The 113,968-nt window shown below is 40.1% G+C and overlaps 1 protein-coding gene across 2 annotated transcripts; it reads left to right on the forward strand.

Annotated features, from left to right (window-relative positions):
* The first annotated feature begins 46,492 nt into the window (after positions 1–46,492).
* tmem121ab (transmembrane protein 121Ab) lies at positions 46,493–103,675 on the forward strand. 2 transcript variants are annotated; one of them, XM_035950429.2, is made up of 2 exons: positions 46,493–46,841; positions 101,249–103,675. In XM_035950429.2, the coding sequence occupies exon 2, from the start codon at positions 102,096–102,098 to the stop codon at positions 103,038–103,040; it is 945 nt and encodes a 314-aa protein (XP_035806322.1). In that variant the 5' UTR covers positions 46,493–46,841; positions 101,249–102,095; the 3' UTR covers positions 103,041–103,675. The 2 variants fall into 2 exon arrangements, with proteins under 2 accessions (XP_035806322.1, XP_054871631.1); XM_055015656.1 differs by lacking the exon at positions 46,493–46,841 and adding an exon at positions 46,922–47,058.
* Positions 103,676–113,968: the final 10,293 nt, after the last annotated feature.

A 113,968-nucleotide genomic window follows, 5' to 3' on the forward strand; every position in this document is an offset into this window, starting at 1 on the left:
GATTGCTCCTATTTTTTAGGGCAGGCCTGTAATTTTTTGTCTGTTTCCTTTGTTCCCCTATGATAATATAACATGGTATCTATTTAAATGCATTGCACAAATCTAACAGAATTAATACTGAACATAATTAAGTCATAACTTTTATAAGTGTTCAATAACCAGCAACATTCCAGGTGTAGCATTCAAAGTACCTACTCACTACCTACAATTTAACATAGACCTTCCTTTTCACATACATACTTCCATCTTTTCTTAGATGTCATATTAATTTTGATGAGAATCTGCATTACCTGAATTTGCCATTTGGTGCTCCTACTGAGCCATGGGAAAAATAAGACAAAGAGTCATGGATAAACTGATGGACAGAAGACAGAGAGCAAGGGATAGATGGAATAATGGATTTGTGCACATCACAAGGAGCAGTTTAAATGGATCGAGAAATGTAAAGGGGGGAGAGAGAGACATGCCAGTCTTGGAAATTCTTGCATCACAGCTGGAAGTCCATCAGAGCAAAAGAGATAAGGCAGTTTTGAAATGAACTCAAATGAGACAGAGAGGGGAGCAATCCAAAGGACCAAGATGAGATGCTAGATGAGGTGAGGGCAAGGCGATGAGATTTACACTAACGTTCAAAAGGTTGGGGTCACCCAGACAATTTCATGTTTTCCATGAAAACTCAAACTTTTATTCATGTGCTAACATGGTTGCACAAGGGTTTTCTAATCATCAATTACCCTTTTAACACTAACATGATTGTACAAGGGTTTTCTAATCATCAATTACCCCTTCAACACCATTACCTACCACAATGTAGCATTAGAACACAGGAGTCATGGTTGCTGGAAATTGGCCTCTGTACCCCTATGTAGATATTAGAAATCAGCCGTTTCCAGCTAGAATAGTCATTTACATTAACAATGTCTAGACTGTATTTCTGTTTCATTTAATGTTTTCTTCATTGAATAAAAAAATGCTTTTCTTTCAAAAATAAGGAAATTTCTAAGTGACCCCAAATTAGTGACCCCAAAATAATGTAATTTATTGTGTAACTAAGAAAACTTTGGCATTTTCAAATGTTGTTAACTCAGCTTTATTAAGATGTTTTTATGAATATTGCCATTCAAGAGAAGAAGTATGTTCACAGAAAACTCTCCAAAGAACATGTGAATTTGCAGCGTAAAGCCTTGAAATCCTTTTTCCTCATTACATGAGGACTGAAAATGTGAGTTTATACCATTGAAAAAGAGCCCCAACCATTTTCAGAAAGTGAATAAATAAATAAATAACCCGAGCAGCTCTGCAGTCTTGTCACTACTGAACACCACTTATCCTGACTTAACACCATGTTGAGCCTTGTCAAACACCTCTAGTCCTCATCTGAGTGTCTCTGGGGTTGTGATTGGAGTGTCAGACCAGAGCGCAGTACAGCGCTCTCTAAGTGGCTATCTGGTGCTCCATTTGGGAACACTTAAGACTCTCCCTCTGCTAATTACGTACCTCTAATTAGCTTGTGGGTAGAATCCAGTAAATGCCTAATTGTCTATTGACATTATGCAATGAGCTGCAACAAAGCCCTCTATCTCTGTTACCATATCGCCTCAATGGCAAAAAAAAAAAAGTGTCAGTCTTGGGGTTTGAAGTGCATTTGCAAACACAGGCGCACAATGGAAAGAAAATACGAATATTCTTATTCAGTATTCCAATCATGACTTTTCAAAGTCGGCAGAGATGTGAAAGACTCAAGTCTGTCAGAGTTAGGCAGAAATATTGTCTCTGCCTCTTTTTCCTGGCTCTGTTTGTCTGTCTTCGTTCTTTTATCAAATTCAAATTAGATGAGCTTTACTGGTGTGAACTATGTTTGAGCAATGAAAATAACAATATGAAGTCAGTGAACAATACTGAACGTGAAGACATAATGAGACATAAAAATGATCAGCAATAATAAACCCTCATTCAGTTATTCTGCTGCAGCAGATCCCATGAGTATTTCAGGATCCTCACTAAAATTATCTGTATAGACAGAAAATATATTATAAAAGATTCTTTTTTTTTTAAGCTTTGGGTCCAAGCATACATTCAATACCTGTTAGTGAATTTATTCTCAGTGCTTTGGATATAATGAGAACAAACACACCTCAACAGCAGTAATTTATGCATGTTATTCATGTTTTTAATCCACTCTCTCTGCTTTTGCAGGTAAAATATTTGAAGCATCAGCTGCAGCACAGTGAATTGTCTTCTTTTCAATTTAAAATTCATCAAATGTAATATTAGTCATTATGTGATGTTACGAGTAAACTGAGCAAATAGCAGATTCATCAAGGTAGTTTCATGTTGCACTTGAAGCATGTAATGTGTTCAGGAAAACAACAACTGGCACAGTTAAATACCTTTCCACGCTGTCTTTTTTTTATACTGTATAGAGTGGAAAATTGCTGGTCATTTGAAGTCAATTCAGACTCCATTTTCAGATATCATGCCTTACTGAATAATATTCTACCTTAAGTGTATCTTAAGTGATGTGTACATATAAAGAAAACATGCTCTGCAATGAGAACACATAATGCTTCCTGTCAGCTAAAAGGCTTTGATGATGATGAAATGTTACTGAAATATTTAAGCATATCAACCACTGTGCTAACCAGCTGATGATCGGTCCTGATACAGCTCATTGAGGAAATGAGTGCTTTATGTTGTTGCTGCGGATTGGCCATTGAAGTTGCTGTCTTTGAAAAGTCTCTCTGCTCTCGAATTGTGATCCATCACAATAACATAGAGCAGCTGTTAATCATATTCAATGAGAGGTGCAAAAAGCATATTCCAGGGACAATGTGGCCAGTGTTAGCTGACAGGAGCTAACACCAACTCATAAATGCATTCACACTGTACATTGTGTCAGACACAATGCATTTTGTTACCAACTCCCATGTGCATGTCATCTTGCTTGTAAACCAAAACTCCATTAGCCTCTGCTGTCATTTTCCTGTGAGCCTAGGTTCTACATGTTAGCAAATTAACATGCTAACACGTGCATGGATAATACACTACCTGGCCAAAAAAAGTCACCACCTGCATTTAACTAAACAAATGGGTAAGAGCCTTCCTTTGGATAATTACTGCAGTGATGAATGTGTTTCAGCAGGCAACAACTTATTTAACCCTAGCTGATGCAGTGAGAAGCTTCCTAATTCTTAAACAACCATGTCGGAAGACACATCCTGTGGTCATGGAAAGGATTTTAATCTGTTTCAGAAGGGTCAAATTATTGGCCTGTAATCAAGCAAAGAAAACAACTAAGAACATTGCTGAAACTACTAAAATTGGGTTAAAAACCATGAAAACGCATCATTCAAACCTGAATGGATAGTGTTGAACCATCATCTTTGATGAATAAATGTGGTCGGAACCAGAGGTGGGTAGAAACGAGTTACATTTACTCTGTTACATTTAGGGCTGCCACAAACGACACATCGACGAATCGCCTGAGCACGATACGTCATCAAAAGCGGAAGTGAGCGCGCAATGCAACAGAAATCACCGTCCGAGTGGAGCACGGAACACGCATGGACATCCGCGCTGTATCGTGCATATATAGTATATGCATATATTATATACGCACAATAAAGCGTGGACATCCGCGTTTACGATACAGCGCGGACATCCGCGCCGCATCGTGCATATACTATATATGCACGATACAGCGCGGCTGTCCATGCGTGTTCCGCGCTCCACTCGGACGGTGATTTCTGTTGCATTGCGCGCTCACTTCCGCTTTTGATGACGTATCGTGTTCAGGCGATTCGTCGACGCGTCGTTTGTGGCAGCCCTAGTTACATTTACTTTAGAAACTTTTCGAAAAAAATGTATTTCTTAGAGTAGTTTTACTCTGCCATACTTTTTACTTTTACTTGAGTAGATCTGTGAAGAAGAAACGCTACTCTTACTCTGTTACACTGGGCTACACTCGACTCGTTACTTTTTTATTTACCATATTAGAGCTGCTTTATTTTGCCGGAGATTTGCCCTCAGTGAATCTACCACATGACTGTGTTTCACCAATCAGACGAAGCAACAATAATCACATGACTGTGTTTCACCAGACTTCGCCCTGCAGTCACATGACCTCATACAAACTGTGGCAGCATATCGGCACAAACTCTACATACATAGCAGACAGAGAATGAAAAAAAACGGGGGCATTTTCAAGAAATTTGACCTTGCTTCGGAGTCCGACAACATTAGTATAGCATTAGCATGGATATCTCCATCTTTGGCTTTTGTCTATGGGGCGAAGTGAAGCGTGACGTCAGGCTGGTAGGTCCGCGTGACACAGCGGGGGGCCGGGGGCCAGGGGCGGGGACATAACCACCGAATATTTGGATATTCGGGTCCAACCTGAGTTGTATTGTTTTTTCTATCTACTGAGCCTGTGCAATTTGGAGGGAAGTGAAATGCAGTATATCTTGTCACTTGAAGTATTTTGCACTGTTCAAACATAAAAACGTTACCTTACTACAGGTATTTGTTTCTAAAGCTTTACGTTGTGAAACACTGAGATTTGGAAATTTGCGTTTCTTGTGCCTTAACTTGTCATTTTGTAAAGATGGTATTTATTTTTGCAATTTTTTTATTTTATCATTTGAAATTACCAAAATGTGCACAGTATTATACATTTTTGTCTCTCTGATCACATCAATTAAAAAAAAATGAGACATTACAATCAAACAGTTACTCAGTACTTGAGTAGTCTTTTCACCAAATACTTTTGTATTCTTACTTGAGTGATTTTTTGGATGACAACTTTTTACTTCTACTTGAGTGATATTATTTTGAAGTAACGTTACTCTTACTTGAGTACAATTTTTGGATACTCTACCCACCTCTGGTCAGAACCTACTCTTAGGCCTTGTCCACACGTAGCAGGGTTTTTGTAAAACCGAATATCCTGTCCCCTCCATCTAGAAAAAAACTTACGTACACACCACCTCGTTTTTAGATAAAAACTTCATCCACACCTAACCGTATAAGTGCGTTTTTAAGCACATTCATAAGCATGCTGGACCTTTAGGTGGCAGTAGTTCCCCAAATCCTAGCAAGGTGGTGAAGAATAACCGTCCTTAACGTCGTCCTTCGCCTGTGTTGTTGAATGTGGAGCAGTATCTGGGCTTGTAAAAACAAGCAAGTGAAAAGCGCCTGTACAAGAAACAGCGCCCAAAACCTTGTGAGAGCATTCATACTGTTACTGAATGTAAACACAGGTCGCATATGTGACGTAAGAACATATTTTGTCGCAGGAGGTGACGTTTCGAAACGCAAAACCCCGGTTACTGATGTCCACATGCAGACGCATAAAACGGAGAATTCGCAAATCTTCACTTTGGTCGGAGTTTTTAAAAAGAATCATTTTTGATGACATAAATCTGCGTTTTCGTGTGGATGATAGGCCGAATCGTAGAAAAATATCTTCGTTTTGTGAGATACCCGGCTACGTGTGGACAAGGCCTTAGATAATCAGAGGAAATCAACAGGTGACTTCACGGCTATGTTTAATATGTATGTAAGAGCATTTCCACACACACACAAAGTGAAGGAACCTCAGGGGATTGAGACTAAACAGCTGTGTAGCTCTAAGAAAATCACTCATCAGCGAGGCTAATCAGAAAAAAAGGCTTCAGTTTGCTACAGTAGGTAGCATAAAGATTGGGCTCTGGAGCAATAAAAGAAGGTCATGTGGTCCGATGAGTCCAGATTTACCCTGTTCCAAAGTGATGGGCACATCACAGCAAGAAGAGAGGTGGATGAAGTGATTCACACATCATGCCTAGTGCCTATAAGCCTGTGGGGGTTAGGTTTATGATCTGGGATGGGTCAGGTTCAACATTATGTTCCCAAAGAATAAGGTCAGCTGACTACCTAAATATACTGAATGACACAAGTCTTTCCATCAATGGAGTTTTTCGTCCCTGATGGCATGTTCCAAGATGACGATGCCAGGATTCATGGGGCTCACATTGTGAATGAGTGGTTCAGGGAGCATGAGACATCATTTTCACATGGACTAGCCTCCATTGAGTCCGGACCTCAGCCCCACTGAGAACCTTTGGGATGTGCTGGAGAAGACTTTGCGCAGCGCTTCGACTCGCCCATCATCAATGTAAGATCTTGGTTGAAAATTAATGCTCTGGACAGAAATAAATGCTGTGACATTGCAGAAGCTTATCAAAATGATGCCATGGCGAATGTGTGTCGTTCTCAGAGCTAAAGGCGGTCCAATGAAATATTAAAGTGTGCGACTTTTGTTGGATGGGCAGTGTATAAGATAAGGCCATGGAAACCAGTAACATACAATTTGTTAAGTAGTTTGTCGTTAAATGTTTACAAATTATAAAAACTGCATTTGCTATATTTCTTTGGCTCATTTACATGTCTGTTAACATCAAGTTAACTATCATTTAAATTAAATACCATGCCTTGTCGAATACAATTCTAATTGGAGACATTTCTGTTTAAAATTATTCTTATATATTTCCAAGTGCCAGACACGTTTTGTACAGATATTTGTTTAATATAGCCACTTGAGTGATTGTAGACTCTTTCATTAGAATGTCAAAGATTTGGACTATTAAACTGATTAGCTGTCATATGCTGAGTTTTTACAGTGTTGTGGTTCATATTTTGGTTTTTAGTTTTCGTTGCTCCTCTCACCTTCTTCCCTCTTCTTGCTCTCGTTATTCCCTTTCAGTGTGTGGCTGAGATGGTAACTTGACTCGCTGCAGCTTGCTAAATACACCTGCAAATCGTCTCACATCAGCAAGACCTCCATTAGACCATTAGACTGCAGCTTCTTGTGCTCTAGAATGCCAGGTTGTTCCACAACTACGATACAGCCACAGTGACTCCGCCAGTTAAACAAGCTAAGTATTCTTCTCTACTGCTTCTTGTCAGCAACTCCACTGATCTCTTGTGTTCTTACACGTAGATGCTCCCATTTGCTTCATCACCAGCAGCTAATTCCACTCACCTGCACTCTAGCCTTTCTTCGCGTTCATCTTCCGACACAGCTGATCACTTCCAGCCAGCCCTCAGCCACTACTGCTCCCCCTTAAAGATTGTTTGTTTCATAAATTCAATTTTTTTCCACAACTCTGTGTTCCGCTTTTGGGTAAAATCAAATATGAAAACTACGCACACCATTTATACCTGGGTGTTCACCTCAATAATAAACTGGACTGGACACACAATACAGAGGTCCTGTACAAGAAGGGCCAAAGTCGTCTCCACCTGCTGAGGAGACTGAGGTCCTTTGGAGTGTGCAGGACTCTGCTTAGGACATTCTATGACTCTGTGGTAGCGTCTGCTATTTTCTATGCAGTGGTCTGCTGGGGAGCAGGGAGCACTGAAAGGGACAGAAAGAGACTAAACAGACTGGTCAGGAGGGCTGGTTCTGTCCTGGACTGTTCCCTGGACTCCATAGAGGAGGTGGGTGAGAGGAGGATGTTGTCAAAGCTCACATCCATCATGGACAATCCCTCTCACCCACTGCATGACACTGTGGGGTCTTTAAGCAGCTCCTTCAGCAGCAGACTGAGACATCCACCCTGCAAGAAAGAGCGCTATCGCAGGTCCTTCATCCCATCTGCTATAAGACTTTACAACATCAGCATCACTGGCTGATGTTAACATAAACTGGACTATATCATTACCACCCCAAACCATAAAATTTGCACTGACATTCTTGCACTGCACATCTCTGCACTTTTAAACTTTATTTTTATTTTTATTTTTTCTGTTAAAAAATTTTGCCACCCTTGTATATATTGTAAATAAAGCTGCTGTAACAATGTAAATTTCCCCTGGAGTGGGGAGAAATAAAGAACTTTATCTTTATTATCTTTATCTTTAAAACATAAATCTTCACAAGCACTAACAAGGCTGTTTATATAGTAATTATTGTGACAAAGCATTATTCATATTGTAGCAAGCATGTAGCTACCCTTCCTGGCTAATCTCGAAAGAGAATCATGTTCTACAAATGGCAAGTACAAACAAACATTTCACTTTTTTTTTTTTACTCTATTTTTCAGTATGGCAATAAAATTAAATCAGAGTAATGCCTCAAGAAGTATAATGAAAGATGTTGACACTTCCATTGAATTCACCCGGTTTGCCTATGGGAAGTGGAAATATAGAAGTGTTACTTGTTGCTCTGAAAGACTATCTGTGTCTCAGTCCCTGTGTGAAGAGAGTGAATGATAAGAAGGTGTCATACAAGGAGAGTTTGGCCCAGATACTGTGATGTGAGCAGAGAGCTGCTTTTGGCAGCACTATTATTAATTCATTGGTGTGTTTATATCATTTTATTGCAGCTTTTTTCAAAGCTCAAAAGCATCTTTCTTGGTTGGAATGTGAGTGTGCTGGCTCACATGTCTGTGTGCATCTGTGAATGATCATGTATCCATATGTGTGTATGTACTGGCTTGATGGTATCTCTTGGGGTTAAAACAACACTTCGGCTAAAATACAAACACAGCAGCTCTTCAGAACCCAGAGGAGAATTACATTGCTACAGGTGTTGTTCAGTGTGTTGAGGGTCCAGTCAGAGTACTCCTGTCTGTCAGCAGCCATGTATGATATTTGTCAATGCTTAAGCAGATGTGTGCATGTAATTGTCACCTACTGTGTGCACACATATGACACGCATGCACGCACGCACACACATAAATATAAGACTGCACAGTGGCGTAGTGGTTGTCACCTTTGCCTTGCAGCGAGAAGATCCCTGGTTCATGTCCCGGCCTTCCCGGGATCTTTCTGCATGGAGTTGGCATGTTCTCCCTGTGCATGCGTGGGTTTTCTCCAGGTACTCTGGAGATTAACTGATGATTCTAAATTGCCAGTAGGTGTAAATGCGAGTGTGATTGTCTGTATATGTGGCCCTGCGACAGACTGACGAGCTGTCCAGGGTGTCCCCTGCCCTCGCCCCAAGTCAGCTGGGATAGGCTCCAGCTGCCCCGTGACTCTAATGAGGATCAAGCAGTGTGTATATATATATATATATATATATATATATATATATATATATACATATAAAACACAGTGAAGTCATCAAGGGCGATCATTTTTCTAGAGTGCATGGTGACTTTTGGGAACCACGGGTGCTTTGTCACAGTTTGTCAGGCTGTAAAAATGTCCCAAAGCCTGAGGCAGTATCCACTGGTCATTCTGCACAACTCAGAGCTGACAGCCCCTCTTTGATCACAAGCACCAACTCCTCGGCAAAGAGCACCACCACACAGAGGGAATTTCTGCAGATGGAAGCTGTGTTAAGTTCAGAAATCTTCCTTGAAGCTTTACCTTTTCATAGGAGAACGAATACCTCAAAACACTCACAGAAACATACATATATGCATACACCAGGGTCCTTCAGTTAAAAGAGTGATAATTCAAAGAAATTACTAGGGAGGTGTGTCAGAAAACTCCCTTTAAAGCAGCTTTTTCTGCCAAACACCAGCTCTCAGACATAATTATTAAACCACTCAAGATATTTTAGTACTTAAGGTTAACTGAAAGGATGCACACATACACTACAGTATATAATGAATATATATATTGTATGTTAAATGTTAAAATGCAATAGTGTGTATAGCTCTTTCATAGAAAGAGAAAGTAAATGGTTCAGTACAGCTTCGATACCGATAGGAGGTATGGCAGCTGCATGTCAAAGGGGTTGCCATGGTGACTAGGCACAGTCAGCTCAGCCATTCTCTCCCTCCCTCTGGTGTCTCTCTCTCTCACTTCATCTCTTTCACTTGCTTTTTTGCTCCTAGTTATTTTGTCTCATTTCAGTGGACAGCATTATCTTATTGTAGTGGCCATGTTGACATAACAGCTGAACATATTCAGACCTTCAGAGAGCATCATGATGATGCTAATCATTAGTTGGCAGAAACAGACTATCTCCATGTGATTTCCGGTGAGAGGACATGCAGAAAAAAAATGCAGGAAAGTGACCCTGGCTTTGGTGTAATGCTGTTGGGCAGGGGTTGCGTGTGTGTGCGTGTGTGTGTGTGTGTGTGTGTGTGTAGGTGTGTGTGTGTGTGTGTGTGTGTGTGTGTGTGTGTGTGTGTGTGTGTGTGTGTGTGTGTGTGTGTGTGTGTGTGTGTGTGTGTGTGGCGGTGTGTGTGTGTGTTATTTCTCCTATCACATCCTTGCCTCTTGTCACATCCTGACAAGTGAAATTATCATGTTCAGAAGCAGAGCAGGGCAGTTGTTGATGTCATACTGCTTTATGGTCCTCTGCTGGAGCAGCTCTGCTTCACATGCTGAGGTCATCAAGTGTCTCTGGGTTAATTGCTCTGCCATGGACTTTGTGAATCTCAGAGATTGCAGCACCCCTTGAAAGCCATCTGAGATCACAGCCAGCACAGTCCTATGTAGTCTCAGACTTTACAAACCCCCAAGCTTCCTGGCTTGACCCACTCCCGGATTCTGAGCTGGGTATACTTCCAGTTCTAAAAAGGATTTCTTACTTTAACTGTATTCACTGGTTAGTCATTAAGGCAGTCTACCACCGTCTGTAACTCACGCATTAACATAGTCAATTAATGCATAGGAGCAAGGACAGGATAGGATAGTGGGACTGCACAATGGTTTAATGTCACCAATATTCTGTCTGCAAGGTGAGCCCATAATGAAGGAGCTCTGAAAATACAAGCTATGACAGAAGAATCATGAAATGACTCAGTGGGTTTTTTGCCCATCTGTGCTCGCATATAGGAGCGTGGTCCCGTGTAATGGTGATATTTAATAGATAAGACACATATACACACCTGGTAACATGCGAAGCTTTCATTTCCACACTTACTTGAAATGATGGGATAAACACACAATAACTCAGAATGACACACATAAAAAGAAAATGGCATACATTTTTAAGTAGGAGCACACTCACTCACACACGTAGGAATATGCAACACAATACACCTACACATGGGAGAACATGAATGGTAATATGCACAGCTTCTTCACAACATCAAATTAACGTAGCTTGCATAATCTCTCCCATTTCTTTCCTTTCATACAGAAGGGCACAGCTTGCTAAGAGAGGTCTTTCTTCTTTTACAAATGAGGCTGTGGCTTACAGAGGACAGTGGGGGGAAAACTGAAAGGTACAGAGAACTGCCACAGAGCCTATTTGAACAGGATTTGCTGTACAGACATTCAGCATTTGCCGTCATTCCCATGTTGCTAGTGTTTACAGACAGCACAGTGTGTGTCAAAGCAGCCCTCTGTGCTCAGAGACACCATTTGTGCCTTGAGGATCCACTACAAAAAATGTTTAGAAATGTGATATGATGTTTCAGAGCACCAACAAAATCAGTGCTTTGAAAATCTGCCCACAGGATTAACATCAGGTCTACAATAAGAGCATGGCCACATGGTGGGTGACAATGTCAATAACACCCTACAGTATTTTTAGTATGATGACTCAGACCCCATATCCAAAGTGGACTACTGACACTGTATCCTACTAATAGTTTTGATCACACAACTCATCTTAAATGTTTTCATTTTGGACTGAGAACATTTTCTTTACTTTCGGACTGCCCTGCTGTTGTGCAGATAAACAATGGGATATTGTACTATGTAATTATTCCACCAAGGAATGTGGTGAAATTACGTGACGATCAGCATTGGTTTGTCTGTCTGTGTGTCTGTTTGTCTGTCTGTTAGCAACATTACTCAAAAACGGACTAACAGATTTGGATGACATTTTCAGAAATGACACAAGGACCAAGTTATTAGATTTTGGCAGTGATGGGGCTTATAGTCTGGATCCACAGATTTGTTAAATATTTCTGGATCATTGCACGATAGTGGCACGGCGTCACTGTAACTATGACTACAAGTGAATACTACGTCAGTTGCCTTCTGATGATCACATGATTGCGATCCTATTACAAATTGACCGCTGTGGACTTATCGGGACTTATCCATCAGAAATGATACAAGGAATACTTGATTAAATTTTGGGGGTGTTTCTGAGTCTCATCAATTATCTTGGCCCATTATGTATTTAGGTCACATGATTCGGTATCCGTACATAATGTACATGTGCATAGCACACGCTGGCACTCAGCGCACGGTCATTTTGTTTGCGGGTACATCTACATGAAATGGCCACATTCTATGAAATTTAGCATTACAAATGCTGAATTTCTGACAGTGCCATATGGGGAAAAGCACTGAGTGCTTTTCTACTTAATTGTTACATTAGTTCTCTGTGATAATTGAAAGGGGGTAATTGTTGAACTCAGACTTGCAAAATTAGGATTTTCCATTGGTGGGTTTGCATATGTCTCTCAGTCAAAAGGGACATTTAAGGTCTTCAGACTTACATAGGACTATCCTGACAAAATAATTCAGTCTTTCACTTTGAGCAACATCATGTGTGGCTTCTCCTCAACTCTTTCTTTGTGATGGGCTGAGAAAAGCTTGATAGTCATTTTACTGATTACGTTATTCGTATGATAACCAAAGCAACTGTTTCTTTCTGGCTAAAGTCTTTGACTTATTTCTGGGGAACAAAGCATTTGGAGACACTTTGTTGTTTCTGTCTTCAGTGTGCCCAGTTCCAGCCTTGCAGAACTTGTTACCAGTGAAACCTGATCACTAACAGAATGTATGAATATATATATATATATATATATATATATATATATATATATATATATATATATATATATATATATATGCCACCCCCTAAAATGTATCTGCCACCCCTTTGCCACCCTATTAATTTTTGTCTAAATCCGCCCCTGACTTTGGGTATAGGCTTGCTATTTCCTCAGAGCAATTCAAGTACCTTTCTTCTCTTCCTCCACTTTCTGCATGTTGCTGTTTTCAAAATTTCTTTTGTTACAAATATTCCACCAAAACAATTCCCTTGTCACTGTTGAAGAAATGTCACTCTTGGTCCTTCAAAGTTTGCTGTAATGGTGTGTTTTATTAGTATTTCCGGTAATACGGTGGATTTACCGACACAGAGTATGGGTCTGCAAAGGTAAGTCGACCCAGAGCATTTTCAGGGCACACATTTTATAGGAATGTCAGAGGTTGGATCAAAGGGTAAGGAGGGGCTGCATGCAAATACAGAGGGTAAGACAAAGGGAACATCTAAGAGGATGGATCAAAAGGGTTGTGAGGGGGTTATAAGTAAATACCAAGGTAGACAGTGGGTAATTTACGTAAAGTTGCTAATCAGTAACCGAAGGGAAGACAACAGAACAAAAGGGTAATTGGATCAAAGAGTCTGGAAAACACTTGCAAATAGCAAAGGTGTGATAACCAAAGATAAGACGGGGGTATGGCAGACGGTAACACAGGATGTAAGAATTGTGGATAACCATGGGAAATGGAATGAAGTGGTAACATGTAGTAGCAATATGTGGGCTATTTCTTCATCAACCCACACTTTTGTGTGTGTGTGTGTGTGTGTGTGTGTGTGTGTGTGTGTGTGTGTGTGTGTGTGTGTGTGTGTGTGTGTGTGTTTGCTTGTGTGCATTTAATCAATTTCTATGTTAAACAAGTAATCAGGGTTCTCTTCTTGTACTGTTGAAATAGGCTGAATTTCTGTGGTAGTGGTAGGTCTGGTGGTGAGTGATTTACAGAGACATTTAAAACAAAAGATCACAAGACTAATAGTAATCAAAATAATCAAACCAAGAAATATAAATTCAAAAATTATGTAAGCCAATAGTCCTATTTCATTCTTAATCCAGTCAATTAATCCAGTAGAAACAGGTTGTTGCAATGTCTTTGCAATGTTGCTCAGGTGATGACTTATTTCCTGTATGGTGGCATTGTGATCAGGAACGAAAGTGCAACATTCGGCTCCAATGATGGCACATGTTCCTCCTTGTGATGCCAATATGAAATCTAGTGCAGCCCGATTTTGTAATGTCATCATTCTTACAGCAGTCATTTCTTGCGAAAACATGGCCATACTAGATGCAGTGGAGTTTGCAAGATCTTCTATAGCATGAGAAAGATCTCGTATTTGGTCAAGAGATGACAACACTCCATAGGTTGGAATGAGTGCACCAAAGAATCTGGTCCATTGTGTTTGTGTGTGTGTATGTAGATCTCTCTTGATGATGATGACCTCATCTGGCAAAGTAAGGACTCTCATGGCTGGTATCACATGACCCAGACCACATATACCAGACCATGACTTTGGCAAAAATTCATAGGCCTTCATGCCACAAATCCAGTATTATCCCTTTGACAAAGGGAATGAGCAACTATTGGTTATTTTAGCAAGGTGGTTATATTGGTCAGTGGAATTAGTATGGTCAATGATACGCTGGTCTGATTGCACACCACCTTTAGATGTTACCGTGGGTTTTCCTGACAATGGGTAAAGAGAGTCACATTTGGATGAGCCTACATGGATGGTCCCAGTGCCTTTGATGCACCACTGAAATGTCTTGGGAACCTTTGTAAGGGTGAGGGGCTCAGGAGAGTTGTCACAGGAATAACAAGTTGTGTCTTGTTGTTCGCAGAATAGCTGTCTATTTTGTGTTGCACCGGGACAGGTACAGTATCCATGTGCTGAGCTGAGGAACTGTAATAAATGGCATGTGCCACAAAGGGTTGCAGGTAAAGCCATCAGTGGCAGCCCTTCTGTTGTGCTGTGTGGAATGAAGCCACAGACATAGCAGTTTTTAGGGGTTGGGCTGTTTGCAGCTACCAAATTGGCTAGCTGGACGTACATGTTACCTGATGTCTGTAGTGTATTCCTCTCAGTGTGTACTGCAGCCTCGCGTTTGTGGTGTCTGCGATGTACTTTGTGTGGGATATCTGAAATTGGACCTCCAGTATGCACATTGCTGCTGTGCTCTGGATGTCCTGCGTCTGCTTCTGGGACTCCAATGTCTGCGCTGATCTCCTGTTGTCCTGTCAGCTGTAGGTGTCCTGCGTCTGCTTCTGGGACTCCGGTGTCCACACTGCTCCCCTGTTATGGGTGTCTCCAGCATTCTATAACTTCGAAGGCAACAAGGACAAGAGTCCATGTGTTGAAGAGGCCTGCAGCTGATCTCTGGTGCATGGTGGAGGAGGTGTTTTCTTGCAGTGTGAGGCGTGTACCCACGTGACACGACCTTCACACTTGACTGCTGCGTTGGTGGTGAGCAAAACGTGCTGGGGTTTGGACCAGCAGGGCTTCAGGACATGTTTCCTCTGGAACTCTCTGACGCAGACCCAGTCTCCTGGCTGGATATTGTGGCACAGCTGGTCACTAGGAGAGGACTGGACAGCTTTTACCCGGCTGTGAATTATTTGAACAGCAGAGTTTAGACCAGAACAGAATGACAGCATTGATTCATCCATGGCATGGATGTCCATCGTTTTCATACACAGTACGGAATTACTAGGTATAGTCATTGGTCTACCAGTAATAATCTCATGAGGTGTGAGTTTGTGTTTTCTGATTAGTGTAGACTATAGTTCAGTACACATTTAAATCTAATTTTTGTAGCCGTTTGCATAACAAGCAAATTTACCTTTCCTAAGTTGAGAGAAAAGCAACATGACACATCCAAACCTTTTTTAAAACTTGAAATCACCCAAATGGTCGAATGCAGACAAGTACATGTGGAGATTTGAAACACTCTGCAGGCAAAGTGGAGTATGCTAGCTAGCTAGCTAACAGTGTGGAAAACGTTAGCATTCATGCTAGCGACTCATGGCTAACACCAAGCAGTAACTAACTTGGCTATGTTTATGTTACTGTCGAAGAATAAAACATAAAATAGACTGACAGAATTAAAAGTAAGGCTGACTTTTAAAAAAATCACAGTTGCCTTGTTCAGTGACCCACAGGAGCATGATGGATCAGCGCAGGTGGTTCGTGCAGGTCAGAGCCTGGCCGAAAATTGTCGTCCTCAATTCTTCCTTTTCTCCTAAGGCCTTGTCCACACGTAGCCGGGTATCTCACAAAATGAAGATATTTTTCTATGATTCGGCCTATCATCTACACGAAAATGCAGATTTACGTCATCAAAAATGATTCTTTTTAAAAACTCCGACCAAAGTGAAGATTTGCGAATTCTCCATTTTATGCGTCTGCATGTGGACATCAGTAACCGGGGTTTTGCGTTTAGAAATGTCACCGCCTGCGACAAAATATGTTCTTACGTCACATATGCGACCTGTGTTTACATTCAGTAACAGTATGCTCTCACAAGGTTTTGGGTGCTGTTTCTTGTACAGGCGCTTTTTACTGTCTTGTTGACTTTATATTCCAAAACTACGTTTAAGAGCAATTCTGCCTCCTTATCGGTCCACACAAACGAGCCTGGTGCCATGTTTCATATTTCGTGGAAGTGACGTTAGAGACGGAAGCTTACTCTGATTGGATAGGATTTGGGGAACTACTGCCACCTAAAGGTCCGGCATGCTTATGAATGTGCTTAAAAACGCACTTATACGGTTAGGTGTGGATGAAGTTTTTTTCTAAAAACGAGGTGGTGTGTACGTAAGTTTTTTCTAGACGGAGGGGGCAGGATATTCGGTTTTACAAAAACCCTGCTACGTGTGGACAATTCATCCCTCAGTAACGAGTAAAATCACTGATACTATTTTAAACCTATTTCGCCTTTTCTTTGCGTTGACCATTTGCTAAACGCGGTGATATGCAGGAAGATTTGCCGAGACAAGTTACGGTCAGACTGCAGCAACAGTCACACTCAAATCAACCCAAACCAGAAAAATACTGTAATCTGCTGTAAGATTGTACAGTAGCTTGCTGTTATTATTTTGTTCTTTAAAAACACATGAATTTACAGTATTCAGCTGTATTTACAAAGAATGGTATACTACTGTACAAAATATGCTGTATTTTTACAGCAATTTGTTACAGTGTGGCCCTTAGCAGGCAGACTGAGTCACAGCATAATGAGGTGCAACCATACAGTTTTCCCGGCCTGACACAGTTCTGTGTCGATATGTCCGGCTATGTGAGACTACTCACAAACTGGAAAAGTTACACACCCATGTCATGTGACACACAGTTAGTCCTGTTGAAACTCCCAGCCTTTGTGGACAGCTCCATACCCTCCTACCACCATCTGGACAATGATCAGCCCTGCATGCTTGTCAAGCCATTCACACAACAGGACAAGCTTGCCAAATTCCCTGCTCAGTCATGGGCAACAATGGCAGGTAAGGCAGACAGTGAATAAATGGAAAGACAAAGGACAAGAAAGAAGGGGTTGCATGCAGGTTTAGCGTCAAAAGATCCATTTTGCAAGGAATTTATGGAGGTGATTTCCAAGGAGGAAACCAAAATTCTTTGCCACTACCCCCTGCTCGGGCCCCTTTATACTCAGTGGGGCATATTTTCAAGATTCTGGCAACCCACTTGCTTGGACAGATGCCATGCTGGGAGAACAAGAAGCAGTGAAACTCTCTTGATGGTCTCCCACATCAGTCAATTACCCATACTGAGACACCATGGGTTGTCTATGATCTTCCATCTCTGATCATTTGGTTATGATTCACCCAACACTGGATCTATCAAGTAGTAAGCATGTAATATAGAGGTATTTGTAAGGCTTTCTGGGTTAAAAAAAAATGTTCAAAATAAATCATTAAATCTCATTACATCTGTTCCTCCCAACTTTTGCATCTAGTTCCTGTACTGCTACTTTAAGTTGGCTTTGATTGTCAGATTGGCTGATAACCCTGCTGCCTCCCTTCCCCAGCAGCTGTCAATCACCACTGAGCCTGAGAACCACAAGGCGCATAAGAGGGTGCAACGCAGAAGGGAAGAGAGTGACATATGCAAAAAATTAGAGACAGGAAAACAGACAGAACGAAAGCGTAAGAGACAGAAACCTGCACTGCAGCCATTATCAGTCCAGCAAGCAATGCCTTGGCTAAACTCATCTAAGCCTGTTTCAGCAGTTGTGATCACCAAACTAATGCCCAGGATGGACTCAGTCCTCCGTTGTCTCCAGTAATCTATAAGCCTTCATTGACTGTCTAGTTTCTACCGAGGAGATAATCATGTTTCTATAGCACATCCCATTTACTCTACTTCCTTTGCTGATTTGACAGAGTTGCCACGGCTGTGTCCGCTTCCCATCGTCCTCCTAATACTGCTGATGATTGTGTATTTAGGCCTGTCTGTGGCTGCTTAGCAAAGATGATTTAACTAGTTCAATGGCTTATAATGAGAAAGGATCAATAGCTTAAGATTGGATTAAACAAAACAGACAATCTCTGTCTTTTGCATTTCTTTACACTTTATTTCAATGACCCATCTTATTTGAAATTTTAATTGTTTTATTTGTCATATTTATATGCTTTAAAATTTGGAACTAACATATTAGCCTGTAATGTAATTTACTTCCACTTATAGTAATTCGACAGAGTTTTGCTTAAATTTCAGTAAATGGAAAGTAAACGAGTTTTAAAATGCACATACACTCTAAAGGCACAGTCACACTAGCATTCAGAAAAGTCAGATAAAAAAGGTAAGCAGAGTTAAAAGGAGGCTGAATATTTGTTCTACATTTATCTTATAGCCAGAATCATGACTCCAAATGAATACTAATATTGCCATGTTGGACACACACATTCAATTTAATCTAATTCAATTTATTTCAATGTTTAGTTTAATTCAGCTCAATTCAGTTCAGTTCAATTTAATTCCATTCAATTAAACTGAATTCAATTCAATTCAATTCAGTTCAACTGTGTTGATATACTGGTAATTCAAATGTCATCTAAAGACACAAAAATTACATACAGAAATCAAACAAATCCAAAGTTTCCCCTGAATTCCCTTGACCAGACCCAGGCTCAGCTCAGGGAGACTGGCTATCTACCCCAACCGGTTGTAATTAGGGTATAGGGGAAAGAGAGTACAGGTTAGCAGATAGATAACAAACAATGCATAAGAGAACAATACGCTCAACGCTCTGAATTTCAGTGAGGCCAGTGAGTGGACATCAGAAGTGTGTAGGAAATTTCCCCATAAATTTACAGTAAAGAGCTGGCAGCTAAAGTTGCCACCATGATTGTTACAGCAGGTGTAGAGGCTCAGGAGCAGGAAATGAAAAAGCAGACTGTAGAACGGTTTACAATGTTTTATTTTAAACTAGGGCAGGGACTTTAACGCGTTAATTTCGATTAATTAATTACAGCCAAAAAATAACGCGTTAAAATAACGCAATTAATTGCACTCTCCTCACTTCCCTCATTTCTGGCATACTGGTAACTCTGATGAACACTCCAGCCCAGTAGGTGGCGGTAATGACCCTAAAGTCTGTTTGTAGCCGTGAAGAAGAAGCACAGGAAGCACTGAGTGACGTCAGGCACTGGTGAACAGTGAAGGAAGATGAGATTGAGGTTGTTGGGCAGAAAGTTTGTTAAGGAAATTCAATTCCAGGCTTCGTTTTGGAACGGGTAGAACTGCCCCATCTTTATTAGCAGCAACGTAAACAACAGACCGCCAAAAGAACAGCGACAATTTCCGGCACTCACCGAATACCTCACTTCCGGCGCACACATCGTCCACAATAAAAGCATGGCTCAAAACTATGAGTGAAGGCGTACAAATTCCATGTTGCTTAACACCCCCACTCGCCTACAACTCATTGGGTTACCTGGGAACACAACATTGTCATACAGTTTTATGTGCCAAACATGTCTTTCACAAACCTTTTCAGTTTCACCTTAGTGGCCGGTTTTGTCATCACATCAGCAACCATTTGCTCAGTAGGACAATATTCCAGATGCACTTTTCCACTGTTTACAACTTCCCTTATGAAGTGATACTTGATGTCTATGTGTTTAGACCTCTGCCTGTTTACAGGATTTTTGACAAGTGCAATAGTCCCTGGATTGTCTTCGTACACTTTTGTTTGTGCATACTGGTATTTGTCCATTCCTTTCAGTAGCTGTTCCAAATACATACATTCCTGTATAGCTGATGCTAAGGCAATGTATTCTGCTTCACAGGTAGAAAGTGCTACTGTTGGTTGTTTTCTTGACTTCCATGAAATCAGAGCGCTTTCTTCACTTAAGCTAACACAATAACCTGAGATGCTGCGCCTGTCAGCTCTCGCTGATGCCCAGTCTGCATCGCTGTACACTTTCAAACCTAGTTTACTTGTGTCATTTCTTTTGAAGTATAAACTCTGTTCTGCTGTACCTTTAAGGTACCTGAACACATGTTTTACAGTGCTCCAGTGTTCTTCATTTGGATTTTCAAAATTCTGTGAGAGTTTACTGACCACAAAACTTATGTCTGGTCTAGTACATGTGGACAAATATATTAAACTTCCCACTGCCTCTCTATACCTTCTTGGATTTGTCATTTTTTCAGCATTGTCTGTGTAGTCAAGTTTTGGTTCACATGGGGTCTCTCTGGACCTACAATCCTGCATTTCAAATCTTTTCAATAATTTGTTCACATATGTCTTCTGAGACATAACAACTTCACCGTCTGTTTGCTTAAAGTCTATTCCAAGAAAATGTTTAAGTCTTCCCAGATCTTTCATTTTGAACCTTTCAGTTAACATTGCTCTGACATTTGTCAATACACTTTCATTGCTAGCAGCTATGATCAGATCATCAACCCATATAATGAGGATTACTTTTTCATCATGTTTTTCCTTTGTGTACACACAGTGATCAGCTGGATTCTGTATGAAACCATCTTCAATCAAACATGCATGCAACGTAACATTCCAGTTTCTGCCAGACTGCTTGAGACCATAGAGAGACTTATGCAACTTATACACTAGCTTTGTACCTGTCTCTGACCTCGTCTCATAACCTTCTGGTTGTTCAATGTAAAGTTCACAGTCGATAGGTGCGTGTAAATATGCTGTCTTGACGTCCATCTGATGCAGAATAAGATTCTCCTGCGCTGCCTTCTGCATGATCACCCTCACACTGGTCATGTCAGCAGTAGGTGAGAATGTCTCATCATAGTCGGTTCCTGGTTTTTGACTGTAGCCTTTTGCTACGTATCTTGCCTTGTATTTGTCTGATCCATCAGTGTCTCTCTTTAGGGCATACACCCACTTACCCCCCACTGCTTGTTTGCCTGGTGGAAGTTGGGTGAGACTGAAGGTCTCATTTTCCTCCAGTGATTGCATCTCCTCATTCATTGCTTTTATCCACTTCCTTGAGTTGGTTGAAGCAATGGCATCTTTGTAGGTCTGAGGAATGTCACATACAGCTCTGTAACAGAAGTCTATACATGTTTGTAGTCTGTCCATTTTTTCTTCTGTTTCAAAGTCCTGGAGATAAGTTGGTTTCTTCCTTGCTCTCTGTGGCCTCATTCTCTCAGCTTCGTCCGCTGGCTGAGGCACTTCAGTCTGTTTTGGAACAATCTCAGAAACACCACTTTCATTACTGTGATTTGTTGCATTTTCCTTCTTTTCATCAACTTTTTCTCCGTTGTCATGGCTTATTTGCTGTACCTCTCTCTCACAGTACTCAATGTGTGATTCAGAAGTTTGTGTCTCTTTTTCATGAGCAGTTTTGGTTGCGAATTTCACTAACCTGTGCTTTTGGACTTTCTCTCTGTCTGGATAATATACCAGATAAGCTGGACTGTTTTTGTCATAGCCAATGAAAATGCCTTGTTCGCATCTGGGATCTAATTTCCCTTTCTCTTGTTTGTAGGCAAAACAGATCGATCCAAATTTCTGCAACTTGGAAACATCTGGTTTCACTCCTGTAAACATCTCATATGGAGTTTTTCCTGTTCGTCTACTGTAGCATCTGTTTCTCACATAAGCAGCTGTCTGTACAGCATAGCTCCATAGTTTATCTGGTAATTTACTCTCTAACAGTAAACACCTGCCCATTTCGTAGAGGGTTCGCCATCCTCTCTCTGCTGTGCCATTTTGGTGGGGTGAATAGGGTGCAGATTTTTCATGCCTTATCCTATTCTTAGTTAACAGCTCTTGGAACTCTCTTGTTGTGAACTCAGTGCCGTTGTCTGAACGAATGCACTTCACCTCACCATAAGGTGCTATGTCTGCCAAGAATTTTTCTGTGGCATTAACTGCATCACTTTTGGCTTTCAGGAAGTATACAAACATTGTACCTGAATAGTCATCTGTGAAAGATTGAGTGTACCTGTGTCTCTCTGTGCTTGGGGTTCTCATTGGACCTGCTAGATCAGTGTGGACCAGCTGTAAGGGTTTTAGAGCCTTTCTATCTGGTTCTCTATTTCTACTCTGTGTGAACTTGCCTTGCGTACACACTTCACATATTTTAGCCCGCCTGACCACACTCCCCTTTATCCTCATACCTTTTACAACACCTTGCAACTTCTGCACATCCTCATAATTGCAATGTCCCATAATCTCATGCCAAGTCTGGATGTCATGGCACACTTTACACTCATCCACATTTTGCTCAACAGTCGATAAATAATACAGATTGCCACTTTCATAAATGTCAAACCTGTTATCATCCTTTGTGATCATGTGACTGTTGTCTTTCTTGAAGATGACTGTTGCTCCTCCATTCGTTGCTCTCGCCACCGAGAAGATGTCTTGAGGATACGATGGCATGTACAGCGCTTGACGAAGTTGTGCTCTGTGCTGTCGCCCGGTGCTGTCCAGGAGATAAATAACTGCTGTACCTCTGCGCTTGGCTATGCCACTGCACTTGGTCCCATCTGCTAACTCGACTGAGTGGGTCTCTGGCTGAAATGTTTCGTCAAAACTCTTAAACTTGTTGATGTCATTCACAATGTGGGATGTTGCTCCTCCATCCACCATGATGCCTTTCTTTTTCACGTTGCCTGCTGGACTCTCATTTTTTGCATGTCTCATCTTGAAGAGGTGATCATCATCACTGCCTTCCTGCTTTTCCTCTACAACTTTTCTGGCGTCATCTTGTTCCCCCTTTTTCTTGCACAGGGATTCTTTATGTGTGTTGCTTCTACAGTGACTGCACCACACTTTTCGAGTACACTGTCTTGCTATGTGTCCTTTAATTCCACATCTGTAGCATGTCATGCTGACATCTTCATGGCATTTGTTATTTAAGTGTTTTCTCAGATGTTGTTTGCTGTATTTCATGTGAGTTTTCATCACATTGTCCACTGGTTCAACTGTTTTCATTTTCTCAGCTTCTTCGTAGATTCTCAGTCTCCTTTTAAAGTCTGTGAATGTGACTTCATCTTCGTTTTGAGTCACATGGACAGCAAGTGGCTTGAAAAAGTCTGGTAGTCCGCCAAGAACCATGGCCACAGTTAATCCATCGCTCATGGTTTCACCTGCATCTCTCAAGGATGTAATAAGATTTTCTGCTCTTATGATGTAGTCTGTAACACTTTCGCCGTCTGTCATCCGTAGCTTGGTCAACGATGTGTACAGACTTATTAATCTTGGCTTGCTTTTCCCTGAGTAATGCTCTTTCAATATCTCCAGGGCTTTCCTTCCATCATCGGCAGCATCGTGCCTAATTAACGAGAGGCTTTTATCGTCTATCAGTCTTATTAGTTCAGCATAGCAGTCAGCATTCTTCTTGCTATCTTGAGCTAGCTGCTCCTTACTAGCCTCAGCGGGCGGTTTACGTAAAATAGTCTCTTTTAAATTTAATATGTGCAAGTGACCAAGGAACCTTGTCTCCCAAAGGTCATACTTTTCTTCTGTTCCATCAAAAATGAGTTGCTGCGATATAACTCCTGTCGCTCCTCTGTTAGCCATCTTCGTACGAGTTTCTCGTCGATAGTCTTTTTGCCAACTATTAGCTCTGGTGCTCGCGTAATGCTTCGCGGAACTGCTCTTTATAACTTTACCATTTACTCTTATTCTTTGAAGAAGCTCCGTATCTTACTTCGGCAAACTTCTCTCAGTCGTTGGCGGTGGCCTGGGCCCATAACCTGTTAAGGAAATTCAATTCCAGGCTTCGTTTTGGAACGGGTAGAACTGCCCCATCTTTATTAGCAGCAACGTAAACAACAGACCGCCAAAAGAACAGCGACAATTTCCGGCACTCACCGAATACCTCACTTCCGGCGCACACATCGTCCACAATAAAAGCATGGCTCAAAACTATGAGTGAAGGCGTACAAATTCCATGTTGCTTAACGAAGTTTTCTTTTAAAAATCTTCCTGATGGCAGCTTGGATAAAAGCCTGGTTTTGTGCAAATTGTACAACAAAAAGTTTTCTGATCACTTCAAGCCGATGGTATCACCTCAATGCTAAACATGTAGCTGTTAGCACCAGAGCTAATGTTAGCCACGACAGTCCTGCTAACGGCTAACGGTGTAGCCATCCCATAATAGACCACTTTTCTAGACAGTGCTTGAGCAGTTTACAAAAAGTCTTAAAATGTTGAATATAATCGCTACAATTGCATTTTGATTTTGCAGTAATCTGTGAATGTAGCAGACAAATGAAAAATGCAGATAAATAGAAATGAAACAAACAATTTTGTGGTTTAAGTTTTTACTCAGTTGAGGCTCCGCCTCCTTGGAGGAAGAATAACCTAAACAACAAAAATATCTGTCTTTTAATAGCTTAATTATAGACTTTATGTTTATAAAAAAAATTGTAAAAAATTATAAAAAATGACACCATTTATCAGACCCAGAAACTATGAAAACAGAATGAATCTGTGGATTTTCTACTTTCTGAAGGTCCTTGAACTGCTTGTGCTGATGTTATGTGCCATACAGTGGGGAAAAAAAACTACAAAATCCAGGCTTTAAATCAACATCACTTTTTTTCTATATGTCCCATTTTCCGTTTTTTTAAAAATAAATTTTAAACTCTAAACACGTATATGTCTATTCATTGATTCAACTGTCAACCACAGTTTTATTTGAATTGAAAAACCACTTGTGTCAAATATTGCTATTTGACAAAACTGCAACTAATTGAGATTAACTAATTACAACGCCTTTAATTAATTAGTTTTTTTTTTTTAAATCGCGTCCACCACTAATATATATAGATTTTTACCAGCAGAGACAGCAGCAGAAGGTGTTTTCAGCAAATTAACGGTTGCCGGTTGCACACTGCTTTCATGACGCCTGCCCCGTCATTAAACTCCAATGACATGATTGTGCAAAACTGCAACAGGATTATACAAACAAAGAGTGGAGGTGTGATGAGGTGTCAGAACAAAAAGAAATAACTGTCAACATGTGTCCAACGCCACCAGTAATTATGCTACAGTATCTATGTGTTCAAATGAAATGTAAATTAGATTCTCGCATATGTTTGCTTTTGCATGCATTTGTATTTTATTGATGTTTATGTCTGTTTTTGGGAGCATTTGAGAGCATCCATGCATATAACGGAATGTGTAAGCATCTGAGCCTGTGTCTCTGTGCAACAGTAATAAATGTAGTGACAGGGAGGTGGCAGAGGAAAGTGATGGATCATCTGTGTGCTGCAGGTCTCCTGGGAGGGATACTGCCACATCCTACCAAGGAGGGACAACTTAGAATAATTGGGTCACTGGTATTTGGAGGAGAGTTTCCACACAGCCATGCTTTTAAGAGAGAGAGTGGCACAGAAGGTAAAGAGAAAGGAGAAGAGAGCAAGGATAAGCAACGAGATAGAGCGATAAATAATGAGGATGTGGTCTGTGTGAAAGGGGCAGGCAGAGACAGGGGAAAGCAGAAAAAAATTGCTAAAAAACACGGGAGCAATAAAAAAAAAAAAAAAAAAAAAAAGCAAGGAGCCAAGACACAGTTGGCAAGAAATAAGCTGCCATTTTGTTTTGATACCTCACAGAATGACTGAAGTGATTACAGGGAATCATGAATTCATTTTTTTTTCCTTCAGCACAGACTGAAGTGTGCAAAGTATGTAATATGCAAAAAACTGGCTGAGCTAACTTATATGTACATCCTCTTCTTCTATCCTACTTTCAGTGGAGTTCAGCGGTTAAATCAGATCAACTCTTCTTTAATAAACACAAAGAGGTGCACAAGACCCATCTGGGAGTCTTCAGGTCTCTTATGGGTTCTGAAAGAAAGACTGAAGAGGATGAGAACAGGCAGAAATGGAAGGAAGGAGACAGAGATTGAGATGTGGGCGTCCTCTGCTTCTTTGGCAAGAATGAAAGGTCAGAGATTGAGTATTGTGTAAATCTATCACTACAAAGCTAGAAGGCTAATATACCAAAGCTGGCTGAATTTGTGCCTTTTGGGTTTTCATGTTTTATGTTCAGCTGCTTCAGCTTCCTCCCATAGTCTCAAAGCATGCAGGTCAGGTGAATCTGAAACTCTGCAAACTGCCTATAGGCCAGATGTGCTCACTGATCCTGTATTGCAGCTGCTCTGCTATTTGCAGCCTTACCTGCACTACAGATCAGTGCTGGGTTGAACAAGCTACAGCCCACTATGGCGCAGAATAATAGTTATTAAACATTATATTAGATCTATTGCCCAACATGTGAAGTATAGCCAAAAAAATTGACCACAACATGAACTCAGTGTAAGACTTTACACCTGAATTAAAAATTAATTTGTTAAGGCTCTGTAATAGAATTACAACACCATTTCCAAATTACCTTAACTATATTTAATAATCGCAGTCTGATCATTAATCATATTTGATGACTGTTTACCTTCTGTCTACTGTTTCTGCCCTTTTTGCACTTTTTGCTGATTACCTGCATTAATGTACTCATCTGATTAATTCCTTTTATGAAATTATTGATCATTGCCACTTTAAGTGCTGACATCATTCATAGTGTTTACATTCAATAAATTGCAGCAAAGTGATCATTAAGCTCTGAGTTATAATTAATGTTCTGCGTTATCTTCACACTCAGAAGAAAATGAACAAAATAATTATGCTGATAATAACAATTTTAAAAAATATTCAAATAATCTTTAGACATTTAATGAAAGATGAATGGTTATTTAAAAAAAACGTGTCTGGTAGCCATTTTCTGATGCACAAAAAGTGAATCATTTCACATTTCCTGCAGGGACATCATGTAACAGTAATATCCACCTTGGATAAACAAACCAACAACACAGCACCGCCTACAGAAACTCCAACATCATCAACAGAAAAAGAAAAAAGACACCTGTGACCTCAATGACAAGTGGAAAAATACCAGTGTAGCAAAGATGGGACAAAACAATCATGATAACTCATTTTATACATCATCACTTTGTATACATGATACATAATTTTTTTACACAAATTTTCATTTCGATTTCAATTTGAAAATTGAACAAATAACAAACACTGGAATGTAGGATGTTTAAATCAGACTCAAGCACAAACAAATGATAAAACTGGAAAATATAATGTTCAGTTCAGTTTATTTGCCATTTGCAGTATAAAACCACATTGGAAAGAGGTGCAAGAAGCTCAAGTGCATTGTCAACATCTAAAAACAACAAATACAGGAAAAAAATAGGACAATAAAAAGAACAGGGAACAAATGCCACATAAAATACTTAAGAAATAAGGTACTAAGATCCAATAAATAGTTCATAAAAAAAACATGTTAGAATCAAGGTGCATTATTTAAAGTCATCACAGCTTCTGGGAAGGAGCTCTTAAAATGACGAGACGTGGTGCATTTAATTGACCGATATCTTTTCCCTGAGAGAAGAACTTCAAACATGGCCCTGGCAGGATGGCCTGAAGAATCATTTACTATCTGTAAAGCCCGGTGTAAAAGTCTCGCTTTATATGTGGCCTCCATGAGCAGCAAAGTGCAGCCGATGGTCCTTCTGGCTGAGTGAACCTCTTTGTCCAGAACCTACTTTTCTTTCAGAGTGAGATTACCAAACCACACAATAAAAGAGCTGGTTAGCACACTTTCAATTACACAATAATAAAAGTTTAAAAGAATCTTTGTATTTTGGGTAAATTTTCTAAGTTTACGCAAGAAGAAGAGGCGTTGTCTTGCCTTATTAGCAATGCTGGTAGTATTTAGGTTCCAGCTCAGGTCATTTGAAAGAGTGACACCCAAGAATTTACAATTTTCAACAATCTGCACCTGAGTGTCCTGAATTGTGATGGGCAGATGGGTTCTCTTGTAACAAAAATCAATGACCAGCTCAGAAGTTTTTGAAGTGTTTAAGCAAGTTCCCCTCCCTGGGCTGCGACCTTATCGTGGTGGAGGGGTTTGCGTGTCCCAATGATCCCAGGAGCTATGTTGTCGGGGGCTCTATGCCCCTGGTAGGGTTTCCCATGACAAACAGGTCCTGGGTGAGGGACCAGACAAACAGCAGCCCAGAAGACCCCAATGATGAGCAATAACGTTGGAACCACGAGTCCCTTGCCCGGACGCGGGTCACCGGGGTCCCCCCCTGGAGCCAGGCTCAGCGGTGGGGCTCGATGGCGAGCGTCTAGTGGCCGGGCTTTTTCCCACGGGGCCCAGCCGGGCACAGCCCGAAAAAGTGACGTGGGACCCCCCTCCAGCAGGCTCACTACCCGCAGGAGGGACCATAGGGGTCTGGTGCCATGTGTGTTGGGCGGCGGCCAGGGGCGGGGAGCCTGGCGTGCTACACAAGCTGGCTCTAGGGACGTGGAACGTCACCTCTCTGGCGGGGAAGGAGCCTGAGCTGGTGTGCGAGGTTGAGAAGTTCCGACTTGATATAGTCGGCCTCACCTCGACACACAGCAGGGGCTCTGGAACCAGCTTTCTCGAGAGGGGTTGGACTCTCTTCCACTCTGGAGTTGCCAATGGTGAGAGGCGCCGAGCAGGGGTGTCAATACTCATTGCGCCTCGGTTCGGTGACTGTGTGTTGAAGTTTACCCCGGTGGACGAGAGGGTGGCCTCCCTTCGCCTTCGGGTGGGGGGATGGTTCCTTACTGTTGTTTGTGCCTACGGGCCGAACAGCAGTTTGGAGTATCCGCCCTTTCTGGAAGCCTTGGAGGGGGTGCTGGAGAGCGCCCCTTCTGGGGATTCCATAGTTCTGCTGGGGGACTGCTCATGTTGGCAATGACAGTGAGACCTGGAAAGGCATGATTGGGAGGAACGGCCCCCCCGATCTGAACCCGAGCGGTGTTCTGTTATTGGACTTCTGTGCTCGTCACAGATTGTCCATAACGAACACCATGTTCAGGCATAAGGGTGTCCATATGTGCACTTGGCACCAGGACACCCTAGGCCGCAGTTCGATGATCGACTTTGTTGTCGTATCGTCGGACTTGTGGCCGCATGTCCTGGACACTCGGGTGAAGAGAGGGGCGGAGCCGTCAACCGATCACCACCTGGTGGTGAGTTGTCTCCGATGGTGGGGGAGGATGCCAGTTAGACCTGACAAACCCAAACGGATCGTGAGGGTGTGCTGGGAACGTCTGGCGGAGTTTCCTGTCAGAAGGAGTTTCAACTCCCACCTCTGGTCAAACTTCAACCATGTCCCGAGGGAGGTGGGGGACATTGAGTCCGAGTGGACCATGTTCCGTGCCTCCATTGCTGAGGCGGCCGATCGTTGCTGTGGCCGTAAGGTGGTCGGTGCCTGTCGCAGCGGCAATCCCCGAACCCGTTGGTGGACACCGGCGGTAAGGGATGCCGTCAAGCTGAAGAAGGAGTCCTACCGGGCCTTTTTGGCCTGTGGGACTCCGGAGGCAGCTGACAGGTATCGGCTGGCCAAGCGGGCTGCGGCTGTCGCCGATGCAAAAACTCGGGTATGGGAGGAGTTTGGCGAGGCCATGGAAAACGACTTCCGGACGGCTTCGAAGAGATTCTGGTCCACCATCCGGCATCTCAGGGGGGGAAAGCGGTGCACTGTCAACACTGTGTATAGTGGGGATGGTGCACTACCGACCTCAACTCGGGACGTTGTGAATCGGTGGAAGGAATACTTCGAAGACCTCCTCAATCCCACCGACACGTCTTCTGATTCAGAAGTGGGGCCTGGGGTCTCAGGCATAGATTCTCCCATCTCTGGGGGTCGAAGTCGCCAAGGTAGTTAAAAAGCTCCTCGGTGGCAAAGGCCCTGGGGGTGGATGAGATCCGCCCGGAGTTCCTCAAGGCCCTAGATGTTGTGGGGCTGTCCTGGTTGACACGTCTCTGCAACATCGCGTGGACATCGGGGGCAGTGCCTCTGGATTGGCAGACCGGGGTGGTGGTCCCTCTTTTCAAAAAGGGGGACCGGAGGGTGTGTTCCAACTATAGGGGGATCACACTCCTCAGCCTCCCCGGGAAGGTCTATTCAGGGGTACTGGAGAGGAGGGTCCACCGGATAGTCGAACCTCGGATTCAGGAGGAGCAATGTGGTTTTCGTCCCGGCCGTGGAACTGTGGACCAGCTCTACACCCTCAGCAGGGTCCTTGAGGGTGCATGGGAGTTTGCCCTACCAGTCCGCATGTGTTTTGTGGATCTGGAGAAGGCTTTCGATTGTGTCCCTCGGGGAATCCTCTGGGGAGTGCTCCGGGAGTCCGGGGTAACGGACCACCTAATACAGGCTGTCCGTTCCCTGTATGACCGGTGCCAGAGCTTGGTCCGCATCTCCGGCAACAAGTCAAACTCGTTTCCAGTGAGAGTTGGACTCCGCCAGGGCTGCCCTTTGTCACCGATTCTGTTCATAATTTTTATGGACAGAATATCTAGGCGCAGCCAGGGTGTTGAGGGAGTCCGGTTTGGTGACCTCAGGATTCCATCACTGCTTTTCGCGGATGATGTGGTCCTGTTGGCTTCATCATGCCAGGACCTCCAACTCTCACTGGATCGGTTCACAGCCGAGTGTGAAGCGGTTGGGATGAGGATCAGCACCTCCAAATCCGAGTCCATGGTCCTCAGCCGGAAAAGGGTGGAGTGCACTCTCCGGGTCAGGGATGAAGTCCTGCCCCAAGTGGAGGAGTTTAAGTACCTTGGGGTCTTGTTCATGAGTGAGGGAAGGATGGAGCGAGAGATCAACCGGCGGATTGCTGCGGCGTCCGCAGTAATGCGGGCGCTGTACGGGTCCGTCGTGGTAAAGTCAATTTACCGGTCGATCTACGTTCTTACCCTCACCTATGGTCACAAGCTTTGGGTAGTGACCGAAAGAACAAGATTGCGGGTACAAGCGGCTGAAATGAGGTTCCTCTGCAGGGTGGCTGGGCTCTTCGTTAGAAATAGGGTGAGAAGCTTGGCCATCCGGGAGGATTTCAGAGTAGAGCGGCTGCTCCTCCGCGTAGAGAGGAGCCAGATGAGGTGGCTCGGGCATCTAATTAGGATGCCCCCCGGACGCCTCCCCGGTGAGGTGTTTAGGGCACGTCCCACCGGGAGGAGACCCCGGGGAAGACCCAGGAGAGACTATGTCTCTAAGCTGGCCTGGGAACGCCTTGGGGTCCCCCAGGAGGAGCGAGATGATATGGCCAGGGAGAGGGAGGTCTGGGCTTCCCTCCTAAAGCTGCTGCCCCCGCGACCCGACCCGGACCAGCGGTAGAAGATGGATGGATGGATGGATAAAAGCAAGTTGTTTTCTTTACTCCAGTGAACAACTTTCCATACCTCTTCTCGGTAATGTGATTCATCGTTTGAACTGATAAGTCCAATGATGGTTGTATCATCTGCATATTTGATTATCACATTATTCTCGTGAGATGTTACACAGTCATGTGTATACAAAGTAAACAACAATGGGCTTAAGATACATCCCTGCAGAGAACCAGTACTGACACATAGCTCATCAGAAATGCAACCATTGATTTTGACCTTTTGTGGTCTACAAGTTAAAAAATTTAAGAGACACTTGCAAATGCTATCATCTAGTTCAAGAGATTTCAGCTTGTGAACGAGCTTTAATGGGACCATCGAGTTAAAAGCTGAACTATAATCTATAAAAAGCATTCTCGCATATGATTTCCCTTTGTCAAGATGCTTATAGACAGAGTTCAAAGCAAAGGAAATAGCATCCACAACACTTCTGTTTTGTCTGTATGCAAACTGCATCGGATCCACAGACAAAGGTATCTGATCTTTGATATATTCTAGCACCAACCGCTCGAAGGTTTTCATGAGAACAGATGTGAGGGCTACTGGCCGATAGTCGTTCAGACATGTCACAGGTGTCTTCTTGGGCACTGGAATTATGACTGACCTCTTGAAACTGAGTGGAACAGTACAGTGCCTAAGTGACATATTGAAAAGATCTGTCAAAACAGGAGCAAGTTGCTCAGAGCACAGTTTAAGAACTTGTGGAGGAATGTGATCTGGACCAGGGGCCTTCCTAACCTTAGTCCTAGCCAGAACCCTTTGGACGTCCTCCTGGAGGACAGTAAAGCCTGGACCACTCTGCAGATTGCAAGCAGGAAAAACAGCAGGTTCAATGTCCTCATTTTCAAAGCGGCAATAAAACTGATTAAGTTTGTTAGGCAAAGTGGGGTCAAAGATCACAGCGGATCTCATGTAATCTAATCCCATCCCATCTAATGTGGAAACTAAATTAATGTATACACTTAACAATCCTGTGTAAACTGCAACCCAGTGAAAAAGCCTATAGAATACAGCCATTGAAATAAAGTCTTGCCTGAAGCACAAGTTCTTTCTCTCTGCATTTGTGTATGAGTTGAGATCAGGGTCATCATGTCCTCGCAAGCATGAGAGATAGTGCCGGAGAGAGTTCCGGGATGAGGAGGAACAGTTGCAAGGGTAGAAGAGGAAAACCCTGGGTTTGGTTTTATTTCTTTTGAAAAAAGAGACAGTTGAACACTTCCCACAATTAGATCAAACCCCCAGATATGAATGAATTCAGACATAATGGTGACAGACCTGATGGATTTTTAAAAAGAACAAGTTGTCATTTTCCAGGAGGAGCATAATTTGAAAGAAGTTTGCATAAGTATGTAAGGTGTATCACATTATGTAGTTAATTAAAATCTGGAGATTTTGCTTATGTTTGTTCTTACAGCCTCTGAATTGAAGAAACATTGTTCACATCAGACTTTGAAAGCTGTTTGAATACTTTTTTCTTGAAGACCTCTGATGACACCAATTGCTGATCCGGAATTGATTTCTTGACTACATGTTTGTCAAAGGCTGCACAGTGACTTAGTGGTTAGCAATGTCGCCTTGCAGCAAGAAGACCCCTGGTTTGTGTTCCGGCCTTCCCGGGATCTTTCTATATGGAGTTTACATGTTGTCCCTGTGCATTCATGGGTTTTCTCTGGGTACTCCCAGAGAAAACTCCCTGGCTTCCTCCCACAGTCCATAAACATGCTGAAGTTAATTGATTACTCTAAATTGTCTGTAGGTATGAATGTGAGTGTGATTGTTCATCTCTATGTGTAGTCCTGTGATGGACTGGTGACCTGTCCATGGTGTCCCCCGCCTTCACCCTGAGTCAGCTGGGATAGACTCCAGCCCCCCCATGATCCTCATGAGGATTAAGCTTTGTATAGATAATGGATGAATGGATGGATCTTTCCAATATGGCCAACATTGCTTCATTAAATTTTTTCCCCTAAAAACTTAACAAAATGTAAGAAAAAAAACCTACAGGTTATGTGAAAGAACAGCCTACTATGTCTGCATCAGAGCCTCCTACAGCAACATCTGAGAGGTGCTGTTTCTATATTTTGGTTTAATAGGGTTAAACAGGGCATCAAAAACTATTTAGGACTCATGGGGCACCTGTAGTGCACCGCTAATCTGTGGTATAGAACTGTCCTCACAAGCCCTTTAGCAGTCATAGAGATACACTAATTACATCCAGACCTAAGCTGTTAGTCAGCCTTTCTACCCCCAGGAAAACTGGCTACCCGAGAGGGTCAACCTATGGAAAGTGTATCAATCCAAGTGGAAGGAAAGCCTGCAGGAAAAGCTAATTAGTAAGGCTTAAGGAACTGTGTTTGACTCTTCTTACACAAAATTTCATGATCAGACAGGTAGTCTGCTGCTACGTGTAAAGCAGGCCTACTAGACAGCCTGAGAGACCAAAACATCTTGACAGTTTTCAGTGTGTAGCTTGCACTAATATGCTGTTTTGTTTCTTATGCAAATTTTTCCTGATACAAATTGTGTTTAATATGACTCTTTGAAATACCCTCATCAGGTGTAAATATATATTTAAAGCCACTTATACAGTAGAATTAATTCAGTGCTCGCTCCAGCATTTACATTTGGTACGTCTGTATTGGCTTCAATTTTTTTTAAAGACCCCTTACTAGTATAGACACAAAGAGAAAATTTTTCTTACTCAAACTTACAAAATGCAAATAAAACTCTGGGCATATTGACACTTAGTTGTAGCTGAATTCACCAAAAAGAGCTACAAGAAGCTAAGTGATCTGCCAAATTGTAAGTGCATTGCTAAATAACAAAACCGATCAAATATTTATCCATTGATCTCATTATTTATTCTCCAGCTCAAATGTCTAATGGCCCATCATTGACCCACCAGATTACACCAGAGAACTAAAACAATTCATAAACGGAGAACTGTACTGGGAGGTAACAAAACTAAACCAAACCACTACTATGAAAAACGGAAAATCACTAAACTAGAACTACGCAGAGGAGGGGTACTTACAAGATGGGGGGAGCTAACAACAGAAGGGGATGGGAAGCAGGCTCAGGGAATCCAGGGGGAGAGGAGCAGAGTCCATGGGGGCTGAGGCAGTCGAGAGGTCGCAGGGTTCGGTGGAGAGAACAGGATCCAAAAAGGGGAGCAAAATCTCTGGAGGGATGTGATTCTATGATCCGGCAGGGAGTGAATGAAAGGACAGAGCTTAAATGGGTGGAGAACAAGTGAATGGTGTGAACTAATTACTGCAGGTGACACTCATTGCAGTAATCAGCAAAACAGAGTGCAGGCAGGTGAAGCAGGGAGAGCAAGGAGGCGAGTGAATGGAGAGAGACAGGAGGGAGAGGTGACAGACAGAGGGAGCCAGAGAGAGACAGGTCAAAACAAACAGATGAGGAACAATGGGAGAAAGAAGGAAAAAGAGAAAAAGAGGAAGAAGGGCAGAGGCTGGAGCCGGATCATAACAGTTTGGAAGTCAGTCCTCTTCATAGATGCAACTAATGTAAGTGTGGGTTGTCTCAAAAATGTTTGGAGGGGATCTTTAAAGATTTACTACTTCAGGAGGAATCAATAGACTTTTGGATGCACATTAAGAGATGAGCAGATGCATTTAGTTCTTCCACTGAATTTGTTTACACTGAGAAAATACAGAATATTGCTATCCTTGCCACTGTCACTTTACGGCTTGCTGTGGGGGTTTGGGCCATATGGGTTCTGTAAATCTGAATAGTAATTGGGACTATATGAATAAAACTGAATTGAATCCTTGCAATCCCTTTTTATGTAACACTACTATATTATAAGATATTAAATTTGCTTAATTATATATTAGAGGCTATGCAAACAGAAAATGAAGGAGGGGATTGTGAGACTAGTTAGTATTAATCACAGAGCCAGTCAGTGCTCCCTTCAACTTGAACATTTTTTGTAACCCTAGATTTTCTGACTGGAATATTTCCGAACCTCCATCTTTTGTGTTTGAACAGCTACAAAAGATTATCCTGAGACCAACCATTCTCTTTCATGTACTGTCCTCTCAATCAGTCCTGGTCCTAGCTCTTCCATCAGCATCTATCAACATCCCTTCATTAGCTGCTGCTCTCACCCCTGCAAGTTGTTTCAGAACATGCTGATCCAGGAACAGGTAATGAGGCAAAAATGAGCAACAGGTCACTATGGTGATCGAGCTGAAAGTCTCTCGTTTTCATCATGTCCCCCTGATTGAACCATGCTCGTTCTGTTATAATCTCTGAAAGCTTTGGCTCACCTCATGGCTCACCTGGCAGAGCAATATGCTTTTTCTTTCACTCCCTCCTCTACTAATCCCTGTCTCTTTCCCCCTGTATTCACTTGCTCTAATCTCACTTCCTCGTAGCCTCCCCCTTTACTCATTTTCACCCTACACATCCATTCAATTCACAACCCTGAAATTTCATTTAATTTGCTATATTAGCACAGGACAAGAAATGCCTTTCTTGCCGAAACATGTGTATAAGAAATCAATGGAAAACATAAAGCAACAGGCCATAAATATGAATAAGGATTAAAGTTGGTAAGCCATCAAATTCACTTGCAGCCAAAGTTAGTTTTGCAACAAAGGATTCATATTCATGAAGCAATGTGTGCCAAATTCTAGTCCCTTGACTGTAATAAACAACGTTACTTCTAATATTGAGCTTTATCAGACACACAATCAATATGCAAATGATTTTTAGGGAGCTAATTCTGTCAACATGCTGATGTAAATCTAGTTTTATCTTGGAACAGGCCCCCTGTCTCTCCACAGAGACTGCCAGGCAGGCTTTTAATGCACTTCAGCACCTCCACTCACATATCAGGGTGCATGCACACGCACACAGAGAAGGATGCACACAATATGCTTCAAAGCCCCCTAGCTGGCTTCCAAATGCCAAATGCCCGGTTAATAAATACAAACACAAATGCATTAACACACACATAATGACATGCAGCCACTTCCTTTTGTATCTCACTGAAATTCTTGCAAGTCTGCACATACTTATTGACTATAAACAAGCAAAGCATACATGTCTCAGACTGTGCATTTGTGCAAATCCACCTCACTGTTAACCTGCTGTGCTGTGTGGAGTATAATGCTTTCTACTCCACACATAACATGTCTTACTTTGACTGTCTCTGGGCTTTACTCTGGCTCTCTATCATCTCTCTCACACACTCTTTACCCATGGCCAAACTGCACCACCTGTGCACTCAGGTCTGGTCCTGCTGCTGCACATGTAGTGTGTGCCCTTGTCCCTCCCAGACATGCTTAGCTCAAAGCCACTCAAGATGGGAGGCAACAGAGAGGGGACATTACAAGTGTGGGCTTTGAAATGGTAAGAAGATCTGTTTATAATGCTGTATGGAAGAAAGTGAGCCACGAGGAGATGCAGAAGGCCAAGGGGGTAGGTGGGGGAGGAAGGATGAGATATACTGTATATGGAAGGAGAAGGTAGAATAAGGGGGGCTTGTTTTGGCAGCACATACCTCGACTAACCTTCTGCCAGTGGTAGCTGAAAGGATTTCCTCCCCCTCTCTTTGTCTCCTTCTTCTTATCTATTGTCCTTGATCACTCCTTTGATACTGCAAAGAATGAAAAATAGGTAGAGGGTAAATGAGATGTAAAAAATGCATCGACATCCAAACTGGAATCTGTAAATGCCTACGTTCAACAAAAACAAAACAAACCAAAACAAAACAGATTTTCTATATGTTATGCCTACAGTATATCAGCATGAGTGTCCATGTGCATTATGTATCCATGAGAAGCAAAAAAATAAATAAATAAATAACCAACTGTAGCACCCTCCTCTTTACTTACACTGCATTGCTGCATTTTGTTACACTGCACTGCTCAGTCTCCCCATGGGGATCATTAAAGTTTCATCTTATGGAACCTTATTAGGTATCCTCAATCATATGGACTCTATTGGGAGATCATTCCACAGTGATGTTTGGTGCACATATTGATTTTAATGAGCCAAAAGTATGAGTACACTTTAAAGGGTTTATGAAGGGTTTTTGAAAATATATTTTATTTAACTCCACTCTAAGTTGTTTATGTACTGAGCATTTCACATGAAAAAACATTTAAGTGAAATGAATTGAAAGTTAGGAAAGTCAACATAAATCCGAACTCACCTGGTCCAGGCAGCTGGGCTGGGCCAGCACCATGACATCAAAGCATAGCTCAAAGCAAACATAGAAGGGAAGCTGTGGAAAAATAATAATTTAACATGAGGAAAAATCCTGAAAGCGAGAAAAGGCAAGTTGTGTGTAGAGAAAACATGAATAATGGATAGCAAGTATAAGTCATGCAGATGACAGCAAATAGCAGATTCCCAATAAGAGGAGCATCACAACAGACAATTGCTGAAGAAGATTTTTGTAGATGTTGTGGCTTGCACACATACATACGCATTATTGTGCACTAAACAGGGGAACTATCTCCTGATCTGTGTGACAGTAATGAGGCAGAGGCAGTGTGCTGGATTTGAAGAGAGCCTGCAACCACCAGACAGGCAAACAGAGCATGTCGAATCACCCTTATGTGGGACAAAATCATTATGTCACCACTGTCTAATCTGGCAGCCACAAACCGCAATTGGTCTTTTGGCAATAAAAGGGTCAGTGGCAGATGGGTAGAGGCTGGAACTGTGGAACTAGCTGCCAGTCACACAAATGCAGAAACTGAAATTCTAACCTCATTTACGCCAGTTTCTGTTTGGCTCCTGAGGGCTCAAGCTAAGTTAATAGCCCAAGCAAATTTATATCAAGCCAGGGGAGACTATACTTTCAATGCTTCTGGTCACTGGAGGGTTGCTTGCAACTTTCACAGTGTGCACATGACACAAAAAATGCATATTTGCTGCAGAATTCAAGAATTTTGAAAGAATGTAAGAGAAAAAAGGGGGGCCTACAGTTTGTGTGCATTTTTTTTTTTTTTTTTTTTTGGAGACAAAAAGCACGGAAGAAAACAACCTTGGGGTCATGTCTGTGTTGTGGCAACAAGATGAACCAAAACACTTTTTTAGAGATATTTTTTGGGCTTTTTTGCCTTTATTATAGTAGACAGTGGAGAGAGATGGGAAATGTGGGGAGAAGAGTGAGGGAAAGAGATGCAGCAAATGGCTGTGGGTCGAACTCAAACCCATGACTCCTGCGTCAATCCAAGAGCTCTCAAGGTTTTCTAGAACTTAGTGTAATAGTTAACAATTATATGAATATTGTTCTATTGACCACACTACAGTAATTGGACAGTTCAAGTTACTATTTACTTTATATGAATGAACTTAAAATAAGAAAAGTCAAGTGCAAATCATGAATCGTGACACATACCCTAACATTTACAGGCAATATACAAAGCACAAAACCATTTGTTTCCATGCAGATTACAATAAATCATAAAGAGTATATATCCAATACTACTGAGGAAGTAACACATTGCTGCATACTTGCTTTAGCATGATCAGACATAAGGCATTGCAGTCTTTACATGTCTTTTAGATCCTATCCCAACTAGACTGTTCAAGGAGGCTTTACCTTTAATTAATTCCTCAATGTTAGATCTGATTAATCTCTCTCTAGTAACAGGTTATGTACCACAGGCTTTTAAGGTTGCTGTAATCAAACCTTTACTTAAAAAGCCCACTCTAGATCCAGATGTTTTAGCCAACTATAGACCAATTTCCAACCTCCCATTTCTCTCTAAAATTCTGGAAAGAACAGTTGCAAATCAATTATATGAACATTTACAAAGGAATAGCCTGTTTGAAGAGTTTCAGTCAGGCTTCAGAGTGCATCATAGCACAGAAACAGCTCTGGTGAAAGTTACTAATGACCTTCTCATAGCGTCAGATAATGGACTGGTCTCTATACTTATTCTGTTGGACCTTAGTGCAGCATTCGATACAATCGACCACAAACTTTTATTACAGCGACTAGAACATTCTATTGGCATTAAAGGGACAGCACTGGACTGGTTTAAATCCTACTTATCAGACAGGTACCAGTTTGTGCATGTCAACAATGACTCTTCTGAGCATACTAGGGTTAATCATGGAGTTCCTCAGGGTTCTGTCTTAGGACCAATACTGTTCACATTATACATGCTTCCCTTAGGCAACATTATTAGGAAGCACTGTATTAATTTCCATTGTTATGCTGACGACACTCAATTGTATTTATCTATGAAGCCAAATGAAACTAATCAGCTAGCTAGACTGCAAGATTGTCTTAAGGACATAAAGACCTGGATGACCTATAATTTCTTACTACTAAATTCAGACAAGACTGAAGTCATTGTATTTGGCCCCAAACATCTTAGAGAATTGCTTTCAAAGCATATAGTTACTCTGGATGGCATTACATTGGCCTCCAGTACTACTGTGAGGAATCTCGGTGTTATCTTTGACCAGGACATGTCCTTTAACTCGCACATAAAACAAATCTGTAGGACTTCCTTTTTCCACCTGAGAAATATTGTGAAAATCAGGAACATCCTGTCTCAGAGTGATGCAGAAAAACTAGTCCATGCATTTGTTACTTCTAGGCTTGACTACTGTAATTCCTTATTATCAGGTTGTCCCAATAGCTCTCTGAAACATCTACAGCTGATCCAAAACGCTGCAGCCAGAGTACTGACGGGAGTTAGCAAGAGAGATCATATTTCTCCTATATTGGTTTCTCTTCATTGGCTCCCTGTTAAATCTAGAATAGAATTCAAAATCCTTCTTCTGACATATAAAGCTCTTAACAACCAATCTCCATCATATCTTAAAGACCTGATAGTACCATATTACCCTAGCAGAACTCTTCGCTCTCAGACTGCAGGCTTACTTGTTGTTCCAAGAATCTCTAAAAGTAGAATGGGAGGCAGAGCCTTCAGTTATCAGGCACCTCTCCTGTGGAACCAGCTCCCAGTTTGGGTTCGGGAGGCGGACACCCTCTCTATTTTTAAGACCAGGCTTAAAACCTTCCTTTTTGACAAAGCTTATAGTTAGGGCTGACTGGGTGACCCTGACGGGGTGAGCTGGTGTTTTCATTTGCACAACTGACTTCCCCTCTTGACGTCCCTTTAGTTTGCCCCTAGTTATGCTGCTATAGGCCTAGGCTGCTGGGGAACCTCTCTGGATGCACTGAGCCCTTCTCTAACTACCTATGTATTTACTATATATACCATTATTGCATTACATTCACTCTGTTTCTTTCTGTGTCCTTTCTCCGAGTTTCCCTGGTCCCAGAGCTGGATGCTGGATGCTTCAGATGTGTGGCTGTGTTTTATGGTCCTTGTGTCCCACCCCCCCCACCTCTCTATCTCTACCCCTCTATCTGTATCCCTCTATCTCTATCCCTCTATCTCTACCTCTCTACCTCTTCTGTCCCTCTCAACCCGCCCGGCCAGCAGGCAGATGGGTCCCCCCACATTAGAGCCGGGTTCTGCTCGAGGTTTTTTTCCCTGTTAAAAGGGTGTTTTCCTTGCCACTGTCGCCTTTTGGCTTGCTCTGGGGGTCAGGCATATGGGTTCTGTAAAGCGTCTCGAGACAATTTGACTGTAATTGGCGCTATATAAATAAAATTGAATTGAATTGAATTGAAATTTACCTATGGCTCTGGGCTTCACCTTTGTGCCTCCTGGCCCATTTGTATTTTGGTCTGGCCCTGAGATTAGGCAACAACATGATGGCAAAGATGTTGTCACCTTAATCCTGTTGCAGTGACTGTCAAACTGATATAAAGACTCTATCTGGGGCCATTTTACCAACCACTTGAATAGTTATTTGTAGATATTTTTGAAAAATTAGAGATGTTTTTATATTTTATTATAAAAAGATGTTTGCATTTCCTGTAAAGATTTTTTACAAATATCTCTGAATTCATCACTTTTTGAATCCCTCTTGTGAGAGAACAAATTTCTCCAGAATTTGACACACTTGGAAAATACCCTGTTTGCAGCTAAATCCCTTAGAGGGAAACTTTCAGAGTTCTATGCTATACTAGTACACTCTGACACTTGTTCCTATGATTCTTTGAAGCCACTGTGGGAGCGTGACCTGGGGATAACATTTAGTTCCTAAGAGTTGTCCAAGATCTGTGATGGGGTATTCCCAAAGTGTACTTCAATTTCAATACATGAACCAAATTTCAAATTTTTTCATAGGATTTACTTTACACCTGTTTGCCTCCAGAGAATGCTCTAACCTTTATAACAAATGACAAGTCCAGAAGGGGACATTTATTCATTTGTTTTGGTCATGTGACCATATCCAATTATTTTGGAAAGATGTACACTCTGTTATCCAGGAAGTCACTAACAAACATTTTATATAGTCTCCTTCATTTTATTTGCTAAATCAGACACTGGGAAACCTTTTTGATACAGACATTAGGTCACTGTGAACAATTATTTTCTTGTTTCTAAAAAATATATATTAATGTGGTGATCTGCTCCTCAAGGCCCTACAGTTGATATGTGGCTATCACAGATTTCAGCTTTCCTCCCTCTGGAAAAACAACTTATGATCTGAATCAGCAATCTGACTTCAAAGACTTCTGGAGAATCTGGCAACTGTTGCACATTTTCCTACAAAAGCTTTAACTTTGCCTTTGTTGAGCATTAATTTCTAACTACTTCTCTTTAGCTGTTTCCTCTTACAGGGTTGTTTTTTGGCACTATGTCAGATGGACAGATGATAGGTGGTTTTACATAATTACTATGTGTAACATACTGCACGGCTTGTTGGTATTAATGTTGTGTTTTTTGTTGTTTTTTATGGTGGGATTTATTTGTTATTATTTTGATCTGTGTGTGTGTGTTTTTTAAAAATGTGTTTGTATTGTGTATGGCTATAATAACTCTGTTTTGGTCCATACTGACTAATTGATTCTACTGAACAATCCAGACATACACTGCTGTTCAAAAATTTGGGGTCACTCAGACAATTTCATGTTTTCCATGAAAATTTATACTTTTATTTTTGTGGTAACATAATTGCACAAGGGTTTTCTAATCATCAATTAGCATTTCAACACCATTAGCTAACACAATGTACCATTAGAACACAGGAGTGATGGTTGTTGGAAATGTTCCTCTGCACTCCTAGGTAGATATTCCATTAAAAGTCAGCCTTTTTCAGCTAGAATATTTTTTTTAAAATTAATTTAACCTTTTAGTTAGTTGAAAACTGATTCTTATTTTCACTAATGACCTGGCCAAGAGGCGGCACACAAACAAGATAACAAAAACAAATAACATGTACAGCAAATCACACAATATTACAAAACAAACAACAAAAGCACTCAGAGAGCACAGTACTCTGCCAAGGCTGCTCATTCCCCACATGGCATTGTCAGAAATGCAGCATATTTTTGTAGAAATATAACATTTATTTTACTAGTTATTGATGATCAGAAATCGTGGCAACATAGAATGTGGCCATTTAATATAGATGTACCCACAAACAAGATGACCCTTCGCTGAGCGCACGTGTGTGTATGTTATTCACGGATACCAAATCACGTGACCTAAGTACATAGCAGGCGGCGGGAATTGATGGGACTTGGCAACACCCCCACAATTTAATCAGCTGTTCCTTTTATCATTTCCGACAGATAAGTCCCGATAAATCCACAACGTAGATTTGTAGTAGGATTACAATCATGTGATCATCAGCAGGCAGCTGACGTAGTGTTCACTAGTAGTCATAGTTAAAGTGACACCGTGCTGCTATCTCGAATTACACAATTATTTGTAAAATACAAAGGCTTAAAGTGCAGTGGTCCTGAAGTGTTACTCTGATTTTTTAAACAATGAGAGCGATGCGTATGAGGTGAGTTTTAAGGACTGTTACAGAGAGTTCCAGTCATTAGAGGCAGGAAACTGGAATGAGGATCGATTGAGAGTTGTACAGACTTTAGGAATGTGGATGTTAATGATGCTTTTAGAACTAATAATATGGGAGGAGTTATGAATGTAAGTAATGAATGCAGATATCGTGGTGTTTTACAAATGAGAGTTTTGTAAATGTACAAAAACCAGGAGTGAAGAGAGGGCCAGTTCACCAGTGAGTACAAACTGTGTTGGTGTGTGCTGTAAGGAGCTCCAGTCGCAAAGCAGATGGCAGAATGGTATAGTGTCTAATTTATATACTATCAAAGTAGTCATTTGCCACATTAACAATATCTAGACTGTATTTCTGAGCAATTTAATGATATCTTCATTGAAAAAATGCTTTTCTGTAACAAATAATGACATTTCTAAGTGACCCCAACCTTTTGAACGGTAGTGTAGGTTCCCCAATAGGGTCTTTTAGCATGATATGTGATGATATGAACTGGTTTGCATACAACAAGGGGCTGGACTTGTATGAATATGAAGATGGTTTTTAAAAGGGAAATTTCTTCTGCTGTACAATAGTTGCTTTCTTTAAGTGAATGCTCAGTACACATTTGATATTGGTATCAAATGCTTTGCTAACCACTGTGTCAAATGATGCATCACACAGTCGACTGCCCCTCCTTGACAACCAGAGGACAATCTTTCCCACACCCAAAAAACATGGTAAAAATTGTTATATAACATTGAGGCTGGAGCTAGAGATCTGTCAGGGAGGGAGGGAGGGACAGGGAATCCTCAATATTTAACACCTTTCATCCCACATTCACTTTGACTCAGACCAAGAAATAACCTTCTGATCTCCCCATCAAAACTCACTTAGCCAGTCACCTCACATCTTCATCAATACCTGAGTCTAATCGGCACTGATTGGCTTATGAAAACCCTATTCATTGAAAATCACTTTTAATGTGATGCCGGTATGTGTGGGTTCTGAATAACTTTAAAATGACGAGCAAGTGCAGGAGGGTTTTTCTGTGCCTACTTGATTCTAAGTAGCTGTGCGCAGTCACTCATATGGATGTGGTTTTGAAAGCTAATGAGACAGAGCAGATTCCTCTGCTCCACAGACAAAGGGACAGCCAAAAAATCATGCAATATTCCTGTTTTAACCCTAAAGGGAAAGTGGTATAGACTGTACATGACATTTTAACTGACTTAACAGTTTACTTGACTCTATCCTTCATAAATATGTAATATCTCTGTACTGATTTAGACTGCATCTGTGTTGGATGACATGGAGTTGTCTTTTATCACTGTTATACCTTAATTTCTTAGTGGTTAATATTGCTATAGAATACAGCTGGACAACTGCTTATAATGCATGTAAAGCACTACACTGTGCACTTATGAGCTGGTTGTATGTGATGTGTGTTATTACTTTATGGTATCATCTCATATACACTACAATTCAAAAGTTTGGGGTCATTTAGAACTGTCCTTATTTTTGAAAGAAAAGCATTTTTTTGTCAATGAAGATAACATTAGATGAATCAGAAATACAGTCTAGACATTGTTAATGTGGTAAATGACTATTCTAGCTGGAAACGACTGATTTTGAATGGAATATCTACATAGGGGTTCAGAGGAACATTTCTAGCAACCATCACTCCTGTGTTCTAATGCTACATTGTCTTAGCTAATGGTGTTGAAAGGCTAACTGATGATTATGTTAAACCCAAAACTTTTTAATGGTAGTGTACATAATATTTCTTCTGACTCATGCATTCCTTCTACTATTTGAAGGTGGATTAACTATTTTTAGTTGCCCGACTGTATAGATGGCATAGTCAGTCAGTCTGTTAGCACATTACTGTGATCTAACCAGACTTAACCAGTATTTGATGGATTACTGTTTTCTAAAAACTTTCATGGACCTCAGAGGATGAATTCTCATGACATTTCATCTATACCACCACTTTAAAGTTGACATGTGTAGATTTAAGTAAAATCTCTCCTCAACTCTTGGATTGAATACTAAAAGAGTTGCTAAAGATGATCTTATTGACAATGTTGATTTCTGGACTTTTCTTGGATGTGGTCAATGTTTTTAGTCACCCAGTGAAATACTACAACATCTATTGAAGAACCGGGACAAGTGTTTTGTATATATATATCAATGGTCACCAGAAAATGACTTACCAATCACCTAGATTTCCCTCTGACTCCATCATGAGGATGACCATTATGGTTTTATTTGTGGAATTCTCTGGCAAATTTTGGATAACTAGGGGTCCTAAAACAATGCGCTTGGTGACATTTTCATGCATGAAACTGCATTTATAAAATATTGTGACTTAATGAGTGTCAACAGCAACTATGCTTAAGTGGTGCTCCCAAACAAATTGGGTGAGTTTGTAGGGACCTGACACTACATTATGATATTTTTGACCACAAATTCTTACACATTTTAATAGCACAATACCATTATTTATTTATTTATTTATTTTAGCAGATTGGAATTTTTCTTTGAAGAACAATCCTTCTTCCAACGTAGCTGTCATTTACCAAAGAAATATTCAGTAATAAATATATAAATAAATAAAACTGTTGCTCTGTTAGAGATAAAAGGAAAAAGACTAAATGACGGAGCAGGAGGGGCCCGAAACAGATGGCTGTTCCTTCTGCATAAGTAAATTGACCATAAATTCAATTCATTTCTCCCTAGTGTGTGTGTGTGTGTGTGTGTGTGTGTGTGTGTGTGTGTGTGTGTGTGTGTGTGTGTGTGTGTGTGTGTGTGTGTGTGTGTGTGTGTGTGTGTGTGTGTGTGTGTGTGTGTGTGTGTGTGTGTGTGTGTAACATTAATGGAGGGATTTTTTGTGCACAGTGGTAGTAGTGAATTAAATGGAACTGAATGCTTCTTTAACACATCATGTCCAATGAAGCTAACGTCAAATGATGTATATGTTAGTATTAGAAGAAATTTTGCTTGTGTCTATTGTTGTACTCTATAGAATGCTAAGCTACTGCTTTCCTTCATGTCACTGCAACACAAATAGATAGATAGATAGATAGATAGATAGATAGATAGAGAGAGAGAGAGAGAGAGAGAGAGAGAGAGAGAGAGAGAGGGAGAGAGATAGAGAGACGGTGGTTGTTTAGCTCATCCGGAGGAAGAAGCAACTAGCCAAGAAGCCTCAGCAGTCACACTTGCCAAAGCAGCTCCGTTTAGCCAGAGGGCTCCACTTTCAGCATTTACTGTTTAAATGTGAATTTACACTTTTAAACACGATCGCTCTGCCTCTCGCGCTGTCTGTGTTGTGTTTGACACGAGACTGGGAGTGGGATTTTCTTGACCGTAACTTAACGGCGGTGGCAGTTGTTAGACCGGTGTTTTCGGCACATCCTCGCAGCGGATTTACAAAGCCTCCCCGGAGCCCGCAATGATATTCAGCACCTTGGACAGAGACTGAGCATTTCAGCACCCTGGGCAGCGATTCACCATCCGGAGGTAAGTGAGGAGAGGTGGACGTAACGCTGTGTCCGTGCCTACATGTTGGTGGAAAGGAGCAGGCTAGAAAAGACACCACCACATCACTCTCCTACCGTATGTTGAACGCGCTGACGCTGCTTCAGGGAGAGACGGCAAAGATGCACAAGCCAGAGTCAGACATTAGGCTACAAACGTTGGTTGGGTTGAATTCACAGTAAGCACAGTTTCATGACCGGTAAGTTTACGCTAGAATTTTAGCATAATGGAATTTTTTTTGTCACTTCTGCCACTTCCTGCCTTTTCTACTTCTGACTCGGTCTTGTTGGTGTTAAACGACTGTATTTTATCGCATAAGTAGAGGACTGTTGGTGTGATGTGGCAAAAATCGGCGAAAGTAATCGTTAGACGTTTTCTATTATCGCTGTCGTTGTCTCTGCGCGTCGAAAAACCGCGAGCTTCCGATTGCTCCCGTCAGGTTTATTTAAGGCAGCTGTTTATTCTGAAGAGTCAGCGCGTGCCCGGCCAGGAGCGGCGGTTCGTGCCTCCAGTCTGCACGGAAAATCAGACCATCCATGTTCTGAGGCCCCCCACCCTCAGCACACACACACATACACACTCACTCACACACACGCACGCACGCACGCACACACACACACACACACACACACACACACACACACACACACACACACACACACACACACACACACACACACCGCCCTCGGCATTCCCCTATCCTCAGCACCCACTGCACACGTCCGTCTAACCACCACCACTGGCGTATAGAACCCTCATGAGCCCACTGTTTTTGTAGCTTCAGTAATAAGCCCCAGACAGGTGCTCCTCCCTTTTAGCTTACACAATTACTGGAACATTTTTCCATTATTTATTCAGAGATGACAGCTGGAGATGCAGTTTCTGACTCAATTTGTGAGTGTTTGTGGCACCTGCTAAGTCTTCAACCTAAGCGTTGGTGCTTTATGTGCATGTGGGTCATTCCAGAATTGGAAGACATTTGGGCTTCAAAATTTTTGAAAAATAAACCCTCTCTTTTACAATTTTATGCTACATATTCATCAAGGTAATAAACTATCAAAGGCTTGATTGGCTCAGCTTACACATCAATAATACAATTTTTATTGCATGTTTTATTTGTGGGCTGCACACAGTGGCTTGGTGGTTAGCACTTTCACCTGGCAGCTAGAAGATCCCCAGTTCGCATGTGAAGCTTGCATGTTTTTCCCATGCATGCGTGGGTTTTCACCAGGTTCTCCAGTCCAAAAACATGCTGAGGTTAATTGGTAACTCTAAATTGACTCTAACTCTAAGGTGTGAATGTGAGTGTGATTGTTTGTCTGTATATGTAGCCCTGTGATAGACTGGTGACTTGTCCAGGATGTCCACTGCCTTCACCCTAAGTCAGCTGGGATAGACTCCAACACCCTGTGATCCTAAGGAGGATTAAGTGTATAGTGTATAAGTGTAGAGATAATGGATGGATGTTTTATTTGTTGTTTGCTAACCATACTCTAATCACAGTAAAAGGGTTGCTAATCCACGCTAAAGTTAGCTTATTCTCAGGAGTAGAAGCTAGATATTTAGCTAGCTGTTATTACAGCTGACCAAGAGGACAAACTTACTGATGGAAAAAAAAAAAAAGTAAAAAGAACTTGTCTTATCCTGATAATATGCATAACAGGACTGCATGAGGTAGAGTGAGACATTCAATCAAGGCTGACCACATTGTAATTGTTTTTTTTTTTAAATAGAAGAGAGGACATAGCTTTGCTCTACCCATTCTTTTGGAAAACTGTTTGATGATGTTAATTCCAGTGTTTCATGTGATTCAGTTTTCGTCTTCTTCTACCAGCTAAAAAGGTTATGCTAACAGGGTTGTTGTGGGACACACGTTCCATACCTAATAATTATTATTAATTAAAATATTATGTTGATTAAAAAATGTCTCACAATAAAGAGATATCAATGGAAAAAAATAATACCAAAAAAGAGATTTAAATTAAATTTTAACTGTTTTACTTGAGATTCAATTTGATCATGAGGGGGTGGGACAAGAGAAAAATGGCATTTTAGGGGGAACTCCAGACTTATTTGGTATTTTTAAAAATATTTTCAAACATTCTTTTCTTCTAATTTTTTTTGGATTTGGTCTCAGGACAATAAATTTAAACAACTGCATGTCAGTTTTTTTTACTAAATTATTTGAAATTTGATGCGTGAGAAGTAAAATGTCCTCCATTTCTAGAATGACCCTTAAAGCATCCCTAAGATGATACATTGATGCCTATAGGTATATAACATCATTTCTTTCCAATCATAAGAAAAGCTGACATCATCAGTAGATTAACTGATTAATATAAGAACAGAAATGTAACCCTTTTCTGTGTTTTATGTAATAACAAACTGAATATTTTAGGGTTTAGATTTTGGAGTTCTCTGAGCTGAAAATTGCATTGGGAATCTTTTCTCTTTTGTTGCCTATATTTCATAGACCAAGCAATTAATTCAGAGCATAATTGGCTTATTAATCAGTAATGAAAATGAGCAGTAGTTGAAGGCATACATATAGCTCTAAAGAGTTAGCAACACTGTCACATCCAAGGTTATATATATTTTGACTCTTGTAATCCCAGCAGCACTTTAGCTGTTGCTTGGATTTAACATGTGACCTTTTGGTTTCTGGTGTTTGAAATTGATGTGGCCTCCCAGTTTGTGTTCTTTCTCGCTCCATGCATTCCTTGAGCTGTCTGGTGCAGCTGTTTTGCTCTATGAAAGGATTTCTCAAAATTTAAAGGAAGAAAAGTGCCCAAATCAGGCCTGCTTTGAATAAGAGATGACCCCTAAAATTTTGTGTCTGTCTGTGGCACTCTATCAGGCTCTAATGCTGTAGTCCTTAATATGCACTCTCACACACTTCCACATCAACTGTATAAACCCACAGTGATGCAAGCCTCAGTCTTTAAAGCCCTGATTTTAATAATGTTCATTAGGATTTTGATTACACTGAATATGTGATAACTCTTGGCACTGCATTAAGTGTGTCTGATATGTTGTCTCAGACTGCAAGTGACAAGAATTAAGTGGGAGGAAGCAAGAAGTGTGAATCTGAGATGTTGCCATAGGGCTCCACTTTGGTGTCCTTGAAAGAAAGAAAGCATGTATTGAAGCCTCAAGCCTCACGCCAGTTTTGCTTCAGGGTTATTAAGCTCTGGGCACTACTGTATAGAAATGGCTGCTCTAAATCATTGGAATGATGAACTAAATGTAAATTAATCTTGCACAGTCAATTTATTATCCAATAAACAGACCATGAATTTGAATTTGAATGGTGGCCTTATAGAGGGCAGACCCCACAATTGCCTGTTACCTTTCTGTAAACTGCTTTTGTCTTGTTAACAGGGAAACTGCCAGGGTTGGAGGACACATAAGACGCTCAGCTGAGGGTATTTTTTTCGAAGCACTCCTCATATCATAAAAGCAGGGCCAGTTTATCATGGCACTTGCCACCCATGGGGTTAGCGCTTAACTGGTGCCCTGTCTCAAACTGTGCCTCACTGAGAAACATGGCATAGCACACAGCCAAAGGGTCAACAGTTACAAGGCCACATTGGCATCCAGGACACAGTAGGTTGATGGGCTTTGCTTTAGATTTTTACATTACGCAGATTGCAGACTGAGTTTCTTTTCATGAGTGTGCACTTTACACGCTCATTGCACAGTGGATCATGTTCTTGCATGCCTGGAATTCCATTTATGGGTCTCTTAAAATCCAAGCCCCTGCTGGAAAAGCAATTAAATTCAATATTGCTATAAATACATGATGGGCAAAGAGCAGGCAGCGGCAGTCAACGCCCACTCACCCTCCTCGCTCCACATCCCCCGTCCTAATCATCCTAGGCCACTGAAAAGCCCTCCCCCTTACCCGACTGCATAGTGAATTGTGTTCAATTTCATGATCAACGGAAGACTGTCTGGGAGGCCGCTGCTGCCATGGAGAATATAAGGCCACAATAAGGTGCACCGATTTAAAAAAAAAAATCTGTGCATCCCAAGCAGTCAGTGTGATTATTCTAGCTTCAATGTTTCTATCTCAGCACAAATAGAAACTAGAGAAATGAGAGTGCTCTGTCCTTGCTGTGCTAGGCTCTAATGGCCGAGGTTGTGGCATGCTATGCAAAGCTGTGTGATTCTGTGCTGTGCTTCGCTCAATGTCATTAGCTGAAACACAGCTGCTGTTGCATCTGATGCAGTGAGCACTCAGCTCATCTCATTGGTTCTCAGCCACTGGTTTTCCACTTCAGAATCACTGTGCTACAGAGGGCTATAATCTCACTGACATAATGGCCTCCACTCCAATCGATAACCAAATGGCACAGTGAATCAATAGCTACCATACTGTACATACTGTACAATAACGTGGCCTGGGAGTGGAAGAGGGGAAGCAGCCTCCAGCCATCACGTGTTTAACCCTGGAAACTCTTTGAAAATATACTCCTTTATTATGGATCAAAAATGCCAACCTTGTTAACGAGCCATGTATTATGGATTGCTGCATGATCTATGCTAATGTAAGCACAGCAGTTGGAAAAAAAATGGCACCACTTTCCATGCTTGATTGCTTCCCTCTCTAATCAGCACACAACCCACACAACCCACACAACCCACACACACACACACACACACACACACGCACACACACATACACACAGAGAGAGAGAGAGAGAACACCGAAGGAAAGCCAAAAGTGAGACATAAAAGTTTGCATACTTAAAAGAGTAAAACCTGTATGTAAATTCCGATGGTTAGTCAAAGTTTGACTCATTATAGATTTTTTGGACCACTTCTCTTCTCTTTGGCAGACTTGTGTACAAACCAGCAGTTTTCAAAATCAGGCAAGTAAGTAGTGAACACACATTTAGCCCATTCCATTAAGGATTTGTTGGTGTTCCCTGAAGAGTGAGAAAATTCATTGGGTAAGTGTTAATTAAGCTCTTATCCAAGTATAGCTTAAAGAACTGTAAGATAAAAGATTATTCTTTATGTAACAAGACAGTGGCAAAAACATATATGCAGTTTTATCAGAGAGAAAACAGCTAGAATGTTTCACATTGTAAAGTTAAGGCATTTAAATTATCCAACTGTTTGAAATGTTTTGTCTGCAGCATCCTCAGAGATAATAATTATGCTGAGAAAAAGACCATAATGGCTTTGGCAAGAACACAAATTACAAAGGTAACTAGGTAAGGGTCATGGCTAGACCTGATAAATTGCTGTTATTCCAACAGAGAAACAAATTGCCCTGAATGGTAGATAAGACATTTATCTTTCTGTCTATATACAGTCTAACATAGCAAGTGCCAATCTATGATTAGATCCAACCCTCTGCCACCCGAAATGGCACCTTCTCTGTTGCAAGGCAGCTTGGCAATCTGTTCAGCATCTCATAAAGCACTGGCCATTTATAAATCAAAGACTTCAATTCTGAGAGAAGAAAAGGAATGTGCCAATGTGTATTTTTGATCATTTACTGCCATGGTTGAGTAAGACATATTGGTGTTATGATATCATAAATTTCAGCACCATTGGCATAGTGGTTATCTCTGTTTTGACTGTGAATGTTCTTTTGCCACCAGCTCACCCTTTTCACCTCAGTGCAGGATTGTTAACAAGAATAGAAAGAGTGACTTACAGCAGGAGGAGAATGCAAAGCTCCTTCTTGTCTTGTACATGTGTACAATGTTTGGCATATCATTACTGCAAATGTCATCGTGTAGCCAGCTGCTAGTGTTGTGCCACACATGAACGCACACAACACAAGTGTGTAAACCCTCCATATGTACACTCTTGCACATACTGAAAACCGTGCTTTAGACAGAGTGTGGTTGTGCGGGCATGTAGCGGTGAAATATTGGAGTCATTGCAGCCCTCCAGGCATGCAGTTATCAGGGATACAGAACTGATGGGAAATCAATCAGCTCAAGTGGAGTGGCCTGGCCTCTGGTGAAAAAAGTCATCTTTTCCAGATGCATGCTTTGATGTCTGCAGCTCACCTTCCTCATCACTGAACCAAAACATACATTCAGTGTATGTACATGTTTGCATGCATGTATCTATATCTATTCTGCTCTTGATAAAGGATTCTTAATGATATTTGTACAGGTGGCTCATTCATTTCTAGCTAACTATCAAATAAACTATTGTTAGAATATATGAATGAGGATAGGCAACAACACTTGGTAACGATGAAGGAATGATTGCAGTTTGGGTTTATAATGTTTAAAGGCAAATGTAGTTGGCCAAACAATTGTTGCAAACTAAGCTAAGAAGCTAAAGTTGAAGTAGTAATGTTGTTCACTGGTGTATACATTGTCTAATTTCAACAGCAGAAACTCCAGTTTGCCTTCCTGCTAGTTATTGTTGCTGCATTTGACAAATGCTGAAGTCACTGGGCCACGGTCTTTAAAATGTTTATTTTTTCAAATTTTTTTAAATAAAATTTACTCAGTAACTTCAAGGTTGGTAATTCAATTTTATAGGAAGAGAATGTTCTTCATGTGGGCAGAAAAAAAATGTCAATGATCAATACTGAATTTATTTGACCCTATTTTGTCTTGAATAATGACCTGTTTAAACATGTGCACATTTTGTGTGCATAAATTAAAAAATACCAAAAATCTATGAAAGTAGTTTGTGTTTATTTACCCCAGATTACCCTCGAACCATTTAAAATATCTTATGAGATTTACTTTTTTTTCAAATGAATGTTGGCAGGGCTGGAGGCAGGAGCAGAGTGTATGACACCATGAGCAGTGAGCAAAACACTGTTCTTGCTCTTGTTAAGAGAGGATTCTTGATTATATTTTTATAGTTTGAATCATTTGAATACTCTGTGTCATCTATCTATCTATCTATCTATCCGTCCGTCCGTCCGTCCGTCCGCCCGCCCGCCCGCCCGCCCGTCCGCCTGCATATCAACTGTGCTTTTCAGTGACTTTATGAGGACATTTTTGTTGAAGATATTTGTGCACACAGTTTAAACGGAGTGGTATGAAACCACACCATGCTACTTTTGTGGTCAGCAAGGACAGATAGAACATTCGTAAAGCACCAGCTTTTATTAAGCATAGTTTCTGTTAGAAGGTTAGAGGTCCATTTCCAGCAACCATCACTCCTGTGTTCTAATGGTACATTGTGTTAGCTAATGGTGTTGAAAGGCTAATAGATGATTAGAAAACTCTTGTGCAATTATGTTAGCACATGAATAAAAGTGTGAGTTCTCATGGAAAACATGAAATTGCCTGGGTGACCCCAAACTTTTGAATGGTAGTGTATATTTTATCTTTAAGAAAGCCACCCAAAACTTACAAATCATATTTTCAGGGAAGTTAATGTCTTATTACAGTTTTTCTCAGTCGCATTGGTACATTTCTCAAATCATCCTCGACATTTGCAAAACAGTAAGTGCATTTCTCAAAAGATCTCGTACAAATAGCAAAACACCATGGATTACCTGCAAAAGCCAGTCTCTTGCTCAAAATTCTTAGTTCATTTCTCAACAGTAAATATCTGTGTCAATGAACATGTCAGTGTCATCAGAATGACAAGTCCTTGTTCCATTGTGGTTGGATATGACAGTCAAATTGCTTAGTCATGTTGTCATTATAACATAGTACTATGGAGGGATGTTCTGATGCAAACTATGGCTAAAGTTTTGATGACAATTATTGTAAATTGTAAGTTACATCTTAGTGTATGTGGGAGATTGATTGCAAGAGATTGGACAAGAGTCACATTTACGTTTTTACAGTTTCTATTGTAATTTATTGACAGACCACATTATTGTGACACAGAAAGGAAAACAGCGCTGCATAGCACAAAGAAAAAAAACAAAAGTAGAAATGTGAACATAGGACACTCTCCTTAGGGAAAACTGTACATGCAGTGCTGTAGGAATTACAGTACAGTCTTCCTACACCTCCTGACATTCCTGTCTGTTGGGACACAAATTCTCATCCACATCACAAATATCTTCTCTTGTGTCTTTGAGCAATTTCATAAAACCCTAACCCTTCACACATTTTCCTTAGTTAGAAAAAGTCAAGATTGACCTGTGAGCAATTTACCAATTCAGGACAGATTTAGAAAAAAATGTCTAATGGAAAAGTATAGAAATATCCTTGACATATTATGACAACTTGTTCAACCATTTTGCATGTAAAGACTTATGCGATTAACTAATGCCTAAATGTTGTGGGGGGTGAGACTATTCAACAGAGACCCATTACAATACATTCTGATCAACATGACATAAGCAGTTGATAATGTAGGAAACAGCAGAGAATTGTACATAATCATTTGCATGGATGTACCAAAGCATTTGCAATTTGTTCAAAGAAATGAGAAACTGCTTTTTTGATGTGCACAAGTGACGCAATGATGTGAAGATTGAACAAGTAGTTTTGAGAATTTCAGTTCTGATCTGAGAAATGTACCAAAGCGACTGAAAAAAACTGTAAAATGGTTGATGTTGCATCCTGAAAAAAACTACAACACACAAATAACGGAAGGAAATCCAATTGAAATGATCAGTGACTTATACCTCATCCTGCGTTTCAGTGAGTAACATTAATCAGTCAGCAGTTTCTTGCAGCCTTTCTCTCTGGTTTTGTTTCTAGCAGCTGTATGACCTTTTTTGGTTATCAGATATTTGATTTAGGGCTGCATAGTAGTCGGTGGTTAGCACTGTTGCCTCGCAGCAAGAAGATCCCTGGTTTTTGCATGTTCTCGCTGTGCATGCGTGGGTTTTCTCCAGGTACTCTGGCTTCCTCCCACAGTCCAAAAACATACTGAGGTTAATTGGTGATTCTAAATTTTCCATAGGTGTGAATGTGAGTGTGATTGTTTGTCTGTATATGTAGTCCTGTAATAGACTGGTGACCTGTCCAAGGTGTCCCCTGCCTTCACTCTAAGTCAGCTGGGATAGACTCCGGCTTCCAGATGGATGGATGTTTGATTTATATGTTTCAAATAATAGTCACTTGCAGTGGACTCTGGCATTCTCACTGTAACAATGCTGCTTGCCATGGTTGATCAATCTGATCTATGTTCCACCCTTCAGTCTGCTTAAGAAAAGTATGCACACAGTTATCTTGACTACTTGAACCTGTCTTGAATTTGCCTGGTTGTGCAACATGAATGGATCTTTATGGAACCCAACTGATTTCTTAGGTTCACTTCAGTCAGGTGTGAGTACCAAAAACTTCTTACTGCACTTTATGGAACAAGCCCAAAGGGACAGGCACAATGTCATGTTCACCTGGGAAGTTAAAGAATGATTGTTGACATAGCATGAAAGTGTTACCATAGAAATGGTAACATTTTTGCAGTCACAAGAAGCAGAAAAAATAATCAATTTTTCCTTGTATTTCAACTGTAGTTATTGCCATTTCCCATTTGAAGTAATTATCAACTTGTTTTCCTTGTTGACTAATTCTAAAAAAAAAAAAATTAAACAAAACAAAACTAAAAAACTTTTCATTAAGTTTAAACAAGATTAAAAAAAAACAAAAAACATTCTCCTAATGTATCTGGCATCTGTAACAGTGCTCTTGGTGGACCGTCTGCCAAAGGCAGCATTGGCCAGAGTTCAACCTCTGGGCCTTAGGCAGGGGTTGGAGGAACTCGTTGCAAACTGAGGTTTTTAACCAGAGCTCCTTGTACTGATTCCAGGCTTTATTTTTCATTAAATCGTGTGTGTGTGTGTGTGTGTGTGGGTGTGGCATGTGTGTGTGTGTGTGTGTGTGTGTGTGTGTGTGTGTGTGTGTGTGTGTGTGTGTGTGTGTGTGTGTGTGTGTGTGTGTGTGTGTGTGTGTGGCGTGTGTGTGTGTGTGTGTGTGTGTGTGTGTGTGTGTGTGTGGGGATTTGAGTGGCTTGCTGGCTTATGGCGATATTCATATTAGATCTGTTTCCGTCAGGTAATTATTGCTTGTTAATTGTATGCTTTGTACGTTAACAACCTAAACCATTTTTTTTACATTTTTTATTTTCTATTATTTTATTTTTGATATATGGCTTTCAATTTTAGACTAATCTGTCTACCTACCAAGATACGCTCATGTTTATTCAGCACAGTAGGAGGAGAGCAATGCAGTGCGAAAGCAAACAGATCTGTTACATTTCTATGTCAACCTCATATCTAATTCATGCACATTTTTGTTGCTGAGCAGCTGCATATATGCTCTCTGAGGGCCACTGGCCAAAGCCGAATCATATATAAAAAGGAAGAGAAAAAGGTAATATGCTGTAGCTGGAGGCTGTAGAGGATTGAGGTGTCCATAAACATTAATATGCCATTTTATCCGACAGAGACTGTTTCCTGTATAATGATTTTAAGGAGGAGTGTAAACCTATTTTCACATTTTCATGTAGCATTCTCAGTGGCTTCATATTAGCAGGAAGTAGGGGCAGGAAGTGTGTGCCTGTGCGTACAGTATGTTCCTTTTTCATATTTTCTGAAGCTCTAATAGGAAACTGCTTACAACAACCACAACCTTGCCAGCTTAAATGTCTGGACTGTCAGCATAACAAGGATCCACATTAATCAGTCAGCATGTGTGTTTGGCTGTGAATGCATTTGTGCACATGCACGCTTCCAAGCTTAACAAGGGCTCCTGTTTTTTTCTATCTGAATCTATTAAACAGGAAATAAACCATGTCACATCTTTGCTGCTTTTTGTCTGCTTCTCATTTCACCTCTCTCACATCAATACTTTAAGGATGCTGACCTGTCCGGATGGTCAGTGTGCACATATTTGTGTGTATTTCCCTCCATTTGAGTATAAAATATGTGAATGTGTTGGAATCAACTTGAGCATGCGTTTGACAGAGTGTGTGTTAGTTCGCGCTGGTTTGTACTTGCATATGTGCATGTGAGAATACATTTGTGTGCCGGGGTTTTGCACTGTGGCAGTCAGTGTTTGTGCATTTGTGAGTGATAGGAAGCACACTACCAGTGACAACGAGGTGTCGACAGTGTCTGACGCTGAAAACCATGAATCATTTGGTACAGCTTTCAATTTGATATTTTTTAAAGTGAGGGAAATCACTTGAGCCTTTTTCAGGAAAATACCTAATGGTATCTGCAGTTCAATTAGTCCTCCAATGAAAGCTACAGAAGGGTGATGAATTAAAGGGACAACAGATATAAGAAATTTAACAGACATTTAAGTGCAGGTCATGAGGGGTCACCCTCACTTAGCAAAGAAAAGCAGTCTTGCTTTTTCTTCAGCTTTTATTATTTTTATGTTATACATAATTTCAAATTGGGTTTGCACAGTGGCTTGGTGGCTAGGACTTTTACCTAAGTTCGCGTCCCGGCATTCCCGGGATCTTTCTACATGGAGGGTTTTCTTTTTGGCCTTTTGCTGGCTTTATTTGATAATTTAGTAGAGAGGCACCAAGGAAAGTATGGAAAAGAATGGGGGGAAGACCTGCAGCAAAGGGCTGTGAGCGGGAATCAAACCCAGGCCGATGCGTCAGGGACTATAGACCCTCTGCACGGGTCACCCACTCAACCAGCTGAGCTATCCGGGCACCCAGAGTTTGCATGTTCTCCCTGTGCATGCGTGGGTTTTCTCCGTGTAAGAGAGTACTATAAACCACCTTTCATCAAATTTTGACAGGTCCCAATCAGAAGCTGCCAAGTCACAACCGGAAGTCCCGCCTTACCACGCCCCCAACAGGTGTTCATACCAGAAGTCCCGCCTTCCCCTACTCTAATCTGCCTGGCAACCCAAATCTGCCTGGCAACCCTAAGCAGAACCAACCGGAAGTCCCTCCCTCCTTAACTGACAGAGGTTTATCTAAGAAGAACCAGACGTGTCCCCCTCCCTCTCTGCATTCTTATAGACTCTTCCATTGTCCATCCTATGACAGAGCTTTTTAACAGTCTATGAGAGAAACCGGGAAATTTGAACAAAAAAGTTCTGTCTAGCATTATCTCCAGCTTTTCTCTAGCTTTTCTCCTCTCTCCCCTTCCTGCATCCTCTGAAACAAAATGCTACTGTCCAGTATTTCTCCCCACACCTCTCACCAGGACCAGAGGTGTCCGTGTGAACACAAGAACCCTCTTCCTACCTACCTCTCCCTCCCACCAGAAGTCCCTCCTTAACTGACAGAGGTTTATCTAAACTGAACCAGCCAGAAGTCCAACTGTCAGAGGTTTATCTAAACCAAACCAGACGTTTATCAGTCTAGGTGGGAGAAGGGGGAAAGTTGAACAAATATTCTGGATCAGCTTTCCTCCCCTCTCCAGGCACCGCATCCTGAGCTGAGAACAAAGAAGAATCTTTTTACAGTCTGTAAGTTACAGTTAATTTAAACACAAGACAGTCAATAAGAACTAACAGAAAATAAAACTTTAGCAATTTGAGTGTTTGAAATATATCAATCAGAAAATAAAACTTTAACAATTTAACGGTAAAAACTTTTTGAAAAAAATTCTGTAATAATTAAATGAAGAAGGAAAAGAAGGTCCACTATTGGGTGGTACTAAATGATAAGTCCCCTCTTTGATGGCATAGAATGACATGGGATTCTTCTTAGATAGCATAGAGCGATGTTCACACTCCTGCATGTGTGTGTAAGGACAGAAGAGAATATACGACGAGTGATTCAACTAAAAGATGTTTCACCATCATATTCAATGGAATAAGCCTGGACATTTCGAGATCCTAAGAGAGTTGGTGTTTTTTAACCTTTCTTTTAGTTAAAACTTTTTAATTAACTTGTAAATGCAAGTTGGCTGATCGACTTAAGTCTCAGGTGTTTTTTGAGGCAGATCCAAAATGTAAACTTCAACATAGTTTGAGATGAGATGGTATATTTGATGGGTTACTTATAGAATCAGTATCTTTAAACAAAACTGGATTTCATGTTTTTGTACTAATACACTAAGGTTCAACTTCAGTGCATATTCCAACCATTTTCAAACTTTTATATCTGATTAAATGCTATTCAGGAGCAAATGGAATAAATATTTTTTAAGGAAAAATGCAATAAAAAAAAGAAAAAAAAAGCATTACATTTTGCCAATGTTTTGTATTCTACCCAACTTTGCTTATAATAGCAATAATTATCACATAACACCTGTCTAAAATCACAAATGTAAAACAGTAAAAATAAAATAAAATCAAACGGACAACTACAGGATGTTCAGTGAACTCAAGCCAATGCTTATTTAAAGTGAAGCTGAGTTCACATACACTCCTAAACTGAAGGTTTGTCACTTGCTTTTGCTGCACTCCTGACAACAGTAATGTTGTTTTTTCTACATAATAAACCATCAAGACAGTTCATCACATAAAAAAAACTCATAAGCTCACTAAAAGAGTTGAGAGACGTAAGCATTTTTCACAATCTAGTTTGCCAGGAATCTAGTTTGCCAGGGATCTTCATTTCCTTGAGGAATCTCTTAAAATGCTGATGACCCGTTCTTTCTTGGACCAGAAACTTTTGGGTTCCCTATAAATGAATTAACATTTTACACAACTGACAACACATTTTGTTGTGAGACCACAATCAGTTCTTAAAAATAAATGTTGCAATGTTCCAGGTCGGTAATATTCTTGTACTGTAAATATACGTTTTGGATTGAATGGCAATTTCTTGGTGTCTTCAATTTCAACTTCAACTCTTGAAAGAGTAGCCCTTGCTTCAGAATCCTCTGTGTCCAGGTTTCTTGAAACCACTTGTGTAGAAACAAAAAAAATAACTTATTTAAAGTAACTGAATGAATGAAAGCCATACTGAATATGACAGATATTTTTTTCTATTAAAATACTGCATGTCGTGGAAAAACTTACCATCCTCATCTATGGAGGCAGCCTGGTCTTTAGACTGAATATCTTCTGTTTCTGAATAAGGGAAGCCTGTGGTTCTATTTAATGAAATATAGAAAAAAGAGCAAGACAATGAGTGCTAAAAATTATCTCGCAACATTTTTATTATAGTTTCTGCACATAGTTATAATTATTATTTACTAGCCCTGGCCAAAAAAAAAAACCCAATAAAGAATCCATAATTACCTTTTCAATGACAGAAATATCATCTTCAGTGTGAGAAGATGATATATCCCAGACTCCCTGGCTGATCACTGTCAGCACTGTGTTGAATGTCAGTCTCATCTGATGTTTGAGGAGAGCAACTGGCTACATGGGTTCCGTCCTGTAAAAAAATAACAGTGCATAAATTTACGTATTAAATTTTGCTATAAACTTTATTAGGATATTTATTAACTTTATTTATTTACTTTATTTCCATTGTTATTACTGTTGTTGTTTGTGGCTCCCTTGTGATCGGCTTAGTGTGTGAAACCTGTGAACGCATAACAGACATTTACCATATTCAGTCAATTAAGGATGACATTCACCCTAGACATACAATCTTGCAATAGTAACTAAAGTGTACACATATATTATTTTTATGATACGTTTAATGTATGAAGTGAAGCAATCAGAAGTGTCTGTCTGGGCACATACTTGTGATGGCTTGAAGGCATTCTTCAGTGGTAAAGCATGCTTCTGTCGATTTACACAGCATTCTGCCAGTGATACCTTAATGCCTTTCTAAAGGGAAGTTACCCGTTCTGACATTTTGAGATTGCCCAGATAGAACCTTGGAGTAGGGTGTAGTTGTTTGATAGAGTTATTGTCCATCTCTCAGTATGTAATGCACCAGGCACCCTGCTACCTGCAACACAGGAGATTCATTTGAAACAGTGTCCAGTCATAGTCACCCTTCTAAACTGCATAGATTGTAATATATATATTTTTAATTTTTTTTTAAATTATAATATTGCAATGACTATAATAATACTTACAAAATACAGTTGAGTTCATGTAAACTGATTTGAATACTGACATGTGAGACAATTCACCATACAGCAAAACTAGTTTATGCATTTTTAGCTCCACATTTCACGTATTTTAAAGAAATCTAAACTCATAGCTACTGCAAGGACTACAGAAACTCCATTCATGTGGGATTTTGCACAGAGACCTGAAGCCTGAAAACATTTTGTTTGGTAAAATAAATAAATAAATAGCTTAGCCATAGCCATAACTATCTGGTAGTATGTGTTTATTATCCAATTTTTCATTATACGTGTGATTACGTCTCTCAACTCTTTTAGTGAGCTTATGAGTTTTTTTTTATGTGATGAGGTTATCTACAGCTGATCCAAAATGCTGCAGCCACAGTACTGATGGGAGTTAGCAAGAGAGATCATATTTCTCCTATATTGGTTTCTCTTCATTGGCTTCCTGTTAAATCTAGAATAGAATTCAAAATCCTTCTTCTGACATATAAAGCTCTTAACAACCAATCTCCATCATATCTTAAAGACCTGATAGTACCATATTATCCTAGCAGAACTCTTCGCTCTCAGACTGCAGGCTTACTTGTTGTTCCTAGAATCTCTAAAAGTAGAATGGGAGGCAGAGCCTTCAGTTATCAGGCGCCTCTCCTGTGGAACCAGCTCCCAGTTTGGGTTCGGGAGGCGGACACCCTCTCTATTTTTAAGACCAGGCTTAAAACCTTCCTTTTTGACAAAGCTTATAGTTAGGGCTGACTGGTGGACCCTGACGGGGTGAGCTGGTGTTTTCATTTGCACAACTAACTTCCCCTCTTGACGTCCCTTTAGTTTGCCTCTAGTTATGCTGCTATAGGCCTAGACTGCTGGGGAACCTCTCTTGATGCACTGAGTCCTTCTCTAACTACCTATGTATTTACTATATATACCATTATTGCATTACATTCACTCTGTTTCTTTCTGTGTCCTTTCTCCGAGTGTCCCTGGTCCCAGAGCTGGATGCTGGATGCTTCAGATGTGTGGCTGTGTTTTATGGTCCTTGTGTCCCACCCCCCCACCTCTCTATCTCTACCCCTCTATCTGTATCCCTCTATCTCTACCTCTACCCCTCTATCTCTACCTCTCTACCTCTTCTGTCCCTCTCAACCCGCCCGGCCAGCAGGCAGATGGGTCCCCCCACATTAGAGCCGGGTTCTGCTCGAGGTTTTTTTTCCCTGTTAAAAGGGTGTTTTCCTTGCCACTGTCGCCTTTTGGCTTGCTCTGGGGGTCAGGCATATGGGTTCTGTAAAGCGTCTCGAGACAATTTGACTGTAATTGGCGCTATATAAATAAAATTGAATTGAATTGAATTGAATTGATGAACTGTCTTGATGGTTTATTATGTAGAAAAAACAACATTACTGTTGTCAGGAGTGCAGCAAAAGCAAGTGACAAACCTTCAGTTTAGGAGTGTATGTGGACTCAGCTTCACTTTAAATAAGCATTGGCTTGAGTTCACTGAACATCCTGTAGTTGTCCGTTTGATTTTTTTTTTTTTTTTTACTGTTTTATATTTGTGATTTTAGACAGGTGTTATGTGATAATTATTGCTATTATAAGCAAAGTTGGGTAGAATACAAAACATTGGCAAAATGTAATGCTTTTTTTTGCTTTTTTTTATTGCATTTTTCCTTAAAAAATATTTATTCCATTTGCTCCTGAATAGCATTTAATCAGATATAAAAGCTTGAAAATGGTTGGAATATGCACTGAAGTTGAACCTTAGTGTATTAGTACAAAAACATGAAATCCAGTATTTTTTTTTTTTTTTTTACATTTTATTTTTTTTAGGAAAGAGCACATGTTTACAGTTACCAATTCACTCTTTATGCAGTACAGACTTTCCTTTTATATACAGTTTTGGGCATCTTTTACTTGTAGTATTGTGTTTAGTACATTTCGCTCACAAGCCCCGATATACAAAAAGAACGAGAAAGAAAAAAAGGCAAAATAAAAACAAAACAAAAAAAAAAAAAAAAAGCAAAACAAAAGAACCAGCAAACGTACAAACTTTGTACAGATAAGGGGGAGTTTGCAGCCTAAAAATTCAATTATGGAGTGATGTTATACCAAAGCACTTATGCGACTTAGAGAAGTCATAAAAAAATCCGCTCTCATTGGGGTTATATAAGTGATCCATTTTTTCCAGATAACATAGAATTCGGGTTTTTTTAGATTCAGTGTATAAGTCAGTTTCTCTATTTTAAAAATTTCAAAAATTATATCAATCCAACCATTAAGAGATGGAGCTGTTGGAGTCAGCCACTTTTTTGTAATATTTTTTTTACTTGCCGCCAAAAGGGCTTGTAACAATTTTTTATCACTTCTCCGATCCAAATAATTAGAATAGCCCAAATAAAGGTTTTCAAAGTTAAGTTGTATGTCAGTTGCAAATACACAGTTAAGTGTTCTATGTATCTTTTTCCAATATGTATTTAATTTAGGGCAAGCCCAAAATATATGATAATGGTTAGCCTCCTGAGAGCCGCACGATCTCCAACACATTGGTGCAGTAACATATTTACCCTGTATAGGGCTCTTAAAGTATCTAACCACATTCTTCCAACAATGCTCTCGCTAGAATAAAGAATTAGTTGAAGACCACTGAAATGAGAAAACTTCCTCCCACTGATTCTCTGAGATAGTAATATCAGCCTCTCTCTCCCACTTCTGTTTGATATACAGTGTTTTACTTTTATCTGTAGTGAAAAGAGCATTATATATTCTGGAAATCATTTTGCTAGTCAAAGAACCATAAGCCAATTTCAGTATTTTATAGAATGCCTTATCAGACTGTGAAAAATTTGAAGTATTGCATTTTGAAATAAAACTATGTCTGACTTGGAGATATCTATAAAAGTCATTTTTTCTTAAGTCATGTTTGTTTTGAAGTGTCTGGAAACTTAAAAAGACATCATTTTTGGTAAATGACAAATAGGTTGTGAGACCCTTTTCTACCCAGGATTTAAAGGTAAAATCTCTTCCGTTAGGAAGAAATTCAGAGTCAAATGCGCACCATCTAAAGAAGTTTAACATCCTCTGGATTTTTGTTAAATTGACGACCTTATTCCAAATTTTTAATGTAAAATTTATCCAACAGTTTCCAGACTCTTCCACACACAACCCTAAAGTTCTGTCCCCTATCACTGCTTGCAAGGGAAATTTATTTACCATTTTAATTTCTAATTCCTTCCACTTTGGCCTATACTCTTCATTACACCAGAGAATAAGTGGTATTAACTGGGATGCATAATAGTAGTATTTCAGGCAGGGGAGGGCCAATCCCCCCTGTTCTTTCTTCAGTTGCAGTGTACCAAATCTAATTCGTGGTCTCTTTCCCTGCCAAATAAACCGTGATATCTGCTTGTCCCATTCCCCAAACTGTCCCTCAGGAACTTCTATTGGAAGTGTTCTAAATAAATACAGTAGTTTGGGGAGGACTGACATTTTAATAGTGTTTACTCTGGAGGTTAGACTTAAAAAGGGGATAAGGCTCCACCTGTGCAAGTCTTCTGTAATCCTTAATGACAATGGCTCATAATTTGCTTGTAGAAGCTTTGTTAGATCTTTGGTCACTGTTACACCTAGGTATTTTATTTCCTGAGATTCCCAGCTTAAACTATATCTATTTTGCAAATCTGTCGAGGCAGTGAAATTTAGTGTCATAACTTGTGTTTTTGAAATATTAAGCTTATAGCCTGACAAATTTCCAAACTCTTTTAGTAGAATCATCAGGCCATTGAACGACTTCTCTGGTTCCTTCAGGTAAACCAACACATCATCGGCAAACATTGCCACCTTGTGTTCGATTCCAGCCACCGTAATTCCTTTTATTTGGTACTTTGCCTTAATAATTGTCCAAGAGGCTCAATAAATAATGTAAATAGGAGTGGCGATAATGGGCAACCCTGTCTACTTCCTCTTTCCAACATAAAGGAGTCTGAGAGATCACCATTGACTTTTATTCTGGCTGTTGGTTTTGAATATAGGGACTGAATCACTTTTATAAACGCACTATGAAATGCAAATTTATCCATTATTTTGTAGAGAAAAAGCCACCTAACAGAATCAAAGGCCTTTTCTGCATCGAGACCCACTATTAAAGCACAATTTTTTTCCCGTGTAGCATGATCTACGATATGCAAAGTCCTCCTGATATTGTCCGTTGTCTGCCTCTGTTGTATAAATCCAGTCTGATCTAAATTTATAATATCTGGTAGAATGTTCTCCAGTCGACGTGCCAGGATAGAAGTAAACAATTTGTAGTCCACATTAAGGACACTCATAGGCCTGTAATTTCCACTCTCCTGTTTGTCTTTATTTTCTTTAGGAATAACCGAAATGACTGCTTCATGCCAGGAGGGAGGTGTCTCACCTGTCCGCAAGACCCAATTGAAAGTTCTTACTAACAATGTTGAAAGTCTTGATTTTAGGCATTTATACCACTCACCCGTGTACCCATCTGATCCAGGGGATTTTCCTGATTTCAATTTAGAAATAGCAACATTGACTTCTTTAATTGTAATAGGCTTAGTTAATATTTCATTTTGAAAGTCCTTGACCTTTGAAAGCTCCAAGCCATTAAGAAACTTTTCAATATGCTGCTCGCTTGCTGCCCCTGGCTGTTTATATAGATCCCGGTAGAACATCTCAAAACATTCTTTAATTTTTTCCCTTGACTCTTCAATTTGGCCAGTTCTAGGGTTTTTAATCTTATAAATTGTGTTCTCCATTTGCTGTTTACGTAACTTATAAGCCAGGACTTTCACTGATCTTGCTCCCACATCATAATTTTTTTGTTTCAAAAATGTCAGATTCTTTTGAATTTCTAAACTATAAATATCATCAATTTGCTTTTGTACTTTTTTTATGTCATCTCTTATTTTGTTAGTAGTGTTCAGGCCATCTCTTGTTTGCATTTGTTTCAACTTTGTCTGCAAGTCCGCTAGACTTTTACCAATACATTTTTTAATGTGTGCAGCTAAGGAAATCAATTTCCCTCTTAATACAGCTTTTAATGTATCCCATATGATTGTTGGTTTAATTATACCATCATCATTAATTTCCAAAAACTCTTTTATATCCCTCGTAATTTCCTCTACTGTTTTTAAATCATTAAGAATACATGAGTTTATTCTCCATAGAGTTCTTTTAATATTCCTTTTCAGATCTACCATGAGTATTATTGGGCAATGGTCAGACAAATCTATTGTTGAGATTTTCGAATCCCTTATCCTAAGCCTATCCACACTAAACACAAAGAAATAATCTATCCTAGAGTAAACAGAATGTGGGGCTGAGAAATGTGTATGTTCTCTAGTCATAGGATGCATGTCCCTCCACACATCTATCACTCCCAACTCTTCCATTAAAGATTTCACCTTTTTAGACAACGAGTTACTCTGGGTATTTTTGCCTGATGAGTCCAAAATTGGGTTGAGTCTAAAGTTAAAATCGCCCCCACATATTACGACCCCCTGAGAAGAAGCCATCATCCCAAAAATCTTCTTGTACAGATTCCAATCACTCCCTGGTGGAGCGTACACGTTTAGCAAAGTTACCTCATTTCCTTCCAATTTACCTGTGATCTTAATAAACCGTCCACTGTCATCTGCTATTTCAGATTCATGTTCATAAGTAAGGCTATTAGAAATGAGAATGGCAACACCTCTTTTGTGTGTGGATTTATACGAGGAGGCAAAAACATATTTAAAACCTTGTTTCTTAAGCTTTACATGTTCTAATTTTGACATATGAGTCTCCTGAAGAAAAGCTATTTGTGCTTTTTCCTTCTTTAATTTTGATAAAATTTTGCTTCTTTTGACCGGGTTTAAAACCTCATTTACATTAAAAGAAATTATTTTCAGCTCTCTGTTATGCATAATTTATCTTTGATATAAGCAAAAAACAATACTCACTCCTTTCCAAATTGTAATCACAAGACCCCTTTGAGCAAAACAGTAACCATTAAAACTATGAATAACCATAACAATAAGAACTGGTATACTTAGAACATTCATACCAACTTCCAAAGTTGAGGTCCTCTGCTTCTTGGACCTCATCTTCGAGGGATAGCCTCTTTGCCCCGAAGGGCATCGGGGGCCCTCTAACACTGTCATCTCAATGTTCTTTCAATTCCGTGTTTGTGACGTAGTCTCTAGTTTGTATTCTACATCCAGTCCTCTCAAATTGACCTTTTCCTAGTACTCCAAACATTACACATCCAGAGCAGCTACTTAAGTGTCTGTATTCTCGGCTTGGCTCCATCTAAAGGCTTGTAACTTTTCCTTGAATCCTTGAAATCCAGTTTTGTTTAAAGATACTGATTCTATAAGTAACCCATCAAATATACCATCTCATCTCAAACTATGTCGAAGTTTACATTTTTGATCTGCCTCAAAAAACACCTGAGACTTGTCGATCAGCCAACTTGCATTTACAAGTTAATTAAAAAGTTTTAACTAAAAGAAAGGTTAAAAAACATCAACTCTCTTAGGATCTCGAAATGTCCAGGCTTATTCCATTGAATATGATGGTGAAACATCTTTTAGTTGAATCACTCGTCGTATATTCTCTTCTGTCCTTACACACACATGCAGGAGTGTGAAAATCGCTCCATGCTATCTAAGAAGAATCCCATGTCATTCTATGCCATCAAAGAGGGGGCTCTTATCATTTAGTACCACCCAATAGTGGACCTTCTTTTCCTTCTTCATTTAATTATTACAGAATTTTTTTCAAAAAGTTTTTACCGTTAAATTGTTAAAGTTTTATTTTCTGATTGATATATTTCAAACAGTCACTGGTTTAAAGACTGTCAGTTTTTATTTTTCTGAATGATTTATTTCAAACAGTCAAATTGCTAAAGTTTTATTTTCTGATTGATTTATTTCAAACACTCAAATTGCTAAAGTTTTATTTTCTGTTAGTTCTTATTGACTGTCTTGTGTTTAAATTAACTGTAACTTACAGACTGTAAAAAGATTCTTCTTTGTTCTCAGCTCAGGATGCGGTGCCTGGAGAGGGGAGGAAAGCTGATCCAGAATATTTGTTCAACTTTCCCCCTTCTCCCACCTAGACTGATAAACGTCTGGTTCGGTTTAGATAAACCTCTGACAGTTGGACTTTTGGCTGGTTCAGTTTAGATAAACCTATGTCAGTTGGACTTCTGGCTGGTTCAGTTTAGATAAACCTCTGTCAGTTAAGGAGGGACTTCTGGTGGGAGGGAGAGGTAGGGAGGAAGAGGGTTCTTGTGTTCACACGGACACCTCTGGTCCTGGTGAGAGGTGTGGGGAGAAATACTGGACAGTAGCATTTTGGTTCAGAGGATGCAGGAAGGGGAGAGAGGAGAAAAGCTAGAGAAAAGCTGGAGATAATGCTAGACAGAACTTTTTTGTTCAAATTTCCCGGTTTCTCTCATAGACTGTTAAAAAGCTCTGTCATAGGATGGACAATGGAAGAGTCTATGAGAATGCAGAGAGGGAGGGGGACACGTCTGGTTCTTCTTAGATAAACCTCTGTCAGTTAAGGAGGGAGGGACTTCCGGTTGGTTCTGCTTAGGGTTGCCAGGCAGATTTGGGTTGCCAGGCAGATTAGAGTAGGGGAAGGCGGGACTTCTGGTACGAACACCTGTTGGGGGCGTGGTAAGGCGAGACTTCCGGTTGTGACGTGGCAGCTTCTGATTGGGACCTGTCAAAATTTGACAAAAGGTGGTTTATAGTACTCGCTCGTGTCCTCCGGCTTCCTCCCACAGTCCAAAAACATGCTCAGGTTAATTGGTAATTCTCAATTGTCCATAGGTGTGAATGTGAGTGTGTTTGTTTGTCTCTATATGTAGCCCTGTGATAGACTGGTGACCTGTCCAGGGGGTCCCCAGATTTCACCCTAAGTCAGCTGGGATAGACTCCAGCCCCCCAGTGACCATAATGAGGATCAAGCGGTGTATAGATAATGGATGGATGGATAATTTCAAAATCGCCAAAAGTGCAGCTACAGGAGGAACAACATGCCAGTTATTTCAGGCGGTTTAAGTCTTCCACTACCCTCACATGGCAAATTCCTCTCATTGTAACACATATCCAAGGAATCCTTTCAGTTTTGGTGGTAATGCTCCACTCAGTCTCTGCTGCATGTCTGCTTGCACATTGTTCACCTGAAACCATTACCTGTTGTTACCGGTGCTGCCATTACTTATGTACATATTCTGTTGAAGAAAAGTCTTCCATTCTGCACTAGCTAACTGAGAGGTGGTTTTTAACTAGCTTCCTGCAATGTGCTACGGCTGTGGTTACCAGACTGTTTTCGACTGTTTAACCACTGCTATTCCTTCCATAACTGAAACATCAAATGATGAATTATATACTTTGAAGAATAGCATTTCTCCCCCAAGCTCCAATGACCTAGAATGACTATGCCAAAGAGCATTATGTTAGACAAACAGCTTACAGTTTTAACCTTTTGTTCTGGTGTGCTGTGAGCATATTGGTGACAGCTGGTTTCAGATCAGGGTCCTGGGGTGATGAAGAGGCTTGGCCTTTTAGTGACTTCACCTGTGTACTGCCAGGCTGGTTAAGTAGAAAGACAAACTGAAATAATCTGGAAAACAATCTGATCTGAAATTCAGCCAGACAAGGCTTGCAAGTGTGCATTAAGGACCTGGATGTGTTTAGCTATTTTTGTACTGTGTTAAGTGTCAGTGGTTGTGTTGATATGATCAAGTTGGAATCTGTGTAGCTATGTATCTGTAGCTATGTATCTGTGTATCTGTAGCTATGTACCTGTGTATGTATCTGTCAGCAATTATGTGTCACCATGCATTCAATGCAATTCTGAATGTGTTTTGTCATCAGTTATTTTGTTATTATTTGTCAAGCAGTGAAGATGAATCTATGCTCGCAGGACACAATCTCACAACTGACCGTGCAAACACTCACATTCATGTCAAACATGCGGGGGCAGGACTGATACAGACAGATTGACAATGCAAGTAATGCATACTTACATTGTTTTGAAGCAAAGGCTAGTGGTCATAATATGCATAAACACTGTGAATCGCAGCAAAAAAAATTATTAGAATTCAACATTAACATAATAAGGTAAACAGCTGGTCTTAGATTAGTAGTTGGCTGGTTGGCCAGCAGCCAGCACTCATGGAAAGCTTTGCATATGTGACAATTTGTCACTGGAAATTTTCATCCAGCTGGAGGACCTAAAAATATTATCAAATAGCCACGCCATATTGTGCTGGCACTATCCTGCCGTTCTGTTTTTTCTATTTGCTAGCGGACAAAAACAGTTAAAGTGAAGGTTATATATCAGCTAAAACACTGTCCAAGCTGAATGTTAACTAAAGATAATAAGGGAACACCACTGGTTTGTGCTCTAAGCATGCTTATTAGAGCAAGTTAAACTGTTCCTGTCGAAAATACTGTTAGGAAAACCTTTGTCAAGGCTGGCAGTACTGTGCAGGTGTGATTGTGTATAATTACAGTTTGTGTGTTGTAATTAAATCAGGCCTATAGAGTCAGCACCCAAGATTGTCTAGGCTCCATGTGCAATGCTCCAAAACAGAGGCTTTCAAAATTGAATTACCACAGAAACATACACACAGAGAGGTCACAAAGCCAACTGTCCATGTCTCATTCTCTCCTGTACAACTCACTTGTATTCCCCTCTTGTTTGTCACTTGCTGGCCTTTACCAGCTGTCCACAAATTCACCAGATTTGTGAGGTGCAGGAGGCTGGTCACCATGCCAGGGAATTAACCCTGCTGTATGGGGCCACCTAACCCATCTGTAGGACATTATTGCCTTGTGTGTTGTACGTTTCAGCTCAGCAAGCGCAGTAGCTGTTGTGTTCCCCATCTCCCCCTCCCCGCTTTATCCTCTTTCTGTTGTTCTGTTGCTACTTCTTTCCTCTGTCCTCATCCTTCTTTCTTTCTTTCTTTCTTTCTTTCTTTCTTTCTTTCTTGCTTGCTTGCTTTCTCAGCAGCACTTAAACACTAGCACCCAACAGGCAGTAGATAATGCAAGGACACATACAAACCCAGCAGTGATGTACTCTCACGTGTACTGCTTCATTTTCTGTGTGTGGGCTTGAGCAAAAAAGATGAGTCCTCCTTATCTTTGCCTCATGTCTTTTTGCCCAAGTGTGTACGTGTGTGTGGACAGGACACACACAAGCCCAAGTGTGTATGTGTGTGGACAGGACACACACATGCCTGTGTATGTCAGTGTACTTTTAGAAGAAGGAAGAGGAAAATTTGTCTACATTCAAACGTGTGTAAGTACTTGTGGGTTTTTTTCGTTTGCAGTAGATGAACTTTTTTTTTTAACTGGCCTGTCTCTCAACTCAGCACGGTGCTAATAGGCATTCTACAAGCCACTCTGCTCTGCAATTAGCCAAAAACCATGGGAAAAACACTGATAAACAAAGATGAAACAATTCATGGTGCTAGTCACAAAACCGTCAATAGAAGTCAAATGCTATTATCATCATGGCAATGCATTTCAGCAGGTGGAAGCCCACTTTGTCAAACAGACACTACTTTGTCCTTGAAACACATCAAACAAAAGCAGATGCAAGTGCCTGTTTGTTTAAACACTTATTAAAAGCCCATATAGGTCATTCATGTGGGGGTTGTTATTGGAATTGGACATAAGGCAGTGATGGGTGCTTCATCCTTGTCCACACAGTGCACTGGCAGTGTGTTCCAGGAATTACTGCCCACAGCTTCATGTCAGAGCCAGGGACTGCAGCCACCACCATGGCTAAAAAGCTCTATCATCTATCCTGAGCTGGCTGCAGCGTAAAGGAGGTGGCACAAGGAATTTTAAAAAAGAAGAAAATGAATTGTTTATTCTTTCTTCTCTTACTGGCTTTCTATCCCTACTTCATTCCCCATTGCCTGGATTTCTCTAATTTCAGGCTTTTTCTTTCCTGACAATGTTTACACTTAATGAAACCCGACCAGCCTACACCCTGAAGCCTGCTGTCTTTGAACATTATTCTTAGCCTCAGCAGATCAATATCAACTACGTTCCCTGTCCGTCTGTTCGCAATCACTAAAACTTTATAGTAATGAATATTTTTCTTTTCCTCAAAAACTCTTTGGAATTGCGTAATGAAACCACCAGCATCTGGGTTTTCCAGTATTTTTTCCTATGGAGTGCTGTCAGGCAAAATAATATCTTTTGTATCTCATATAGCTTTTAATCTCCCAGCAATAACTGAAGCATAATGGTAATGAAAATGCTCAAATTCCTAATCACAACAGTGACTCATAGAGATGTAATTTGTTGGAAATCCAAAGTGCAGGCTGTAAAGTGGATAAAGGGCCAAGTTGCATTACTGCAACAGACAGACAGCATAGTGTATTGGTCAAACACATTCACATCTGTTTACATCAGAGCCAGTCAACAGGAGTCAAAAAGGTGGATCAGACATTGACTGGTGCCTTGCATCAGTGGACGCAATGAGTTTTACAAGGTTTCTGTCAACAGCCATGACAAGCTACAAGTGACATTTCTGCAATCTTGACTGCACTGCCTATATATTGAAACTAAATGGTTTGAGCATAGCACAAACAATTCTCACTTGCCATAGAAAAAAATACCATCAGGTCCATAAACATTTTGACATTGACACAGTTTTCAGCATTTCAGCCCTGTACACCACCACAATGGATTTTAAATGAAACAATCAAGATGTGTTTTAAGTGCAGACTTTCAGTTTTAGTTTGAGGGTATTTAAATCCAAATCAGATCAATGGTGTAGGAATTACAACACATTTGTTGTAATTCCTACAGTAAATATGTTGTAGGAATTACAACACATTTTATGTGCCCTCCACCTTTTTAAAGGACCAAAAGTAATTGGACAAACAAACATAATCATAAATCAAATTATCATTTTTAATATTTGGTTGCAAATCCATTGCAGTCAATGACAGCCTGAAGTCTGGAACCCATAGACATCACCAGATGATGGGTTTGGTCCCTGGTGATGCTCTGCCAGGCCTCTACTTCTGCTGTCTTCAGTTCCTGCTTGTTCTTGGGGCATTTTCCCTTCAATTTTGTCTTCAGCAAGTGAAATGCATGCTCAGTTGGCTTCAAGTTAGGTGACTGACTTGTTCATTACACAACATTCCGCTTCTTTGCATTAAGAAACTCTTTGGTTGCGTTCTCAGTATACCTCGGGTCATTGTCTATCTGCATCGTAAAGCACTGTCCAAAGAGTTCTGAAGCATTTGGCTAAATACATATTATAATATTGTCCAAAACACTTCAGAATTCATCTTGCTGCTTTTGTCAGTAGTTACATCATCAATAAATATAAGAAAACCAGTTCCATTGGTAGCCATGCATACCCATACCATGATACTACCACCACCATGCTTCACTGATGAGCTGGTTTGTTTCAGCACTGCGCAGGCTCTTTTAGATGTTTTTTTTTTTGCAAACTTTAATCTGGCCTTCCTGTTTTTGAGGCTCACATTTTCAGTCATGAATTACACCTTGTGGTGAAGTCTTCTCCTAATTGTTGACTTTGACACAGATACACTGACCTCCTGGAGAGTGTTCTTGATCTGGCCAACTGTTGTGAGATGGTTTTCTTGACCAGGGAAATAATTCTTCTGTCATCCACCACATTTTTTTCCATGGTCTTCTGGGTCTTTTGTTGTTGCTGAGCTCACCAGTGCATTCTTTCTTACTAAGAATGGACCAAACAGTTGATTTGGCCACATCTAATGTTTTTGCTATCTGTCTGATGGGTTTGTTTTGATTTTCCAGTCAAATGATGGCTTGTTTCACTGATAGTGACAGTTCTTTGGACTTCATATTGAGAGTTCACCTCACCAGATTCCAAACACAAACACCACACTTGAAATGAACTCTAGACCCTTTATCTGCTCCTTGTAAATGAAATAATGAGGGAATAACACACACTTGGTTGAGCAGCCAATTTTCCAGTTACCTTTGGTCCCTTAAAAAGGTGAAGGGCACATATAAAATTCCTGCACCATTTGCCTGATCTGGATTTAAATACCCTCAAATTAAAGCTGAAAGTCTGCATTTAAAGCACATCTTAATTGTTTCATTTCAATCCATTGTGGTGGTGTACAGATCTGAAATACTGAAAATTGTGTCAGTGTCCAAATATTTATGAACCTGATCGGATATATTATGCTATATTTACACTATAGAATTCTGAGTGTGTAAATATGTTCACTATTAAGTAAGCTTGGGGAATAAAATGATAGAGAAGTGTACTACCAACAGACACGTCATCAATAGCAATAACAAAACTTCTCAATAAAATGGATAGTTTCACTTCAATGCATTAGTTGCAAAAAGCACCATGAAAGCGCACAACAAAAATCCAAAGTGCAATTGCATTAACAAACCTCAAATGTGTTTCTTCTCTGACTCATAAAAAGCCAATCATATCCCTTGATAATGAAGCCTTCAGCTTCTGTGCAGGTCCTCCTAGGCATGCTAGTCCATGGCTGCCAGGAATTCTCCTGATTCCCACTGAGTCTGCTAACCTTCCCATGTGGAGACTGTCGCCATATTTGCACTGACATTAAAAGTATTACCTGTGTACCTTGATGAAAAGGCTAAGGTAGTTAAATTAAATATTTTTCCGATGATCTTTATTAAAAGTAAGTCATTCAAGATTATCAAGAAAAAGCAACAATGACTGAAATTAAACATTTATTCACCCACCAGCTCTACTAGTTCCATTAAATATTCCATCCTTAAAAGGATGTAGGTGTGAGTAGTGAGGGAATGACCAAGAAGGAGATTTCAGTTCTAGATTGTTGTCCTAATGTGTCCTTATGCTTTTCAGAACTCAATGCCAATAACAGATTCTGCATGCAACTAAGGCCTGTTTGATCCATCTGAGAGTGGTTTACCAATAATATGTAGTAAAAAGCTGTTGAAATGATTAACCTAGTCATCTTTTCACTTTTTTAATCCCTGCTGGTTGTTAGTAACAGAATTTGTTAAAAAACAGATTTGTTTTTGAAGTTTAACTTAGCTTAACCAAATGAATAGAATACAAAGAGATCCTATTATGCTGAAAGTGAGTTTTCTCATCCTTGGAGCTCTCTGTATCTGTATTAAAATGCATTTTGTACAGATAGCCAGTCTGTTCTTTATTCTAGAGAAGACTTACATGATTCATGGTTATTGTCCAACAGCAGCTCTGCTGTTCCCCTTCCTTCTTTCAGTCTTGTGGAGAGCTGTGATTTCTACCTGATCAATTTGTGTTCATAGCAACTCCATCTCTTTCTAATTAAGATATTTTGCTGTGTTCTCCTCAAGGATTTCAACGAAAGGTCAAGCTAACTATTCTGCCAGTTGCTTCTCAGAGCATCCACAGAAGTCTTGTTCACCATTACGAGTGATCTGTGCCCAGTAATTCCACGTGACAAATTTGTCAGCGACTGATGACATTAGGGGTTTTGGGAGGTGTGAGATACTGGCATGTGTCTTGTTCAACACACTCCAACTCCATCAGACTCATTTACTGGCGTAATCACCTCATGTTTCATCAGAGCTTTCCAATGGGACAAATGATTGCTATAAAACACAAGGAAACAAATTAACCACTGTTGTCAAGATTTTAATGGCTGCAATTAGTCAACACTTTGGGAAATGTGTATTATTAAGAGTGATTGTGTGCCACTTCCAATCTGCACATTCCACCTAGTTTGAGGCAGTCAAAACTAATCTGTTCAACAGTATTAATGCTTGTTGTACAGACCTAACATTACTGTGACTAGAGTTGACTAGGTGCAGTGAACACGATGTGAGAGCAGAGTATTCAGAAAGACTGGCATTGCCACCCAAAACCCACACATACAAATCTCCATATGGCAACTATTTCACCAAGGCTGATCCTGTTTTCATGCTGAAAAGGATAGAGTCTAATTATTTGGATAAATGTATATTTTCGATAAACACGTTTTCTTCAGTTTGTTTTTAACTTACTCCTTTCCTCTTAAGTGTTGCCCATTAGTAAACCCACTCACCAAAACCAAGCCAAGTGGATAACCAGCATTTCACACTTTAACGTTTTATTACTTTTGGTTTCCTAAAACTTTCTATCAGAACTGAGAGTTGTGATATGGATGCACATCTGCCAGTGCCTACTGACTGATTTGTTCCCAGATTATATTCTTTGAAACATTATTCTTTTGGCAGTGACTCCTTTCTCAGCAGTGATCCACTTCCAGACAGAAGCAGTAACCAATCAGTTACCCTTAACAGGCTTTTCATAGGTTGTAGACTCAGCCAGAACGGCTTCTATCTTGATTCTTTTCTTCTTTACTGCCATACTAGTAGTTTCATGTGGCAGTAATGCTCATTTCTAAAGAAAGATAAACCAAAGCATTAAATAAATTAAAATTCTGACCTTATGAATGCACTAGATAAAAAGCCACGGGGTCACCAGAAGGTTTCAGAAAAAACAGGGATGTCAGTTACATGGTTACCTATCAGGAGACATTTTAATCATAGCCACTATTGTTAATCTGCCGCATGTACGAGGAAAAGGTCAGGGATTTAAACCATTCATAGTCTCCAGTAAATGTGTTCTCTTTGTAGAGTTAAGACTTGCTGTATTCTTTGGCAAAACATTAACATTAGCATACATTTCTAGAACATGCTGGACATAGCAGAATATGAAGAAGATAGCCACTGACAAGGGAAGATATTACACTCCACAGGCCCATTAACCAAATGGAATTCAAATAAATACCTGTACTGAGAGTCATCTGACCTTGGAGGTCTGGAAATGGCCGTCTGCAAAGAATCCACCTAAGCCTTTCTATTGATTGTCATGTTTGACACAGGTGGTAAGGATAAAACCTGGCTAAGATGCTCAGCTTGTATGCTCCTAGCCAGCAATAGCACCTCCATCCCATTCTCCACCCCACCTTGGATTACATAGCTCAAGACTGTGGGCTGCAGAGGGCAGATGAGGGCTCTGTCTCCCCCACCTCACCATGTCTTCCTCTGCTCATATTGATAAACAGGGTTTCCAACTTGCACTACCACACAGGTATCTTTGAGGGCGAGGTGTTGCACTTACCTAATCCTGCTAACCCCAACCCTATCTCCATTTCAACCCTCTCAGCCCCATTTCAGCCTCCTCAGCTAAAAGGTATTTTTATTGAATAGAGAAAGGACAGAGTGGACAGACAGTAAGCAAGTGTGTACGTACATGACAAGGTGAGTTCTGTGTGTTATAACTTGTGATTGTTTTACAGAGTGGTAGCATGTAAGTGAGAGACATGCTATGTCAGATTTAAGTAAAACTCTAGAGAGACAGGAAGAGACTTAATAGCCTGCCACCACCGCCGCTGAAGGTGTGCGGCTGTGTGTGAATGATATAATGCTTTTGTCGCTCATCGCCTTTCTGCTCACGGCTGCGGTTAATTATTCACCGGGGTTGTGCTGCAGAGATGAACTGTGGGGCTCTGGGATAAAGGTACTGGAGAAGGAAGATGAAATTATAAAATCCTAATGACGGAACTCTGGCTGAATGGTAATTTCTTAAATTGATTTTGAATAGGTGCTCAGACAGAAGTGGCATGAGGAGACATTGAGATGGGGAGAGGGAGAGGATTCCTTCTTCACATTCCCTATTTCTCTGGACAGGTTCCCACCCTTTTCATCTCTGTCCCAATCTACCTTTTTATCCCCATCCTTAAGCTTCACTGCCACATGTCTGTCCTTTTGTTTCAGTGTCTTCTACTGAATCTTAACTTCTCATCTCCCTCTACACATGTTCACATATCTTTACAGTCTGATGATCCTATGAACTATTAGCTCATTTTATCTCTCAGTCATAATGTATAAGACCTCAAACTGCTGGTATCGGTCCTCACTGAGTTGAACTGCTTCTCTTTACTTGGACAGTCTAATCTGAACCAGATGCAACAAATAACTATGAAAGGATTTCAGTGATGAACAGTAGTTGATATTTGATGGCTGATGTAGTAAAATCAAGAATGACTTTACAGTGATGCTTACACTACTGTTCAAAAGTTTGGGGTCACCCAGGCAATTTCATGTTTTCCATGAAAACTCACACTTTTATTCATGTGCTAACATAATTCCACAAGGGTTTTCTAATCATCAATTAGCCTTTCAACACCATTAGCTAACACAATGTAGCATTAGAACACAGTAGTGATGGTTGCTGGAAATGTTCCTCTGTACTCCTATGTAGATATTCCATTAAAAATCAGCCATTTCCAGCTAGAATAGTGATTTATCACATTACCAATGTCTAGACTGTATTTCTGATTCATTTAATGTTGTCTTCATTGAAAAAAATGCTTTTCTTTCAAAAATAAGGTCATTTCTAAACTTTTGAACAGTAGTGTATGTTATAGATATTTATTGCACTAATATGAATGCAGAATGTAGAGGAATCACATCAATTGTGTATTGTTTTCTAGGTATTATACCATTGTATTCTACCATTGTATTCTATGTTTTACACACCCACATTCAGAATGTAATGCTACTACCACCATGCTTGACAGTAGTTTTGGTGTTCTTGGGGTTAAGGGTCACACTCTCTCCTCCAAACATATTTCTGGTAATTGTGGCTAAATAGGTATTTTTTGTTTCATCTGATCACAGAACTTTCCTGCAGATGGGCCTTTCTTTATCCATATGATATGCAGTAAACTTCGGTTGAGTTTTAAGGTGCTGTTTCTGGAGAAAGGGCTTCTTTCTAGCACAGCAGCCTCTCAGCTCAAGGTGATGTAAAACACATCTAAATGTATCTGTGGATGTTCTCAGTCATCCAGGTCATGATAAGTCTCAAGCAAGCATAGGTTATGGCAACTGGACTAACCTCGTGTGAGTCGAAAACGTTTCACCTCTCATCCAAGAGGCTTCTTCAGTTCTGAAAGCCTGGTGGGGAGTACCAGATATTTATCCACCAGGAGGGTGGTGGCAAAAACAAGTGGACAAAGACCCGAAACCAACAGACTCGTCGACGAGTCTGTTGGTTTCGGGTCTTTGTCCACTTGTTTTTGCCACCACCCTCCTGGTGGATAAATATCTGGTACTCCCCACCAGGCTTTCAGAACTGAAGAAGCCTCTTGGATGAGAGGTGAAACGTTTTCGACTCACACGAGGTTAGTCCAGTTGCCATAACCTATGCTTGCTTGAGACATCTAAATGTGTACACTGACACCTTTGTTCCAGAAGCTTACATTGCAGATCTGCTTTTTGGTGATTCTTGATTGACTCTTGGCCATCCTGACCAATTGTCTCTCAGCATCAGGTGATTGTTTGTTTTCTTCCTGATCGTCACAGTGACACAACTGTACCATGCACTTAATACTTAGAAGCAATTGTTTGTACTGATGATTCTAGGCCCTGTAGGTGCTGAGCTCAGACTTTACCACTTTGATGTTGGTGGCTGAGTCTAATAAGTGTATCGGGCTCTATTTGTAGTACCGTACCTTAGAGAAGCTGGCAACTGTAGTCAATCGTAGTCACTCATGAGAAGTTAAGAGGCCACGTCACTAAGAAAATGTTATCAACACAGCTTTCTATATCACCAAAATTGATTATTCAAGTTGCTGTATGTATATTTTTGACCCAGCAGATTAGGTCATATTTCCAGGAGACCTATAATAAATCAAGTAAAGAACCAAAATGCATCATTGTTTTTGTTGCAGACATACATGGGTGATGGGTTTTCCATCATAGAAAATTTTGAAGTACAGGAGTCAATTGGAAACTCAAGATTGCCATGAAATACATTCTCTTTACAAGTGTATGTGAACATTTGTTCATGATTGTATATGCTAGCATATAAGACAAAACACTAGTCAGATTCTTTGTATGAGTTTGCATACTTGGCCTATAAAGCTATTTCTGAAACAATGTTGTAGCCAAGACAGTAGAAAAAACTTGAAAGATGGATGTTGCTGCAAAGGAGTTCCAATTTTTAGAACATGTATGCTTCAAACACATCTTCAACCTGGCAGTGCAGGAGATCTAAACAGTCACCACAGTTTCAAGGTGGACACCCAAGATTAGTGTCACCAAATCAATATGGAACCAAATGTAAAATAGAACAAGTACCCCCTTTTGTGTGCCTGAGATATCACACACATGTGAATGGGACACACATATGGACCAATAGGCAAACTGAAAACTTAATGGCTCTTACAATGGTTGTCGCCATTGTGAAACATAAAAATGTGAAGGAGAATGGCAACGGAAAATTGACATATAAAAACACCTCTGTAAAGCTCCATCTCCTTCCTGTCTCTATTCTCTTTGGTCCTCTGTGACACCATACCATCCTGGCCAGGCCTGTTACCCTGTTATCCATGCAGTGGGCCACAGAGCAGAGTGAAAGGCACAGTGATTGACAGAGATAAGGCTTCTAATTAAGGCAGTGATTGGGGGCTCTGGAGGGGGCTTAGCTTCCTGGCAGGCAGAGACAGAAGAGACAGAGATGTATCCAGGGCACCCAACCCCTCTGCAATTAGACACACATCTGCTATCAGCGATCAGCTCACTGTCCCTGGAACGGGGAGACGTTCTACAGCACGTTGCCTGTCAATGTCATTCATTGTCCCTTTTACTTCCCTTGTACAACCTGCTACCACTCTGTCCGATGGATTGGCGAGATACTGGTAGTGCCACACAGACAAGAGAGCACAATGAATATTCATCTAGAATTGTCAGCGCGCATGCAGGAGCACAGCAGAGAGGTAGACACTCAAATATGGATTCATGCATTCACTGTACTGTTTATAGTGCGCACGCATGTTTTGTCATGGATGAATGCGCTCATGCAATCAAGATGCTCAAATCCATTTTGTGTTCGGAGTTGTAAATTGTGCCACTATAAATCCGTACACAGATGCAGGCATCACCACAGGGTGTGCTGCAGTAAATGAGAGAAATACATATACAAACAAATATGGTCTTTCACAGCTTACTGTATTACACACATACCATTAGCATGCACAAGACTGTCTGAGTACTCTTACTCCATGCTTTGAATTTACAGTGTCAGCCTGCAGAGATTTTACAGCCTGGGTGAAATGTCATCATCTCAGCACCGAGTTTTACGACTCTAATCTGGGTGGCTGACACAGACGCAGCACCCACTAGCATGTTCAAAATGGAATAATAGTACATTATGACACACGAGAGCATACATCAAGGAGGTTCTGTGGAGCTGGAGTGCGTTGTCGGATCGAGGCAATTTATGAGCCGATATATCTACAGCCTAATTCCAAATATAAGGGTGCCGTCATTTACATCTACACCAAGAGAGCAGAAAGCTAAGGAATATTTAACATAATGAATAAGACAGAGCCATCCAACTTGTGCTATATGCTAAAGTCTTAAATCTGGACTCCTAGCCAGGGGAAGAGGAATGAGACTCTGGATGAAGCAAGTTCATGTTGGTCCAAGGCTTTTAAAAAGAGAAAAGAGTAGAGGGGCCAGACAGTTATATTGAAGAAACTTCAGGAGAGAGACACAGGGGGCCAGTTACGCACAGTCTCCAACAAAAGGGATATCTCAACAGTGGCACTCACAGAAAAGGCAAATTAGTCTAGGACTAGGCATAATCCGTGTCTATGAAACTAGCCATGAGTGTTTTCTCTCTGGGGAGCCAGGCCTTCATTATAGGCCTGCTCTTCAATATCACAACTGAGTCTCTGCCAGGTGACCAGTCCCCTCAGCAGCAAAAGAATCTGAGTTTACTCATGCTCTGTAAAACATGATGGTTGAATCCTTTGCCTCATCTGTGCATTGCTGATTTAGTTCATTCTGAAAAATTATTGCACATTCTGTAGGTTCAGTTCTGACTCTGTGTTCTTGTTCTTCTTCTATTGCTATGTAAATATGAACAGCACAAGATTAGTACTGAATAAATGACCTTGAGCGAGGTGTGTGCCATGAATGTTCAGCATGATAGGGAGCTGGAGAAGACTGCTCGTGGGGATGTGAGGGGTGAGGAGGGCAGAGCCCCTTGGTGCAGGTCAAACAGGCTCTGGGAAATGAGAAAGAATTCAGGACAGCAAAGATGTAGAGGCAGAGAGAGAGAAGAGAGGGAAGGAGGGGAGAAATCTGTGAGCTTGCTCAAGGAGAGAAATGGGAGAACTAGAGCATTTCCCCCCTCGTGGATACTCAGTATCTATGACCACACTGAGGAACAGAAAGGAGAGGAAAACAGACAAGAGTATACGCATTCTTCATGCCTGCATTTAACACTTGGATTGATTTTTTTCTTCATTTTTTTTCTTTCCCTCTACTGCTAACTCCCTCGCTGTCTTCCAACAAATATGTGATGTTTATCCAGGCAAGGCAGAAATGAGGTTGAGTAAATAATGACATCATCACAGATCTGTACCTACCATCTGGAAACATACAACTAGCTGCCAATTAATGCCTTTTGAACTTTTGTGACTGCTTGAATCATCATAAGGAGGCAATATTACAAAGCTTTTTAAAGTCTGCGTGCCAGAGCTGGACATTGCAACTTTTTTTTTTCTGAAAAGGTAAAACTTTGTCCATAATGTAAACATGTCCATTGGAGGATTCTAGAAAACTGTTGATTACATTACATTCATGTCCATTGTCAACACTGTTGAAATTTCCAGTGTGCAATATGTGTGCATGGTAATTGTATGACAAAAAAAATAAAACACTGGTTAAGATATGGCCACAGTTAGAGAAAAATGATGGTTGTAATCATTAAAGGGCAATTTTTAAAATAAGTTCAACTAACAGCGATACACACACTACTGTTCACAAGTTTGGGGTTGTTTAGAAATGTCCTTATTTTTGAAAGAAAAGCAGTTTTTTTCAATGAAGATGGCATTAAATTAATCAGAAATACAGTCTAGACATTGTTAATTTTGGTAAATGACTATTCTAACTGAAAATGGCTGATTTTTAATGGAATATCTCCATAGGGGTACAGAGGCCCATTTCCAGCAAGCATCACTCCTGTGTTCTAATGCTACATTGTGTTAGCTAATGGTGTTGAAAGGCTAATTGATGATTAGAAAACCCTTGTGCAATTATGTTAGCACATGAATAAAAATGTGAGTTTTTATGGAAAACATCAAACTGTCTGTGTGACCCCAAACTTGCGAATGATAGTGTATGTAATATAAATTTGAAATAAATACATTTTAAAATAAGTATATTTTTATTTACTAGGTAACTTGTCAGAGAGCCTTTACATTTTTTTAAGTTCAAGTTTCTGATTGAATCCAAATTAACTAAAATAAAATTGAAATTGTATGGGTGACCCCAAACTTTTGAACAGTAGTGTATACCATGTTACATTTGACCTTCAAGAAGCTTTGATTGAAAGTGACCTCCTACTGCATGCAAAGTGAACATAGCAGTTTGTAAATGTCTCATTACTATAGCTAGGGAGCTCTTGAATGTTCTGCTGTTTACAGGCTACTGTGGTGTTGCCGTTTCCTGGCTCCTACTGTTCTTCTCTTATCAAGATACATTTTCTGTTTCCATCTTTTGGTGCTGTAATAATTTAAAGTGTTGCTTGTGATACGCCAAGGCGCTTGGACACTCAAAGAATCTGTGAATGTGAGGTAGTGTAAAGCTGAGTATTTATGAATGGCCTTTAACAGCAGGGAAGGGATAAACTGCTGGATTTTCCCTGGTCTTATTTCTTCACCACTTCTCTCCTCACCTTCTCCCACCTCGAGTCAGTGTGTGCCATCTGATTGTACATGACAGTCAGCCTCAGTGTGAAAATAAGCAGATGGGTAATTTTGTTTTGTATGGTTTGTGTGGATGCGTGGGTGGGTGTGTTTCTGTCTGTGTATGAAGAAAGAGAGTGGGTGAGACAGAGCTAAGGAGCAGAGAATAATTTATGACCGCTATACCCTATAATTAGCAAAAACTAAATTGCATGTCAATGTAGGAGGCAGTTAAATAGGGCTCCGCTTCTGTCAGAGGACATTACAAACCTAAAAAAAAACAAAACTACAGTAGCAGGTGGCAGTTTTTCCACTGACTCTCTCTCTGAGCTGGAAAAAAAAGATTGCTAAATTTGGAGCCTTTGGCCTGTATGATTTTTAGACCCCGCAAGACCAAACAGTCAATAACTTTTAGATGAATCGCTAATTCTCATTACTTTTTGGCTTTAAATCTGTTATTAAGGGCAACAGCACAGTCCCAAGGCATAATCTATTTTAAAACACAGAGCATATTCTGAAGAGAAGACAGCAAATTGCTGATTTTAATTCTTCCTCTATACACTCTGTTGCCTTTGAAGGTTCAGGCTAGCTAAGGGTGTGTGCGTGTGTGTATGTGTGTGTCAGTGTGTGGTACAAATCAGCACAACAGTTCCACAGATGGAGACTGCTTGCATTTGAAAAGACTGACAGCAGTTGACTGATTGATCAATGGACTTTTTAGCTCACAACAAACCACCAGGGTTCATGTGAGACCATGAGTAAGACTGGGGCAATACTTTTTTGTCACTGTTCAAATCAATTTATGATGCAGAGTCTTGTTTTTTTGTAACCATAGACCCTTTCAGTGCTATCTTCAAGTCTCAAGACAGTAGGTGACTAGACGTTTGCTGCCTGAGTCTCTGGTTGTTGTAGCTTCCGTCTTGATAATCTGAGGCTGTTGAATCCACTATCACAACCCTATAAATCATTGCCCATAATCTGACAAAACTTTTAGGTCTCCATTAAAATCATTTTGACAAATTATTCTCTGTATTCCACAGTTTGTTTGCAGACACATAATTAATACATCAGAATTTAATCGCTCATCTTAATAGCTCCGCTGCATTGTTGATTTTTAATAGCATTGTTGATAGCATGACATACCAGAGGTTTATTAGCATGCCCCATCTGTTTGATGGGCTCTCTGGGGCTGATATTCATGTCACTCTTTGATGCCTGTCTTCAGCTGTCTAACTGATGAAAAAGATGCTCGCGTTAAGCACAACAGTGTATGCTATCAGCTTTAAGTTTGTCAGTAATGCTTGTTGTACTTGACAAAGCTCATTCTGTATGAATTTGTTTAACAATGCCAATACTTAAATAAATTACTTACACTATTAATTTATATTAATCAGCATTAATTAATATTAATGCTGTAATATTAATGGTGCTAGCAATCCATTGTAGTGATTCCACAGAGTATCACCTGCCATAATAATCAACTTTACATGATTATATTCAGTGCACATAGTTAAATATCTATGCTGTTACTCCAAGGAACGTGGCTGAGTTATGTGATGATTGGCGTTAGTCTGTCTGTCTGTCCGTCCGTCCGTCCGTCCGTCCGTCTGTCTGTTAGCAAAATTACTCAAAAACAAAAAAACAGATTTCAATGACATTTTCAGGGAAGGTCAGAAATGACACAAGGACCAAGTGATTAGATTTTGGCAGTGATGCAGCCTACAGTCTGGCTCTATGTATTTGTTAAAGATTTCTGTATCATTGCGAGACAGTGGCATGGCGTCACTGTAACTATGACAACAAGTGAACACTACGTCAACTGCCTGCTGATGATCACATGATTACGATTCTACTACAAATCAACAGCTGGGGACCACACATTTTTTTTAAAGATTTCATCCGTCGGAAATTATACAACGACTGAGCAGCCTTGGTGGAGTACTGCATTCTCTGAGTACTTTTCTAGTTACTGAATTTATGCTGTACACAATGGGACTGTCGTAATTCTTTGGAGGCCACCCATCACAGATCACTATTTGGTAAAGACCAAGCTTATCTATCCATTTTTTTCAGGAAAATATGGGATTCTTATGACAAAATTCAACTATTTCAGTCTACCTCAACATGAACACTATATTTTTATTTATTGTATGCAGGTACACCACAATGCATAAATTTATCCCAGTGCTTCATCAAAAATTCTCTCCAATACTGTGTATGGGTTTTGTTTCTATGACAGCAATGCTTTGACAACTTATTACCTTTATATATATGCTGTTGTATGACAGACTAGCTTCACCCTTTGTTCTGATAATATATAATGATGTACAGGTGGGGATAGATAGACACAGCTGGAACATGATTCTTCTCCAGCAGGATGTCTAGGGCACTGCAAGTAGTCACTGGGTCTGTTGGGAGCCAGAAAATTGCCTCTAAACTGTGAGCATGTTGCTTTGAAAGTATTGTTTCTTTTTCTCAATTTCTATATACATTAAATACATCCATTCATTATCTATACACCACTTAATCCTCATCAGGGTCGCAGGGGGCTGCAGTCTATCCCAGCTGACTTAGGGTGAAGGCAGAGGACACACTGGACAGGTCACCAGTCTATCACAGGGCTACATATAGAGACAAACAATCACACTCACATTCACACCTATGGACAATTTAGAGTTACTAATTAACCTTAATTTTTGAGCGTTGGGAGGAAACTGGGAAATCCAGAGAAAACCCATGCATGCACAGGGAGAACATGCAAATTCCATGTAGAAAGATCCCAGGAAGGTGGGGATGTGAACCAGGGATCTTCTAGCTACAAGGCGACAGTGCTAACCACCAAGGCTCTGTGTAGCCCTACATTAAATAGAGAAAAGAAAAAATAAATAATGACTTGTAGTATGCCTTCTAGTAACTCAAAAGTTGTATATGCAAAATTTTGCATCATTTTGTCAATTACCCAGTTTTACCTCAGTAGTAATAGAAAGCCCAACAACAGAATCCGACAAAGATCCTCTTTCGCTGCCAAACAACTCCACTTAAGGTAAATGATCTTGTTTTCAGTTTTAAAAGCTCTCCTCCTTTTAAATCTGGAATATTTCTCACATCATCAACAGATTGATTGAACATTTTCTTCATGGAAAATAAGTTTTTCAGACTGAATGTAAGATTAAATGACTCGTTGAAAAGGCCTTTGTTGTTTGTTTGTTTTTCGCTTCTTTCTTCCCTTTCTGCACTCTCATCTGTTAATCCTGGTCTGCTAACATTTAAATCTGTTTCGTCTGCAAAGTTATCTGATTTACCTCCTAGCTCATTAACAGCACTTCGAATCCTCCCAGTACCACGTCTCTTTTGCTGTTTATTTGATCATCTGGGACAGCAACCCTTGCTCCTTTGCCTCTCTGCCTCTCTCTCTCTCTCTCTCTTCCTTCATTTCACCTCCTTGTTCTCCTGTTTCTTTTCCCTCTGGGGATGGTGGATGAAGGTGACACCATCCTTGACTTTTACCTACTTGACTTTTGAACTACCATTCAAAGGTTTGGGGTCACTTAGAAATGTCCTTATTTTTAAATGAAAATCAGTTTTTCTTTTCAATGAAGATAACAGTAAATGAATCAGAAATTCAATCTAGACATTGTTAATGTGGTAAATGACTATTCCAGTTTTCTAGTTTTAATGAAACATCTCCATAGGGGTACAGAGGCCCATTTGCAGCAACCATCACTCCTGTGTTCTAATGGTACATTGTGTTAACTAATGATGTTGAAAGGCTAATTGATGATTAGAAAACCCTTGACCAATTATGTTAGCACATGAATAAAAGTGTCAGTTTTCACAGAAAACATGAAATTGCCTGGGTAACCCCAAACTTTTTAACGGTAGTGTATCTTTCATGAAAAATAGTGGAAACAGCAGGGTGAGTGTGTGTTGAACTGAGACAGAAAACAAAGAGAGTTGTAGTGGTTAAACGCTACCTGACAGCTCTCGGAATTCTTACTTCCTACATTTCAGCCAAATACTGGCTGCGTTAACACAAGATAGAAATGCTAAATACTGAATAGGGTTTTGCTGTCTTTGGGAAGTCATTTTACCCTCAAGCAGGATGAAAGCAAGCAGAAAGGAAGCATGACTGGAATGAGCTATGAATGCCACCTCCCCTAGGGCAGCCAGATTAGAAATGGCGACAGCGAGCATGGGAGGAAGACTTGCAAGGCATGGCAAAAGAGCATAAGCTTGAGAGGGAGACAGGGGGCAGGGGATAGTTTATTGACACAAAGATTAAATGGATCACTTTGTAAAACCGCTGGCTCTTTCCCTGGTTGATCACACACCGAAATTATCATTAGAGAAATAAATATGAGCGCTAGTATCACGTGGGTAAATCAGTAAGCTTGTTGCACTCTTACTTTAGTACGTGGTTGAATTAAAAACTAGAGGAGTGTGTAGAAGGGTGTTAGCATGGTACAGTGTGTGTGTGTCTGTGTGTAAAGATAAGGAGTAATGGTAATCGCTGCAGCAGTTTGTGCTCTTTTGTGGCCCTCAGTTTAAAAAATTAAGGATGCATCCAACGGTTGAAGTTACTTGAAGGGACAGTCCAATTATCAGTATGAGGCATACTTAAATATATGCTTGAAGGTGTGTTTTTTTTTAACTTAAGGGATTAAAAAGACGCTAAACTTAATTATTCAGGAATCCATAATTGTTATTGCTTGGGTTTAGATTCCAAAACCAAAAGCCAAGGACAAAGATGTAGGGCTTTATATATGATCCTGCTTCACCAATTCCCATTTGGAAAATTTGAGAAACTGAGGAAAAAAGGGTTGAGGTTGTTTTTCTTACATTAAAACTGATATCAGCATTAGATGTTAGGCATATTTGGGCATTAAAGTGTATTTTGCAGGCCACCTGTACAGTCCCAGACTGCAGATATAGCCAATAATAATTCTAAAATTTAGTGGTAGCCCATATTAGGTTTGCACAGAGTGCAGTCCAATTGGTTCTCATTAGATTGACATATTTAATTTGTTCTCTGAAAATAATGACAAATGACATTGTCATCAGCTATAGCACAGCAAAGAACCAAACACCAAGCTTACAATAGAATTGGCAGAACATTACTCTTTTTATCTTTAGTGTGACGCTAATCCATTTTGTATTATTAACGCTGGAAAAATTACTTTGGGGCTACACAGTGACTCGATGTATAGCACTTTTGCTTTGCAGCTAGAAGGTCCCTGGTTCACGTCGCGGGATCTTTCTGCAAAGAGTTTAAATGTTCATTGGCACATGGGTTTTCTCTGGGTTTTCCGGCTTCCTCCCACAGTCCAAAAACATGCTGAGGTAACTCTAAATTGTCCATAGGTGGGATTGGGAGTGTGATTGTTTGTCTCAATGTGTAGCCCTGTGATAGACTGGTGACCTGTCCAGGTGAACCCTGCTTTCACCCTAAGTCAGCTGGGATAGACTCCAGCCCCCCTGCGACCCTAATGAAGATTAAGTGGTTTATAGATAATGGATGGATGGATGGAAAATTACTTTGTATAATGTGGATAGGTTTTCTTTTGCATTAATCTATATGACACATTACAGGAAGGGAACCCCTAGAAGTTATGGGAGACCTAATATTTATAGTAAACAAAATTTTAAAAATTAGTTCCTAAAATCTAAATGTGCTTAACAGGATGTTGAGCAGGAAAAGCTATTCAGAGGCCTTTAAAGAACACATTTCAAAGCTGAAGACTACCATGGGTTAAATTGTTTGACAGACTGAGGCCAGCTGACTGACAGGCTATAGGAGTTCAAAAGGAGAACAGACAGTGAGGGCAACTTGTTTTGGAAAGCAGAGGATAGAGTTAAAAGGTTCCAAAGGATAAAAGGTTAAAAGTTCCAAGGCATCAGTTGTTGTGACATTAAATGTAAATTTTGTTTCACAATATATTATTACAAATTGTGATTTCCGAATATTTGAGTCTAAATACACTACCGTTCAAATGTTTGGGGTCACCCAGGCAATTTCATCTTTTCCATAAAAACTCACACTTTTTTTCATGTGCTAACATAATTGCACAAGGATTTTCTAATATTCAATTAGCCTTTCAACACCATTAACTAACACAATGTAGCATTAGAACACAGGAGTGATGGTTGCTGGAAGTGGGCCTCCGTACCTGAAGTGATGTGAATTTCCCCTGGCATGGGAGAAATAAAGGATTATCTTATCTTATCTTACCTGTAGATAGTCCATTAAAAATCAGCCATTTCCAGCTAGAATAGTAATTTACCACATTAACAATTTCTGATTCATTTAATGTTATCTTCATTGGAAAAAAAAATGTTTTTCTTTCAAAAGTAAGGACATTTCTAAGTGACCCCAAACTTTTGAATTGGTAGTGTATATGAAATAAAAACAAGGTAAAATGGATAATGTCATGTTAAGTTAACAGTACAATAGTTTTGTCAAAGCGTGGCTGTCCAAGACAGAAAAATAGGACTACACAAATTTTTAAAAGCTCTTTGATATAAAAATAAAAACATACAAATATACCATATAGAATATAAACCAGCCAAAAATTAATGGATCCCCCTTTGACTAAGCATACATAGGCCTAGAACTAGCAAATTAACAGAGTGGTAAACTGGTATAACTTCAGCCTAACAGAGAATAGTTTTATGAATCCTGTACAATCCATTATTGTTCAGCTATTGTGAAGCAGATGAGAGACACATTCAATGAAAGATCACGCAGAGTTAAAGAATCTAATCAAATAGTGGCCCTAATGTTGTTTGGACCTTCTAACGAATATCTTAACTCAGTGTATTGTTTAGCCTTGTCCAACTGAATGTTTTTAGAAAACAGAAAATGCCACGAACAACAGGTTGCATTTTCCCCTGCATTAGCCACTTAAATAGCAGCCTTTTTGGGCGGTACTTCAGCAGTGTCTTGTCTCCTGTGAATACATTAGGCAACTAGTCATCTTCGCCCCCTGTGTCAGTGACTAAATACCAGGTGGGATGTCAGAGGGTTGCTCTCCATTTTGATGATGAATCACTGTGGCATGGTGCCTTTGATCCTCTCCCTAGCTTTGTGAATAAAGAATACACTTTGATTGATGCTGCACACATTATGGGATGATTGAGAGTTGGCAGGGGAGAAAAAGATGCGTCTGTCATGTTGAAAAGCTTCATGTCTCTGCTGCTGAGCGCCAAATTGGAGGAAAACACTTTTGAGCTGATTTCAACATCTAACCCTATATAATGCCTGTTATGGGAGCCTACCCTGCACAGCAGCTATCTATCCTTTGTCATGTGCAGGAGTGTGTGATTTCCACAGTGTTTGATCAACACCCACAGCTATTTAAAAGCACAGACAGCCAAATACAGATTGAGTTAGTCACAGTTATGGGCTGAAATGAATCTTCAGTGCCCATCATGCACACACAATGTGACCTGGCAAAGTAGAGTGAGGATCAGCCTTAATCAACCCAATGTCTGATAAAATGAGCTTAGCTACTGCTACAAAACACAGCTGTCTTGTTAATTTTAGATCCTCCCCAGTATTCTTGCCCAGTACAAGCAATCACAAGCCTATTATGCAGGGATAACAAGAAAACAAGAGAATGGGAGTCGAGGAGCAGCCAGTAACATACAAGCCCCATGTATTGTGCTTTAACTCAGTGAGGTGTGTGCCTTGGAATTTCATTAAAAAGGGGCAAAAAATTTAGACAAAATACAAAATGTTTAGAAGTCCAATTCACCACAAGCAATCCATCAGACACAGTCGATATAAATTGTGAATACCACATAGCAGACAAGGCTAAGCCTCACGAGGGCAGCTGACTGTGGTGGTTTTAATATGTTAAGAAAATGTATTGAGGGCCTAAGAGCGGTGGCACACATTACTCAGTGCAACTGGGAAAATCAAGTAGATTTTGAATTCAGTTAGTTATTGGTCCCAGTACAAGACATAACATACATTTTAACATATTCAGGGATCTGGGGATATAAAACCTTGCCATGTTATAATCACAGGATATATTGTGGTTGGTGTGTGGCTACAGAACATTATCAGGCTGTGAAAGATGGAATAAATACCTGTACATTGCAATCCTGTCAGCAACTTTTCAGACAAGAAAAGTTGAAAGTCTCTAAAAGCTTTCTTGCAAGCACATACACATGTACACATACAAAACATGTATGTTAACTTCCTGTGTGTATGAGCATTTGTTCAGCTAAGTTGTACCCTGTGTACTGGAGAAATTCAAAGCAATCTGCCACCTCTCCCAAAACTAGCCAAGCGCTCACTGCAACACAAAGGATGGCGCAGAACACCTGCTGAGATGATGGAGATGGCTGGCAGCCAAAATAACATGTGGGTCTCTTTCTGGCCCTAATGAAGACAACCTGACATAAATATTGGACAAAACGGTCCACTCTAGAAACCTGCACTGTCCCATGGTAGTGTGGCTGATACTGACATAAATACTTGATCCTGTTTAGGCAGGAGAAGTTAGACTGGAAGCATTGCTAAAAAAAACACAGTTGAGGGTGTTATACTACACATTCATGTGTAAAAATACAGCTTCCCAAAAGCATAAACAGTGTCATCTTCACTGAAGCCTACAGGAAACAGAACATACCATACAAAGCAGCAGGATGAAATGATTTTGCCACTTTAAACATGAGCAAGCTTGCAACCTTCACAAGGCGTGTGATCTGTCAGAATACCTTAATGTTAAAAGAAAAGCTTATTGAAGCTTAAAAGACTGTGCTATCCTTAAGCTCTGAATCTGTGTCCAAAAAGACAAACATCAATCAAATGAGAACACAGGAAATTTGGTTACGTCAGTGCATAAAAGGAAAATGTTTTCACACTCATATTTAAAAGCAACTCTTTAAACTGCACTATTTAAATAATGCATAAGGTTTTGATAGGATTTTTTTTCTTTTTTTTTACATAATAGAGATTAAAAGAATCCTGTGTCAAACTGTTCTTCCAGTTGTACAGACGGTGTGGTTTTTCAGCTCAAATTGAACACTATTTTTTTAGAGCAATTCAAATATCAAACCATAAAAAGTAGCACTAACGCCACTTGCTGCCCCAAATCTTCATTTTTGTTGTGATCCATGTGGAGGCCTGAGGCCAGTCAGGGAGCCTAACTGTTAAAATAAGTGCCAGACAAGGAAGCTCTGGCTCTTTGGAGAGATAATGGCCTGGACCACAGACACAATAATAGCCTCCCTCTGTGAAGAAATGTTGTCCTGTCAGTTTATAGCCCTCCATGGTCCCTATTTATAGCACACCATAATTAATATGCAGTAATTGAAGCCTGCAAGGAGAGTTGAAACATACAGAGTGCTATACACACAGGGAGAAGGTCAAGCAAAGATGTGAAACACTCTCATCACAGCTGTCAGAATTTACGCCACCAAGGAATGTGGCTAATGAGTTATGTGAGGATCGGCATACGTTTGTCCGTCTGTTTGTCTGTTAGCAACATTACGCACGTACAAAATGGATTAACGGATTTGGATGAAATTCTCAGGGAAGGCCAGAAATGACACAAGGACCAAGTGATTAGATTTTGACAGTGATGTGGCTTATAGTTTGGACCCATGGATTTATTAAAGATTTCTGTATCATTTACAGTCACTGTAACTATGACAGCAAGTGAACGCTATGCCAGCTGCCTGCTGACAATCACGATTGGGATCCTGCTACAAATTGACCGCTGTGGACTTATCGGGACCTATCCATCGCAAATCACACAAGGAACAATTGATTAAATTGCGGGGGTGTTTCTGAGTCCCATCAGTTCCTGCAGCCCGCTATATATTTAGGTCACGTGATTCGTTATCCATACATAATGTACATATGCATAACACCACACCTGTGCTCAGCACAAAGTAATTTTTTATTAAAGACAGCAGCCTTGGTGCAGTACTGTGTTCTCTGAGTCCCTTTCCTGTTTGTAATTCTACATTAACATCTAGGATAATCTTCAGCCTTGAGTTGTATATTAAGAAAGAACAGAATGTGCAAAACAGTGCAGCACACTTCTGTCACAAAGAGTTAAAGCCAGTTTTTACAGTATAAGACATAAAGGATCAGTAATCGTTTAGTATTGTCAAAGTTCATCAGTCTCATGTTTCATGACGTGCTTGGGTACCCAAATCACCAACTCAAGCCAGTGACATCTTGGGATCCATGTTTTGCAGCTGAAGTCATAATTCCTCAGGGGTTCAAACCATCCAATTTAGCACTTTCATATTATCACGCCAGCTGTAATCCATTCATTAAGGAAACAATCTTTTTTGATAATTAATGGCATTTAAATGATGATGTGATGTACTGCACTGTATATGTGGGAGCAGTCTTCCTTATTGCACATTAATGATCCACAGCATTCTGCTAATCAGTCAATTAATCACCATCTTATGAATTTAATCTCTTACTTAGGCCCTGTTCTACATAATAGGTTTTAAGCATTCAAATCTATGTTTGGATTACAAATGAAGCTCTTTCTAGTGATATGCTCATAAAATGGGCTTCCACTGACAGTGCTTGATTTGAGATGTTATTTGGTAACAGGTTTTTCTTCCTCAGCACACAAGATATAATCCAATGACAGTGCACGATGCATCCAGTGAGATTTTTGCAAGGAGCTATTGAAAGAGATTTTTTTTTTCATTTTATCCTTTATGGGTGTACACTGGAGTTCATAAAATTGAAGAGAGGCATTTTCTGATGAAAACAAGGAGATAATTTTTGCTTTAGTAATTTCACACTGCAGGTCTGAAAACAAACTCATTTATTAATTGCTTAAATATCTCACATCTAGAGCTTAGTTAGGTGAAATGGGACCAAAATAGAAGTCCCTCAATTAGAAAAGTAAACATAGTGATGGGTAATTTTTTAATGGATTCTGAATTCGCTTACAGGGAACCCAATCAATTTCACTAAGAGTTTTAAAATTGTTTTACTGAAATATTCTGAAGACAAAATCTAAGCTTTGAACTTCAGTTTGTTAGAAATGTTCATGACAATGAGTATTTATTATCAGATTAACATTTGCATTATTACCAGACAGAAAGTAGGATTGTTCACAATCTTGCAATTCAGAATTTGTTCTCATTAATGGTTTATAATTAATCTGTACAGCATGTATAAAGGATGCCTTAACTATTCAAAAAGTCATTGGTAGCTTAATGTTTGTAGTCAGTAATGTCAGTACTGATGTTGTTCACCATACTAGCAACCCAGCTCTAGGAATGGCAATCTTTGTCAGTCACTCCACTCCTTTGGTCCAGATTGTAAGAGTAGATGGCTTGCCCTAACATTTTGTACAGATTATGAACCCAAATGACTTTGGTGCTCCTTTAACTCTCCTCCTACCACTGTGCAGATGACATTTGACATTTAGGATTTGTTGCATGACAATATCCTACAGTAAATTCAATTTTCAATTCAATTCAATTCAATTTTATTTATATAGCGCCAATTAGAGTAAAATTGTCTCGAGACGCTTTACAGAACCCATATGCCTGACCCCCAGAGCAAGCCAAAAGGCGACAGTGGCAAGGAAAACACCCTTTTAACAGGGAAGAAACCTCGAGCAGAACCCGGCTCTAATGTGGGGGGACCCATCTGCCTGCTAACCGGGCGGGTTGAGAGGGACAGAAGAGGTAGAAAGGTAGAGATAGAGGGATGGAGGTAGAGGGGAAGAGGTAGAGGGATAGAGATGGAGGGTTAGAGGTAGAGGGATAGAGATGGAGGGTTAGAGGTAGAGGGGAAGAGGTAGAGGGATAGAGATGGAGGGTTAGAGGTAGAGGGGAAGAGGTAGAGGGATAGAGATAGAGAGGTGGGGGGGGACACAAGGACCATAAAACACACAGTATAATACATGCATGAGAAGACAGATGATACATGCAAAGTACAACTAACATGGAAACTAATTATAGTTTACTGCTATGGTGTACGGCTCTGGCATTAAATATACTACATATATAGCTGGTGGTAAATTCAAAAATATGTAGATGAGCAAATCAAGTATAGTAAGGGCAATGCAGACTAGATCGGTGGAAATGGGCAGCTGGAGGTGGGAGAACAACCACACATCTGAAGCATCCAGCTCTGGGACCAGGGACACTCGGAGAAAGGACACAGAAAGAAACAGAGTGAATGTAATGCAATAATGGTATATATAGTAAATACATAGGTAGTTGGAGAAGGGCTCACTGCATCAAGAGAGGTCCCCCAGCAGCCTAGGCCTATAGCAGCATAACTAGGGGCAAACTAAAGGACGTCAAGAGGGGAAGTCAGTTGTGCAAATGAAAACACCAGCTCACCCCGTCAGGGTCCCCCAGTCAGCCCTAACTATAAGCTTTGTCAAAAAGGAAGGTTTTAAGCCTGGTCTTAAAAATAGAGAGGGTGTCCGCCTCCCGAACCCAAACTGGGAGCTGGTTCCACAGGAGAGGCGCCTGATAACTGAAGGCTCTGCCTCCCATTCTACTTTTAGAGATTCTAGGAACAACAAGTAAGCCTGCAGTCTGAGAGCGAAGAGTTCTGCTAGGATAATATGGTACTATCAGGTCTTTAAGATATGATGGAGATTGGTTGTTAAGAGCTTTATATGTCAGAAGAAGGATTTTGAATTCTATTCTAGATTTAACAGGAAGCCAATGAAGAGAAACCAGTATAGGAGAAACATGATCTCTCTTGCTAACTCCCATCAGTACTCTGGCTGCAGCATTTTGGATCAGCTGTAGATGTTTCAGAGAGCTATTGGTACAACCTGATAATAAGGAATTACAGTAGTCAAGCCTAGAAGTAACAAATACATGGACTAGTTTTTCTGCATCACTCTGAGACAGGATGTTCCTGATTTTCACAATATTTCTCAGGTGGAAAAAGGAAGTCTTACAGATTTGTTTCATGTGTGAGTTAAAGGACATGTCCTGGTCAAAGATAATGCCAAGGTTCCTCATAGTAGTGCTGGAGGCCAATGTAATGCCATCCAGAGTAACTATGTGCTTTGAAAGCAATTTTCTAAGATGTCTGGGGCCAAATACAATGACTTCAGTCTTGTCTGAATTTAGTAGTAAGAAATTATAGGTCATCCAGGTCTTTATGTCCTTAAGACAATCTTGCAGTCTGGCTAGCTGATTAGTTTCATCTGGCTTCATAGATAAATACAATTGAGTGTCGTCAGCGTAACAGTGGAAATTAATACAGTGCTTCCTAATAATATTGCCTAAGGGAAGCATGTATAATGTGAACAGTATTGGTCCTAAGACAGAACCCTGAGGAACTCCATGATTAACCCTAGTATGCTCAGAAGAGTCATTGTTGACATGCACAAACTGGAGCCTGTCTGATAAATAGGATTTAAACCAGTCCAGTGCTGTCCCTTTAATGCCAATAGAATGTTCTAGTCGCTGTAATAAAAGTTTGTGGTCCATTGTATCGAATGCTGTACTAAGGTCCAATAAAATAAGTATAGAGAGCAGTCCATTATCTGACGCTATGAGAAGGTCATTAGTAACTTTCACCAGAGCTGTTTCTGTGCTATGATGCACTCTGAAGCCTGACTGAAACTCTTCAAACAAGCTATTCCTTTGTAAATGTTCACATAATTGATTTGCAACTGTTCTTTCCAGAATTTTAGAGAGAAATGGGAGGTTGGAAATTGGTCTATAGTTGGCTAAAACATCTGGATCTAGAGTGGGCTTTTTAAGTAAAGGTTTGATTACAGCAATCTTAAAAGCCTGTGGTACACAGCCTGTTACTACAGAGAGATTAATCAGATCTAACATTGAGGAATTAATTAAAGGTAAAGCCTCCTTGAACAGTCTAGTTGGGATAGGATCTAAAAGACATGTCGATGGTTTGGAAGTAGAAACTATTGAAATTAGTTCAGAGAGATGTATAGGAGTGAAAAATTCTCAATATCCATCTGGTCTTACAGCCAATTCTAAAGCATCTGTACTCGATGATACATCTGTGACATTTGTAGGAAGGGCCAGATTAATTTTTTCTCTAATCGGAATAATTTTATTTGTAAAGAAGCTCATGAAGTCGTTACTGCTCAAAGCTAAAGGAATACAAGGTTCAACAGAGCTCTGACTCTTTGTCAGCCTGGCTACATTGCTGAAGAGAAACCTGGGGTTGTTCTTGTTTTCCTCTATTAAAGATGAATCCTGGCTTTACGAGGAGCTTTTTCTTATAAATTACTAGACTATTTTTCCAAGCTACATAAACTTCTTCTAAATTAGTGACATACCACTTCCTTTCCAGCTTTCGGGATGCCTGCTTTAAAGTCCGCAGCTGGGAATTATACCAAGGAGCAGGTCTTCTCTGAGATAGAACTTTCTTTTTTACAGGTGCAACACTATCAAGTGTTGTACGCGATGAGGCTGCAGCATTATTAACAATATAATCCACTTCTGTAGGGGTAAAATTATAATATTTCCCTTCCATTATATCAGTAAGTGGTGCTGAACTAAATAGAGAGGGTATTATTTCCTTAAATTTAGTCACCGAATTGTGAGACAGACATCTACTGTAATGGTATTTATTCTTAACTCCTATACAATCTATTGTTGTAAATTGAAATCTTATCATAAAATGGTCAGAAAGAAGAGGGTTCCGGGGAAATACTGTTAACTGTTTGATTTCTATGCCATAAGTCAGAACGAGGTCAAGGGTGTGATTAAAACTATGAGTTGGTTGATTTACATGTTGAGAAAACCCAATTGAGTCTAATATTGAATTAAAGGCAGTCGTAAGGCTGTCACTGTCCATGTCAACATGAATGTTAAAGTCACCCACAATAATGACTTTATCTGAGCTGAGCACTAAATCAGATAAAAAGTCTGAGAATAAACGATAAAAATGATAAACATGGTAGATGTTTCTGCTTAGCGTCACCATGGTGTCATTATCAACAATTTTTAACCTGGCTGGTGTTAACTTTTAGTCCCATGACATTGTACTTGGCATGGCAGTCCTATGATCTGTTTGCATCACTGTAGACTGTTGTCTGTAGACTGTTGTTTTTGCCATGTAGAGATATAAAAACTGGAGACCATTTTGCCATGCATACACAATACTAGATCTATATTGTATTCCTCTTTGAGTCAGTATATTAACTAAAATGACCCTATTTGTGGGCTTGGTGGTTAACACTTTTGTCTTGCAGCTGGAGGATCCCTGGTTTGCGCCCTTTAAGGGATCTTTCTGCATGGAGTTTGAATCTTTTCCCTGTGCATGTGTGGGTTTTCTCTGGGTTCTCCGGCTTTCTGCCACAATCCAAAAACATGTAGAGGTTAATTGGTAACTCTAAATTGTCCATAGGTGTAAATGTGAGTGTGATTGTTTGTCTGTATATGTAGAACTGTCCAGGGTGTCCCCTGCGTTCACCCTAAGTCAGCTGGGATCGATCCAGTCCCCCGTGACCTTAAGTGGGGTATAGATAATGGATGGATGGATGGATGGATGGGCACTATTTGCACTTTATTTTGGAATGGAACATTTTGAGATTTCCACAATACATGAGTTTTCAATGTTACTTGCTTTAGGTAAACTTTGTTTGGAGGAGCACTGATATAGTCATATCTTAATTTGAAACATACCTCAGCTGACAGAAATACTAATGTGATTTCTGTTCTGCCTGGAGGATTAAGTGACAGGAAGAGAAGGCAGATATATTCTGGTTTCTACTGAATGCGAAGCTCACTAAGGTGGAACTCAGGGAAATATTTTTGCTCAATTAACACATTATGATTTCTTTTCCCCAGCCTTGTTTTCTCTCCATGCTAATATTTAGACATATTTCATTATTTATGGATGAGGCCAGTGCACAAAGTTGCCTCATACTAAGCTAAGCGCTTGGTATCTGTACTTTTTTTTCTTCCTTTATTGAACAGACACCCCTATAGCCTTTTTGAAGCTGTCACATGCTTCGACACACACATCAGCTCACATGCTAAACAGGTCAAAGCAAAACATCTTGAAAAATCACAAAAATAGAGTGTAACTAGAGACTGTAAATGGAACTTGACCTGAAGTAATATTAAATATAGACAAGGTTATCATTACCAATATTGGTACATTAAATACAAGCAATGAATCAGACACATGATAAATGAAATGTGGTTTTGTTTTTTGTGCTGGAGCTGCACCATAAGAGAAATTACAATAGCAGTGCCTTTTAATCCCTGCAATCATGATTTTCTTGTTTCAGTTTGGAAACTGCACCACATTGGCTCAGAAAATATGCAGGAAATGAACTTTCTGCCATTGTTTATCCCATTTACCCTCACCCAAAAGGAAATGTAGTGCCAAGTAATACAGAAAAAAGAAAACGACATGCAGAGCAGTTGCCTGCTATATGAGACTTTATATTGGTTTCTGCATGTTTTTGTAATAAATCCTCTATTAATTTAACTCCTAAAATTAAACTACAGGATAATATGGTCACTTCTATGCTGAATATTTTTTAACCATGGGTTACCACTGGAACATATTAAGCCATGCAATGTAATGAGACAGATCACACACAATACAGAGGTCTCACACAATATATTCTGTCCCACCAATAGTGAAACAGGCTATATTGGAGCCAAGCTGACTTGGCTCCTCATATGTGGAGGGCCATTGGCAATGAAACTGTGTTATATGGCCCAGTAGTGCTGACAGGTTTCTTTCCCTCTCTTCTTCTCCTCCTCCCTCCCTCTCTTCTTTATTTATCCCTCATCTAGGCTATGGAGAGGCTGGCACGTGGCAAGAGGAGGGGGAAAGGATGGATCCTCAGCCCGGTGTAAAAGCCTCCCCCCAGGGACGCCAGCCTCAGACGCAAGGCCTCATGGACCGTTGACCTGCTGTTTCTGTGATTTATGGCGGCTGGAGGCCTCAGGCCACTGCAGACTACTCTTCTCCATTTCCCCAAACACACTCTTCAGCACTGCAATGAGCCACACACACTGCACCACCATCTACAGGAGTATCCAAAGAGGGATTCCTCATACATGCTGAGCCTCAACACACCTGTACATATATCTACTGTTTACTGGACTGTCTCATACAAAAATAAACACATTTGTAAACATTCCTACGCTACAGCACAGAGTTGTGCCATCCCATCACATGTCCTTTGGACTAACTCTGCTATCAGAGTGTTCGTCCTTTGACTGTGTGTTGATCAGTTATGGTGTGTCAACTGTAGAGTCTTCTGTGTAACTGCTGCTCAGGGGCAGAGCTGGATCAATGGAAGTGTACTGAGTAACGAAGTGATTTTCGTGTTTTCACATGGTCTGAGAGCAATCAGCTGCCAGCATCTCTTTGTTGATCTCACACAGGACTCTGCATCTACTTTGAAGTAATAACAGACTATTAGTGCAGTGACTTGTAGTATTAATTTGATATTAAACATACTGTAGCTGGTCAGTTACTCCTGTGCACATGAAATCTGTCATACCACCTTAATAACCCTTTTTTCTTCACCTTTAAAGGTTTGGAGTGTACACAGTACATTTTACTGTCTGGACTATTTTATTTTTACATTTGAAAGCTGTGGCCTCAAAGTGAGAGCTAACAGGTGCCCTCGCCATGGTGTTGCCGCCTCCAGACAAACGCCACGTGTGCCTGACCACCATTGTCATCATGACCAGCATGGCCTTCATGGACGCCTACCTAGTGGAGCAGAACCAGGGTCCCAGGAAGATTGGTGTGTGTATCATTGTGCTAGTAGGAGATGTTTGCTTCCTGATAGTGCTACGGTACGTGGCAGTGTGGGTTGGTGCCGAGGTGCGCACTGCCCGACGAGGATACGCCATGATTCTTTGGTTTCTGTACATCTTTGTCCTGGAGATAAAACTCTACTTTGTCTTCCAGAATTGTAAGGCTGACAGGAAGAGTCTGGAGACAGTGGCAAGGAAAGCTTTGACATTACTATTATCTGTTTGCGTGCCCGGTTTATACTTGGTTCTGGTGGCTCTGGATAGTATGGAATATGTGAGAACTTTCCGGAAGAAGGAGGACATGAGGAGTCGTCTGTTCTGGGTGGCTCTGGATTTATTGGACTTGCTGGATATCCAGGCCAACCTGTGGGAGCCCCAGTGGACAGGCCTGCCTATCTGGGCTGAAGGCCTGATGTTCTTCTACTGCTACATCCTGCTGCTGATCTTGCCCTGTGTGTCACTCAGTGAAATAAGCATGCAGGGGGAGCACATGTCACCTCAGAAGATGATGCTGTACCCAGTCCTAAGCTTGGTCACCATAAACATGGTCACCATCCTAATACGTGGTGTAAACATGGTGTTGTTCCAGGACAGCCGTGTTTCCACCATCTTTGTTGGCAAGAATGTGGTGGCCATTGCCACCAAGGCTTCCACCTTCCTGGAGTACCGCAGACAGGTAAAAGAGTTTCCCCACCCACAAAACGCAATGGCGCTAGAGTTGCAGCAGAACTCTGTCAGCCACACGCAGCCACTGCCCAATGCCACCAGTTTGCCACATGAACCTTCACCAGCGCAGGATGTCATTGACACATGACCACCACAGCTGGACTCAGCTTTGTTAGAAATTGACTGAAAATTCTGGGGTTGGAGGATAGAAAATCAGCTGCATGACAGGATGATATTCTGCTCTTGTCAAGCTCACATGAACTGCTATAAACCCATAAAAGAGATTTTTAGCATCACCTGCCTGTCAGAATATGCTGTAAACCTACACCTGACTCTGTGTGCAGCGTGCAGACTTTAAAGTCAGAACAAAGATTTTTATCGTGCTATTGTGTTTTTATTTGTTTCAGATGTTTTAAAAGTCGAAACTTTATTAAGAGACAATCTCCACACTGCACAGCTTGGTAATATTATGTTGTGTAAAATGGACAACTGGTTTCCCCTCACTGAGTATCCTGTATTCTTTGAAGGTCACTTATTTTGACAGTGCATCTGCGGCATTTCCTCTGAATTCCAGCACCAAAGGACATACCAGTCAGCATGAAGTACTGATGGAGAGAAGGAGCTGAGACTAATAAGGGTCAATCATGAGGGGCTATCTGTGCTGTGCTACAGCAAGGTTGGAGGCTTCTGTGCTGAGACAGGACCTCTGTTGAAGCTGCTGCCTCTGTCAGTGTAACGCTTTATGGCCAAAGGTCTGATTAAAGCACCGGCACCACACCACTATACCATGCACTTCTGGCATCCAAGTGTGTGTTTTACACTGTGTGTGTGTGTGTGTGTGTGTGTGTGTGTGTGTGTGTGTGTGTGTGTGTGTGTGTGTGTGTGTGTGTGTGTGTGTGTGTGTGTGTGTGTGTGTGTGTGTGTGTGTGTGTGTGTGTGTGTGTGTGTGTGTGTGTGTGTGTGTGTGTGTGCAAGCACGCAAATCTATGGAGTTTCTATGCCTGAATATGTGTGTGTTTGCTACAGGAGGTTTAGGTTGTTTCAGGTTGTTTTGTAACAGATGCAAGTGGATTATGGCTGTAACTAACTGAAAATGAGACAAAATACAGTATGTAGTGATGTCAGAAGTAAAACAATACGATTTAGGAAAGATGGTTTTTGTTTCCTGTACTGTACATTCCTCCTAAACTAGCTCAAGTCTTGAAGTCAGATAATGAAAAAGTCCAGAGAATGCCTCATTATAGATTTAATAAATAAAATGCAAAAATACAATAACATAGAATAATAGATATTTCCAACATTATTATTATTATTATTATTATTATTATTATTATTATTATTATTATTATTATTATTATTATTATTATTATTATTATTATTATTATGTACATTCATTCAACATATTTACATATTGGAGGCCAATGATGTTTTAATAAAATTCTAAATGAAAAATAACAAGCATGGTTTCTTTTTCTATACAGTTGATTATGATTAACTAAAATCATTTTTATTTCAATTCAGGAGTATTTGATGTCCTTGTTGTCCTTGAAAACTACCTGACAGCAACAAACTGCAAAGATACATCTGTTATGTTTTGCATGAAAGAATACACACAGCACATAAATATTTAGACTGAGCAGCCTTTTCCTGGATTTTCCTTGGAACATTCTTGTTTTTTTGTCCCTAAGGCCACGACATTTGGAGACAGCAAGCAATGAATTTATCTTTAAAATGTGATAAAAATGTATGAACCATTTCTCAGTTTCTCCCTTTTCCTCCTATTTCTCATTATCACCTTCGCACTTGCTTTCATTTTCTTCTGTAAACAGTAATCTTCTCTGCACTGACCCCGTATAATTTACCAAGCAAAACTTTTTCAACCAATAAACTGCCTTCATGTTGCCATAGAGAATTGTATTATTGGACCTGAGTGCTGTGGAGGGATGACGAGAGGCCAGCTCCACGAGAAAAGTCACTTTACTGTTGTCAGGTTAACTAAGGTTAACTGCTGACCTCAGCTCAAAGAGACACACTGTCAGACCCGCTTCATTACAGATAACTGTTAGCTGCAGAGGCTCAAAGAGAAGATATATGCAAAGATATAGAGATACACAGATATCTAGAATGGTGCTTGGTTTGAAATTGCTATAAGTTGTGCTATATTTTCTTGATTACTTGCTAGGATGCCTTTTGCAAAATATACACAATCGCAAAAAGAAATTTCACCACTGCAAGAAACTGAAGATACACAGAGAAGTGCTGAATTCATTTCCCATGCCCACTATGTTGTTGTTTTAAGCTCATCAAACAGCCGAGCATTAAAGTGAGCGAGTCAGATCAGTTTGGGGCTTGTAGTATCTGTAAAAACAAGCCAGTCTCTTCTCCTGGAACCTCTCTACAGAAACATATTGATTGTTCAAGATGTTGGAGTATTAAATATTTTTGAAGAATGGAGCACATCCAGTTCATTCTCATTATCTCTTTTCACTTCAGCTCCTGTCTTACGAAACTCTCCACCATTAAAGACAATGAATGAAATAAGAAATGTTGACATTGTGTACTATTGCTGGTATTTGCAGGGCATTTTCTGATGTTGAATTCTTCACCTTAATTTTCGTAAGTATGAAAGAGATCTGCTGTCTATTGACTATTGAAAATTATTACAGTTTTTCTCAGTCGCTTTGGTACACTTCTTGAATCATCCTCGACATTTGCAAAACAGGAAGTGCATTTCTCAAAACAATTTGTACAAATAGCAAAACACCATGGATTACCTGCAAAAGCCAGTCTCTTGCTCAAAATCTTTAGTTCATCTCTCAAGAGTAAATATCTGTGTCAATGAACATGTCAGTGTCATCAGAATGACAAGTCCTTGTGTCATTGTGTATGTATAAGACAGTCAAATTGCTTAGTCATGTTGTCATTATAACAGTGTTCTCTGGAGGGATGTTCTGATGTAAACTATGGCTAAAGTTTTGATGACAATTATTGTAAATTGTAGGTTCCACCTTAGTGTATGTGGGAGATTGATTGCAAGAGACTGGACAAGATTCACGTTTATGCTTTTACTGTTGTAATTTGTTGACAGACCATGTGATTGTGATACAGAAAGGAAAACAGCATAAAGGAAAAGTGCATAGCACAAAGAAAGAAAAGTAAAAATTTGAACATAGGACAATCTTCTCAGGAAAAACTGTACATCTGTACCACCTCTCTCAAACCATCTGTCCTCCCTGTCCAAAATCTGAACGTTGGTGTCCTGAAATGAATGTCCCTCTTCCTTGAGGTGAAGGACAGGGAGGACAGATGGTTTGAGAGAGGCGTGAAAGAAGCCATCCATGTCAAAGTGGAGAAGCCATCTCTGAACAGGGGGGGTGGTCTGCGACATCATCTTTCGCCATTTTACAATCAGGTCCTTTCAAAACTCCCCAAAAGAACTACTCAGCAGAATGACTCATGTGAGGCGGCTCATGCTAACGACCACCATTAGCATAAGAGGGCTCAGTGAAATTCGCATTTCAACGACCCCCTTTGTCACTCCCTGGCTCCCAACGACCATCGTTGAGGAGCCAGTTGGGCCTTGGCATTGGTCGTCGGAATGTGAATAACACTGACCACACCTCACAGAGGCAACATCAACCACCACCAGAACTGAAGAAGCCTCTTGGATGAGAGGTGAAACATCTTCAAGGAACCTTCTTAAAGTCCAGTTGGATTGATTTAAACAACTTTGGATAACCATGACCTGGATGAATGAGAAACTACACAGACATTATGTGATTGCTTCCATTTTGTTGCAATAGCATTCTTTGTGCAGCTTTGTGTTGCTTTTCATTCTACTTATTGTCATCTATGACCTGGTGCACATTTGATGAGGAATCAGCAATACCAAAACTGTCCATGGTAGTAAACATCTAGTACAGTTTATAGACTCTCCTTTTCAACTTCAAACCGCAGCACTACGACAGTTTCCCTCTGAAATAAGGGATCATTATCACATCATTACACAATATCCTGATGGGTAATATCTGTTTCGCTTTGGCTAAATGAATTGTTTTCACATAAATGCACACGTCATATTACTGTTTACTGCCAATCATCTCACACCCACAGGAATCCATACAGGTTAGCTCTACCCTAATAAATAATCCTTGCCACCTTGCAGGCTTCATTGTCATATTCAGGTCTCTGCTCATACTTAGAGCATCCTTGTTAGCAGGGAGAGCAGATATCTGGGTTTGACATCGTTTAACATTTAAAAAGTAGATGACAATTTATGCACATTTATGCAAGTGCAAAATGATTCATCATATGGAAATAGGCAATCACTCTGAATGTTGAAATGACACTACTACTTTTACAAGTACAGACTCTAGATGGAGCATTATGATGTGACAAAGCATCTGAGAATTTGATGCTTATGTTGACAGATGATGGCTTGATCTGCTCTCTGCTGCAGCTCACATTATTAAATCTCTCTTATGCCATCTAAACAGTAAACTCAGCAAAAGCTAATTTTTATTTATTTTTTTTTGTTTTGTTTTGTTTTTTTTTTCTCACAAAATGGGAATTGAGAAACAAATCTCACATTTAATTAAAACTGCCCTCCTGTATAAATATGAGCTGCAAAACCGGTCCTTGATACCATTTAGAATCATTATATTTGTGACTAAGACCAAATCTTTTTTTTCCTTCATTGTTATGCTGACAGCGTAATGCCACTATTGTTTGAATAAATCTTGTCAGCCTAGGTGGTTGAAGGTGAAAAAGTAAATGGCAAACTTGGGAATAGAATAAATTACCTGTGGCTGCCTCTGCAACGGATCACCTTTTGGAGACCCTCTGAGCAAGGGAGTCATCCATAAATCACCGGGGTGCACATCAGGAATGTAATTGTGCTCTCTCTCCATGTGTAATGAGTCGGCAAAAGTGCCTTTTCTTTGCATGTGATTTACTATGTATCCATGACTTCCTGAAGCCCTCAGTCTCAACTAATTAAAATCAGAACCTTTAAGATGAAGGCAGTATAGCCAGGATTGCAAACTAACTGTTGATCCTCTATTTGCTGGCTTGCAGGAATTTGTCCACTCACTTTCTTCACCTAGTTGCTCTCTGTGTTTCACACTTGATAGTAAATGTCTCTGTTTTCACATCGTAATCACTTTGGTGGCTACGAAGTCCTTTAGCAGCAAAGTCCACCATGCACAGTAATCTATAGGGAAATCACTCTCTGACTCCATCACACAACTTCAGTGTATTTATTGTCCACTGTACAACAAACAAGAACCTTCAGTCAAGCAGTAAGATGCTAAAAGTAAATGAGACAAAATACATTTTGCATAATGACATTTCTTCAGCATTTGCCAAGTATTTGCATATTTTCATACATCTGCAAGAATATGTAAAGTTGTCATTCTTGACAAGAGATTGGAATCACTTCTCCTGGAAACTCTACCTGTTATATTAGTCCCATTCATGTTTCTCTTTATTATGTCAAGGAAAGAAACAAATTGTGAACTTCATTAATTTACATTTCAGAGGAACAATAAGCACTGTGTGACCTGCTTTATATTCTAGTGCAAGGACTTAAAGATATAAACAACTTCAAAGATGTATTTGTTAAAGTTCCTTAACAGCATAGAAGATTAAAGAATCATCACAAATGCCATGACTGTGTTCAGTCATAACAATTTTAACATAAATAAAATTATTCCAATAAGAAAATCATAGGCCCTTTTTGTGATCAATGTCTGACATAGACACAAGTCAGTCATTTGTGGCTCAGGACCAGCGTCTAAGTATTAAACATTCTGCAATCAAGTTAACTAAACTTAATAAACAGTTAGAAAATATAAACCCTGGTTTAAATTGCTGTTTTTATTTGAGTTTCTAATGACTCCTATTATTGTGAATTTTCTATAATGGAATTATTGAAACCCATGTGTCTTTCTCACACACACACACTAAACAAAAAACAATGCATTTTAGTTCATTCATTTATTTATCAGTTGTCTTCTGGAAACATTACAAATTCTAATGGGTCAAAAATATACACACATACAACTTAAATTTTCAGTTTTGTTGATGTAGCAAGTTGTGTTAATTTTTTTTGTGCCATGATCTTTTAATTTCTTGTCAGTGGTTTTGATTGACTACACCTGCTGACTCCTCTGAGCCAATTTAAATAAAACTCATTTGAAACACACAGCAGACTCAGCCATAAACACTACAGTGGTAAAGTCTGAGGAGCTCAGCGAAGATCTGAAAAAGCAAATCATTGACAGTCAGGAAAATCACTTGGAGCCATTTTAAAGTAGCTTCAGATCCCAAAGTCATCTGAACAAACAACTGTTTGTAAGTATACAGTTCATGACAGAGTTGTGTTGCTTTGATGATCAGGAAGAAAACACAAATCAGCCAGAAGGTTGGGTCTTGGAGGCAGTTGGGTGTTCCAGCAAGACAGTGATCTCCAACACACATCAAAAGTGGTAGATAAATGGCTAAATCAGGCTAGAATTAAAGTTTTAGATGAGTCTAACCAAAGTTCTATCCTAAACCCTATCAAGAAGCTGTGGACCGTGCTGCAGAAACAATTTTCTGTCAGAAAGCCAACAAATGTAGTTTAACTGTACCAATTTTGTCAAGAAGAGTGGATAAACAAAGGTGCATAGTGAAGGTAAATTACCAAGAGAAATTTTACCAAATGTTCTCATTGCTTTTTTTTATTTTGTCATATTTTCAGACCTACAATGAATCTATGAAAGAATCAAAATGCATGTGGCAAAGACATGTGTTTCAATGATTCCATCACACAAGAGTTATAGGAGCAACTGAAAACTCAAGACTGCTGTGATATACAGTGCAGTGTAAAGGTATTTACCCCCTACAGAAATCTTTCTCTTGCTTAAATATTTCAGATCATCAAATTAATATTTATACTGTATGTATTGAATAATATAGAGAGATAACCCACAAAATACAGTTTCACAGTTCTTTTGATGTTTGTCTGGATTCTTTTGGGACCTCCTGGTTTAGATACTTATATGCTGTTGGAGAAACTTTGGTAGGCCAGTGACTCCTGGGAAGGCTCACCACTGTTCCATGTTTCTCCGTTCGTGGATAATATCTCTCACTGTGGTTCCCAGTGAGTCCCAGAGCCTTAGCAATGACTTTGTAACTCTTTCCAGACTGATAAATGTCAATGACTTTGTTTCTCATCTATTCTTTACTTTCTTTAGAACGTGGCATCATGTGTTGTTTTTGAGACCCTTTAGCTACTTCACAATGCCAGACAGGTTCTATTTAGTGATGTTTAGATTCAACAAGCCTGGTAGTAATGATTTGTGAGTGTGGATCGTGAAATTGAATCCAATTGCCAAATTAATTTGATCATTTTGTAGATTGGTAACTAAGGGGGCATTTACTTTTTCACATGGGGCAAGGTGGGGCTGGACAGCATTTTTTGTTCAATAAGTGAAATCATCATTTAAAAACTGCATTTTGTGTTTTCTTGGGTTGTCTTTGTCTTATATTAAAATTTGTTTGATGATCTGAAACATACAAGTGTGACAAATATGCAAAAATATCTATAGGGGGCAAATAGTTGTGCAAGGCACTGTACATGGTGTTTACAAGTGTATGTAAAGTTTTGTTCATGACTGAAGCTTTAATTTTGTGAGCAGTTCTCACTCTCTCTTCCTATAATGCCTTGTATATGCAACACAACGTTGAGGCTAATGGTTATAGAAAACAGAAAAGAAATGAGTTCAGCCCCATGCAATCTCACTTAGATGTTGGTTGATTCAAAGTTGTTTCACCTCTCAACAACTGTATTATTTTTGAGTTGAATTGGATTATTTGCTGTTATAAACAATCAAAAACAAATACTTTAGAAAGTCTGTATTGATAATACAGACCCCAAAATCGAAACTACATCCAATAAAACTGAATATACCATTGACACCTTTGATCACTGACACACGAGTTACAAAAAAACCCCAAAAAACATGTGATCACTGAGCCCAGACTGAGTACACCTGTGAGTTGCAATCAGCCCAACTGCATTAACATGGTTATAAAATGAGTTGCAAACACCAGAACTTTCTCAGTTTTGGGTTATTGTTGTGTTTAAGTGCATGGTGGCTTTACATGAAAAAGAATTGCCAGATGAACAGAACAATCTGATTGTGTAACTTCACAACAATGGAAAAGGATATAGGAATATTTTGCAATGTGCTACTTGTACTATGTTACTATCTTTGAAAAATAGAAGGATACATGCTTCAGACTTGGCAGGGTTTCCCCAATGGATATCCAAGTTTCTGTGACCTCTCAGGCAGTGTGAAGGACAGTGTATAACATCAACTTCTATGGATGGCATCCAGGAAAAAAACAAAAACCTTTGCTTTTCTTTTGGCACTAAACTGCAAGATGAAGCTTTGCTAGAAAAGAAAAAGAAGCCTGATGAATGTTGGGGACACATTTGGCGTGAACTCGGCCAGGACTATTGAACGGAACACCTTTTGGATGGGGGTTGTATTTACAATATAACGAGCCCAAGCTGTTAGTATTTAATTGGGCATCAGAGTAAATACTCTACTGTTGATACAAGTTAGAGTTATTTGACTTTTAAGTAATATTAGAACAGGGTGTATCCATCTCTGCTGTAAGAATACAAAAAAGCACCTTTGGATTTTAAATTTAATCATTACAACATTAAACTTTAAAGAAAAAAAACACAATTTCCCAATAAAGATAAGAAGAAACCATCTCATTTTAATACACAGAAATGTGTTTTCTATTGCCAAACAATGTATCAGAGCAAATGTTACTGTTTTAATTTAACATTATACTTGATCCAATATGAGAATCTTTAGTTCAGCCTATACATACAAGCCTTGGACTATTTCCAGCACTAATGTGCTCCTGTAATGATGAATGTCAGTGGAACAGCCTAACAAAGGTCCACAACATTCAGTGATCTATACCACACTACACATCCTGACTCTAACCTTGATTAAAAGGGCTCAGTGCATGACTCATCATTAGCTGATATTTTCGCATGGTCCTATCAGAACTATCAGTTTTCATTGCACACCACAAGCTTCACCACGGCTGGCTACTTAATATTCATACATACATAGATAAGAATGTATTGTATTACCTCCATGAACTGTGCAGCATGTGCAGAATGTATTTATCACTGAGCCACACTTTGCAGTGGAACAGACTGTGCGAGCTATCATAAACAGAGAAGGGTACATGAAAGCTGAACGTGCATCGTGGTACCAAGTCCTGCTGTTACTTGTGCATATAGCAGAATGTCCTCTGAGTTTATGGTTTGATTTTCAGGCCATCTTAAAAGTGGCTTCATTATACAGTGGGTTGCAAAAATAAAGACCCTAACCAGTCAGTGACCACAGGTTATGTTGATAATGTAACTGTTCTCATTATTATTCAGTTTATTTTAATTTTATCTAGTCGTAAAGTTTACAGGTGGTTTAAATACAAGGGAAATGTCACATGGTGCTAATGGAGTACCATGGCAATGAACCACTTAAGGGCTGTGGACTGATAGCATACAGTAAATGGGCTCAACCATGGATTTTTTACTCCACCAAGGAACGGCAGAGTTATGTGACGATCGGCATCTGTCTGTCTGTCTCTTTGTTTGTTCGCAACATTGCTCAAAAACTGACCAACAGATTTCGATAAAATTTTCAGCGGTGGTCAGAAATGACACAAGGACCGAGTGATTAGATTTTGGCGGTGATGCAGCGTATAGTCTGGATTCATGGATTTGTTAAAGATTTCTGTATCATTGCGAGATAGCGGCTTGGCATCACTGTAACTATGACAACAAGTGAACACTACGTCAGCTGATGATCACATGATTGTGATCCTACTACAAATCGGCCACTGCGGATTTATTGGGACTTATCCATCGGAAATTATACAACAATTGAGCAGCCTTAGCGAAGTACTGCGCTCTCTGAGTGCTTTTCTTGTTAGTGTTGTGACTGACTGACAGGGATATAGGTGAGTCAAGGAATAAATAAGAGTACCCTGATGATAAAGCCAGGAAAACCACCAGAACTGAGCACACATGACAAGACCAGTGTGAGAGTACAAATCAGAAAATTGTCTTTAAAAAAAGATCTAAATGTACACAAATTACATAAAATATGTACTACAACATACTGTCAGTGATTTAAGATGTCTTGTAAATCTTATTTTTGCTTGCATTCTTATGGTCTATGGTCTTTGCTGCAATCATGTGCAGAAACAAAAGCTTTTAGTCACATCACCAGCCCAAAAAAACTGTGGTCTGTCAAGTGACAAAGGGAAAGGAAGATACTACATGTTTTTAGATAAAATAATAATTACGTTTTTTTTTCAGGACTCTTTTTTAATGAAAAGAACAATGAAAACAGTTTGCAACAGAGAAGAGATGTTGCTGTAGAATTTTATAAATGCAATTTTTTTTTAAATTGCTGTGAGAAACACAAACTCATTTTACTTCATTACACAGAAGCAGAGTATCACAGACGATTTTTCAAAACCTGAACAAATACAGCCATACTATCAGAACTACATCCCACTATGAAGCTGAGAAAATCCTTGCTGTGTAATTTGGGTAAACTAACACTTGAATCGAAAATACACAGTCCGATGTCATCTGCTAATTCCAAAATAATACTGAGGAATCCGAAACAAGCCATTGGTTCTGGATGCAACCCACAACACCTTGTGTTTTGCAGCACCAGATGATTATAAAGGACTGCAGCAAGCAGCAGCAACCCAGTTTGCTCACCATCCATCACTACAGCACAGCAATTTACCCAAACAGCAAAGTGGTGTCAAAAATACTGGAAAGGCACAAACAAGGAAAGAAAATGTCCCCAAACTATAACTGTGGAGGTGTTGGCTGAACAGATAAACAACTTTTCAAAGCAGGATTTCAGTGCTGTCTATGTCAAGACCAGGATGTGTGGGTCTTGTCTAAATGTGGCACAACAAATGGTGGAGGCGCGCTAAGCCAGCATTCACATGAGACATGCAGTAGCTGCCCAGACG

This window comes from Amphiprion ocellaris, chromosome 12, assembly GCF_022539595.1.
Source record: "Amphiprion ocellaris isolate individual 3 ecotype Okinawa chromosome 12, ASM2253959v1, whole genome shotgun sequence".
NCBI classification, from domain to species: domain Eukaryota; kingdom Metazoa; phylum Chordata; class Actinopteri; family Pomacentridae; genus Amphiprion; species Amphiprion ocellaris.

Excerpts from the sequence above, each read along its gene's own strand:
- tmem121ab (XM_035950429.2), top strand. The coding sequence starts at position 102,096 with ATGGTGTTGCCGCCTCCAGACAAACGCCACGTGTGCCTGACCACCATT.